Source organism: Mustela erminea, chromosome 11 (genome assembly GCF_009829155.1).
Source record: "Mustela erminea isolate mMusErm1 chromosome 11, mMusErm1.Pri, whole genome shotgun sequence".
Classification (NCBI taxonomy): domain Eukaryota; kingdom Metazoa; phylum Chordata; class Mammalia; order Carnivora; family Mustelidae; genus Mustela; species Mustela erminea.
In genome coordinates, this window is record NC_045624.1 from 6,457,892 (window position 1) to 6,599,314 (window position 141,423).

Genomic DNA, 141,423 nt, shown 5'->3' on the forward strand with positions numbered 1-141,423 from the left:
ACCCTTAAAGATCCAGTTCAAAAGTCACCTCTCCTAGTCTTCCCCAACACCTCACAACTAAATGTAATTGTTCTCTGAATTTTGACCTTTTTTAGCCTCACTTGGGACATGTAATTTTCTAATTGAATTAGATTCCCTTAATGGCCTAAAAACCCAAGAGCAAGGTCTCAGATTTAACCGTATACGCCTCCACAGACTTTGCACGTGGGGGCTACTCAGAGACTCGTGCATGACACACAAACAGAATGGAATCTTGCGCTAGTCTGGGAATAGTTTATACAAATGTGCAGCACAGGAAGGAAACAGGTTTTGATAGAATATAAATTTAACTAGGGCAAAGATCTGTTTTGTATGCCAAGTATTTAAAACAGTGCCTAGGTATCAGGTGTTTGATTTCTTTAAGGAATTGACATCTTTATTCATTTATTTATTTATTTTAAAGATTTTACTTATTTATTTGACAGAGAGAGAGATCATAAGAAGGCAGAGAGGCAGGCAGAGAGAGGGGGAAGCTGGCTCTCTGCTGAGCAGAGAGCCCGATGTGGGGCTCAATCCTAGGACCCTGGGATCATGACCCGAGCCAAAGGCAGAGGCTTGAACCCACTGAGCCAGCCAGGCGCCCCTGATTTAATCTTTCTAACTTGATCATCCCTGTCCTTCAGACAGCTCCATTTCCTGTTTCCTTCCCAGCACCTAACAGAGGTTTTTTTTAAAAGATTTTATTTTATTTTATTTGACAGAGAGAGAAATCACATATAGGCAGAGAGGCAGGCAGAGAAAGAGAGGGAAGCAGGCTCCCCGCCAAGCAGAGAGCCCAATGCAGGGCTCGATCCCAGGACTGAGAGACCATGAACTGAGTGGAAGGCAGAGGCCCAACCCAGTGAGCCACCCAGGTGCCCCCAGAGCTGACTTTTGATAGACAATTGAAGCAGGGAGGAGAAGTTGATATTTTGTTCTCTCTCAAGACGGTATTTCTGTGTACAGAGATTGACTTGGAGATCTGGTTAAAATCTCCAGATTCTGGGGCACCTGGGTGGCTCAGGTGGTTAAGCGTCTGCCTTTGGCTCAGGTCATGGTCCCAGGGTCCTGGGATTGAGCTGCACATTGGGCTCCTTGCTTGAGCGGGGAGGGGAGTCTGCTTCTTCCTCTGCCCCTTCCCCTGCTCCTCTCTCTCACTCGTACATGCTCTCAAATAAAATCTTTAGGGGCTCCTGGGTGGCTCAGTGGGTTAAAGCCTCTGCTTTCGGCTCAGGTCAGGATCCTGGGGTCCTGGGATTGAGCCCCATATCAGGCTCTCTGCTTGGCAAGGAGCCTGCTTCTCTTCCTCTCTCTGCCTGCCTCTCTGCCTACTGGTGATCTCTGTCAAATAAATAAATAAAATCTTTAAAAAAATAAAATAACATTAAAAATAAAAGTAAAATCTTTTAAAAACTCTTCAGATTCAGTGGGTCTGAGTCTGCATTTCCACCAGGCTCCCAAGATATGCCAATGCTGCTGGCGCAGGGTCCACACTCTGAAACAAGGACTCACAATCCAGCCGGACCCAAAGTGCCTGATTTCGGTCAAGCAGAAGCAACAGCGCCCATGGCTGAGTGTGCGGGATCTGAAGCAAGACAGCCTGGGTTCGCAGCTGCCTCCGCCTCCTACTTCACTTCTCAGAATGCTTCGCACATTTCATGTGTGAGACAGAATAATCATATCCACCACATAGGGCTGTATGAGAACTAAGTTCATTTTGAAAAGAATCCCTAGTGGGGTGCCTGGGTGGTTCAGTGGGTTGAAGCCTCTGCCTTTGGCTCAGGTCATGATCTCAGGGTCCTGGGATCGAGTCCCACATCGGACTCTCAGCTCAGCAGGGAGCCTGCTTTCCGCCCCCCGACCCCCTGCCTCTCTGCCTACTTGTGATCTCTGTCAAAAAAATAAATAAAATCTTTTTTTCTAAGCGTTCTGAGTTGTTTTTATTTATTTATTTATTTGACAAATCACAAGTAAGCAGAGAGGCAGGCAGAGAGAGGAAGGGAAGCAGGTTCCCCACCAAGCAGAGAGCATGATGTGGGACTCGATCCCAGGACCCTGGGATCACGACCTGAGCCGAAGGCAGAGGCTTTAACCACTGAGCCACCCAGACACCCCAATAAAATCTTTTAAAAATCAATCAATAAATAAAAATAAAAAGAATCCCTTGCACAGTGCTCAGTACCAGCTGTTATTACTGCCCACCTGCCTCGTGCAATTATCCTCCTGCCTCAAGGAACACAACAGCGCCAGAGAACCAGAATCCTACCCTGTAACTTTCTCTCCCCACAATGCAAGACAGACGGGGCGCACTAAAACACTCAACTGGGGGGTGGGGGCGGGGGCGCCTGTGGGGCTCAGTCGGGGGGGCATCCGGTGCTTGGTTTTGGCTCATGATGAGAGGAGCCCGGGGGTGGGCTCCATGCTGGGCCCGGGGTCTGCTGGAGTCCTTCTCCCTCTTCCTTGGGTCCTCGCCCCACTTATGCTCTCTAAACACACAGACACACAGACACACACACACACGCACACACACCACTCTATTGGGACGTAAAACTAATCAAGGATGGGGAATAGGGGAATCTAGGAGGCGAAAGCTTGAGGGTAGGAGACCACAGAAGGAATTCAGGAGAGTAGCTCCTTAGGGTTTCCCACATCTGGTGCAGCTGATACTTCAGCTGAGTGCGGCGCCCGCCCAAGACTTCCCTCCACGTTCAGTTGCTCCACCAAGACCATCCCATTCGTTACAGCGACCCAAGTTTATTTTTATCTATTTATTCCTTTTTATTCCCATATCCCACTCCCTTGCTCCCACTTGCTCCCACAAGCAACTGTAAGGCCTTCAAGGTGTAACTTTGGGTTTCTACGTGTTCTTGCCCAATGTTTTGTGTATATGATTTTTTTACTGTACATATACAGTACTGACATAGATCTCAATCAATTGCTTCCATTCTCCTACTCGGCACTGTTATGTTTCTCTAAGCCAATTATCCTTAAGGGCTACTCAGGAGTCCCCGGTGCTCCCACAGTAGCTCATCCGCCCCATCTTCCCACCATCTCCAACAACCAACAGCCAGACCGCCGGCAGCCCTCGACCACCATACACAGGGTCCCAGGACTACTCCCATACATGCCCTCTGCTCATCTGTTCTACATTTAAGTAACAGTGCACGTCAGGCTGGGACCTCAGGCCTCTGTCACTGGTCCCCACGAGTCACCTCCTCCACCCTGGTATTCCTAACAAAGGGAGAAAAATATCCAACGTGAGCTTTTTTTTTTTGCTAATAGCCAAGTTTTATTCTAAGCAACTATAAATCAAAGGGGACATTCACATAGGACCCAGGAGCCCACTCCCATCTCCCCAAACAACAGCGGGGCAGGCATTCAACACTCCTGAGAAACAAGCATTTTTGTGCACTTTCTCCACCACCTTTGGAACAGTCAACCCCAGAACTAATTTGGAAAATGTGTGATCTACACAACTCCGAGAAACAACTGGTGTAATAAGAACAAACTCCAACACCCACGGGAACAAGTCAGACAACCGTAAGTAACAAACAGTCTTCTGCCCTGGGCGGCGGCAGGACCCATCGAGGACTATGACGGAAGAGGAAGGTTCTGGTGAGAAACCTGGCCTCCCGAGCAGCAGCAGCAGCAGCGCGCTCTCAGCTGCGTCCCCGGGCTCTTCCTTCTCAGCAGGGGCGGTGAGGTCTCCCCACGCTCCTCCTCTCGCTCCTCTGGATTCGGTCACCCACGTGAGCAAGGACCCCCACAAGAAGGAGCTCAGCACTCTGCCCCGATCTCTGACCTAAGTGTGGATGGGCTAAAAGAGCCCCATAAACAAATCCCTCGTAGAGGGCAGGGCCAGTCCCCATGTTAGGAACGACTTCTACGATGCTGGAAATTTAAAAAAACAAGTGTCAGACTGTATTTTTTTAAATCAACTAAAATCTAATTCCAAAAAAGTTGCCTCAGAACAAGGTAAGCAGTCATTTAAATTATTTCTTCTACATGTTTTTAACAAAGAGACTACGAAAGAGGAAAGAGAGGGGCGTGTGTCCCACAACTCCTCCGCACACCTGCTCGCTCCACTGGCCGACCCGACCTCTGGGAAGACCTGAAATGCTGGCACAGGACCGGGAACCAGCCACCGGTGGCCGCAGGGTCAGAGAGCCACCCGCGGCCCACAGACAGCAGCCCCGACGGGAAAACCAGAGACCTGCAGGTGCCAGAGACAACAAGCTCCACAGCAGGGAGAGGAGCAGCCCCAGACTCCTCTTCCACAGGTGCCAGGACAGCCTCTGGGCTTGGCCTGGTACTTGGCCAAGGGAAGGCAAATCAAAACAACTCTCTTCAGGAAGCAGTCAGTCCCTGACTGTGCAAAGTGTCTCTTCGGGGGGGGACCAATGCCAGCCCCTCCTGCCCCCCCCACCCGGATGGACAAGGGGCTGGCACCCTTAAAGCAGGCCATTGGGCCTTCCGGGCTCCAGGGCCAGCCCGCCCCGCTCCCGCTGGTGGATCTTCTGGTGCTGCAGAAGGTGCTGCTTCTGGACAAAGCTCTTCTCGCACTCGGAGCAGCTGTAGGGCCGTTCGCCCGTGTGGATGCGCTGGTGCCGCACCAAATCCGACGGATGGCTGAAGCTCTTGCCACAGTAACCACAGATGAGGGAACTCCGGCTTTTCCTCCAAGGGATGTGACCAGGCAGGGCCACCAGGCTGTTGGGTGAGAACCTCTCCTGGACACGGCGGCCAGCACTGGGCCCCTCCTGCAGGTGGCAGCGCTGGTGGGTCACGAGGCTCACCCTGCAGCTGAAGCTCCTCAGGCACACGTCGCACTGGTGCAGCCTCGCCCTCTTGGACTGGGGCTTCAGCTGCGGCCTGGGTCTACGGCTCTCCTCGGGCTCTGAGGCTGTGTAAGGGCCCCACCCTGAGTGGGTCTGCAGGTGCGTAGCGAGCTGCTGCTCATAGTGGAAGCTGACCTCGCACTCGGAGCATTCATAGGGGCCAGAAGCGTCCCTTTTCAGCTTTAGGCCCTGCCCGCATTCCTGACCCAGCTGCACCTGCCTACTGGGCTTCAGCTTCGGGGGGCAGCTCAGAGTTCTGCCACCGCTAGGGTCTCTACTTCCCTCAATGGGATCCTCCAGATTAGTGTCCCTGGGCCCTGAATCCAAGAGGACAGAACCACCCTGACCACCCCAGAGTTCAGTATGCGCTGGGCTCAGGAAAGCCTGCTCTTCAGCAATGCCCGAGAACTCTCCAGGAAGATCCGCAGAGCCTTCCTGAGCGTACTGGATCTCCTGCTTGATCATAACCCCTTCTGCTGCCAAGAGAAAGAAGACCAACAAAAAAGATCACATTCTAGCACTTTCGGTTTCTTTAGAGCTAAACAAACATCTGTGAATTTTACAAGAGCTCTTATCAAAGCACCCCACGATATGGGCATTAGGACAATTTGGAGAAGGAGACTGGGTTGGTTCTAAGACTGGAAAAACTAAATCCATTTTTTTTTAGGACAATGTTATAAATAACAGTTCTCTAAGCTTGTCCATAAATCTGTATTCAATTCCTGTAAAAACATGGCAAAATATACTATAACTATACTAATTTAACAGTTTAAAATAATAAACGTGAACAATTAAAATAAAAAACAAACCCAACCACCCTTACACCTAAAGTTTAAATATTCACGCATCCAGCCCCAGTCCTCCTGCACATGTCCCCCTCCCCCATACCTGGCTTATAAATGCTCTGCCTGCCTCTCACCCCAAGCTTTGCTCCTACGATCTGACCAACCCTATCCTCAGTCTCCAGCGGGTGTTCGCTTGAGCTACTGCTCTGCTCTGTCCGGTAGCGCAGATGTGAAGCAAGATCCGTCACAACACGTAAGGACTCCCCAGTGGTAAGAAACGCAGACACAGAGATATTAGGTGAACTCATGAAACTCATAAAGAAATCTAAAATAAGTAATGCCAGATAGGCTGCTGATAACCAGCGTTCAGTTGTTTAGCAGTGGGAAAGCTCACTATAGGCCGCAGGGAGTGGAGGGATGGAATATTCTGGATCCACTCACCTGGGTGGACATCACCAGGGCCTTCCTCCTCCAAGTCACCCAGCATCCCTGCACCCAATTCCGCTTCTTCTTCTGGCTGGCCAAGGACCTCTGGTTTAGAACAGGCACAGTGTGAGGCCAGCAGACGGTACAAGCTCACCGTGCACTGCGCAGGTGCCGATGAACAAGCTGACCAATGTCAGGGGTTGATATTAAAAGTTCCAAAGATTAAAAGGCTACTGTTCTTCCCACTTCCCCACCAGTGGCAGCTTGAGACGACTGGAAAATTCGAGCCGATTTGAGAAATCTATTCAGTCAGCTGCCTCCAACGGTCCTTCCTTAGCCACTGCGTTTCCGGCAGTCAGGCTTCCCAGCCCACTCCCCTTCCCCGACCACCCTGCCCTCACGTGCACACGGTCTCAAGGGCTGCTTCCTTTCAGCGTATTTAATTTCGTCCATGCTGACACGCTGCCAGCTGAGGTGAGCACCATCATCCGCAGCTGGGACAGCAAGGAAACGGCCAGGAGCAGAGCACAGAACTCGGCCCAGGGCACACACTCTCCTCCGCCCCTTCTGCTCCCTCCCTCTCTGCTGCAGTCACACTGGCCTCCATGGAGCTCAGTTTTAAAAGATTTTGTTGGAGGTGCTTGGGTGGCTCAGTCAGCTGAGTGTCCACTCTTGGTTTTGGCTCAGATCATGGTCTCAGGATTGTGGGGTCGAGCCCCACATCAGGCTCTGCGCAGTCTGCTTATCCCTCTCTCTCTTCTTCCCCACGCTCGCTCTCTCCAATAAATAAACAAAATCTTAAAAAAAAAAACAACTCTGTCTACCAAAATCTACTTACTAAAAACTAATATTTTATAAAGATGTGTATCTATTTTTAAGAGATTTTACTTATTTGAGAGAGAGAGCACGAGAGGGGAAAGGGCAGAGGGAGAAGCAGACCCCCCACCGAGCAGGGAGCCTGCTATGGGACTTGATCCAGGGACTCCAGGATCACGATCTGAGCCAAAGGCAGCTGCTTAACCAACCTAGCCACCCAGGCGCCCCAAAGATGTGTATCTATTAACCAGCCCTTCTAATTAACACACACAAAAAGTAAAATAAAAAAATAAAAAACAAAAACGGAGCTCACAAGGACTAAATGTAATTCCACCCAAGGCCAAGAAAAATGTTTTGGCTAACCTGTACTGCCTGCCTCACCTCAGGTAACAAAAGGATTTCTTGTCAAACAGTTTTAAGTATTAAAAACCACATGAAGAACCCTGCTCACATATCACTACAATACACATTACACTATAATGATGATATCTTTTAATAAATATTATAATGAACTATGTGTCTATAGAGAAACACAAAATGCACAACACTAAGACCTTTCCAAGTCTTCATGAACTGAGGACCTAAAGACTCCCATTTCTTTTTTCTTACTTTTCAAATTTTTATTTAAATTTTAGTTAGGGGGCACCTGGGTGGCTCAGTGGGTTAAAGCCTCTGCCTTCAGCTCAGGTCATGATCCCAGGGTCCTGGGATCGAGCCCCGCACTGGGCTCTCTGCTCAGCAGGGAACCTGCTTCCTCCACTCTCTCTCTGCCTGCCTCTCTGCCTACTTGTGATCTGTCAAATAAATAAATAAAATCTTTAAAAAAAAAAAATTTAAATTCTGGTTAGTTAACATATACCGTAATATTGTTTTCAGGAATAGAATTTAGTGATTTATCACTTGCATGAGACACCCAGGGCTCATCTCACGTGCCCTCCTTAATGCGCATCACCACTTACCTATCCCCCTACCCATCTCCCTCCAGACCAAGAGAGGAGCCAAAGCCAACTAGTCACGGGGGTAGTGTGAGTCACACGCTACTGGGCCAGGGATGTGCAGACGTCTGCACGAGAATTCTCGGGACGAACGTGCTACCTACTCAGGGAGACGAGAGTCTCGTAGTTGCTCTTCATCACGTTCCTGTAGAGCTCCTTCTGCCAGTCCTCCAGATTTTCCCACTCCTGCTCTGAGAAACAGACTCCATCGTTTTCAAGTGACCTGGACACCTGAAATTACAAATATCGTAGCATGAGTGCCTCCTGTCATAGCCACGAAAGCAAAGCCAGCAACTTGAATCTTAAATAACAAAGGGTAGGGCTCCCCATTCGGGCTTTTAAAAAAAGATTTTATTTACTTATTTGACAGAGAGAGAGAGACACAGTGAGAGAGGGTACACAAGCAGGGAGCCCAAATGTGGGTCTCAATCCCAGGACCCTGGGATCATGACCTGAGCCGAAGGCAGACGCTTAACAACTGAGCCACCCAGGCGCCCTAGGCTAACTCTTAATTCCCAAGGGGTCTACCTTGGGAACCTCTCCATTGCTGCCCGGGGGCAGCCTCAGGACCCAGAAGTTGCTGCTCCTCAGCAGGTTCTCCATGTTCTCCAGCCGCCTCTGCAGCAGCCCGTACTCCTGCAGCAGGGTCCCCAGCACGGCCCACTTGCCCTCCAGCTGGTTCCCGAACTCCACGGCTGTCTTCTCGCAGTCCGCCAGCTTCTTCTCGGCCGTCCCCGTCCGCCCCTCCAGGCTCTGTAGCCGGGCGGCCTGGGACTCCACCTTCTTCTCCACAGCCTGAATGGCAGCCACCACAGTCCAGAGAGAGAGCTCTGTGGTCTGCAAGTAAGAGCTTTTCTCTGTCGCTTGTGGGGCAGGTGTGGAAGAGGTCAAAGGTGTGGAGCGGCGTTTCCTCCTGTGCTGAATGAAGGACACAGGGCCAGTCAGTGTCACTTCCAAACATCAAGTAAAGAAAACAATGGGTCCACTGGGTCCAAGAGTATTACAGCTACTTAGTTTCTACCTTTTTTTTTTTTTTAAAGACTTTATTTGACAGAGAGAGATAGAGCAGGAACACAAGCAAGGCGAGCAGGAGAGAGAGAAGCAGGCTTCTCGCAGAGCAGAGAGCCCGACCTGGGGCTCAATCCCAGGACCCTGGGATCATGACCTGAGCCAAAGGTAGCTCAATGACTGAGCCACCCAGGTGCCCCAAAAGTATGCTCTTTTATACTCTGTTACTGTAGATTATACATACATGTACATTATAACACTGAAAAGTACAAAGAAAAGTTATGTAAAATACAACCATTCAGAAATAACCTGTTCCAATTTTGATCTTTTTTTAAAATCTTTTAACTGGTTTTCCGAAGGTGAAATAATACTGTACATGTCTTATTACCCGCCCTTCACACCCGGCACAGTCTCTAAGACGACCAAGACACAATTACTTAGCAAGACCAATAAAGCTCAACTCATTTACCTTTGCACCCAAGCAGCTAGTAGAACACCAACTAATTTTTTTTTTCAGATTTTATTTTTTTGTCAGAGAGGATGAACAAGACAGCAAGCCATAAGCAGGGGTAAGGCAGGCAGAGGGAGAAGCAGGTTCCCCACTGAGCAAGGAATCCAATTCGCGGCTGGATCCCAGGACCCCAGAATCATGACCTGAGCGAAAGCCAGATGCCTAACCAATGAGCCACTCAGGCATCCCCAACTAAATCCTTCGTAAATATTTACGGATATGAGTTGATGAAGCCTGCTGACATTTTCCTTACATGGCTCATTTTTTATGATCCAGCCCTGAGGAGGAAAATCACTACAGCTGAAGTTCAACATTACTAAAGCTAACACGGGGGGGCGGGGTCTCCTCAGTTTCCTCTGACCCTGAAGTACCACAGCACGTTCACTTCAGTCCTAACCCCCAGAGCGTCACGATTTTATTCGGCATACACTTTCTTCAAAGCTGCTTCTCTATGCACAAGAACAGACACTAAGTTGGGTGATGGACACTGGGGACGGCATGGGCTATGGTGAGTGCCGTGAAGTGTGTAAGCCTGACGATTCACGGACCTGTACCCCTGGGGCACAAAATACATCATATGTTAATTTAAAAAAAATTAAATAACTGACACTAAGAGGAACCAGTTTTGAAAGAAGTGCTGGGGCCGGGACTTAGTGTCTGGAGAAACGGGACAAAATGAACCCAAGTGGCATATAAATGAACATGTAAGCTTGGCCATGACCTAATCCAGTGACTCAACTCAGTTCATTCCCAAACATGTGGGTTTAAAGCTTAACTGACCCTCCTAAGAAGGATTTAAATAAAAGTTTAATGTAGGGGCACCTGGGTGGCTCAGTGGGTTGGGCCGCTGCCCTCGGCTCAGGTCATGATCTCAGGGTCCTGGGATCGAGTCCCGCATGGGGCTCTCTGCTCAGCAGGGGGCCTGCTTCCCTTCCTCTCTCTCTGCCTGCCTCTCTGCCTACTTGTGACCTCTCTCTGTCAAATAAATAAAAAATCTTAAAAAAAAAAAAAAGTTTAATGTAAAAGATCATCCCTTTCCCGCTCTCACTGCTTGTGCTCCCTCTCTGTGTCTCTCTCTGTCAGTAACTACAAACGAAACAAGACAGAACGTCAGACTGCTGGACAGGCTCCTTTTATCCCATGTTCTGCTTTTCACTTTCAGTTGCTCATCTATAGCTCTTCGGAGCTGCCTCCTGCCTTTCTGTGGCTCAGCATTTTGTTGCTTGCTTCGCACAGGAAGGTGGTCAGGATCTGAGCACTAAGCAAAAGCAGAAAAGAGGTGTGAAATCAGGCTGCTGCTTCTGTTTTGAACTACCTATTGAGATGGAAACAATTCAAATGTCCACTGACTGGTGATTCAATAAACAAACCACAGTCCATCCATATGTTACAGGTTGAATTTTCTTTTCCCAAGATATGTTGAAGTCTCAACCCTTAGGACCTCAGAATGTGATCTTATCTGGAGAAGAATCTTTACAGAGGTAATCAAGCTCAATGAGGTCGTCAGATGGGCTCTAATCAAACACGATTTGGTGTCCTTATAAAATAGGCGAGAGGGGCACCTGGTGCTTGCACGGCTCGGTCAGTTAATCTGCTGCCTTCAACTCAGGTCATGATCCCAGGGTCCTGCTAAGCGGGGAGCCTGCTTCTCCCTCTCCCTCTGCCTGCTGCCTCCCGTACTTGTGCACTCTCTCGCCAAGTGAATAAATAAAATCTCTTAAAAAATAAAATAAAATAGGGGAGAGATCTGGACAGAGACAGATGTGCACTTAGTGCAGACTATATGAAGACACACAGGGAAAAGACAGCTACGTGACAACAGAGGCAGAGGTCGGAATTCTGCTGCCACAAGCCAAGAAAATGCGTGGGGCCATCAGGAGCTATGAGAGAAGCCTGAAAGACATTCTCCGTTGTGGCCCTCAGAAGGCATCAAGTCTGTGGACATGCGACTTCAGACTTTCAGCCTCTAGAACTAAAGGACAGTACACTTCCGGTGTGTAAGCCCTTCAATTTGCAATACTTTATTATAGCAGCCTTAAGGGTATTAATACACCATACAATAAAATACTGTTACATTATTAACATAGTAATAATTAATGTGTTAAGCATGTTACATTAGCAATAAAAAGGGAACAAATTACTGATACACCTAACAGTATCGATCCCCAAATTATGCTATGTGAAAGAAGCCAGACACAAAATGCAGCCTACTCTATTCCATTTGCATGACACTCAGGAAAGGCAAAACTATATGGACAGAAAACAGATTAGTGGGGGCACCTGGGTAGCTCAGATAGTTAAGAGTCTGCCTTCAGCTGAAGTCATGATCCCAAGGTCCTGGAATCGAGCCCCATGTCTGGCTCCCTGCTCCGCTAGGAGTCTGCCTCTGCCTCTACCTGTCTGTGTGCTCCCTTTCTCTCTCAAATACATAACATCTTAAAAAACAAAAAACCAAACCAGATCAGTGTTTGCCAGGAGCTGCGGGTGGGGGAAGACTGAATGCAAAGGAAATCTTTCTGGGATGATGGAAATATTCTGTATTTTGGTAGTCTGATCATGGCACACATTTATCAAAACTACCTCAACCGCGTGAATGAGTGAATGCTGCTGTAGGTGAATTATCTCAGTAAGCACGGTTTAGTATCAAGATAGAAGAAAATGTTAGCTGCCAGGAAAGATGCCATAAACAAAGTGTAAAAAAAACAAATAGGGAGAGGATATTTATAAACAAAGTATAAAATGGAAAGAAAAAAATTACCCCAAATAAACCTGCAAACCGTAAGCAATTATGAGAACAGAAATGCAGGCAGTCCAAGAAGCAGTTGGGAGCACAAATACAATCACGGAAAACCGCTTTTCACCTACCAGGCTGCCCCACTTGAAAGAGGGATAAGGAACTACAGAGATGAGTAGGATATAAAACTGGCATTTTTTTTTTTTTAAGATTTTATTTATTTGACAGACAGAGATCACAAGGAGGCAGAGAGGCAGGCAGAGGGGCTCGATTCCAGGACCCTGGGATCACAACCTGAGCCGAAGGCAGAGGTTTTAGCCCACTGAGCCACCCAGGTGCCCCAAAACTGGCACTTTTATTAACATTCCCGGAAGGAATGAAAAATACTACAAACTTTATGGAAGACAATCTCATAAAAGTCACTAAAAACCTTTTCACCTAGCAATCTCACTTCCAGGAATCTATTTTATAAAACAAAAGTCATTTTTTACTGACATCCAAAATTAAAAAATAAGACGATTACTGGTAATGTTCTTTGGAAAAGTCAAAGCTTGGAAATAATCTCCAGGTTTATTCATAAAGGAATGGTTAAATAAATTATGGCACAACCAAAAATGACACTATACTACCTTTAAAAATAATGACTTGTATTATGGTTTGGAAGAGTTTTCATCATACCATGCTGGTTAAAAATTCAACTTTTAAGGAAATACATTTATTACAATTCCACCTTCTGAAAGAAGAGAAAATACATGAGTGTTTGTGTGTTTCAGCCCACAGAAAGTCTGTGAATAGATTCGTAAAACTGAACCGGTAACAGGACTTACAACTCAGGGAAATGAGAGGGAGAGATTTTCATCATTCCTTGGAAACTACTGCTTGTTTGACTTCCCCAATAAACATGTATTTTTAAATAATTTTTCTTTTTACATAAATTCCACATGCAAGAGTATCCCTGACTGCAGTGAGAAATACAAAAAGTACATTACATCCCCCACCCTTCTGGAGTTTCTGGGGCAGTTCTGTTGGATCTCCTATCATACTATCAGATCAAGTCTAATACAATGGGCCGGCCACTACAGTCTGAAACCTTCACCAGTAAGTATAAGACACGGTCCCTGTTGCTAAGACACCTTCAATCTGCTGGAGTAAAATATAAAATAAGTAACATTCTAAAGTGGCATCGAAAGTAAACTAGACAATATCTAAGGTCACTTCCAACTCTGAGATACTATGACTTTTTAATACTGAATAGTAAAAAAACACCTTCTATAATACGTAAGATACGGAAGGGAATGGTGACAAATCTCCATCAGCTACCACTCCATTATCAAATAGTGCTTCTGAAGTCCTCTGTATGACTCCCTACGTAACTACGACCCTGAATTTGGTTTTTCACTAGAAATTGCCTTTTTCATATTCTCACCAAATGCTTTTTCCCCAAAACATGTTTAGTTTTGCCAGTGTTAGGATCTTACATGAATGAGTCCTTATTCCACAACACCTGAGAATACCCTGCTGTTGCAGAGAGCCATAATTAATTTTCACTTCTGCAAAACATTCTGCTGTGACAATACCACAACCTCCTTTTCCAGTCCATTATTTATTCGCCCCCATCTTTGTCATTACAAGTAGTGCTACAACGAACAGGACTGTGCACAGCTGCTAGTACGTATGGGCAAGTCTCCTGAGGGTATAGTCCTAGGAAGGAAATGATGGCTAATAGGGTATACATACAACTTGAACTTCAGTAAATAATGCCAAATATTTTCTAAAGTGGTTGTACAAATTTCATTCCTGTCAGAAGTATTAAGTATTCTGGATGTTTCCCAACTATGTCAACACTTGCAACTGTCAGACTAAAATTTTGTCCCTCCAAGGAGGTCTGAAATGTCATCATGATTTCCATCTACTCGTTCTTTGATTACTAACAAGGATAAGGATCTTCTAAATATTTATTGGCCATTCAAATACCTTTCAGTGAACTACCTGCTCAAGTCTTTTATCTGTTCATCGTTTGGGGTCCCTTTCTTCCTCTCTATCTCAGAATTTCTCTAGTAACTCTGGATACCATTCTTCATCCATACTGTATGTGCTGCAAACACCTCCTCTTTATTTGTGCCTCATTTTAAAAATTCACTTCACTGGGGCGCCTGAGCAGCTTGGTCGGCTCAGGTCAGGGTCCCAGGGTCCTGGGATTGAGCCCTGCATGGGGCTCCTTGCTCAGTGGAGCCCTCTCCCCACCGCTCCCCCTGCCTGTGTGCACGGGCATTTGCTCGCTCACTGGCTGGCTATCTCTCTCTCCGTCAAATGAATAAATTTTTAAAAATCTTTAAAAAATAAAAAGAACAAAAATTCACTTTATTTTTTAATTAAAAAATTAATGTAGTTGAGTTTGATCAATTCCTTTAAGGTTTGAACTTCTGTTTCAGGTGAGAAAAATATCGGTAATCCAGAATATTGTCTTCTAAACACTGCATAGTTTTGTTTTCACATTTGAGTAACTCAACTAGAACTGGTATTTCTGTGTGGTGCAGGGCTCAATTTTCACATGGAAAATCAACAGATCTAATATATGATGAAAAATCCATCAATTTACCCAAAGATTTGTAATATGATCTCTGTCATGAAACAAGCTTTCATACATAGCAATCTGTCTCTGGCACGTCTAGTCTTGTTCTATAGAGTATTTTTTTTATTGCCTTACCAATATTATAGTTTTAACAATCATAGGTTTTTAAAAAATCATTATTGAGGGGCACCTGGGTGGCTCAGTTGTTAAGCGTCTGCCTTTGGCTCAGATCATGATCCCAGGATCCTAGGATCGAGCCCTCCATCAGGCTCCCTGCTCAGAGCGGAGCCTGCTTTTTCCTCTCCCTCTGCCCCTCTCACCAGCTCAAAACATAGTCTGTGCAGTCTCTCTCAAACTAGTATCTTTTAAAAAGTCTCATAAAAGTATCTTTAGAAACTCTGTTTACATCACATCCATAGATAAATGTATCCATACACAGTTTTTTTAGTCCTCACAGTTTTTTGAGTCCACATCCACTCCTCTTTTAAGGTATTTTTAGTATCTTTCAATATTTTAACATATTCCACTGATTACCACACAACAAACAATCCCAGTGTTTAATGGCTTAAGACAACATCTACTTTGCTCATGAATCTGCAATTCAAGAAGGGTTTGTGAAGAACAGTTTGTCTCTGCTCCACTCCATGTCAAGTGGAACAAATCACAGGCAGGCAGGCTCTGGAAAACACCTGAAAAATCCTAAGCCACATGGAGAAAGCATATGGAGATATTCTGTTCAACAGCCCAACCTAAGGTCCCAGACTACAGTCAGCTGCCAGAACACACTTTCATTTCTAAAAGGGCTCTTTTTTTTTTTAAGATTTTATTTATTTATTTGACAGACAGAGATTACAAGTAGGCAGAGAGGCAGGCAGAGAGAGGAGAGGAAGCAGGCTCCCTGCTGAGCAGAGCCCCACCCCCCACCCCCACCCACGTGGGGCTTGATCCCAGGACCCTGGGATCATGACCCAAGCCGAAGGCAGAGGCTTTAACCCACTGAGCCACGCAGGCGCCCCTCCCCCCTTTTTAAAAGATTTTATTTGACAGAGAGAGATATCCCAAGTAGACAGAGAGAGCAGGGAAGCAGGCTCCTTGCTGAGCAGGGACCTCAATCCCAGGACCCTAAGACCATGACCTGAGCTAAAGGCAGAGGCTTAACCCACCCAGCCACACAGGTGCCCCCAAAAGGGCTCTTTTGCTCTCTTCACTTTTTATTCATTAATCTCTCTATACAGGCATACCTCAGAAATATTGCAAATTTGGTTCCAGAACACCACAATAAAGCAAGTATCATAATAAAGCACGTAAAATTAATTTTTTGTTTCCCAGTGCATATAAATTTACACTACATTGTAGTTTATTAAGTGAACAATAGCATTATATCTAAAAAAATGTACATACCATAATTTAAAAATATTTTATTGCAAAAAAGAAAAAAAAAGGCTAACCATCATCTGAGTTTTTAGCAAGCATAATTACTGGTCACAGAACATCATAACAAATATAATAATAAGGAAAAGGTTTAAAATACTGTGAGAATTATCAAATTGTGACAGAAACACAAAATGAGCAACCTGTTGGAAAAATGGCAGTTGAGACTTGACACAGGCTTGCTACAAACTTTCAATTTGTAAAAAAAAAAAGAAAGAAAGAAAACACAGTATCTGCAAAGTATAATAAAGAAAGCCCAATCAACCTGAGATACGCCTATACACTGATATTATGTATTGACAGATATATGGACAAAAAAAAATCTTACCTGTGTTGTCCAAAAGCCACTAGAAACACACCCATATTAATTAAAACTGAATTAAAAATTCAATTCCTCAGCCACACTACCTACATTTCAAGTGCTTAATAGCCATAGATTTCTAGTGACTATACTGAACAGTAAAAAGCAGAATATTTCCATAATCTCTGAAAGTTCTACTGGATACACCACACCTTAATTTTTTTTCTGCCTAAAAGAAAATAAGGTTTTGTTACAGTCTTCTACCATGCCAGTTTTCCTTGTAGTTCTGTTAATCTGCTTTATATATTTTGAGGCTATATAATTACATGCAAAATACTAGAATGTCTTATCAAGCTGATAAAATGAATCTCACCATCACAAAAGTAGTAGTAGCCTTGATCTCTAGCAATATTAATACAGAGAAACCAATTTTTTTGATTCGTCTGGTATGTTTTCATATTCTTTTATGTTCAACCATTTCTGTAGCTTTGACTTTTACTTGTACTTCTTAAAAACCACATAGTGACAACTCTTTGCCTTTTAACTCAACATTTAGTCCATTTACATTTATTGTAATTGTTGATCTATTTTTATTGATTTTTGCCCTTTTTTGGCCTTGTCTTTCTTGCCTTCTTTTAGGTGATTTTTTCCTTACTCTATTTCCCCTTCTAACTTGTAAGTTTTACAGCCAATTTCTAATGTTTTAGCAAGTATCCAAGATATTACAGGAAGCATACTTCTAACAACCTTGAAACAAAAGAATTCTGATCTCTTCCTAACTTTTACACCAATGCTGCCATGTATTTTAATTTGCCTTTGTTTTTAACCTCACAAGAGATTATTCCCGTTACAGTCAATTGATACACGTTCAGATTTATCCGTTTCCATGGGTCATCACACTTTCTTACATTTTCAGACTTTACATTTGGGATAATTTTCCTTTTACGTGGTATATCCTTTACATTTTCCAACTGCTAGGTGGCTCAGTCTGTTAAGCCACTCACTGACTTTTGATTTCGGCTCTGGTCATGATCTCAGGGTCATGAGGTGGAGCCCAGCTTCTGGCTCCCTGATGGTAATGGAGCCTGCTTAAGATTTTCTCTCTCCCCAAAATCCCGTTCCTCCCCACCCCCCACCCCGCTCCTCCCCACCCTCCAACCCCCTCCTCCCCACCCCCCTCTCACTCAAAAAAGAAAAGATTCTCCCTCTCCTTCTACCCCTACACCTCCCCCACCGCGAGCTCTTAAAAAAATTCCCTCCCCTTCTTCCCCACCGCTCCTGTTCTCTTAAAAAATATACATATATAAAATATAAATATAACATGTTACGTATCTCTCTCCCCTCCCCCCTATTGCGCTCTCTCTTAAAAAAAAAACCTCTCCCTCTGCCCCTCCCCCCGCCCCGGCTCGCTCTTCTCTCTCTCAGAAGAAAAAAAAGAAAAATCTGTCCCCCTGCCCCTCCCCCAGCTCGTGCGCGTGCTCTCGCGCGCGCGCTCTCAAAAAAACAAAAAGCAAAACCCCCCCAAACCCCCAAAACCCAAAACAAGCCTCGGAGAAGTTTCTCCGCAACGGTATGTGGCGCTGGGGCTCCGGCCCCACGGGGAAGGAGCCGGAGAGGGGGAAAGCAGTGACCGGGGGTCGTGGGAGGAGGCCGGTATTCGCTAGAAACAGCCCGGGGAGCCCGGGGAGCCCCGGGACCCCCAGCCCCACAGGGGTGCGAGCTTCGAAGCCCCGCCCCGGCCAGGAGCTCCGCCATCCCGAAGGCGCCGGCGACCGGTGCCGGGAGCACCCTTACCCGAGTAGGCGCCGACTCCGCCATGGCTGCCAGTCGCCCCTCAACACCCGGGCCCCGCCCGATAACCCTCGCGCTGCGTGCCGGACCGGTGGGCGCCGCAGCCCCTCCTCGCAGCCGCCACCAGTGCCGTGTTGATACAAGGTGCATTGTGGGAGTTCGGCCCTCCAGCGCCAAGAGCCTCCCCGGCGGCTGTCCTCACAGTGCGGCATTTCCAGGGCGCCCCCGTGCGGCAGGAGGATGAACAGCAGCTCGGCTCTCGGGCCAGAGTGTGCGACCAGGGAAAAGCTTGCTCCCTCCAAGTCAATCCCAAATTGAGAATTGAAGGCAAACGCGGGACTTGGTGTGTCTTCTACGTGCCCAGCACTCGGCGAGGTGCTTTGAGCGATTCAAACACGCATAAAAGTCAGACTTTGCTCTGAGGGAAGAATATGTAACTTAGCTGGGGAAAAGAGATATGGTGCCAAATGGCCTGTGTTTTATTCCATTTGTTCATCTGTTACTTGTCTTTCTAGAAACTAGAAACACGTGGGGCGCCTGGATGGCCCAGCTGGTTAAGCCTCTGCCTTCGGCTCAGATCACGATCTCGGGGTCCTGGGATCGAGCCCCATATTGGGCTCCCTGCTCTTGGGGGACCTGCTTCTCCCTCCCTGCCCTTCCCCCTGCTCACACTCTCTCGCTCTCTCAAAAGAAAAGAAAAAGAAAAAAACTAGAAATACACTTTCCCATCAACAGTGTGGAGTCAAGGTGCCAGGCCAACCCACTGCATCCTATTAGTTATTGCAATCACACGCCTTAGAAAATCCAAGAGAGCCCCGATTTCAAATGTTTAATCCCGTCCACATGTTACTGTTAAAAGATGAGTTTGGAATTTTGATTTGGAAAGCATGGCTACATTTCCATTTGGTCACCCAATACAAATCACTACTGCAACCATACTTGTCTAATTTGTACCACATGGTTTCTATAGGGACAGGCAATGAACTTCCACTTGAATTATAGTTCTGAAGACCTTCCTCTGAGAGCTAATCTCTTAAGATCAACAAACTGGCTCCTTCTTAGCATGCAGGGCTCAGACTTTACCTCCTCTGATACATTCCCTGTCCCCCCTGCTTCCAGCCCAACACCCTTCTCCATCCCAACCCTCAATCCTGATTCTCTGATCAAAAGTTTTCAGAGTATTATCACTAACAGAAATAACGTTTTTCCATCAGTTTACATGGTAAGGATGTGTCCATTTCACTAAAATGTCCCTCCACAATATACACTACTTTTTGCACACAGAAGTGCTCATATGTATCTTTGGATGACTGAATGGTGAACCAGAGAATAAGGGTAGATAAAGTCACCTCCAAGAGAAGGCATAATGTCCACAGCTACCAGATCAACAGGAGACTCACCGAATCATTAATACATCTAAAGAAAGGATGGGTTGGGTCAGGACACATGGGTGGCTCAGTCCTTGTCTTTGGCTTGGGTCATGATCCCAGGGTCCTGGAATTGAGCCCCACATCTGGCTCCCTGCTCAGTGGGGAATCTGCTTCTCCCTCTCCCAATCCCCTTGCTTATGTTCCCTCTATTTCTGTCTCTGTCAAATAAATAAAATCTTTTTTAAAAAAGAAAGAAGAAAGAAAGGATGGGTCAAGCCGAGGAAACCAGTCAGTCACTGAGATATGTCTGGGGTCTGACCTACTTTCTCAGACCAAAAACTTACTGTCAGTCACAGAAAAAAATGTATCATGTCTATGGAGACAGACATAATCAGGACATAGGATACTGGGTACTGGGGTCATTAGCAGTTCAGTTCTAGAACCCTCTATTCTGTTTCTGTGTTCACCAGGCAATCTGATGATGCACATTGCACATAGCTACTGGGAGACAACAGGCAGGTCAGGCTGATACAAACATCCAGTCCACCCCCTGGAAATGAGTAAACGGATGCTCCGGCTTATCCATCTGTTTCTTGAGCATCACCGTGATTCAGCACCCCTGACTCTGAGCCTGGAACAGTGTGAAAACATTTAGATCAAATTTCCAGTGTGCAAAGGAGGCAGCACCAGGCACTGGTCTGAATCTCACAGGCTTGCAGAGATAGATGGTGTGCATGGTGCTTTAGGAAGTGGAGCCCAGGATGGGGGAAATAGGTGAAGGGGGTTAAGAGCACACTTATCTTTTTTTTTTTTTTTAAGTCTTTTTAAAAAAGATTTAATTAATTAATTTATTTGACAGAAAGATCACAAGTAGGCAGAGAAGCAGGCAGAAAGAGAGGAGGAAGCAGGCTCCCCACTGACAGAGAGCCCGATGCAGGGCTCAATGCAGGGCTCAATCCCAGGATCCTGGGATCATGACCTGAGCCGAAGGCAGAGGCTTTAACCCACTGAGCCACCCAGGCGCCCCTAGAGCACACTTATCTTGATGAGCACTGAGTAATACAGGGAACTGTTGAATTACTTGGGGGGGGGGGATAAAAAAAGAAACCATTTTTTTCAAATTGCAAATGTTTTAAAACTTGGGGCAAAATAATAGTGTCTACATTGATGTTGAGAGAGAGAGAAAGAAAGGGAGAGAGAAAGAGGAAAGCAAGACCACTGGACTCTCCCACTTACTAGATGTGGGCAAGTCATTAACTTCTTGGCGCCTCCATTTCCTCATTACTAGTGAGTAACAGTAACAGCTCATACCTCACAGAGTTGTGCAGATTAAAGGAGTCCGTTCAAGTGCTTAGAACAGTGCCTGTCAGGTGCAGAGTTCGAAAAGTGCTCCTGATCACTGCGGTTCTCTGTGATCTGGCTCCTTCCCTCACTAAGTGGCATGGCCTCTGCTTCTGTGTCTTCCCACTGAGAACACAAACATCACATCCTTGGGTTGTTGATGGGATTAAGAGAACACACACACCTAAGTAAGGAGCTTGTGTCGCTGAATGCCTGGTGTGTAGCAAGCACTCTATGAGCAGCGACTTTTCATTTGGGTATGTTTTTGCTGTGACAATGTCCAAGCCTTGAGCTGCAATGAATTCACCAATAGAAACATCATCTTGTTGTGTCTCTTAGAAGCTTTCCATTCCTTTCCCAATGACACTAAGATCGTGACAGAGGCCTTTAAATAAACTTGTAAATATGACTCATAATTATTCCCATTGTGGCCGTGGTATTAAGGGACTCGAGAAAATGTACTTAGTACTTGTAACCTGTCATCTGTGTGACATGCAGAGCTGAAACTGACCTTAGACGTCATCTCACCCACATCTTTCCTTCTAGTGACAGAAAAAAGTATCCTTTGACTCACATATAGTACAAATTAAGTTTCAAATAGTGCTTTAGGAGAACCTGAGTGGTTCAGTCCTTAAGCGTCTGCCTTTGGCTTAGGGATCAAGCCCCACATCAGGCTCTTTGCTTTGTGGGAAGCCTGCTTCTCCCTCTCCCACTCCCCCTGCTTATGTTCCCTCTCACTGTGTCTCTCTCTGCCAAATAAATAAAGAAAATCTTTAAAAAATAAATTAAATAAAATAATGCTTTAAAAATATTTCTCGGGATGCCTGAGTGGCTCAGGGGGTTAAGACGCTGCCTCCGGCTCAGGTCCTGATCCTAGGGTCCTCGGATCAAGTCCCGCATCAGGCTCCTTGCTCAGCGGGGAGCCTGCTTCTCTCTCTGCCTCTGCCTGCCACTCTGCCTGCTTGTGCGCACTCTCTATGACAAATTAAAAAAAAAAATCTTTAAAATTATTTCTCTTGTTCTTTAAATGTTCTCTTGTGCATATGACTTCTAGCATACATGTAATGTTATGTCCAAACATTATTTTACTCGAGAAAGTTATAGACCGTGGCTTTATCCCACTTAGTTGAGACCCTTTCTATTCTGTTCCCCTTATTATCCCACAAACCTCTAGCTGGCAGAGTCCAGGTCTGTCATGCTCCTTCTCTCACATAAATAACCTCCTGGGGAGCACACCCTCCAGGCCTCCAGGTCACCGTGACTCCTAGAATGAATCCATCTCGGTTCAAGCTGCACAGCACCCCTGCCCCCCATATATGTACGTGTATATGGACACAGTGGACACTTAACACACACAGCGTGTCCACAGGTGGTGGACATCTGTTAGCTTTGTCAACCTTGCACTTTTCCCTTCTTCTGGGCATAGATACACCTCTTCCTCTTTGGGGACAGCCCCTCTCTAGGCTCTAGCCATGTACTTGGAATGGGTACTGCCATCTTGTTCCATAACAATGGCAGCCAGGTCACAGTGACTGTGCAAGGGTGGGCATTTGACTCAAGCCAGGCCAATCATACCATCCTAGCCTCCTGGCCACAGTAATTGACCCAGGAGTGGGCATATGACTTAAGCTGGACCAATCAGAGCTCTTCCCTGGGATCATTTATTTATTAAATATTTTTATTTACTTATTTGACAAACAGAGCAAAAGAGCACAAGCAGGGGGAACAGTAGAGGGAGTGGGAGAAGCAGGCTCCCTGCTGAGCAGAGAGCCAGATGTTGGCCTCAATCCCAGGACCCCAGGATCGTGACTTGAACCGAAGGCAGATGCTCAACCATCTGAGCCACGAGGAGCCCCTCCCTGGGATCTTTCTAACTAGACCTGAGGGGACAGGTTAATTTCCTTTGTGGTAAAGCTACAGATGTCTGGGTCAGGAACAGTCTTGTCCCCATTTCTTCGAATAAGTTGGTTTGAGAAAATGATTCCAACGTAAAGGGGCAGAGATGACAGACACATTTTTGTCTCTGTCCAGGATTGATCTTTCAACTGTTCCTCTGAATCCGTGAAGGATTCTGGCTTCCTTCCAGAAAGTTCCCCTTTCTCCATGGTTGACTAGTCAGCTTCAGGTAGAGGAACTAGGTGACTGGGTGACAAGCTTTTTGTTTTGTTTTTTCTTCTGCACATCCTTTTATCCATTTGGAATTTTGAATGTATTATTGTAAAATCTATTTGAAACTCCATGCATGGCTTAAAACCTAATGCAGAATTCCTCTTAGGGTTCGAACTGCACTTTGTTTTGCAATAGAGTTCTACTGGCCACTTTAATTGTGGAAAAACAGGCTCTAGGGAATGGCTTGGAAGGAAGAAGTTGAAGAAAGATAAAACTAAATTGCTCTCCATAATAAACTAGGATTTGGGGATTCCCTTGGATACTGTGGGAGGGAGGGCATGAGACTTCAGAAAGGGGGGAGAGAGCTACTCCTTAGAGAGGCAGGTAAGATACAAGATCAAGAACGGGAGCTGGTGAATTGTGAGAAATTCCTGATGGTGAAAATTGTTCACAGTCTTTTAAGAATAGAGATAGTACATATTATATGTCTAATTTTGGGTCGTTAGCTGTGCTAGGCTGAGACCCTTTGTATAATCTCCAAAGGATAAAAGTCTACTACACATAAAATCTTACCTAGGGAAAGCAAAGACGAAGAGCTGTCTGGGTTAATGCAGAGCTGAGAGCAGGCCAGCAGCAGGAACGCAGACATAAGTCAATTTGTGAATTGAGGAAGCATAAGCTAACAAAGGAAAATGAACCTGTCCTCACCCCCACATCCCTGAGATGTGGAGCAGGGGATCCTGCTTGGGGACTCAAGTCATTTTATGGTCAAAGGATATTGGCCCCATAGGGATGGAAGTTGTGGGGACGCCTGGGTAACCAACACGGGCTTTCACTTCTAGGACTGGATATGGTGTCCCCCTTGAATCTTGAATGGGATACATATCAAAGGCAGTTTTCTCTTTTAACAGAAGGAAACCTACAGAAATTACTATGCTGGGGTAGGATGCTGGTTTAAAATACATATCAAGAGATCTCGGGGCGCCTGGGTGGCTCAGTGGGTTAAGCCGCTGCCTTCGGCTCAGGTCATGATCTCAGGGTCCTGGGATCGAGTCCCGCATCGGGCTCTCTGCTCAGCAGGGAGCTTGCTTCCTCCTCTCTCTCTCTCTGCCCGCCTCTCCGTCTACTTGTGGTTTCTCTCTGTCAAATAAATAAAATCTTTAAAAAAAAAAAAAAAAGAGAGATCTGAATAGAGGTTCTCAACCTCTAGGACACACTAGAAGATTCTTTTGGAAGGGGACCTATGGGAGCCTCACAGGTTGGTGTGGGCCGGGAGAGGGGAGTGAGACTCTCACGCCCAAGATCCCTCTTCTCAAGAATTACTCTTCTAGGGGCACCTGGGTGGCTGTCCATTAAGCGTTTGCCTTTAGGGCAAGTTATGATCCCACGGTCCTCAGACCCAGTCCTATGTCAGGTTCCCTCCTCATGCTCTCTCTCTCTCTCTTGCTAAGTAAATAAAATCTTTTCTTTTTTTTTAAGATTTTATTTATTTATTTGACAGACAGAGATCACAAGTAGGCAGAGAGGCAGGCAGAGGGAGGGAGGGGGAAGCAGGCTCACCACCAAGCAGACAGCCCGATGTGGAGCTTGATTCCAGGACCCTGAGATCATGACCTGAACTGAAGGCAGAGGTTTAACCCACTGAGCTACCCAGGCACCCCTCAATAAAATCTTTTTAAAAAATTACTCTTTTAGAAATATCCCTCCACAATGTCTCTGAGTCAGTGGCAGACGGAATGGCAGCCATGGCCTTCCCCAAATGGTCCTATTCAGGGCCCCACGCTGATCTGATGCTCCGTTGCATGATTTTCCAACAATCGGATAAACCAATACCGTTAAGTATCATCATAGGCTGGTTCGTCTTGAGCCCAGTGTGACATTCCCTCCTTCCCATTACTCTCCAACACCCAATATTCTGGGACCAGATCTGAGAGCCAGTTATGGTGCCCAAAGCCTTCATTATAAGAGAACTGGTCCCTTGTCATTGCTCATTTTCAGTGGTGTCTAGCTTACACTTGCTGTCTCAAGATTTCCATTTTCATTCCTTCTGACCTCTTAGAGCTATACACTCTGGGCATCTGAAGTTTTTTTAGGGCTGCCTGGTTGGCTCAGTTGGTTCATTGTCTTCGGCTCAGGTCATTGTCCCAGGGTCCTGGGATCAAGCTCACGTCAGGCTCCCAGCTCAGTGGGGAGCCTGCTTCTCCCTCTCCTGGCTGCTTGTGCTCCCTCTCTTGGTATCTCTCTCAAATAAATAAAACCTTAAAAAAAAAGTTTTAAATCTCTACAACCCAGTGTGGGGCTTGAACCCACAGTCAAGGGTCACATGCTCTACTAACTGAGCCAGTCAGGCATCCCTGGGCTTCTAAAAGTCCTAAGGGGGCTCTGACAGATCTGTGGCACAGTAGATCTCAGGCTAATTGATAGCCTGTCTATGGAATAGTCTTGGCATTCACGGCCTTCCGTGGCCTGGACTGGACTCACCTTGAAACTACATCGCCTACAACTTTCTCACATCCTGAGTATGACCAGGCCAGTCTCCTGTCTTACAACCCCAATTCCTGCCTCCCTGCCGAGTATCATCTTCATCACACGTTGCTTCTGCCCCCCCCCCCGCCACCCCCCAGCCCCATCTAACTCATCCTCCAAGCCTTGACTTCTCCAGTTCTGGAAGGACATACAAAAAACTCTTAGCAGTGGATATCTCTCAACAGGGAGTCTGGTAGGAAAGAGTTTTACTGGTGTGTCTTTTTTTTTTTTTTTAAACCATTTAAATTTTTACTGCATGCATTTTTTAAATTAAAATAGTTAACTTTAATTAACACATTATCAGAAGGAAAATAAAAATCCACCTTCAAAGCAGGACCCTTGACCTTTATCCTGCTTCAGTAAGTGGACTCCAGGGTCCACACTGAGGACCCCTGCTGCCCGGTAGAGGTCCACACCAAGTGCTACCACCTCTGATCAGCTCCAGGAGTGGAGCTCAGTCTAGGACAAGCCCAAGGCCAGTGCCAGGGGTACTGGAGTGTCTCCTGGTGTAGCCAAGGGACACTTGATGCAGTGGCATCTGCCAGACCAGGATGTGGCAACCAGACGGCCTGGGCCCTCTGACTGGCTCAGTCACTAACCCTCTTTGGGAATCAGCTCCTTGAGGTTAAAATAAAGGGACTCCAGCTACGCGTTCAGGTGTTCCAAACCCATGTCTCAAGTGGGATTTCTTCCCTCTTCACGCTCTTAACAGCCACAAAAATAAATTAATTTTAAAAATTAAAAAAAATTGTTGGTCTTATTCTCCATGATTTATATTATCAAAATATTGATCTCCTGCATATACTTTTTAAAGCAGAATACTGCCTCCTCCCAACCAAAACACTGGACTAGAGTGTTCTCTTCTGCTCTAAAGCAAATAAACAAACAAAAAAAACCCCCAAACTCCACTGAATTTGTCTAACTTCTCAACTCTTCTTAGAAAGCAAAAGGAAAAAACAAAAAATCCCAGTTCGTTGGATTCCGATTCTCTAAGGAGCCACACTGCGGAACCCCTTGGCCTTGTGAAAATGCAGTCTGCAATCTGGACACCATTTATTTAGTTTCGAGAATTCCCTTTGCATGGCAAAAAGGGGTCTGAGGAAAGCAGATCGGCGCAGATGAGGGAAGGGTGGAAGCGGAACGCTGGCCAACGTGGTGCCGGCTGCCGGCTGCCCACGGTGCTCCCTGAACCGGGAGAGAAGCAGGATCGACGGGAGGAGCAGGAAAAAAGTCATTCTTGACACAAACAAGGGTGTCGGGGCGCGCCACCCCATCCCAGTGCCTGGTCATGCAAGATGCAGAAATGGAGACCGTGGCCCCTCAGGACCACGGAGTGGATGCACCAGCTCAAGGGAGTCCTTTGGGCGCCTCCCTGAGGCGCCTGCAGGGTCTGGGGCCGAGTGGGGTCTGTGTCCATGTCCTTGAGCTCGGTCAGCGAACAGATAGCACCAGTGGGGAGGCTCAGGGCAGGAGACTGAGGCTCTCAGACTCTAGCACCCACTTGCCCGGCCCTCCTGGGAAGAGACTCACTTCCTGCTCCTGCAGCAGGAGCCCCTCCCTCACCTCTTTGCCCTGGGGAAACTGGAATAAACCGACAAGGTGAGGTCTGACCCAGGGCAACAGCTGCCTCTGGAGGGCCGGGTCACTACTGGGCAGTGACAAGATGCTGCACCAGATTGAAGGACTGGAGGTTCGAAGGCCCGGCTGGGGGAGGGGACCTGCCGCCTGGGAATGCCTACACGGGAAGAGCCTTTCAGATGCGCGACCCAGGGCATTGTGTAGCTGATGGGTTCCCCAACCCCCAGAAACCCTGGGAGTTGGCCCCCTGCTGCTTTCTGAGTCTGGGGAGAAGACCCGGAGAGAGAGAGACCGGGAGAGGCCAGGCCCAGAAGCCTCTCAGCCATGGGAGGTAGGCAGTGTGTGTGGTGGGGGGGACACTGCACTGGGGTCAGGAGCCCTGGTCCCAGCCCTGCGGCTCTCTTCCTGTGTGATCCTGGTAAACCAGCCACCTGGGCCTCTTTTCTCAGTAGGGACAATCCTACCCCTCAGAGGGACAGGCTAAGGGTGAAAACGGATAACGGATAGAAAACACGTTTAAAAAAGTATAAAGCGCTATTAGAAGCGAGGCAGTGCTGTCATCAGAGATGGTACCCCTTAGCTCATCCCTCATCTCCCGCCACACTTCTGCTTCCTTATTCAGCCTCTCTTAATCTTAGGGCCTTATTTATCTCAGAGGCCTTCTGAGACTGCCTAGTTGCTTCCCCCGGTCACCAACTGTGACTCCAGTGGCCGCACTGGACAAAGTCTGACCCAGGGCACGCTAGGTGGCGAGGCGTCTGAGGGGGTTGCCCCAAGCCTCTTGCCTCCTCACTGTCCATTCTGGCACCTTCCCTGGGGGAAAGACACTCAGCAGGCCCCTTGGATCACCCCCACGAGACGAGCTGGCCATCCACTCAGGCCGGACAGGTCTAGGGGACCCCTGTCCGACCCTCGGGGGACCCTGTCTGGAGTGCAATCCCTCTTCCCAATTTCCAGCAGGTGGCAGGCGGAGGGAGGGAAGGCGCGCTGAGAGAACCAGGGGTAGGATCAGGGGTGCTCCGGCCACCTCCCAGGCCCGCTCCCCCAGCCCCGCTCCGGCCTCGGGCCCTCCCCTCCCCCAGCCCAGCCCTAGTCGTGCTCAGGCGGCGCCTGGAGAGGCCGAGGGGCGCCGAGCCCCGGGCCGCCGCTGTGCACGCGCAGGTGGTCCTTGAGCGACTCCTTGTAGCGGAAGCTCTTGCCGCACTCGCCGCACGTGTAGGGCCGCTCGCCCGTGTGGATGCGCTGGTGCTTGAGCAGGTTCTGCTTGCGGATGAAGCTCTTGCCGCAGAGCGCGCACTGGAAGGGCCGCTCGCCCGTGTGCAGCCGCTGGTGGTTCTGCAGATGCTCCTTGCGGCTGTAGGTCTTCTCGCACTCGGAGCACTTGTAGGGCCGCTCGCCGCGGTGCGTCATCTGGTGGCGGATGAGGCCCGAGTGGCAGTTGAAGCTCTTCTCGCACTCGGCGCACTCGTACGGCCGCTCCTTGGTGTGGCTGCGGTGGTGGATGATGAGGCTCTTGCGCACGCCGAAGCTCTTGCCGCACTCGGGGCACGAGTAGGGCTTGCTGCGCGCGCCGTGCAGGAGCAGGCTCCGCCGCAGGCCGCCGGGGCAGCAGCTGCCGCAGCCGCCGCCGCCGCCGCCCCCGGGGCCCCCGCCCGCGCCGCCGCCGCCGCCGCCGCCGCCCGCGCCCCCAGCCTGCGCCCCGCCCGCGCCCCTCTCCCCGGCCAGCGCGGGGAAGCCCTCGTCCGGGGGCCCGGCGCCCGGCGCGTTCGCGTTCTCGGCCGCGGGCAGCACCGGCAGGCTCTGCGGGGCGGGCGGCGGCGGCGGCGGCTGCTGCGGGGCGGGGGGCGGGTTCTTCACCAGCAGCAGGCTGTCACCTGCGGAGGAGGAGACACGGAGTCGTGACGCGCTGGACAGCGCTCGCTCCGGGCCCGCACCACCACCACCCGTCCCCACCGTCCCCCGGAGAGAGGCCCGGGGCCTTAACCGACTCCCCCGGGGCTTGGTGCGAGTCGCAGGCGATCTGGACCTCAGTTTCTCAGAAAAGTGAGGGCCCTGAGCAAGGCCGGCGGCCACGTTCCCTATGGCTCTGGGGCTCCCTGACCGTGGACCCGTCCCAAGCCACCCGGGGGAGAGCACCAGCAGCAAGCAGTTAGCAACCGGAGGAAACGGCTCCGGGGAGCAGGGGCGGGGCCTGGAGCCTGGGGGTGGGGCTATTTGGAAGTCACTTGGAAGGCAGAACTGGCAGGAAATAATGAGACTTAATTGCATTCTGATGTTCAATGCTAATTTATCTAAGGCGAATTTCTCACTGGGAGGAAAGAATGTACTAGAACGTATCCAAGGTGAAAGCAGACAGGAGGCCCGCGGAAACGAAACGCAAGGAGCGGGCACCAAAACCATGCGGCGTTTTTCAGTCCCGTTTCCTCTAAGCAAGTGGCCTTCAGACTCGAACAGCTGCCGGGTCCCAGGCCCACCCTGGCGTCTGGTCCCATCTGCGCCCTGACCCCGGTGCCCGCTGTAGTTAGGGCTCCTCTCACCACTTCACCCCCACCACCCCATGTCCCACCTCACGTGCCCCTTCTCAGTCCTCTCTCCCTGGAGGAGCCCCTCCTCCACTGAGGGGCAGCTGGTAGAACAGTAAAGAAGCCTTTGCTCCCACCTCTTGTTGGCATCCTCCGCCCAGGTCCCATCTGCTCCCTGGAGGCCATTTCCCGGGCCACATCTGCCCCGCTTCCACCCCCCACGCCCCTGCTCATGGTGTCTGCCTGAGGCCCGTCCTCCTCACGTGACACCCCTAAGCACACAGGGCCCAGCCTGCCCTCTCCGTCCCCATCAAAACTGAGCAGAGAACCTTCTCCACAGGACACGGGCCAGCAGCAGAGGCTGAAGAAATTCTCCCGACCTTGACCCCAGGAGCCAGGCCTTCCATCCTGGGGGCTGACTCTGGGCATCCTCTGTCCCTCCACACAATCTGCGACTCACTCCTTCATAGGCCGTATTCTCAGGAGGACCCCAAGGAAACCACACGCATGGCAGTCTCCATCTCAGGGGCTGTTTCCCCGGAAACCCGGCCTGAACCGGTCCTGTTCCTACCCTGATAAGGCTTCAGACTCGGTGTGCGGGTCAATCCGCTTCTCTCACCCTCTCATCTCCCTTCCTGATCCCCATGACTCCCGTGCTCAGCACTGGGGTCACTCGCCATGACACACCCCTTATGCCTCTGCTCCTGTCCCCTCTGCCCTGCTTGCCTGGGGACCCCCAACCATACTCAGGCAACTGAAGACAGCTGGAGAAAACTGCACAAATCTCTAAACACCCCACCCCCTCAGCCAGGCACCCTGCTACACTCCTCAGCGTGCCCTACTTCTCCATCCTCGGCGAGGGTGTCGTCACACCTTTTCCTCCAGCCTCTAACGTGAGCACCTGTACCCTGGACGTCACTGGCTGGGAACGGATTCAGACATAAGCACATGGCCTCGTTCTGGCTGATGACATGTGAGGAGGGGGCTTCTGGGAATTTCCTCAACTCCTTAGAGTGTAGGAAGAAGGATGACCCTTCCTTTCCCTCTGGTCTAGAGGCGATTGCTTGGAACAGCGGCCGCCATCTTGCTCCAGCCATGCCAAGGAAGCAGAGCCGGGAGTTGAAAGAACCTGGGTCCCAGATGACCTCGCCTCATCCCTGAATCAACTGAGGCTGAAACTGAACTGCCTCTTGGCTCTACAGGAGAAGAGATGTCTTAGTTCCTCAAGGTAGTCTGACTCAGGGTTCTAAAGCTAATGGAGTGCACCCTACTGGACAGAGGGGTCCAGTGATCCCCCAACTTAAAAGAACTCTCTCCCTAGACCCCACGTGCTCCTAGGCTGCAGCCACCGTCTCTCCTCATGTCTGACCTCATCTCTGCTCCTTTTCAGACCAATATTCCTGATGAGTTCTCTACCCTTGCTTTTACGTTTGCTCTGGAACTCCTGAGAGTCCGGCATGTGTCCCAGCACGCCACTGAAATAACTTTTGTCAAGGTCACCAACAGCCTCCAGCCTGCCAAATCAATCCGCCTGCCTCTTCCCAAGCCGGCACATTCATCCTAACCGATCACTGGGTTTGAGCTAGTTGACCCCTCCCTCTCTCTCGAGTCTCTTCTCCTAGCCTGCGTGATGCCAGGCTCCTCTGGATTTCCTCCAGGCTCACACCTGCTCCTCTTTCATTCTTTGTCTACATTCTCCCTAGGTCGCAGAGAGGCCCCGGCCTTAAAACAGCCTCTGTGTAATAATTTAACAGGCCTTTGTCCTTGCTTCCTAGGAGATAGCCTCTAAATCCTTGGAATTTCTAGGGTGAGAGGAGTGTCTTTGTTATTCACGGTGGGCTCCCATGTTTTATGCTCACGGAGTAATTCATGGTAAGTGCCCAAACAGTTTAAGCTAAAGGAAGAACCCTGATGGGGGCTGGGTATGCCAGAAGGACCATCCACAGACAGGATTAGAGGGCTGGGGTTTTGAGCCCAACCTCTGGAGAGTGGACAGGCTAGAGAACAGCTCACGTCAAGGCCGGTAGTTTAATCAATAAGTATATAAAGAAACTCCAGTAATGGGGCACCTGGCTGGCTCAGTGAGTTAAAGCCTCTGCCTTCGGCTCAGGTCATGATCTCAGGGTCCTAGAATCTAGCCCCGCATCGGGATCTCTGCTCGGCGGGGACCTGCTTCCTCCTCTCTCTCTGCCTGACTCTATGCCTGCTTGTGATCTCTGTCTGTCAAATGAATAAACAAAATCTTTTTAAAAAAAGAAAAGAAACTCCAGTAAGAACTCCGGACACAGAAGTGAGCTCTCTCATGGCCAGTACTCTGCATAGGGTCACCCATCACTATGCTGGGACAGTGACACTTCCTGATCCCACACGGAGCAGACAACAGAGGCTTGTTTTAGGACCCCCTCCAGAATTAGTCCTATGGATCTCTCCTTTTGGCTAGTTCTGATTTGACTCCTTTTGCTCTAATAAAACTAATTATGAGTGTAGCAGCTTTCCTGAGTCCTGTGAGCTGTTCTAGTCAAATGCTGAAGCTAGGGGGTTAATGGGAACCCCTGCATTTATAGGGCTGGGCGGAAGTGAGTGGGCTGGGGACCCTTGAACTGGCAGCTGGTGTCTGAAGCAAGAGCGGTCTTGTCAACTTCACCTACAAAGTTTGCTCTAATTCCGGGTAGTTGCTATAGAAATTACTGCAGGTTACAACGCCCAAAGTCATCTAGCCCTGCGCTCTCTCTTGAACGTTCATCTGCCTACCAGGATGCCATCTCAGATCAAACAGACCCAAAGCAGAGCGCTGGGTTTACTCGGCCGGCTCCTTCCCAGCACTCACCAAGTCATTAAGGGGCGCTGCTGCCTCCTGGTTCTTCAGGGCCCAACCCTGGCTGTCACTACTGACCGCTCACCCACCACACACAGCTGCTTAGCGACACGTCTGGAGTCTGTCCTGAATCCGTCCGCTTCTCGCCCGGCGCACTGCCCCCATCCCAACTCTGAGCGACAGTCGTCTCCTCACCTTTGTGCCAACCACATTAGCCTCCTAAATGGCTTCTCTGCTTCCAGCCCATGCTCCCCTCCCCAATCCTGTCCGTTCTTGACCTTACCTTTTTAAAATGTAAACTAAGGAGCACCTGGGTGGCTCAGTTGGTTTGGCATCTGACTCTTGATTTTGGATCAGGTCATGATCTCAGGGTCCTGGGATCGAGTCCACAACCAGCTCCCTGCTCAGTGGGGAGACTGCTTCTCCCTCTCCCTCTGCCTCTCCCCACTGCTCGTGCTCTCTCGCTCTCCCTCTCAAATAAATGAATAAAATCTTAAAGAAAATACACATTCTTTAATAAAATTGAGGAATCCCTTTTACTAAAATGTAATGTCCAGTTAGGCTGAAGTCAAACAGGACACCAGGTCTTATTGCAAACCCCCGGGCTGGGTAAGGAGTTTGATAGGGACGGGTACCCTATAGTTCCATGTTTTACCCGCGACTCCCACAACCCTCTCCCCTTCCAGCTTCTCTCCAGAATACACGATTCCATGTCTTTAAACCTCAAAGAAATCACAGGTGAGATACTAGTTTCATTAACAAGTGGAAGGCCGGGCGCCTGGGTGGCTCAGTGGGTTAAAGCCTCTGCCTTCGGCTCAAGTCATGATCCCAGCTCCTGGGATCAAGCCCCGCATCGGGCTCTCTGCTCAGCAAGGAGTCTGCTTCCCTACCCCCCCGCCTGCCTCTCTGCCTACTTGTGATCTCTGTCTGTCAAATAAATAAATAAAATCTTTAAAAAAAAAGAAAAGAAAGAAAAAACAAGTGGAAAGCAGGCCCACTTTGGGAGAAAGTCAAGAGGCTCTGGTGACTGGGCAGGTAAGAGAAGCATTTCCAGATGCTTCTGTTGCCCAAACTCTGGGCATTGCCCCTCCCCCCAAATGCTAAAGTTTGAAGGCCCTCCAGAGATAAAACATGAAGCAAATTGTTCTATAACTCGGCCTATCCAAACCGAGGAGGTAAAATGGTCTGGTCACTTGCAAAGTCTTGCACACTCGGCACTGACTTCCCTAGATCCACCCCCATGACCACACAGGTCTATAAGAAAAGGCTCATCCAGGCCCACGCACCCCTAGTGAACTTGGACAAATCAGGCGACAGCATTGAGGGACAAACGTCTGGGCAGAATTCCTGGCACAAGGTCGGATGAACTAGTACATACGCCTGCAAGGCCAGAAATAGTGGCCCGAGTACCAGCAAGAAAGAAGTGGAAATTGCTGTCACTTCTTCCTGTCCTCACAGACAGTGGCCCGGCTTCCCCGTCCCACCTCCCCCCAGCAGCAGGTTGGGAGAGGAACCGCTCTAAGTTGTACTTGAAGCAAGGGCATAACACTGCTCCTCTCCGGCTCCCTCCGGCTCCCGCCCCCGCCCCCCCCCCGGCCCCCGCCTGCCCTTCCAGGCTGGACTCAACTTGTCTCAGACACTGGGATCCACTTACCTGACTTATAATGGCCTTCCTGGTCAGAAATAATCTATGTCCGGGCGCCGGGGTGGCTCAGTTGGTTGAGCCACTGCTTTCGGCTCAGGTCATGATCCCGGAGTCCCGGGATCGAGCCCTGTATCAGGTTCCCTTGCTCTGCAGGGGGCCCGCTTCTCCCCTCCCTCTGCCTCTCCCCCTGCTTGTGCGCTCACTGTCTCTCTCTCTCTCTCTGTCAAATAAATAAATAAAATCTTAAAAAAAAAAAAAAGAAAGAATCTACGTCCTCAGCTCTTCCCTCGCTTTTATGCTCCTGGGGGTGTCAGGGGCGAGCACGAGGAATGCGCTGTTCGGCTACTCCAGTGCTCTGAGCAGCAGACGCTAAGTCAGCTATCTTGAAAACAAGGCGATGGTCGTGGTTCTGGCAAGGAACGCCAGCCAGACGCCAAGAGTGTTCAATAATCCACAAACATGTGCCCAAGTCACTGGCCAGTAAGTGGAATTTCAAAAAGAAAAAAAAAAAAACCCAGGAAGCCCAAGTCAGGTGAGACGTTTGGTTCCATACTTGTTGTGGACTAAAAAAACCAACAACAATCCCCTCCCCCAAGCCAACGTTCGGTCTCTTCACCAGTGACTGTGGGGAACCCGCTCGGGGCTGGCTGGGGGCTCCGGTCAGTGTTTTCCGGTGCCCGAGCCACCTGCCCCCATCACTGTCTGCTCCGGTGCCAGCGGGTCAGCCCCCCCCAAGCCCAGCCTTCTCTCCCTGCTCTTAGGGGCCCCGCTATGTCCCTCCAAAAGCTGTGCTGAAATCCAAACTCCACGACTACGGAAAGTGACCTTCTTTGGAAAGGGGCTCTTTGCAGAGGTAATTGTGAAGATGAGGTCATCAGGGGGAGGCCCTGATCCAGTCTGACTTACGTCTTTAAAGGAAGCCAGCCAGGTGAGGAGACACACACACACGCATGCACGCGCGCGCACGCGGGCAGAACACCACGGGGGGCAAAGGCAGAGACAAGAGACACATCTACAAGCCAAGGGAACACTAACCATTGCCACAACGGCAGAAGCCAGGGATAGGCAAGACAGGGTTCCCCGATAGCTTTCGGAGGGCGCATGCCCCTGTCGACCCCTTGACGATGGACTTCTGGCCTCCAGAGCCCAAACAGACAACACATTTCTCTTGTTTTAAGCCACCCGGTTTGTGGTACGTTGTTAAGACAGGACAGACACACAGCTGCCACCCTCCAAAAGGAAAGGGGATAGCGCTTCGATGGAGATGGGGGGACGGCTGCCACGACAGGGTTGGGGGAGGCGGAGGCAAGCCGCCATCCCTGTGGACGAAAGACCCAGGGGCCCCGGGGGGGGGCGTTACTCACTGGGACCAGAATCTAATCCGAGCTCTCCTTCCATCGAGTCGCGCGGGCCCCACGGGTACGGCTGCTCCTCCTGCTTGATCCACGACAGAATGTCATGCGCTGAGATCAGAGACTCTGCCGACGGAAAGAAGGCAGTCTGAGCCCTGTTCCCTTCCACGGAGCCTCCCCTCAGAGGGGAGAGAGCCGCCACGAGCAGAGGCCACGGCCGGCGCTCGCAGGACACGTGGCAGCTGTGGTCTGTTTCATGCTGGTCGTCCCCACCCTCCCAGCTGCCCCCGGACACGGTGTCTCGCTTGTGCTCGCTCCTTCTGCAGCTGGCGCCGGAGGAGGAGGCCCGGCCCGAAGTCTGTGCAGGCACAGATCGGAACCTGCATCTTCCAGCTCTGTCCACGGAGCCCCAGAGCAAACGGTGGGTCCAGAACAGGACCGAGGGCTAAGCAGTAGGACTTCAGAACCAGCAGTGGGAGAAGCAGTGAACCAAGGTCTCTGGAGAGCGGAGGTGTGGACTGCTCACTCTACCAGGAACAGCTGGCTTTGCCACCGGGCCGGGAGCCCTTCAGCTTCTCCACTGTGAAGTTGTACAGTGGAAACAACAAGGAACACTAGGTTTTATGTCCGCTCCTCTCTCCCTGGTGAGTGGGGGAGGATGAGACTCTGGGATCATAACCAAACAAGAGGACACTGGACTTCTCTAGCTGTGAAACACACGCGTGCTTCCATATACGCACACACACACAGACACCCATGCAAGCGTACACACACACACACACACACACAGGCCCAAGAAAATGGATCTTCTTTATTGTTCTATATGCCTGGACCCTACCCAGAAGTTTCTGGGAAGACATTTATTTAACTAGTGTTAACCCACAAAAACTTGCAGAAAATGTAAATTTCTTTCTTTCTGTCACGAAAATATACACAACTTTTAAAAGCTTTTCAGGTTATACTTACTGTTCTAAAACTGCCATTGCAGAAATAATTTTAGTATTGGTTACGCCAACACAATAAATGATCCATTTAATGATTCGTTTCAAAAAGCCCTCTGCACTTTACCAATGGTTATATTCCAAAAACTGCTACCAGAGGAATACGCTGCATTTTATTCTCTGAGCCTTTCATTGGCCTTAACCAGAAGCGATCAGATTGATTTCCCGGGACACAAAACTCAGTAAGAATCTCCTTGTCCTTAATACCATCCTGGTGTCTTGCTCACCTGAATTGGGGTCCGTTGGGATATCTCTCTCCGCCAGATCCTGCTGATCCCACACGCACGGGTGCTCCTCCTGTTTAATCCGGGACAAGAGGTCCTGGGCAGAGGCCGGTGAGTCTGCGGGAACAGAGCAAAGCACGCGTCGGGGGACACGACAAGCCTGCCAGTTTGTGTGCTGGGTAAATCTCTCATTTCCTGCAATTACTTTTTTTCCCTAAAATTCAGGCATAATTAAAGGATGCTAATTAATTAAAAGCTTAAGTCGGCCTGGCCCCAATTAATGGAGCCTTTGCTGCCAATAAGGGTATCCTACAGGGGAGCCCATTCCTGCGGACTCCAGGCCTTACACGCACACTCAGCTTGAAAGCAGAGCACCAGCACGGACATGGGCATTCCTAAGGGGATTTTCCCAGGAACATGATGCCTTCCAGGAAGCCGTTTAGATCCAGCATTTCGTTGGGATTTTTCTTTCTTTTTCTATTTATGTACTTATTTTAGAGAGAGACAGAGAGTGATCACACGAGCAGGGGAGAGGGAGAGAGAGTCTCAAGCAGACTCTGTGCTGAACACAGAGATCCATGCGGGACTTGATCTCACGACCCTGAGATCATGACCTGAATTGAAATCAAGGGTCATACGTTTAACGGACTGCATCGCCCAGGCGCCCCCTTATTGGGATTTTTCTAAGATGTATGCTACGTCTTCTTTCTTCTGTGGTCTGTTAAAACCTCATTCAACATCATTGCCTTCTTATCTCTTACAGATTTCTTTGAAAAGACTAATACTGGACCGCTGTCCAGGGGCACGCCTGTGGGAATGGGACTGGCCTTTCCCCAACTCCGACGCTACTAGCACTTACGTGGGGGGGCTGGTGAGGCTCTGACCAAGGGGGGGGCTAAGGTTTGTGGGGTTCCAACCTATGGATAAGTATCTTACTAGATCTTGTGATGGATAATTTTGTGACAGCCAGGGCACAGTACCCACATAGTTGCATGGACATTATTCTTTTTTTTTTTTTAAAGATTTTATTTATTTGTCAGACAGAGAGTGAGAGCACAAGCAGGGGGTACAGGGGGCAGAAGGAGAAGCAGACTTCCTGCTGAGCAGGGAGCCCGATTCGGGGCTTCATCCCAGGGCTCTGGAATCATGCCTTCATGCTGAAGGCAGATGCTTAACCGACTGAGCTACCCAGGCACCCCCAGACATTATTCTAGATATTTCTGTAAATGGAGTTTTAGTTTTGTTTTGTGTGTGGGGGTTGTTTTTTTTTTAAGAGAAGATTAATATTTCAATCAATAACCCCTGTCTTCCATAATGGGGGGGGAGCTCTTCCCAACAGGTGAAGGCTTCCACAGAAAACGATGGCTCACTCCTAGGGATGAAGGAATCCGGGCAGATGACTGTCCTGGGTCTCCAGACCACAGAAGGTGCACATGGCAGCCTCTACAGTCCCTGAAGCTAGTTCCTTAAAATCAGTCTATCTGTCTCTCTCTCTCTCTTTCTCTCTCCACACGCAGACACACACCCACACACACCCTGTGGAGTTTCTCTGGAGCATTCTAACACACATATGCTCTCAGAGGCTTCTCACAGAGTCCAGCTGGAACGTCATGTAAGAGGAACCCTCCAGCCTACCCCATGGGCACAGAGGCAACAACCCATAACTTGCTGAAGACAACGAAAGCCCTTCCCAGTCAGGAGCAGGGTGGACGGACGGACGGACGGACGGATATATTCCCCGACCACAGTGGCCATTGCTCATTGTTACACTTAGTACTTCCACCTGATGCTCCTCTTCAAGGGGAGGAACAGTTAAAAACCGATACAAAAAGAGAGAGGAAATAGGACGAGCTAAGCCCAGATGTGCTGTTGGCGCCCCACGGGAAATCCCGTCTCTCGGCCCGTCCCAGACCCAACTCCTCCACTTCTGGCTCTGGCCTCTGGTTGGCCACACGCAGCGGATGCTGGCGGGGGCCTGCAAACCCTGCTGGCCCTTTCCGCTCCCTCCCTGGCTTGGGCAGCCGCTGGGCCCACTCACCAGTAATGGACTCCGTGGGGATGGCTCTTTCCTCCAGGCCCCGCTGGCCCCGGACACACAGTGCTTCCTCCCGCTTCACCTGTGAGGACGAATCCTGGGCAGGCACCAGCGGCTCTGCTCCTGGGGCAAGAGAAGCATGTCATTTGGTGTATTGTTTTGAACAGTCCTCACCCAGATGTTCTTGGTGTCAGGAATGCAGGCGACGGCACTCGTCAGCATGGGGGGCCTCAGGTTCCCGCGGACAACTGCGGGGAACCCCAAGAAGTGGAAGGTCTTGGGCGCAGAGAAATAATCAGTATTCAGGACGAAGGGGTAGGCCAAGCCGTAGGATGAGATGTAATAAGGCCAGGAGAGAGTTCCAGAGAACGGCCCAACCTGGGGTTTGTTTTCATCAGAACAAGGCCAGAAGTTTGACCTCTGGGTACAGAGGCTCCTTTTCGTTTTTCACCCCAATCAAAGAGAGGTGGCCACATACACACACACACACACACACACACACACACACAATCATTAGCAAGCCTTCCACCTGGCCGCATCCTGCATGGATAACACACAGCGTCCTCACACATACAAGACAATGACATGTCCTCTCTGTAGACTCCAAGGTGTGACAAACAGGGTGTGTCCTTCTGATGTTCCATGACGCAAGGTACGACCCCTGAGAGCAGGGAGCTCAGGTCAGGGGCAAGATCAGAGGAAAAACCGGAAGACCTGAGTCCTGGTTTCCACTATGGCCCCAGCCCAGCTGGGGAGGCAGCCGACCTCTCTGGCTCAAGGCCTGCTGGTTCCACCCACAACACGGGCACAGCAGTCACCATCCCAGCTCACGCACGGGGACGGAGGACAAGGTGACCCTGCTGAGGACCAGGGCCCTGCTGAGCTCAGCACCTGCAGTGCTGGAAAACGGGGCGCAGGGCATTCAGATGAACTGCTCCCAACAGGCCAGTGCACAGAGACAGAGTCGATCAGTGGTGGCCGGGGGCTGGGGGCCCGGGAGAACGTGGGAGTGACTGCTCATGGGTCCAGGTTTCCCATGACGAAGAGGTTCTGTGCTGGTTACACAACTTTGTGAACCCCTGGATTATACACTTTTAGGGGTGACTTTATTTATGGCATACGGATTATAGCCCAATGAGAACAGACTGGAAAGGAGGGGGCTGCCTCCAAGCGACCTTCTAAGGGACCTTCCTGAAGAAGGACAGAGTCTGTATGATAAGGCAGAGAACATGGCTCAGGCTCGGCTGTGCCCAGGGCAGCCCCACTCCAGAGAGCGGAGGCCCTGAGGAAAGGCCTCCGGGGCTCAGCCAGGACCAGAGCCCTGGCACCTTCCATCTCGGTGAGAGCTGACCAGGGGCGGCGCTGTCTGGAACGAGGTCTCCCTGGCTCCTCTCCTGCCCCTCCCTGGACCTGGGGCTCTTGTCCGCTGCCATCACCTGTGTCTGGGTCCATTAGGATTTCTCTCTCTTCTGGGTCACGCTGCTCCCACACGCAAGGCTCTTCCCTGGGCTCCACCTGCGATGGGGCATCTGGCTTGGGCACTGTGCCCTCCGTGTCTGGAATGAGTGAGGGGAAGGAAGGACATGGTGAAGTTGACCCACGGACCCCGATCAAGGGCGGCGGCAGAAGTCTCCCCACTCCAGAGCCCCTCCCCCGCCGAGAGCCCCTCTAGGTGGTACCCTCACCTACGTCAGCTAATCTCTTGGGAGGAACCTGAAAACAAGGCACCAGATTCCCAGTTCTGGTGCAGAAACATCTGGACCCCGGCAGCCAGCTGCAGCCCGGCTGCGGCCTGTGCAAGGCTACGGGGAGGCAGCTCATGGTCACGTGCCAATGATGCGGTCTGGCCATATTCCAGAATGAAAGCAGCTCAGTGCTATAGTGACAGGCCCTCTTACTGGGTTTCTAACTGTCATCTGGTTATACTCGTTCTGTCTCTATGGCCTCACGAGCAGACAGTCACTCGCATCTCCATCAGGGATGAACTTGAACGCTGTGCCCGCGTCTGACAACCGTTCCACTGCGCTCTGCCCAGACCGCCCCGGAGGAGGGAAGGAGCTCTTACCCAGGGACATCAGGGTTTTATAGTTCTCCTTGACGAGGTTGTTGTAAAGCTCCTTCTGCCATTCGTCCAAGTTCTTCCACTCATCCTCAGAGAAGTAGACGGCGATGTCGACAAACGTCACAGGAACCTTGGCCAAAAGGAGTCTTAGTCTGACACCTGCTTGCCCCCCCTCCATCGGCCACGGGGCCCTTTCCACCCCAGAGCCCGCTTCTGCTCGCCCCGGCTCCCCATCCCCCAAATCCCAGCCCGGTCCCCTGGAGTGGAGTCAGCCCACCCTATTCCGGATCTTCTCATGCTCCCAAAACAAAGATGGTCGACACTGCCTTTTTTTTTTTTTTTTTTTTAAGGCATTTCACCATATCCTCTGTAATTTCACTTTCAGGGGAACTGGGTCCCTGAAGGTAAAGCCAAAGTCAATCCTGCTTTTGGCACGCAGGGTGAGAGTGGTGTGGAAGGTTCTGGGCACGGGGACCAGTGAGCCGAGCACAGTAAAACCCTGTTAGGAAACCTGTCTTTCCAGTCAGGTTACTACCTCAGCAAGGTACGCAGTTATATTTTTGTCATTAAAAACATGTAAATCTAAGGGCAGGCGCTGAAGCTCCAGGACCGCGTTGTTTTGTTCACGGCGACATCCCAAGCGTCTAGAAGCAGAGTCTGGAGCCAGCAAATATTTGTTGACTATGTCGAGCGGCTGTTGCCAACATGAGGAAGAGCCCTGGCAGCCTGAGTCATCAGTCCCAGATGCCGGGCCCCTGTTCGTCCAGGCAGTCTCGTCTGTTCCATGAAACTGTTACTTTGGTTTGACAAGGATCCTTGTCTGGGCTCATCTCAGACGCTCACCAGTGTGGCCTCGCCTTGGTCCCCATCGTTCAAAAGGGTTTCACTTCACGACTTTAACGTCTGAACTTCCCTGCTGGGACACGTAGCCCTGCCCCCCCAGCCCCCACCCCCAGAGGACCAGTCTTCCACTCACACTGGGCAACCCAACCCCCCCCTTCTCCCCGGCCCTAACCTGAGTCCACTGGTCTTCACACCTGCATACAGGACCAAAGCTAGCCCAAGTGGCACCTCTGTCCCCATCAGGAAAGGACAGCCCTCTGGGGCTCCAGGCCCTCTGGTGTCCAGCTCGGTGAGTGGGTGGCACCTTCCCATGAATTGGAAATGTCTGTTCTCACATCAGGTGCCCATAACCCCACGGGTATCCTGTGCGGGTGTGGTGGGCACACGTGTGTCACCTACTACTGACAGCTCACCCACCAGCCAGCTTTAGAGACAGAACACAACTTTAAATTTCCTGGACCTTCCACCAGACTGGGGCACATCCCCAAGCCGAGAAAATGGATACAGACCACTCTGTTCATTTTCACTTCCTGCCCCTAGAAAAAGTCATGGAATTCTGCCAGCGACACCTACCATTCGTTCATGCCACTCGTCCCAAGGCTGCTTCGGAAGCCTCTGGGGATCTTGCGGACGTCTCTCCTGCGCTCCCTGGGAGGCTTCTTTCCAACTCTTCCTTCTCCCCAGCCCTCCCGCCCCTCCCGCATCTTCCCCATCCAGGAGCCGGATCCAGGATCAGTCCGGGAGCCTGATCCCGGGTGGCTGCTGGCAAGCTCCCTTCTCACCAAGCCAACCCCCTGCTCACGTGCCCTTCACTTCTCCAGCACCTGCCTGTGGGACTCAAACACTCAAACTTTTCTCTTTGACGTCTCAGGCTCTACCCTCTCCAATGGCTTTCCCTTGCAAGTCACCCGACCTAAGACGAACCACCCGCCACTCAACCCCAAAGTCTCAAGCAAACTCCACTCTGCCTCTTTACTTGAAACACCCCAAGAGACACGTTTTGTGTTTCCTTCTTCACAAGCCATGCATCCTTTCCCACCTTGAAATCTGTCCGTGAACCAACCCCCATGCTCTGAAACCACACCCTGAAGGCCACCAGTAGCCATTGTTAACCTTTACCCTTTCAGATCGCCTTTTTGGAATCCACTTCTTGCCTGGTTCCCCCGACTCTGCTTCCTCCTGCCCACCCAGCTTACTGCCTCCTCCTCTGCCCCCAGCCCCTGGCTCTGCCCTTCCCCGTCCCTCTGCTTTCTCCTCCGCAAGCTCGTTCTTCGCACAACTCCCGTGGTTACCTCTTTGCCAACAAACAATACTCTTCCATTTTCCTTGCTCCCTTGCGGGTTCAGATTTCAAGGGCCCTCAGAGCGGCTCCATTTAATCATCTCTGAAGTACCTCAACTAAATGTTTCCAACACCAAGTTCATCATCTTTTCCAACATGCCAAGCCCTCTGCGTCACCTCACCATTTCTATGAAGTGTCACAATTCTGGAATCAGAGTCGCACAGTTGGAAAGAGACATCAGGACATAAAAACTTCCCTGGGCCAGGATACAGCAGAAGTCTGTCTGGCCAGAGACGGCAGGGAGCCTACCTATGAGTTATCTGTCAGCCAATTAACAGACATACTAGAATCCAAAAGGCATGTGGGATCTGAGAAACAACAGCCTTCCCTGAATCCCACAAAGAGAACGCACTTAGCGTGGCTGACACTACACAGTGAATTATAACTATTAATCGTAACATTAATTAACTCTCTTGTGGTGCTTCATGGTGGTTGGTTTTAAAATATATCCACAAATTCTTCGGGAGTCCCTTCAAAAAGTAGAGCGCAGTGTTCCTCCCCTCGAGCGTGGACAGGATTTAGTGACTTGCTTCTAACAGTGACGTGTACAATTTCTGAGACCAGGTCATAAAAGACAGGACAGCTCTCTCTTGGCTCACCCTCTCTGGGCAGAGCCGGCTGCCATGTTGTAAGGACACTCAAGCAGCCATGTTGGAATGTCCACACAGTGAGGACCTGAGGCTTTGCCAATGGCCAAGCGACTGGGCCATCCTGGAGGCAGAGCCTCAAGCCTCAGCCAACCCTTCAGATGACCACAAACTCAGTCAACAGCTTCATTACAACTTCATGACCCTCTGAGCCAGAATCACTCAGCTGAGCTGCTCCTGAATTCCTAACCCACAGAAAATGCAAGATGGCAAATAATTATATTTTTAGACTCCAAGTTTTGGAGTAATTTGTTACCCGGCAATAGAAAACTAAGACAACAGGCTACATGGTCTTGCCCGTCAACAAAATCAGTGACTCCTCACAACCCATCAACACAATCAGTGACTCCTCATCTTACAGATGAGAACACTGAAACTCAGAGTGCCCAGCCGGGTATTTACTGACGAAATTATGTACTTAACACTTCACTTCTTCCGAAAAATATGGAGACCTAGAAGACCCAGTCCCTCACGTGGAAGCCTGAGCTCTCCCTCCGGACAGAGTCACACGGCAAACACTTTCCGGATACCGACCGAAGCCGGTGCAGTTACAGGCAAGGAGACACAGTGGTGAACCAAGCAGAAATTACGTTCCGGTCAGGGAAGACCAACCAAGAAGACAAAAAAAGAAGTAAATATTTAAGGTGCTCGATGGCACAGCGCTTCGGAGAAAACGGTAGCAGGGATGGGGAAAGTGGGCGCTGGGACTGGGGGGACGTGGTCTTTGGTGTTGGGGGCCATGGAAGGGCAGACCTGACGGAGACGACAGGGAGGGAGCTTTCCCATGGAGCGAAGTCCCTGAGGTCAGACTGTGTGGGTGGAAAGGAGGGGACAAAAGGGGCAGAGGGGAGGTGAGGTCAGAAAGGTGGGGCCGGACAGGGGCCCTGATGGAATGGGGGCTTTTGCGCTGCATGAGGTGGGAAGCCAGTTGGGGGTTTAAGCAGCGGTAACCGATTTATATTTTTAAAGGATCACTCTCGCTGCTCTGCTGGGGACAGATTGTGTAGGGGGAGGGACAAGGATGGAGACAGGACCAGGCAGGAGGCCCTGGCAACTCTCAGAGGCGAGGTGACGGTGGCTTTCCCCAGGCAATGGTGGGAGCCGTGAAGGTGGAAAGGAGTGGTCAGCCTGGGGACGGTATTCTGAAGAAAAGTCAGACGACATTTACGAATACATCAGAAGGAGGGTTGAGAAAGAGAAGCAAACGTGACCCCAGAGTTTTTGGCCCAAGCCACTGGAAGGGCAGAGCTATTTCCATGGAGACGAGGATGCGGCTGAAGAGGTTTCAGGCAGGAGATGGGAGTTCACTTCGTTGTGTTAAACCTAAGACCTTGCCTGAGTCCTGCGGCAGTAGCAGGTAAGCACGTGAATCTGGCTTTCAAGAAGGAAGTCTGGGCAAGAGGTGGGGAGGGAGCGGGCGGGGGAGACTGCTGACAGCACCCAGGCTGCACTTAAAACCTGAAACTGAGCGAAATCATGAGGGAGGGAAGAGAGATAATGAGCCAAAGGCCAACAACACCCAGCCCGGGACCACCCCAAACCTAAGAGGTCAGGAAGAGGTGGGGAAGCCCGTGAAGGAGACTGAGCAGGAGCCACCAGGAGATAGGAGATAGGTGACCTCAAGAGAGGTCACCCGGAAGCCCCGGGAAAAGCTGTCTCAAGGAGGGGGCGGTAACCCGCGTGCAACGTCACCTCGAGGGCAGAGGAGATGATGGCAGAACGGACTGTGGGCATCATGAGGATGGAGAGGTGGGAGCAGAAGCCTGATGGGCAGAGGCTCCAGAATGATCCAATCATCTCCTTACGGGGATACTGAGAATAGAGGAACATGCGCAATTAGAGTGTGGAGGACGCAGCGTCAGAATCCGGATAATCGGAAACTCAAGGGACGCATGGCCTAGGATCGTCTGCAGACGGATTTCAAGGAAAGATGACAGATGCAGGAGGAACCGCAAGATTTAACGAGACTTAAAAGACACAGCCCCTTCTTCCGTTCTCATTCAAACAAACTAATAGAAAACAAATTAAACTGCATTTGGAAGAAAAGAACATTTGAACGCTGATTGGATAGTTGAGTAGGTGGAGGCTTTTGTGGTGGCGGTAGTAACGCTAAAGTCTTATTTCAGAAAAAGAGTCTCCACCTTTCAGAGCTACACACTGAAATATTACCAAAACCAAAACCAAAACCAAACCCAAAACCCAAAAAACTGATGCCTGAGATTGGCTTCCAAATAAAACAGGAGGGGAGGGGGGTCGAAAGGGGGGGTGGGGTGATGGACATTGGGGAGGGCATGTGCTATGGTGAGTGCTGTGAAGTGTGTAAACCTGGTGATTCACAAACCTGTACCCCTGGGGATAAAAATACATTATATGTTTATCAAAAAAATTTCAAAGTTGAAAAGAGAAAAATCAATCAATCAATCAATCAATCAGGAGGGGATGTGGGTGGGGCCTGAGAGGAAACAAGACTGACCAGAGCTGACAGCTGTGGGGGGCTGGACGATGGGCCCGTGATGGTTCCTCACCCTATTCTGTGTACTTGTGTGCATGTTTGTTTTCTATAATAAAAAGGTTAAAAAGGAGAGGGAGAGAAGGGACCGGAGACGGTAAATACGATACGTTTAAGGAATTCTGCTTAAAGAGGAGTAGAGACATGAGGCACTAACTGGAGGGAGAGGCAAGGCCTAGGGAGGTTTTCATCACAGAGATGGGTGACGTCTAGGACATCTAGAACGGCCCGCAGGGGGAGAGTGGACGACACAGAGGAGAACGGGGAGAAGTGAGTGGGTGGGGGGAGTCGTGCGGGGTGGAAGCGTGGGCCAGCAAGGCCGCGGGAACAGGGAAGCCAACAGGCTCCAGGTGGCATCAGGGAGATGAGCATAGTGGCTGCTTCTTGGAGTGACTCTACGTTCTCAGTAGACCAGAAGGCTGGGTCATTGATGGACAGTGCAGTGTTGATGACCCAGGAGGTGGGGAGTGGGGGCAGGTGCAGAAGAGGGAGTGGAAGAGGGAAATGGAACATGAATTCTGAGCTGCGAGAAAGCCCACAGAGGGGATGGCCACAACTTCCTGGCAACTCCTGTGAGCGTAGTTTGTCTTAGCCGCATTCAAATGTGCATGTGCAAAGATAACCAACGACCAATGGTCCTCTGTAGGTGCCAAGTGGAAAACCCAAGCATGAAGAGCGGCAGGAGTCTCCAGACAACCAGATACCTTGGATTATTGGGAAAGGTGACAGGAAAGCCTGACAGAAGCAGGCATAGTCTGTGGAGAATGGGTAGAGGGCAGCCTCACGGAGCTAGAACATTCGTGGCTAAGTTAAGGAGAGGCAGGCTATAAGAGACACTGAAATCAGGGGTGCCTGGGTGGCTCAGTCGGTGGAGTGTCCAACTCTTGATTTTGGCTCAGGCCATGATCTTGGGGTCACGAGATCAAGCCTCACGTCCAGCTCCACGCTCAGCACAGAGCCTGCTTAGGGTGCTCTCCCTCTTCCTCTGCCCCTCCCTCCCCGCCCGCCCCTCACCACAAGAGGGAGCCACGAAGTGCTGGGAGAAGGACCAGCCAAATGAATCAAAAGTTTTGTGCCAGTCCTCACCTCCATCTCTTCCCCTGGGGACCACCACATACCTTGGGCACCTCCCCCTTGCTGCCCGGGGGCAGCCTCAGGACCCAGAAATTTCGGTTCCTCAGCAGGTTCTCCATGTTCTCCAGCCGCCTCTGCAGCAGCCCGTACTCCTGCAGCAGGGTCCCCAGCACGGCCCACTTGCTCTCCATGTGGTTCCCGAACTCCACGGCTGTCTTCTCGCAGTCCGCCAGCTTCTTCTCGGCCGTCCCCGTCCGCCCCTCCAGATTTAGCAGCTGGCTGGCCTGGGCATCCACCTTCCTCTCCACAGCCTGAATGGCAGCCACCACAGTCCAGAGTGAGATCTCCGCCGTGGGCAGCTGGGGCTCTCGCATCATGCGGTCCGGGAAGACAGGTGCCCTATCTGGGAAGGGCGGGAACTGAAAAGGCATCGGTCGCCGAGCATCCATGTCCCACTCTTGAGCCTGTGTGCAGAGGGAGAAAGTGACAGCTTGGGCGGAGACCCTAGGGGAGGTGGGGAGGGGAGCCTGAGAACAGAGAACAACGAATCAGATGCCACAGCTTCCCACCCTTCTGCCATCCCCACCCCCCCCAGGCTGGGGTGTTCATTCCTGTCCCCAGCAGTAGCTCGACTAGTCCCCCAGTGAACCTTCCCATTTCTGGCCTGCAGGAGTCACGACGGTCACTGGTTTACCCACCAGACCCTTTGCAAGTCAAGGCTGTGGACCGTCACCCACGATGTCACCTACCCCTTTCACAGCACAGCTGCTCTCTTCAGGGGCTAGGCCTGATGATGAACTCTCTCTAGAGTCGCCTAGTGCCTTCTGATTCAAAGTAAGAATTTCCCCGCTTAAGTCATCTGACCCTAATCTCCCCTGTCATCTCTAAGCAGGTTAGGGCAAGAATGATTATCTCCGCTTTAAAGATGATGGGATTGAGGCAGAGAGACAGCGATGGCCATTCCACCACTCCTGGTTTCACTGCCAGCGGGAGGAGCGCGAGGTGTTGTGGGTAATAAAAGCACGGTTCGGGTAATCGGCTGCCCCCGTCCTGGCAGCTGCGACCAAGGGAGACCCCAGAGAGCCCACAAGAGTGAGCGGACGAGCAGCATTTTTTCCATATCCAACTCCTGATTCACATTTTCTAAAATGAAAATAGGTTTGCTAAAAAATGTCACTCACTGAGGAGAGGAGGGGACGTGCCTGTGAGGACTTACCAGGCCCCTTCCTACCCCTCGAAGCTGAGGCCCCTTGAGTCCATGTAGGGAGCTGAGCTATGACCAAGAGAGGGTGGGCCTAGGTCCCTGGTGACCCGGGAACGGGTCCCATACCGCACCAGGACCCAGGGCTTCCCGGCCAACAGCAGGGCTGATAACCGACTCCCCTCGCCATGTGGGACGGGAGGGGCTGTCATTTTCTTTCCTCCCTGTTGCTGCCGACGAGGCCCGACGAGGCCCGACGAGGCCCTCCGGCTGGGCAAAGCGGAGGCCTGCTGCTGAGAGGTGACGGGGGCTGGCCAGGGACAGGCATGCCAACTGCCCTCTCCAACTCAGAGCGGCTGTGAGAGCCACAGAGGAGCACCCCACAGCTCCCAGGGAGTCCACCCAAGACATGGGATAGAGGGGAGCAGGGCCCCGGGTGCCAGACCCTGCTAAGAGAAGAGGTGAAGTTTCCATCAAAGCCATCCGAGCTCACGCAGGCCTCGCTCCTGCCGGCACATAGTAAGAGAAAAGGGCTGATGGTGAAGTTCAGGGCGTCACCAGGCCCAGATGACTTTTGGAAGGTTCAGAGCCCTGAGACCAAAAAACGATCCCACACAGCACAGCAACTCCTGGCCGGGTGGAGAAGCAGGCCGGGGCACGGGGTGGGGGCTTCTGCGGGGTGAGCCCGGGGCGGCTCCCACACTGGCCCCGGGAACACTACTCAGCTCTCACGCTCTGCACAGTGCCCCGCTCCCAGACTCCAGCGCGCACTGAGATCCTTACGGGGCTCCCAGACCTGACTGGGGTCCACTCTCCACCCCCAGACGCCGCCGATCACACAGGATGGGAACAAAGTTGGGCATCGGTAGTCTGAAAAGCTGCTCAGGTGACTCCAGGGTGCAGCCAAGTTTGCCAACGGCTGCAAACGAGGCAAAGTCACCTCTCAACCGCCCCCTTCCTCCGCCACACCCGGCGCAACGGGAAAGTGAATTACTCGTTGCACTTGGCGAGAGACGGCCGTACAGCGCTCGTGCACACCTTTCTGTCCAGGTGGCTGGGGTGTGACCCCGCGGGGGCACTCCGGGGCGCACACGGCCGGTGGCCGGGGGACGAGCGCGGCGGGCCGAGCGCTCCAACGCCCAGCGCGAAGCGGAGCCCGGGCCGAGGTGGGGTGGGGTGGGGGCCGCGGTCACGGCTCCGCTGGGTCCCCGCCGCCTTCCCCGCGGGGCCTCCTCGGGGCGCCGGCACCGGGCCCGGCCAGCACGCGGCCTCGGGGCCTGCTGCTCGGCTACGCGCGCGCGCGGGCCAGGCCTGCTCGGCGCCGCTGCGCCCCGCCTGCCGCGCGAGTCCGCCCGCGCCCCGGCCCGCGCCGGGCCTCGGATTCCGCCCCCGGCGCTTCGCCCCCACCGCCCCCCACGGCCCCCCGCCGGCGCCCGCAGCCCCGCGCCCGCACCCCCAGCCCCGCAGCCCCGCGCCCCGCCCCCACGGCCAGGCGGCGCGGCCATGGCGCTGGGCGGGGGCTGCACCCACCTGCATGGGCGGCATTCCCTCGGCCATTTCCCCGCGCAGCGCCGGCTCCTGGTGGCACACCTCGTCCGGGGGCAGAGCCTGGGCCCAGCTCCAGCTCCCGCTGTCCAGCCCCAGGCCCTGGATGCCCAGCTGCTGAGGCTGCGGCCGTGTTGACACAAACTGCATCCTGGGAGTGCTGTTCCCCGCTCGGGCCGGCCAGGGAGAAGAAGAACGTTTTCCAGGCGCCTTCCCCCTCGCCGGGGCCGGACAGCTCCATCTACAGCCCGTAGGAGCAAACAGTCCCCTTCGGCGGCGCTCCCCGCCCCTGCGCAGCCAGCTCGCCAGCCAATGGTCTCCGAGCTCCTGCCCGCCTGCAGGGACGGCGGGGGCCACTTGGCTGGGGGCGGGGCCGCTCCCACCGCCGCCCCCAAAGTGGCCCTGGGAGGATCTGCTCCTGGGAGCCCTCCGTGTGGGACGGCCTGCCCTAAAGTCCCAAACAATGCCAGGTCCTGATTCCTGTGAATTCTGCAGATATGTATTGGGTATCCCAGAGGAAAACGGGGACTGACCCTTTTGAAATTTTTGCAAGACGAATCCTGGCCTTTGCCCTTCCCTCCTGCCTTTGCGGGCTTTACCTCCCACTCTCCCTCCCCAGTCCAAATTTACTGGGACCAATTCCAGGCCTTTGCATTGGTCTGGCTGATATAGAAGGGATCTGGGCTAATGTGTCAGGAGAGGACGGTACTCTCCCTCCCAAGTAAGGCGCAGGGCATTTTAACAGCAGGCTCTGCCGAAACCTTTAAATGTAGGTCAACATCACTTTGAAACATCAAGTCAAATCAGAGGAGGAACCAGGGGAAGGCCCAGGGAGGCCGCTGGAGAAGAGAGGGTGAGGGCGGGAAATTCACCCCTTCATTCCACAAATATTTATTGAGCAGCTACTAGGCCCCAGGTACAGCTTAGGCAGAGGTGGGCTTTACATTTGCATATACCTGAGATTAAGTTCCCAAATCACAGCTCTCTAGCTGTGACTGGGAGCAATTTCACTTCTCTGAGCTTCCCTAAGTCTCTTCAAATAGAAATGAAGCAAATAATGTCTGCTTTGCAGCTGTACAGTCAAATGAGGTGAGATCAGTGCTTAGCCCATAACAGACACCCAGCAAGGGTAGTTACCCCCCAGAGATAAGTCTTACAAGCATCCTTAAAATTGTGGCTACTCTGTTTTCCTAAATGACTGGTTCCTATCTTCTTAGGACAGAGATCTCCAGAGCTACTTACTGCCCTGTGTAGAGGCAGACCTACCACACAATTACCTCAGGCGGGTACCCTTTGGTCCCACTGCTTAGTAAAATAAAGGGCATTACCCGCCCAAGTGAGACGTGTGCTTAGAGCATCATATTCAGAACAATTACCAGGTGCTTTCTCTGTCAGGCATCCAGATGCAGAATGAGTATCTTGTGGACCCCCATATCCTCAAGCTGTTTACAGGTTTGTGAAGGTTATGTTCCTAGAAGTCCGTGATGGCCTCCCCTCCATTCCCTGGCCACAGGCTGTGCCTTGATTGTAAAAACCACGTCCACTATTGTCGGGGGAACTAGACAAGCAGAGTGTGAAAAGTTCCAGGTAAATTTATTTCCCCGAGTGAGACACATTTCAGAGTGCATATTCTGACCCACCAATCAACAATCATCTTCTCGCTTTCCTAAAGGTGGGAAAGAGAGGCTGGATTAGCCCCAATGGTTTAAGCCATCTTTTCAGTAAAAAGCAGTTAAAACCCTCAAGCATTAAACTAGTTATAACACTAGTTATAACCGACTTACACAGTAAGTCACCATCACAGGACAGCCGCTGCGTGTTGTTCCTTCACGGAGGGCGGATTTTCACGAAGCCCGCCACACCTGAAACCCCTGCAGTCAGAGCGGCTGCCCAGGGCCAGAGGTTGCATTCATTGCCATGACATACACAAAGCGACTCAAATCCAACAGAAGTTAAGTGCATGGGTTTCGCTGTACTAGAGCGGTTCTATAACAGCCATGCCTAGAGACTGCAGGCCACAAAAAAAGTGGCTGCAGCAGGGGGGACGTGAAACAGGGGTGATCAGGGGGCATCTCCCAGAAGGAAAACAGGAAGGGCGTGAGGAAGGGGATCCTGCAGCTGCACTGGCCCACGGACCCTCTGTTGAGTACTCCAGTGACCAACGGACTGGCAGGGCTGGGAGCTGGGCTAGGATGGGAGAGATCCTGTCCTAGGAGAGCTGTCGGGTCACTAGGCTTGTTCCTCTGAATCACTGGGTAACTGTGAGGCAGTTGTCTAAATTACTGAGGAGCAGAGTCAGCGCCCCTGGGCAACGTGGATCATAAAATGTCAAGTGTCAGTATTAATGAGCATCTCTCGGAAGGGAAGGACCCAGGACTAGCCCGTCCATCCCTCAGTGGGAGCTGCTTTTCATCTCCTCGCTAGGATTCTAGAGCTAGTGCTCTAGACAGGGAATTCGAAGCGAGAGATGCTGAACCAGAGTATGCGGGAGAGGCCAAAGGAGAGGGAAGACATAAATTCCTGAAGGTTTATGTGTCGCGATGGCTAATTTTATGCATCAGTTTGACTGGGCCAATGATGACCAGATAGCTGGTAAAACGTTTTTCTGGGTGTGCCCGTGAGGGTGTTTCCTGAAGAAATTAGCATTTGAATCCAAAGACCAGAGAAGAGGCACTCAAAAAAGTGACATCCAATCCATTGAGGGCCTGAGTAGAAAAAGGCAGAGGGGATGCAGATTAGCTGAGACATCCGCCTCCTCCTGCCTCTGGACATTCACTGTCCTGGTTCTTGGGCCTTTGGACTCAGAATGAATTCCACCCCTGGCTTGCCTGGTTACCCAGCTTGCAAATGGTAGATCATGGAACCTCTTGACCTCCCTAATTACAAGAGCTAATTCCTAGAGTAAATGTCAACTCATAGGTGGCTGCGTATGCTTTTAGTTCCGTTTCTCTGGAGAACCCCAATACATGTGTCCGTTATTACCTAAGTCTTCCTGCTGCTCCCGTGCGCTCCAAGCCCCACCAACAGTTCCAAGCTTCATTTCAGAAAGGAAACCTCCAGATTTCACGCAGCTAAGTGAACAGTGTAACCAGATTTGCACTGCTGTCCTGCTGTCTCCTCAGGCCTAATTTAACAAGCAGGCTTAGTGACAATAGTGTAATCCATGGGAAGAGAAAAGCAGAGCAGCTTCAGCTCCCCTCACCCTCTGACCTATCTGTGGTTACAACTTGCTGTCTTCACTTGAGGATCTAGTTATGCCAACCTCCAAAGGAAGGGGAACCGGTAGGCGTCCAAGCCATCGGCATCCTAAGTGTGATTAAGAGTCAGAGGCAGGGCTTATAGAGGGGAGGGCACTATTTAGACAAGGGAGAAAGTGTTGATGTGGGGATCACAGTAAAATATTTTGTATCACAGGGGTGCCTGGGTGGCTCAGTAGGTTAAAGCCTCTGCTTTCAGCTCAGGTCATGATCCCAGGGTCCTGGATCAAGCCCCGCATCAGGTTCTCTGCTCAGCAGGGAGCCTGCTTCCCCCTCTCTCTCTGCCTGCCTCTCTGCCTACTTGTGATCTGTCAAATAAATTATAAAATATATATATTTTGTATCACACAGTTTTTAGGTCTGCTTGCTCACACTGATGAGTTTTCAACATGCTTGCCTTTTCAGATCCGCCTTTTACCAACATTTTTTATTCAAACTTAAGTTTGCCCATGCACGTGCACGTACACACACTTTTTCCCTCTTTCTCACTAACTTCTGAAAATTCCTGCTTTTCAGAAAGTTTAGAGAAATTACTTTTTCCTTCCTGAGTTTATTCTCAGCCTACATCCAATAGGCATTTCATCACCTTTTTTTACAAGTCTTGACACTGTAGACAAGTGAAGTTTGTTGGCTTTTCTTCGGTTCTTAATGACTGTGTGGTACTTTGCTCCGTTGTAATAAACATGTAATTGTTCGGGTGACTAAGTGAGTTAGCTGCTCAAGGGTTCTATCCCAACAGTACCTAGGGCTTAGAAACCCTGCATAGGCAGGACACAGGTTTCGTGCTGGGAATTAAAAACTGTAGTATGTTCTCTCGAATCTTCTCAATGGGTATCTCTTCAATTTTTGAGTGTGGATTTGATTACTAAAAATGGCCAAAATTATTCAAAATCAAGACCGGAGCACATACAACAATAATGGTTTTTCTAAATGCAACAAAAAGGGTGTGAAACCACGCGTTATTGTTAAATCCGAGCTGGTAATGACATCACCATGGTCCTTCTTCATTCTTCAGCAATCTGCCAGCGTCACCACAACAGAAGTCAGGGTACAGCGCAGGCCCCCATGCAGTTCCCGGTTTCCGGTTCCCATGTGTGCTCAGGTGGGATCCCACCAGTGTTTCACAGACCAGGTCTCCGGACAGCACGAGCAGTGGGCACCGCTGAAGTGAATGCTGCTTTTCCCACGGCCTCTAGAGGTCCTAACTCAACTATAGCGATCAGTCAGAACTTTTTCCACAGCAATTCTCATAGCCTGATTTCCTACTAAATTACGACATCCCAAACCGGATTCATCTGCCCTTTATTAATCTGCAGTCCACAGCCCCCCACAGTCCACAGCCTCCAGTAAAGCTGGCTAACTGGTCACTTCCAGTCCAAGAACTCACTTTCTATGATCTTCTCAACTTGCAGGCACATTAGAATCATGTGGGGGAACTCAAACAAAACACTCAGGTTCTGCCCCAGGCAAATTAGATTCTGCCAGGGTGGGCCCTGGCATAAATATTTTTAAGTTCCCCGATGATTCTAATGTTCAACCAAGAACAAACCAGTGTAACAGTCTCCCTCCCCATGTGCTTATCCCAGCCTCATGGGCTCACCATGCAGAAATGAACATCCTGAATTATTACTTAGTGGTTATTAAATGTAGGATTGATTTAATTATTGTCCATTGTTTTTATCCTGCTGTTTACTCGGTGAGGTTGGCTTGTAGATACTGTTTCTCTTACACAATTTTTTAAAACTGTAATTCAAAGCCAAGAACTGACTTATATGTACTGCTTTCTGCTTGCTTAACGCAATCTCTCCAGTAACATGCCTGCCTTCCTAACTTGTTATAATTCCTCGGGTACGTAAACCAGTTATGTTGCACAAGTTGCTGGTACAAGTCAACATGTTAAATATGGCAACCCAACATTTTCTGGAGCTCTTAGTTTTTAATCTCTCCTCACACGTACTGCTTTTGTCCCATTGCTCCCCAGATTGCAACCTCGGGCTAGCTTCTCCCCAGCACAGGCGAGCAAACTGGGAGTAAAGGAACGATCACTGCCCAGTCTTGAATGAAGAGAAGCATCAGAAACATCCAGGAAATTGTTAAACTGCTTGACAAGTAATTCTGCATCGACTACATCAACACTTTCACTGGCCTGGAATGTTTCAAAGCACTTCTGAAGACCTTTCATTTGAGCGTCCCAACACCTACGTAAAGTTGGTCGAGCGGGTATTGTCCTCAAGCTAGGAATGAGAAAACGGATGCACAATTAAAACTCTGGCCTCCTGAGTTCGTTTCCAAGAACTTTTCCATTCCAATAATCCTTATTCTTGTAAAGTACTACAAATGCTGTATAAAAAACATTTCACATTATAAACACGGGAAAAATAACCACTGAATGACCCCAGTACCCTAGAACAATCATTATTTTTTGGTAGGTCTTTTTATTTTCCTATGCTTTAAACAAATGCAATGAAATGCATACTGCGTATTTAAAACAACATTTTATAGTTTCGCTAGAACTTTGTCAGTTTGTGTGGTTTTGGAGTACTTATAAGATTCTAGGGATCATAACTTTCCAAGGCGTTTATTCTGCTGCGTCAAAGCAATCTCAATAGGGCAGAAGGTAGGGAGAAACCAGACAAGGAACACAGGACTCAGACGTAAAATCTTAAACTCTGTGATTTTAGAGCTGGAAGGGATTGGATATTACCATCGTGTTCCATCTGAATTAGGAAAATGAGATCTACACAAATTCAGTGGCTTGTTCGGTATCAAGTAGGCAGTTAGTGTTCGACAAGGACTGGAACCCAGTTCTTCACTCCCACCCTGGGCGGTCTTCCCACTGGGCGATCATGTGTTGAGCACCCATGTCCCCCCAGCACGGGGCTCAGGAGGGATACAAAACAAGACGCGGCCTCTATTCTTTGGGTAGCTTACTTTTCAGAATAAGATTTTACGGTAAATACTGGCTTCGCTGATAAACAAACACAAAGCCACATAGCTCAGTGAGATTTTGTCAGATATTTGAAATGGACCTGGCGATGTCTGAGAGCATGGCAGTGACAGCACACTGCTTTTGAGGTCTCCTGGACTGTGCTCTGTCAATCTGCCTTCTTTAGCAGTTGATTGGTCCCAACGTGAATTACTTTTTTGTTTTGAAGAGGCAACTAGACCAAGTTGACTAAAGTCCTTGTGGATATGTGTATGATTATGACCAGAGTTACACATTCAAAAAGAAAATTAGAGAAGGGTCATAAAGGGAGGAGGAACCCTCTAGAAAGTGAGCGATTGCTCTTTTTGCAAGATACATAAATAGTACCTTCCAGGTCCTTTACGCTAAGGACAAGAAGCACTGGTCTCTGAGAGTCCGAATGAAGTAGAAGTCTTTGGAGGAACCCTCTCACAGGCGAAACGAAGACTCTCGCCTATCCTAGTAATACTAGAAGTGCAGTCTGGGCCACCATTTGCTATTCCCAAGTGACTCTACCGGGCCCACGGATGCTGGTGGCGGGAACACAGGCCCTTTCCTCCTTACTATAGTGGACTGAACCAAGGTGCACCTGTAACCGAGGGCAGCCAACCCAAGTGTTGGCTAGAAACTTGTGTGACTTGGTAGAGGAGGAACTGGGCTAGCTTCCTGCTTCAGAATGTGAAGAACAACAAAAGAACCAGAGCCACATGGTGTCCCGGTACATGGGACCTTGTGGGACCCAGCAGGCACAGAGAAGACAGGGCACGAGGACAGGTTAAACACCAGAGAAGATGGCAGGCAGAAAGCTGAGACATCCGGCAATGGTGTACACGCTTCGGTAGAGCGGCCCGGACCTGGCCGTCTGTCCGGTCGGTCCTGGACACCTTTGGTGACAACTGCCGTAGTGACACCTTCTGTGGCAGGCTCTGTGCTGAGGACTTCACACCGGCTTCCTTTCCCTCTGAGACACAGACCTTGTTCTCACTTTACAGATAAGGAAACTAGGCTCCTGACGGTTAAGTAACATATGTTACTTGTGATGATGCCAGGACCTGAGAACAGGTCTGACTCAGCGTCTAGGCCCATTTCGCTGTACTCGCCCACGTGTGTCCTCAAGTTAAGAGTCTGTGCACTCCCCCACCCTCCTCCACTCCCTGCCAGTCTGACCTCACTTGAGGTCTTTTAGCTGCTAAGAGCCCGACACCTGGTCTAAGACCGTCTTGTACACAGACCCTGTGAGGAGCGAGTGCTTCCTTTGTAAAGTGAACAGAGCAGATCCACCAAACACACAGGAAAAAACAAATCTGATGGTAAGAGTTCCTCCCCTGTAAGCCATTTGGGGAAAGGCTGGCTTTTAGGCATTGCCACTGAGCAGCGCCCAGATAGATAGTTTTTTGTTGTCCAAGCAGCTGCGATATGCTGACAGGTGGGGAGCAGGCCTGGGCTACCTGACTCTCCTGAGACACAATGTGAGCAGAAACTGGGTTTTCCATCCCGTTTGGAATGGCTAAAGGAACTGCGACTGTGAACATTTATTATTCCTCAGTAAGCCATGGGGTCTGATCCTGGTTGAGCTAGGCATATAGGTCATCCAATTCTCTCCAAAATGCGCCAAAAAGAAGCCCAGAAGAGGCTCCCACCGGGAACTCTGCAGTTATTATTAATGTTGAGAAAGTCATGTAAAGCACTGCTCTAGCCAGAGCCCAGCTACGGTATTTCTAGTATCAAATATCCAGCAAAAAGGATCAGAGACTTCTCTCACTTTCTAGACAGGCAATCGACTTCCATTTATTTTCACATCTGTGGCTGAAACAGAGGCTCATCTAATGGCGACCATGAAACACGTAGTAAGCAGAGTGAATCTGGTCATAGTGACATCTTGATCTACTCTGAGGAGAGAGGCCTATTGTGTGAGATGGGCTTCCTCGCTTGGGGGGGGGGACACACGATGAGGGGCACGTTTCTGGGTTCTCCTCTCTCCTGTCTCGTCCTGACAACCAACCCTCAGTACTTCAACTACAATTAAGCACACACGTTCTCCCAGGAGTCCTTGCCGGAACAAGCGTCTCCACACACTGAAACCTTTCCATTGGACTTAACTTTCCCACCGAGCGCATTTTATGTATCTGCCCTTGAATCTTAAGCAAACAAACTCGCGAGCTGCCCTGGAGTTCTACCGCGTGGAGGACGGGTGCAGGGAAAGGAGACCGGAATGCACAGCTGAAAACCCCTGGGGTGCGTGGGGCTGAGGTCTAGAACGCCCACTTCCATCCTTCTGGCCTGGCCCTGCCCATTCCCTTTCACTCAGCTTCACGGCTCTTGCCTCATTGGTATGTGAACCGTGTTCACAGCCTGCCGAAGTCTGGGTCCCTGCTGGCTACAGTTCCTTGCAGAAAGGACTGTGGGATCCATCTGCAGCATTTTAACCCACAGGTCTCTTTCATTAACAAGCTCCGTGTCCTCATTCAATCTTCGAGTAAAAAAGGATTTCTGTTATTATCTAGACCAACATCACACCTAACATAGGAGCCCTTTTCAAGCATACCCTGGCAAATGTTTACATGCCTCCAGAAAAGGGAGCTGACCACCTAAAGATAGCGCTTTGATTCTTCTCCCTTTTAATTAGGAGACCAAGGTGCAATCCGGAGCTGGGTCGCACACCAAGTTCCTAGTAGGTCAGCAGTGAAGCTGGAACCCTGGCTTTGGGAACCCCAGAACCCCCACATTTACGCATGGCATGGGTCCGGATTCTAGCTAGAAAGCTCTTAATCCCAATATGCCAGGGTTCTGTTCATCAGTCATCTTGAGGGGATATAGCTCAGGAAAGAGCATTTGACTGCATCAGTCATCTTCATTTGCTCTATATTATTTTTTTGTGTGTTTTTGTTTTGCTTTGTTTTTATCACCTTTAAACTATAAATTACAGCAGCAGACTAGGTCTCACACCCATTTCTTAGGCCTCCCAGACCCCGGGTGCTGTGACTGTCCCAAGCAGATGTTCCATAAATGTGGTCATTCTAAAGAGCTGCGTGTTCAGACAGAGCCTTCCCAGGAGCAAAGCTAGCTAGGGTAACACTTTTTCCTAGTGTGCTTCGGCAGAGGTAGGCCCGGTGAAGGCTGAGCTAGGTGATAAGGGAAAATGGGTCTCTCCTGTATCATTTCATCAAGAAAGTGTTCTAAGTACCTGCAGATCTTGTTTCCAGGCATCTTGGAAGGATCCAGGGGAAACAGAGTATAGGAATAAACAGCTTTACTGCCCAAGACTTAGGGCCATCTCTGTCTCCCAACCCAGGCTCCCAGGAAGTAAAACAAATCTAGTTCAATCAAGTTTCAACAAGAATGTCTCTGCTCTGATTTGGGGGGTCTTATTTGGCTTTGCCTGGATAGAAGCCAGAGATAGAGAATTTTGGCAGAAGAAATGTGTCACGAGTTTTATGATTTTTTTTTTTTTTAAATTTCTAGCAGCTCACTTTAATCCTTCCACCGGCCTCATTATGCAGATGAAAATCTGCAATCTCTAAAGGGAAAGGGACTTACGCCCCACTGCAAAGCCACTGAGGAGGAGGACCACACTCAGATGCTCTCCTCTGACTGAACGTCCCCAACAAAAGAACACATGGTCGCCAAGATCCGTAAAAGCAGAACAAGCAGCAAGAGGCTATCCTCGTCTGTATGTAGTGCTTAGTGCTCAGGGATCTAGAGAGTTCCTCAATCTGCCCAATGCCAATGGGGAGAGTCAGAAGGGGTGAACACACGCCCTGCTGGCTCAGGAAAGCCGCATTATAACACCATCTCACAAATGGGGGAATGAAAGCTGAGATCCACTGGCATTTTCTGAAGCTCCATCATGCTTCCGGAAAGTGCTGTGATCTTTTCTGCTGAGGACTGTCAAGAACACGAGACACCAGGAACGGAAAAATCAGCTTATTAGCTTGCAAATACAGAAAAATTGGACATAAATGACTCCTTATAAGAAACATGGTTCAGGCACACATTTTAGGCTGATTTGAAATTCCTCTGGGCTCCCTAGATTTTAAAGCTAGTTCGGAGAACACTGCTCCCACTTTTTAAACCAGAACCTCGGAAAATGTTCCCAGTAGTTTAAATGCCAGTAAAAGCCTGAATTCTGCAAATCAAACTATTCGAAGACCCGTTCTCCTTAAGAAGCTTTAAAAGGCAGACTTCTTGCTCTCCACCCAAATTAAACAAAGTGTATCAGAAGAATTAATCTAGGAAACCTAGGAAGGCAGTCTTGCGTTACCATTCCGGGAGAGACAGCACTTGAGCACAGGAGTCGACTTTAAGCTGCTACCAGGGAGAAGCAGTACCACTGCCCGAGGGTCCAACACTCTCTTCTAACCACCATCTTACCATCAGGGAATCAATGAGGTTCAATGAAACACCCTCATGCCTCATGCTGGGCTTCCAAATCTGGAGGCTCCTCCCATGCACCTGTCTCTACCGAGAGCCACAGTCAGTATCAACTTATCACCCTGGGATGGACTAACCCGGGCCAAATCTCGCTTTCCAACCTCTCTGCACCCCTCTTACATAACTTCTGCTTAGGTAATACTTCTGTAAAGATCGGGATGCCGGGCTCCCTTCCAGGTCTTTCCAGATTTCGAAATGTGTTCTTGGGATGTTGTGAAGTTCCAAACTTCCAGCATGTCTCTAGTCAAGTGTCTGCGATCCCCAGGCGCCGGCGAACCGCAGAGTGATCGCTGCAGGGGGTGGAGGGCGTGGAGGGGCTCTCGGGCGCGGGAAACAGCGGAGCACAGCCAGCCCCCGGAGGAGCGAGGCTCACAGAACGCCCCCTCCGCTCCCGTCGTACCACTGACTGGCCTCCAGCCCCTCGGTGCTCGCGGCCAGGCCGGGGGCCTCGAGCGCCGGGAGGAGGGGTCCCGGGGGGCCAGGCGGCTGCCCGGAGGGGTCGCTGTCGGCCCCGCAGCCCGCGCCGTGGCCCGACCGCAGGTGGTCTTTGAGCGTCTGCTTGTAGCGGAAGCTCTTGCCGCAGTCGGCGCAGGGGTAGGGCCGCTCGCCCGTGTGGATGCGCTGGTGCTTCATGAGGTGGTGCTTGCGGATGAAGCTCTTACCGCAGTGCGCGCAGCTGAAGGGCCGCTCGCCCGTGTGCAGCCGCCGGTGGTTGAGCAGGTGCTCCTTGCGCATGAAGCTCTTGCTGCAGTCCGGGCACGGGTACGGCCGCTCGCCCGTGTGGATCATCTGGTGGCGGATCAGGGCCGAGTGGCCGTTGAAGTCAATGCCGCACTGCGGGCAGGAGAAGGGCCGCTCCTGCGCGTGGCCCCGCTGGTGCAGCAGGAGGCTGATCTTCAGGCTGAAGCTGCGGCCGCACTGCGCGCAGCGGAACGGCCTCTCGCTGGCGTGCGCGCGCCGGTGGCTGCTGAGCCGCGCCTGGTCGGCGAAGCGCTTGGGGCAGTCGGGGCAGGGGAAGGGGCGCTCGGTGCTGTTGTGGACGCGCAGGTGGTAGGTGAGTCTCGACGGGTGCGTGAACGTTCTGGCGCAGTGCGGGCAGGTGGGGGGCGTCTCGCTGGCGTGGGGCTGGGAGCTGCCACCGAGCTCGGCCTGCGGGGGAAAGTGCTTGGGGCACGGGGCGCAGGCTAGGGGGTGCTCCCCGGTGTGGCCGCACTGGTGGGTCAGCAGCATGTCTTGGCTGAGGCTCTTGCCGCACTGGTGGCACGAGAACACCTGCTCCCCGGCGGGAGGGGGCAGGGGGTAGCTGCCCAGCTGAGTAAAGGTCACTTGGCCCTCTGAGGCTTCGGCCAGGTCCGAGACCGGACGTCCAAAAGGCGCCATGGAGGCGGACGGCTGGCTTTTGAAAGCCACATCCGGAAAAGGATCCTTCGCGGCCGGTGGCGAAGAGAAGGTGACTGGGACCTCTGGGCACAAGGAGGCTCTGGCGAGGCTTTCGGCTTTGATGACGAGATCTTCATCTGAAAGAAAGGACTCAGAGTCACACCTGCTAGCAGCGGTCAGGGCCTCGTGGCGGCTCCCCGCAATGCTACCTGGCTGCCGCAGGCCGCTCTGAGCTGTAACCAGCCCAGAGAGGAAGTCGGTGGCGATCTGAGACAAGCATCAAGGCCTGGACGGTCCCTGCGGCAAATCATCAGAGAGCTCTCCGCGGTGCCTGCTCGGGCCCCCGCTCGGAAAGGGAGAAACGCCCGCTTCCGCCCTGCCAGCGCTCCTCTCGCTAGGTTTCTCCTCTGCTCCCGGCCTTTGACTCTGTTCCCTTTTGTGACAAGGCCTAAAATTCCGCATTCACCCACTCCTACTCCCCTCGGGTCTGCCAGATAACTCCTTCCTGTGAGCGCTCCCTGCTTTCCCTGAAAACGAAGTCCCTGTTTCTGCCTCTGCATCTCTGCTCAGGCTGCCCTCCCTTTTGTAGCCCGCACCCCTGTCTTCCCGACTTCCCGAAGTATGCCCAGCCTTATGACACCAATCTTGTAGGGCCCAATTCTGGCTTCGCAGCCTGCTGTGGGCCTTATCTGGACATCCAAACTAAAACTGACGTATGTTCTCCAAACTCCTCGTTTCTTTTATAGAAGTCACCCGGCCCACTCACCGCGGACACTTAACAGTAGGCATGCCCAGGACTGATGTGTGTGTGCCCGATAAAAATACCCGAGGAACAGAAACAGTTATTTATTTCTGTTTCCTAGAGTCTAAAAGAACATAGGGAATAGAAGATCTTTAAAAATAGCTTGCGTTAAGTCATATAGCGGGTTCCTTCTGGCCTCAAGAGTCTCTTCTACAATTCAGAAGGCAAAATTTCGCTGAAGTTCAGGCTCTTGGAAAGAAGCGATTTGCTGCTTCTGCCACCACCGTCTGTCCCGAGGGACAGCGCTCCGGCGACATCTGCGCCTCTCCAAGGACACTCTTGTTGCTCTGGCTGGTCTCCTCCCGTTTTGGTTCTTTTCTACATGATCTCCCATGTTCTTGCGTCTTTCCCCATTCTCGCGCAGTTGGTCCCTCTCAGTGCACTTCTTTTTCTTCCTCTAACAAATCTACTTTGTTTTTATACTTAAAAGAGTGTGTTTTCTCATTTAAAATTCATCTTAGTTTGATTTCATTTTCATCTCTAAATTCCTAGAGCATTTCCCCTGCCCCCATTCTTTTTCCACTTCCTGGCCTCCACAACCCCCTCCCACAAGCTCATGACCTGAGCTTCCCTAGCTGGTCCTGGCCCCCGAGCAGAGGCTGGGTGTGGGCATCTCAGATTCCTCACTCACCAGCATAGGCGCCCTTGTGCATGTCGCTCTCCTTGGTCTCCTGTGGGGCCCCAACCTGGGGCTCTTCCTCTTGTTTGATCCAAGACAGAATATCTGATGTTGAAATGCCAGGCTCTGTTTGGGGGGAAGAGAATGGCCTTCAGGGCTCGACTCGGAAAGTGAAAATGATCATGTTGGCTTACTGAACACTGTCTTGCCCAAATATTTATCTCTGATTACAAAACCAAAACTGCACCAGCCTTTAAAAAAAAGGCATCCAGCAACTGAAGAACCAGTTCGAAATGAAGCCACATTTATGTATTTTTACAGGATATACTCAACTTCAGTGACTATTTTCAGTTTAAAACAAATCATAGGTTTTATTTTTGGAGAGGACACCTTGATATACTTCTAGAATCAGCAGTGCCTTCCATTTTGTTAGCACTCTCACTTCCAAAATGTTTTCACTTCCTCTCACAGCTTCGGTTATGAAATCATGAAGCAGGGTCTATTTTCTCCATTTTGGTAGAGAGGGCCCCTAGAGGTTAATACATTGCCAGTAAGGTAGTATTTATGATGAAATGCCACATTATCAAAGGTTTGCTTTAAAATATACAGGAAAGGGGTGCCTGGGTGCCTCAGTGGGTTAAAGCCTCTGTCTTCCGCTCAGGTCATGATCTCAGGGTCCTGGGATCGAGCCCCGCATCGGGCTCTCTGCTCAGTAGGGAGAGCTTGCCTCCTCTCTCTCTGCCTGCCTCTCTGCCTACTTGTGATCTCTGTCTGTCAAATAAATAAATAAAATCTTAAAAACTTATAAAAAAATAAATAAAAATAAAATATAGAGGAAAAAGGCAGAAGAAACCAAGATTGACCAAAAAGGTTTTCCTTAGATGTTAATTAAAAAAACAAAGGCATCCCCAGAATTACAAAGTCAGACCTGACAAAACACAGATCTGACTCCTTAAACATACTTTCCAGGTTCCCAATTCTGGGCTCTAAAAGATTGTATTACTTCTACCTATTAAATCATACAGCTCATTGTTTCCTAATCCCCAGGAGAGAGGAGAATAGTCTCCGTGAGTCCCTCCAGCCTGGTGGGGGAAGAGGGGGCGTTCTTTTGGAAAGAAAAAAGAACAGCCTCTAAAAGCTTTGCACATAACATGGCTCATTTGGTCAGTACAGAAACAGCTGTGCGTGTTATCCCAGCGAAGGCCTATTTAGCCTTTTTTGGCCAGAAAGGACAAGCTGGCAAGCTGACAAGGTGCAGAGAGTAAATTCAAACTAGACCATTTCTCCAAAGAGCCTTGTAGGCAGGTTCTGGTTTTATGTGTAACAAGTAGGCAGAACTCACTGTTTTTGCCCAGTGCCTTTTAAATCAGAGACCACGGAAATCTAAAGGTGTGTCCAAAGCAGAAATACGAGGTTGACGAGACTGAGGCCCAAAAAGCCTGGCAGTTGTGCGGTGACACTGGGGGGACGCAGGTTTTGGCGCACGCAGCCAGGCTGCCCTTCCAGCTCCCTCTTTAAACTACAAGATGAAATGTATTAAACACAGTCCAACCTTATCTTTCTTTTCTCCCAGATTTTATACCCACACATGTAGAAAGAGAAAAGCAGGAGAGGACGGACAGGGTTTAAGGAAGAGGATCTTTTCGCAGCTATCCAGAGGAAGAACTTTCTTATTCATCAAAACTCTAAGACTTTTAAAATGCACAATTGTTTCTCTTCAATTTTCTGAGTGAGTTAGCACACTAAAAACCTTCCAATGTTGGGGTGCCTGGGGGGCTCAGTGGGTTAAAGCCTCTGCCTTCGGCTCAGGTCATGATCCCAGGGTCCTGGGATTGAGCCCCGCATCCGGCTCTCTGCTCCAAGGAGAGCCTGCTTCCTCCTCTCTCTGCCTGCCTCTGCCTACTTGTGATGTTTGTCTGTTAAATAAATAAACAAAATCTTAAAAAAAAAAAAAAAAAGTAAAAACCTCCCAATGTCATTCAAATGATTTTGACTTTTTTTCTTTTATTGGTTTATCATTAAGAACTCATAGAATGTTATCTGTTTGATGAGTTTCTTCTTCTTTTTTTTTTTAACATTTTTATTTACTTATTTGACAGAGAGAGATCACAAGTAGGCAGAGAGGCAGGCAGAGAGAGAGGAGAAGGCAGGCCCCTGACTGAGCAGAGAGCCTGATGTGGGGCTCAATCCCAGGACCCTGGGATCATGACCTGAGCCGAAGGCAGAGGTTTTAATCCACTGAGCCACCCTGGTGCCCCTGTTTGATGAGTTTCAATTCATCGCTCCAATTGTCCCTTCTTTGGCCAGCAGGAGCCTCTTCAGAGCAGCTCTGTCTTTTCACATATCAAACATCTAGTTTCCTTCATTTCTGATGTCACAGACTATCCCAGGTGCATTCTGTACATTTCCGGCTCCGCCCACACAATCGCTGATCTGCGAAGTGGAATTTAGAGACTGCCATCTGGATGAGAAGGGTGCTAACTGCTCATAGTTTGCTGTTGCTTCTAGCTCCTTTCCACGGACAGAGCTATTAAAATACATTATCTTGTAGAAAAAAGTTCATGAATTTATCTTAAAATTTATGATTCATATTTACGATTACAGGGTTTTAATTAAGTCCTTTTACTTTGCTTTAATTAATTAATTAACTTATTTAAAGATTTTCTTTCTTTATTTGACAGAGAGAGAGGCAGCGAGAGAAGGAATATAAGCAGGGAAGTGAGAGCAGGAGAAGCAGGCTTCCCGCTGAGCATGGAGGCTGATGTGCGGCTCGATCCCAGGACCCTGGGATCATGACCTGAGCTGAAGGCAACTGATTAACGACTGAGCCACCCAGGCACCCTTAGAAAAAAGTTCATGAATTTATGTTAAAATTTATGATTCATATTTAAGATTACAGGGTTTTAAGTCCTTTTACTTTATTTAAATTAATTAACTTAAAGATTTTATTTATTTGACAGAGAGAGAGAGGCAGCAAGAGAGGGAACACAAGCAGGGGGTTTGGGGGAAGGAGAAGCAGGCTCTGCGCTGAGCAGGGGGCCCAATGCGGGGCTTGATTCCAGGTCTCTGGGATCATGACCGGAGCCAAAGGCAGACGCTTAACGACTGAGCCACCCACGTGCCCCAAGTCCTTTGATTTTATATTTGTATATTATCTCCCTTACCCTGAGAGTTTTGGTTTCTCATGACATTACCATAATCTTTGCTTTATCTGAATACTTGTGTCAAAATAATACCAATATATCAACAAAAATATGAACTCAATTTAAGATTATTTTGTGACCCTTAGTCTTCAGGATCTATCCCTCTAGGGATATACAGTTAAAATATTGTTTTAGTCATTTGAAAGAAATCTATTCTACATATGTATGTCATGCACGTATCATATGGTAATTATTTCAGCCTGTGCCTGATTTTTTTAAAATTTTTTAAAATTTTATAAAATATTTATAAGATTCTGAAATCAAAACTATAAAATACAATCAGAGAGGACTAGCTTCCGTCTCAAATCTCTCTCTCCTTGTATAGAAGTAACTCTTACTGATTTTTGTTTTAATTTTCCATTGTTTCTTTGTAAAAATATAAGCAAATATCTATACATCTTCATTTTTTTCCCCCTTTCTATGGCATACTACTCAAACTGTTCTGTACCCGTTTTTTACTTGACAATATATTCTGGGCATCCGTGCGTAGCAGTACACAGAGATCTTTCTCATTCCTTTTACAGCCGCACTATGTAACAGTCCCATTGTTTCTTCAAGAGTCCCTTACTGATGGGTATTTGGATTCTTTCCAATCTTTTGTTACATTAGTCAGCAGTCAACCATAAAAACTATGGAAGGGTAAAAAAAGTAACTCAGTTCTCCAGAAACGTAAACGGCTGTTGTTATTAGAACCCACTGGCTAAGTATATCTTCACCGAACATGAGAACCCCAGGAAGCTAACCCTTCCTATTGAATAATGATGCTGAAATTTCCTTTGCTCATTTAACTAGATCAGCACAACTAAGGAAATACTGATTTGATAAAATGATTGGGGCTCGGCACTACCGTCACAGAACGCACAGCATACTGCAGTGGCTCCTGTAATTTGGTGGGAGGATAGCGTGAGGACCTTTTGCAGGAGAACTTGAGTACTGTGATGGCCTCCTACAGACACCTGCATGGAGACAGGATACGGCCACTGCTGGTCAGGCCACACAGCAGCTCTCAAACCACAACCCTCACAGGCCTGAGGAACACCAACAGTGAAGATGTACAGAAACATAGGACGAAAGTAAAATCATTGGTTCACGCCAACAGCAGGCTTTGGAGAAAGCCAGAGAACAGAGAAAAACTGAATACTAATCAGGTAGGAGGAAATGGAAAAATGCTGAGGTTCTAGTTTTGAGAGGAAGTTAACAGTAGAAAAGCTGAGAGGCGTTTGAGTGGCGCCATCAGTTGAGCTTCCACCTCTTGGTTTTGGCCCAGGTCATGACCTCAGGTTCGAGAGATCAAGCCTTGTGTAGGGCTCTGCACTCAGTGGGGAGTCTGCTTGAGATTCTCTCCCTTGGCCGCTTCCCCTGCTCGCACGCTTTCTCTAAAATAAATAAAACTAAAAAAAATAAATAAAAATAGAAAAGCTGATCCCGAGAAAACATAAAAATTTAATGTCTATACTGTTTTAATGTCATTTTAACTATGAGGAAATCTGATGGTGTGTGCTTGTGCGTGTGTGTGTCTGTGTATGCGTGTGTAAGGACCCATCCTGTCTGCAAAGAAGCTAGAATCTTGAGGTTCTGGGGTATGGACGAAAGTATAAACCGGGTTAAAATGGGGGTGAGATCGGTTTTTTTAAGCAGACAACAAACAATACTTGACACGTGAAACAACCACTGGTAAAAATACAACAACTTTCTTTTAAAACTTTCTGTGAAACAGATGTGGGACTAAAACGCTGCCAGGTGAATGTGTTAAATGTTGGTGTAATAAGTTAAAACCTCCAAGTTCAGGCCGCCTGGGTGGCTCAGTTGGTTGAGTGGCTGCCTTCAGCTCAGGTCATGATCCCAGCGTCCTAGGATCGAGTCCCACATCCGGCTCCTTGCTCAGCGGGAGGCCTGCTTCTCCCTCTGCTTCTGCCTGCCACTCTGTCTGCCCGTGTTAGCTCTCTCTGACAAAAAACAAACAAACAAACAAAAAAAACCCCACCTCCAAGTTCTGTCATTCCCAGAATGATTCTTGTTCTCCAATACAATAAACTAAAATAAAAGAATTATCTTATTGGGATGTGCCTTAATCACTGATTTTGTTTAGGAAAAGACAGCCTTGCTGGACCAGAATGAACAGACGCAGACGAGACAGACAGGATCATCGCCATGCACCCGAAACAATGACCCACAAAGTCTCCCCACAGCTGCAAGATTTAGAAATGAATTCACTCTCCTTTTGGGTCATGCTACAGTCTTGGCATGAGTTCATGGCTTCTGAACCAGAAGAAAGGCAAAGATAAAGGACTTTCAGTAATTATTCCATTTGAACTTCCTGGGTCAAGTATTTCTCCAAAAAATTCTAAAAACTTGGTAGTTCAATATTCAAGTTATAAGTCACCAAATAGGGGCGCCTGGGTGGTTCAGTGGGTTAAAGCCTCTGCCTTTGGCTCAGGTCATGATCCCAGTGTCCTGGGATCGAGCCCCGCATCAGGCTCTTTGCTCTACGGGGAGCCTGCTTCCCTTCCTCTCTCTCTGCCTGCCTCTCTGCCTACTTGTGATCTCTGTCAAATAAATAAATAAAATCTTAAAAAAAAAAAGTCACCAAATAATGGCCACACACACACACAGCTGGTCTGCACGTGGCCCTAGTAATACATACAGTTGAAGAAGAATTGCAGAAAATCTCAAGATTATATTTTTCTGCACCCTCCACTCACTACTGTTCTCCACCAATTATATGCAATTTTATCCAAGACACCATGCATCAATGACTATTCCTTAGGGAGATATGATAATTTTTCTTTCTCTTCATCAAATTCAGATGATGGGGACAGAGACAGAATGTAAAACTAATTCCAAGATATTTGGACATAAAAGGGAAGGGCTGTCACATTTTACCATCACTATCGTCAAATCCCTCCTACCATTCTACCTATAAACTTAATTATAATGCACAGCTCTTCTAAAGCTCCAAAATGAAATACAATATAAAATTATGAGCTTTATAAGAAATATGGATAAAATCCAAATGTATTTTAGAAAATTAAGGTTTGTTTGTTTGTTTTAAATTAAGGTTTCTAGGGGCCCCCGGGTGGCTTCCTTCGGCTCAGGTCATGATCCCAGGGTCCTAGGATCCAGCCCCACATCAGGCTCCTTGCTTGGCAGGAAGCCTGATTCTCCCTCTGCCCACTCCCTCTGCTCGTATTCCCTCTCTCACTGTCTCCCTCTCTCTCTGTCAAATAAATAAAATCTGAAGGGCACCTGGGTGGCTCAGTGGGTTAAGCCTCTGCCTTCAGCTCAGGTCATGATCCCAGGGTCCTGGGATCAAGCCCCACATCAGGCTCTTGGCTCAGCGGTGAACTTGCCTCCCCACCCCCCACCCCCCGCTTGCCTCTCTGCCTACTTGTGATCTCTGTCAAATAAATACATAAAATCTTAAAAAAATAATAATAATAATGTTTCTAAAAGTACATCAATATTCCAATATAAACACGCCAGTCTAACAACAAATTACACAGTATGTGAAAATTGATTTTTAAAAAGTATGATGTTATAGAAAAGAGGCTGCTTGCTGAAAAGAAAAAAAAAAATTGATTCTTTGGGTAAAGCAATTACTTAAAAAAAGAACCCTAAGTGGAGAACAATCAAAAAGATATTTTATTAGTTATATCACTAAAGTGGCCTCGAATTAGTACCTCTACTTTTTACGTCTATTTGTGTGGGACAATCTATTAGGAACCCTAATAAGCAGACAGTTTATTACTATTCTCCATGGAAAGGAATTGGGAGTTTTTGTGTGTTAGGAGAAAGAAAATCTGAAAGAGGCAGCCTGAGACTGCCTATTCTCAAAAGGGCCTGCCTGTAAGGTTTACATCCCTGTGCAGATAGAAAACTTGCCCGCAGTGTTAGGAGTGCTGCACCAGGCCTGACCTGTTTGTGCACTGTCGCTGAGGCTGAGCATCTGTCTGCCTTCCGGAGTCTAGAATTCTGGTGTGAGGCAGAGGAGGCCTACGTGACCAGCTCACGGTGAAACCCCTGGATGCCGAGGCTCTAATGAGCTTCTCTGGGAGAAAGCACTCTGCATGTGTTGTCACAACTCATTGCTAGAGGGACAGCAAGTGTCCTGTGAGACTCTATGGCGAGAGGCCTCTGGAAGGTTGCCCTTGGTTCCCTCCAAACTTTGCCCTGAGCGCCTTTTATCTTTGCTGGTTTTCTCTGGGTCCTTTTGTTGTAATAAACCTTAACCCTACGTATGACTTTATGCTGAATCCTGTGTGTCCTCCTAGTAAAGGACCAAACCTGGGGGTGGCCTTGGGGACCCCCAGCACAGCCTAGAGCATGTATATATATATTTAGATTTTATTTTTTTGAGAGAGAAAGAGGGATCATAAGCAGGGGGAGGGGCAGAGTTAGAAGGAGAAGCAGGCTCCCTGCTGAGCACAGAGTCCCAGGACCCCAGGATCATGACCTGAGCCAAAGGTAGACGCTTAACTGACCGAGCCACCCAGGTGCCCCTGGAGCATATCTTCAAAGAAAACAAGTACTGAGGCGCCTGGGTGGCACAGTCCGTTAAGTGCCTGACTCTTGATTTTGGCTCAGTTTGTGATTTCAGGGTCATGAGATCGAGCACTGCGTCAGGCTCCACGCTCAGCTGGGAGTCTGCTTGGGATTCTCTTTCTCCCTCTCCCCCGGCCCCTCACTTACACACACTTTCTCTCCCAAATAAATAAATAAATCTTTAAGAAAAAAAATAGGGGCACCTGGGTGGCTCAGTCAGTTAAGCATCTGACTCTGGATTTTGGCTCAGGTCGTGATCTTGGACTCATGGGATTGAGCCCCGCATTGGGCTCCCTGCTCAGTGCAGCGTCTGCTTGTCCTTCTGCTCCTCCCCCTACTCTCTTTCTCTCTCTCAAATAAGTAAATAAGTAAATAAAATCTTTTTAAAAATGCTATATATTGATCAGTCCCAATCATTTGAATCCTATCCTCAAGTTCTAGTAAATATCTAGATTGATAATCAGCAATGTAAGCTAAAACTGCACAGAATCTAACCAAAGCATTAAAGAAATCCAATGCTTACACTGTTTGGTTTAATTTTATGTAAATCTGTGCTAACATATTTGGTTGACTGCCCAAATGGAGTCTTAACCATGGTAAAAATAAACTGACAAGACGGCAGCTAACTAAAACTTTCACACATCATTACAAAACCAAGTTACACCTCTGCCATTTGTCCCCCAAAATAAAATGACACACTGATTTATACTAGCTGAAAACTGTCAGAGAACTAATAATGTAAACTAAGGAGTAATTTCTAATAATTACTGTAATCAAGTCACCCACCTTTTTGATATGATTTCAGATTATTTATATCCATGACATAAAGTTAATCAAATTCAACCTGTTACATTGCTTAATATAATCACCCACACATTCTTTTCTGTTTGTTTGTTTTTTTTTAAGATTTTATTTATTCATTAGAGAGAAAGCACAAGCAGGGGGAGTAGCAGGCAGAAGGAGAGGGAGAAGCAGGTTCTCCATCAAGCAGGGAGCCCCACACAGGGCTTGATCCCAAGACCCCAGGATCATGACCTGATTTGAAGGCAGATGCTTAACCAACTGAGCCACCCAGGCGCCCTCACCCATACATTCTTAAAAAGAATATGTGTGGCAGATACATGCATTCCTCAAAAATCAGAGAATGTTAAGATCTGAGCAGTTCACTGTATGTAAAATTTACCAACAAAGAAAAAAAATATTGAACTCTAGGTTAATGATATTCATCCTGAACTATTTATGGGGAAATGTGTTAATGTCTTTATTGATTTGGAAATACATTGAAAATAGGATGGATTGACAGAGATGCAGAGATGGATAAATACTGCTAATGAAGAAGAGTAAAATATTGGTGGCAGAATCTAGGTAGTAGGTATCTAGGTGTTCACTGCAAAATTATTTCAACTTTTCTGTTTGGAAAGTCTCATAATAAGATGTTAGAAAAAAACAACAGTGTATGGGAGAGGGAGTAGGTGGTAAGAAAAGTTCATCTAATAAGAGATGTCTGAAGGGTGAACTTTCTATGCAGCAAAGAACGAAACGATGAGCTTTTGCTGACAGCAGAGGTGGGACGTGAGAGAAAGAAAACCGCTGGACTGGGCTGAGCAGTCCTTCCCGCTCAGTGTCAGCCCGTGGCCGCCGAATAAACTAGGGAGCGTTCAGCAGCGCTAGCCTCCCCAGCCAAGCGAAATCCACTTGGCCCAGGTGGACATCCTCGGGCTCTGCGGCTCCGTGCGTCTCCCAGGGACCGTACGGACGCCCAGCCCGCCCCCAGCATTTCTGAACAACTGGGTGTACACTCACTGAAGCCACTTCCCCTCACATGAGCGCAACTACTTCCCCTGCCATCTAAGGACATGTTTATTGTACTAAATAATTAGGTTCTCAGGACTTTGTCGTGGGGTACCATTAATAGCCCCAGATTCGTGGTACTCACGGCAGAAGGCAAAGGACCCGCAGTGTCTAAGTGCTCGCTCCTATTTAAATGCCTGAGGATCCATTCATGGTCTAGCTGCTTTGGCATGGGAAGCCTCTGGAAGCCCCAAGCCCTGCTTACTCGGCTCCGAGCCACACTGTCTCTGACCAGAAAAGGCAAACAAGGAGGAGACCATGTCTTCTGCTACTTACCTTCACTGGGGTCTGTGGGAATCTCACTTTCCTCTGGTCCTGGCTGCTCCTCTGTATTGTGTTCTTCCGGCTGAATCTGAGATAAGACATCAGGTTGATTCATGGCATAATCTAGGAGACGAAGGGAAAGGGGGGATGACCAAGAGATCAATGAGGACGACAACGAATTGCCATTAAGCCCGAGCTACAGGCTCTGAGGTCCACGGTCCCAGGGGATTCCTTCCCCAATCTGTATCACTTGGCCTCACTGATCTACCTCCTGTATGGATGCTATCTCTTTGGAAAGCACGTAAGAGGAGCAGTAACGTGTGGGAAGGTACGCATACCACGTCAGCACTGGCCGCCTGCTGCTTTCACTGAGGGACAGGGACAATGTGCCTCAAGGCGGAGAACAAGGCCCTTTCAAAGTGAAGGACACCCATGGAAACCACCCTGCGGCCCAGCCAGAACCCTGAGCTGCACTCTCCATCCCGCAACTCGGCAGAAGGAGAGCTCGAGATTTCCCACTTAGCAAGGGCAATCTGGAAATCTCTGGTTTGCTATCAAGCGTGAAGTGTGTGAGGACAGAGTGGAAATGAGGACTGCTGGGGACAAGGGCCTGTTCAAAGCCCCCTTGGAGTCACCATTCAAAAGGTGACAGCTCGGCCTCACCCATGGAGATGAGAGACTCGTAGTTGCCCTTCATGATATTCTTGTAAAGTTCTTTCTGCCATTCTTCCAGTTTGTCCCACTCTGGAGTGGAGAAGTGGATGGAGATATCATCAAATGTCACCGGCACCTGGAATGATAATCACACCGGGCTTAGGTCCCCCCACTGCAGTTCAGTCATTCGGTATCTCGCGGAGTCCCTCCTTGCCACAAAACACTGTGTGAGTCGCTGGAAGGATACAGGAAAAATGTAAGGCACAGATTCAGCCTCCAGAAGTCCAAGAGGTTTTCGGGGAGAAAGGTGATAAACTAGGGCTCCGAGTTTTGGGAGGCTGGAGGACATTACTTGTAAACAGTCCCTCACAGAGACAGGCACAAACGCAGAGCAGCTATTAAGTTCTCACAATACAGCATATTCTGAATATCCACTAAGTACAAGGCCTATCCTAATTATCAAGATCATAAAAACTGGTTTCTGCCCAAAACAAGCATATGATTATGTTCAAACTAAAGACATGGACCAGAAATTTTAGGTATTAACCTACAATGGGTATGGGATGAGTCTAGAAGAGGTGGGGCTCTGGTTAGTCCTAAAAGACGGACAGGAAAACACGGAAGCACAGAAGACTGCAGAGAACTTTCAGAGGAGAATTCTGAAGCCTGCCTGGCTGGAGTTCAGGCTTCATGTAGGGGATGGTCATTTGCAGAACAGAATCCCCCCATCCTCCGGCATATTTTTTTCTAAAAAGAGAGGCACTTTTCCCTGGGCAAAAAGTGGAAGGTTCTCCTGGAAAGAAATACAAGAGTTGCCTCTCCAAGTACCCGGTGTGGACACTATCACCTCGCACAACGCTTCCCCGTTCTGCTGTTTAGCCACTCGTCATGAGGCGAGCTCACCCTCCCATCACTGGAGCTTCCTGTCGTTAAACTCTGAAATACAAGCTAAGTACGAAGTCTCAAGGACCAGTTAGGACAGCCTGCCACACGAACAGCAAATGAGGGAGGAGGGATGCCTGCGTGGCTCAGGTCATGATCCCAGGGTCCAGGGTTCGAGTCCTGCATTGGGCTCCTCGCTCAGCGGGGAGCCCATTTATCCCCCTGCCTGCTGTGCCCCCTGCTCGTGCTCACACTCTTTCTCTCTGACAAATAAATAAAATCTTAAAAATTTTTAAAAAATGAAGGGATAAAATGTGTAAAGACCAGAAATGCCTAGGCAACAGAATTTAAAAAAACAAAACCACACTACTGCTACGTCCTAAGTAGTATCCCCACAAAGATCTGAGAGATATTATACCACCCATAAAATAAAACAGGATGCTATGAGAAAAGGAAAATCAGAGAACAAGAAAGACTCCTGGTAACAACAACAACAACAACTACTACTACTACAACACACACACGTTTTCTCAAGATTAAAAAAATCCAATGAAAAGAATACATACTCGAGGCACCTGGGTGGCTCGGTCAGTTACGCCTCTGCCCTCAGCTCAGGTCATGATCCCAAGGTCCTGGGATCAAGCCCCACAACAGGCTCCCTGCTCATTGGAGAGCCTGCTTCTCCCTCTCCTTATACTGCTCCCCCTGCTTGTTCTGTCTCATTTTCTCAAATAAATAAAATCTTAAAAAAAAAAAAGAAGAAGAAAATGCATACATACTCATCTTCATAAACTTAACATACCCATTAAGAAACAAAGGTCTAGGGGCACCTGGGTGGTCAGTGGGTTAAGCTTCTGCCTTTAGCTCAGGTCATGATCTCAGAGTCCTGGGATCAAGCCCTGAATCAGGCTCTCTGCTCAGCAGGGAGCCTGCTTCCCCCACTCTCTCTGCCTGCCTCTCTGCCTACTTGTGATCTTTGTCTGTCAAATAAATAAATAAAATCTTAAAACAGAAGAAAAAAAAAAAAAAAAACAATGGTCTAGGGTGCCTCGGTGGCTCAGTGGGTTAAGCCTCTGCCTTCGGCTCAGGTCATGATCTCAGGGTCCTGGGATGGAGCCCTGCATTGGGCTCCCTGCTTGGCAGGAAGCCTGCTTCCCCCTCTCTCTCTGCCTGCCTCTCTGCCTACTTGTGCTCTCTCTCTCTCTGTCAAATAAATAAAATCTTAGAAAAAAAAAGAAAAGAAAAGAAACAAAGGTCTATACAATACTATGAGGCAACTGGCTTTATTTTCCAATTGCTTCATTTGTGGATTTTCCCCCCCAACTAGAAATTTTGTTCTTAGGGACTAGAACGATAATTTGTCATTTTATACCTTGCTCAGCATCTAAAGCCAGGGTAGGGACAAGTATAGATACTCAATAGCGTATTTTCATCTAACATCACTACACAAGAGATTTGACGGTACAAGAGAAACATATACAATAAAATCATGATAAAAATAAAGGGTCAGGATGGGCTTCTGGTTCAAGACTATGAACTAAGCCCATACGTATTTCCCTTCCCTCCCAGAGCACTCCTGAAATGCCAGTGAATTAGATCAGCAGGGCCCAAATCTAAAGCAATGCCAAGAATGGGGAGAAGCCATTGTCCGGCCAGAGTTTTTGAAGAGCTTCTCACTGTGACACAGAGGACAGGCATGTGCTGGGCCCCAAGGTGCTTGAGGGAGCTGCCGCTCTGACCACGCACAGGAAGGCCTACAGTTGAGGAATCCAGAGAATTCCAAGCTCAAAGCTCACAGAGACACGGAGCAGGAATGAAGGCGATTAGAGACTGCAGTTTGAAGGTCTGTCTTCAGAATAGCAGGGACCCTTCCCCTGTCATCTTGGCAGGCCTAGCAGAGTGACCGAGCAGCAGCACTGACCCTGAAGCCGACACCGCAGATATCACCTCTAAGGAAATGGAACAGCACGCCTGGAGTCGGCCACTGCCTTACTCCTGGCCTCTGGGTGGTCCCCACACTCCCTATCTGCTCCTTGCCACAGCACCTCAAAGCGAAGTCCACCGAGCTCTAGCATCAGTGGAGATAGTTCCCTCCTGTAAAAGAAAGATCTTTTGGCTAAAGAGACTCACATGGGGGTGGCTAGGTCGCTCAGTTGGTTAAGTGTCTGCATTTGGCTCAGGTCATGATCGCAGGGTCCTGGGATCGAGCCCCAAATTAGGCTCCCTGCTCAGCGGGGAGTCTGCTTCTCCCTCTCCTGTTCCCCCTGCTTGTGCTCTCTGTCTGATAAATAAATAAATAAAATCTTTACAAAAACAAAACCTTTTAAACAGACTCACGTGGTGGCAGAGAAAACAGGCCAGCTTCCTATAGTTAACCTATTAATCAGTCAAATCCTTACACATATACAACCTAGCATCATTCAATATTTAAAAAAAAAATTACAGCACAAGGATGAACAAACACTAAGAACTATCCTAGAAGAAAAAAAAACACCAGGGACGCCTGGGTGGCTCAGTTGGTTGGACGACTGCCTTCGGCTCAGGTCATGATCCTGGAGTCCCGGGATCGAGTCCCGCATCGGGCTCCCAGCTCCATGGGGAGTCTGCTTCTCTCTCTGACCTTCTCCTCGTTCATGCTCTCTCTCACTGTCTCTCTCTCTCAAGTAAATAAATAAAATCTTAAAAAAAAAAAACCCCACCAACAAATCAAACAAACCTCTAACACGTATTTCCAGGGAAATTCATATATTGCATTCATTTAAGAAAATTCAGGTTGGGGCGCCTGGGTGGCTCAGTTGTTAAGTGTCTGCCTTCAGCTCAGGTCATGATCCTGGGGTCCTGGGATCGAGCCCCGCATCAGGTTCCCTGCTCAGCAGTAAGTCTGCTTCTCCCTCTCCCTGTCCCCCTACTTGTGTTCCCTCTCTCACTGTCTCTCTCTGTCAAATTAAAAAAAAAAAAAAATTCAGGTTGCTTCCAAAAAAGGAGCTAGAAATAAATATCCCTGAAAATTAAGTTGTTAAAATAAAAATGAGAAGGGCTGGAAAAAATGGTCAAGGAATTCCACTAATCGTGAATAAGAAGAAGAGAAACTCAGAGACAAAGATGATGATCCATCTTTCCTGAAAGAACAGGAGAAATGGGGATGAAATGATATAAAAATAGAATTATGGAAGAGGGGCGCCTGGTTGGCTCAGCGGGTTAAACCTCTGCCTTCGGCTCAGGTCATGATCCCAGGGTCCTGGGATCGAGCCCCGCATTGGGCTCTCTGCTCAGTGGGGAGCCTGCTTCCTCCTCTCTCTCTGCCTGCCTCTCCACCTACTTGTGATCTCTGCCTGTCAAATAAATAAATAAAATAAAATAAAATAAAAAAGAATTATGGAAGAAAAGTTCCCAGAGCTGTAAAGACACCCATTTTCTGACTGAAAGCTCATACCAATTGCCTGACACAAATATTAAAAGACCTACCTCAGACACAATTCCAACACATTATAGAAAAACAAGTACAAATGGACGATGAAAACTTCTAGAGAGAAGGAAATACATTTCTTATACATGGATTTTGTATTTATTCGGAATACCAAAATACTAATTTGGAATTGATTTGACACTATAGTTTTCATCAATGGCATTTGATGTTGAGACAAAGGACCAATGCCTTTAAAGTTCTGAGAGAAATGGAGTGTTACTCAGCCTTAAAAAGGAAATGCTGGGGCGCCTGGGTGGCTCAGTTAAGCGTCTGCTTTCGGCCCAGGTCATGATCCCAGGCTCCTGGGGTTGAGCCCTGCATTGGGCTCCCTGCTCATTGGGGAGCCTGCTTCTCCTTCTCCCTCTGCTGCTCTACCTGCTTGTGCTCTCTCACTTTCTCTGTCAAACAAATAAATTTTAAAATCTTAAAAAAAAAAAAAAAAAGGGTAACACTGACACAGTATAACATGGGTGAACCTGGAAGGTGTTATGTTGCGTGAAATAAGCCAGTCACGAAAGGACAAAGAGTGGATGATTTCACTCACATGAGATCCCCAGAACAGTCAAATTCACAGAGACAGAAAGCAGAATGGTGGGTGCCAGGGGTAGGACAGGAGGGCTGGGGTGTTTAATGGGGATAGAGTTCCAGTTTGGAAGGTTCTAGAGATGGACGGTAGCGAAGATCACACAGTAATGTGAATGTACTTAATGCCACTAAACTACATTAAACATGGTTAAAGTGGTAAATTTTATGTTGTATTTATTTCATCATGATTTTTTTTTTAAGATTTTATTTATTTATTTGACAGAGAGATAGAGAGTACAAATAGGCAGAGCGGCAGGCAGAGGGAAAGGGAGAAGCAGGCTCTCTGCTGAGCAGGGAGCCCGATGTGGGACTCGATCCCAGGACCCTGGGATCATGACCTGAGCCAAAGGCAGCCGCTTAACTGACTGAGCCACTAGGGCGCCCCTATTCACGAATTTTTTTAAAGCTTTTATTTACTTGAGAGAGAGAGCAGGAGCAGCAGAAGGGGGGGGGGGATGGTAGGCAGAGGGAAAGGGAGAAGCAGACTCCTCACTGAGCAGGGAGCCTGATATGGGGCTCAATCCCAGGACCCTGGGATCATGGCCTGAGCAGAAGGCAGACACTAAACCAATGGAGTCACCCAGGTGCCCCTATTTTACCACAATTTAAAAAATTGAAACTAAGAAGAACACCATGGGAAAATTATTCTGAACTCAGGGGCCCTCAAAAGTAAGGACAGAATAAGAGCATTTTCAACAAAGACAGATTTTATTTCCCGTATTTAAAGCTAGTAAATCACCAGTATATTCTAATTTCATGAAGAAATCTTTAAGAAAAATCCCATTATTTTATGTATGATTTTGGAGTTTAAGATGGAGAGTTCACATTTTTTTTTTTAAAGATTTTATTTATTTGGGGAGGGAGGGGCAGCGAGGGAGGGAACTCAAGCAGACTCCCTGCTGTGCACGGCCCTGACATGGGCTCCACCTCACAACCCTGAGATCATGACCTAAGCCAAAGCCAAGTCATGTGCCACCCAGGCACCCTAAGAGTTTAACTGTTACCCATTTCTCCAGGTAAGACAATGGATACACACTTTAACTTAGCTTTTCTGCTAATCTCCAGGAGAGGCTGTGGACACACATGTGAACGGCAGTGGGGAAGGCTCTCTGTCAGATGTGGACTGATGTCCCTCTCTGCAAGCTTGCACAGAGGCACTGGTCATCAGTCTCTCTTCCCCACTCACTCTTCAACCAGTCCCCTTTCAGATTTCTATCCCTCCCCCCAACACATGCACGGGGCCAAGAGAACTCTTGGCAAGGCCACGGGTTAGGTCTGTGTTGCCAAAGCATACTCTGTCATGGTCTTTCTGGACCTCTTGTCACATGCAACCCAAAGGACAAGGCTCTCCTGGAATGCCTGTTCTCCTTGTCCTGTGACCCCACAGACTTTCCCCTCTTGTTCCCACCTCACTGGCCCCTCCTCTTCAGCCTCCTCTGCTGGCTCTGCTGCTCCTGGAGATGATCCTGGGTCTCTTCCCCCTGCTTATCCACTTTTTCTCCTGAGGCAATGACCTCCAGCCTCATGACTTACAGTGTGATCTGTGCACCAGTGACTGCCAAATACTCCTCATCTTTGAGCCGCGGAGACCACTTAACATCTCTCCTGAACGCGTCACGAGCGTCTCAAACCCAGTACTGCCAGAAGAGAAGTCCTCATTCCTTCCCACCTCTCAAGACAGGCCCCACCTCAGTAAAGGCCACCACCTCCCATCCGGGAGCCTACGGGTCAGTGAACCTACGGTGGGTCAGAGCATATGCTCTGAAGCCAACTGGGTTACGATATCACTCTGTTATTTGCATTTCCCACCTATGTGATCTTGCACAAGTTAGGGTTGTTCTAAGTGCTTCAATAATTTTCATAAGAACCCCAGGGGCTCCTGGGTGGCTCAGTCAGTTAAGCGGCTGCCTTCAGTTCAGGTCATGAACCCAGGGTCCTGGGATCGAGCCCCCCATTAGGCTCCCCGTGCACTGGGGAGTCTGCTTCTCCCTCTGCCTCTCCCTGGCCACACGTGTGCACTCTCCCTTTTTCTCTCTCTCTCGAAAAATAAATTAAATCTTTAAAATAAAAAAACCCAAGTTCTAAGTGCATTATCACACAGCAAATTAACACTGATCACTGTTCTTCGCTCCTCATTCCCAATTCCCATCAGTGACCCCCACCCATCAATTCCACCAAACATCCTGCATCTGTCCACTGTCCATCTCCCCCACTGCTACCTTTGCCCAAGCCATGCTCATCGCCCCCCGCCCCCGTTACAGCCGCCTACTGTGTTTCTCCCTGCTTCTGTTCCTACCACCCTGACCCGTCCTCCACAGAGGAGCCAAAGCGATTCGTTCAAAATATAAACAGATATAACTCCTCTGCTTAAAACCCTCAATTTCTTTCCATTACACCCAAGATAAAACCGGTTCCTTACCTTGGTCTCCAGACCCCTATGTCAGTGACTCATAGTCCCAGTTGCATATTAGACTCCACTAATGGAGCTGTAAGAATTATTAATGTCGGGGCACTTGGGTGGCTCAGTTGGTTAAGTGTCTGCCTTCAGCTCAGGTCATGGTCCCAGAGTCCTGGGATCCAGCCCTGCATCAGGCTCCCTGCTCAGAGGGGAGTCTGCTTCTCCCTCCGCCCCCTCCACCCATGTCTCATGCTTGGGGTGCTCTCTCTCTCTGAAATCAATTAATCAGTTAAAAAAAAAAAAAAAAGCAAGCAAGCATTATTAATGTTTAGGCCCTATCTGGGACCCACTCAATCAGAATCTCTAGCTGTGGTGTCCACAAAATTTAAGAAGTCAGGGCGGAAAAACTGCCCTGCATGACCTGACTGACCCCTACATCCCCCTCCAGTCACCACACACCTGCTGATGGGCCTTTTCCCTTGCCCCGAGTGCTCCGCGTTTGTCCGTGTCTCTGGGACTCCGCACTGGGCACTCTCCCCGCCTAGACAGCGCTTCCTCAGACCTTCACAGCCAGGTCCTTCCTGTCGTTCAGTCTCAGCCTAAACATCAGCACCTTCACGAGGGCTTCTCTGAAAATCCCATCTAAAATAAGTCACCAATGGGGCTCCTGGGTGGCTCAGTGGGTTAAAGCTTCTGCCATTGGCTCGGGTCATGATCCCAGGGTCCTGGGATCGAGCCCCGCATCGGGCTCTCTGCTTGGCAGGAAGCCTGCTTCCTCTCTCTCTCTCTGCCTACTTGTGATCTCTGTCAAATAAATAAATAAATAAATAAATAAATAAAATAAGTCACCAAACAGCACTTTTATTGTTATCTATGCACTTAAATGGATTTATTTTCTTGTTTGTTTATATTATTTCTCCTTCTCCACTAATATTTAAGCTCCAGGGACCCTTACATGAACTGTTCAATGCTGTGCCTTCAGGATATAGATGTGGAGCAAACAGTTCTTCCTCCAGGAAACTAGCCGCCTCAAGGCTGTACTCCGTGGCTTATTAAGAAGGATGTTCATCTTCTTTTGCTTTATGGGCTACTCCCTCCAGCAGGGCTGGTCCTAACACAGCACACTTCTGTAAAGGATGCTAAAGGTCCAACCTCTATAAGTATAGATCTAGAGGGCCTCGAACCCTTATATTAACCATTTACCCTACAGCTCTTCCCTCAGCCTCTTTTTCGCCAGAACCACCAACAGATTCAAACAAGCTGATTTAAATATTTATTTATTTAATTAATTATTTAAAAAGATTTTATTTCTTTATGTATTTGTCAGAGAGGAAGAAAGAGAGAGAGCACAAGCAGGCAGAGGCAGAGAGAGAAGTAGACGCTCTGCTGAGCAAGGAGCCTGATGTGGGACTTGATCCCAGGACCCTGGGATTATGATCTGAGCCAAAGGCAGTGGCTTAACCAACTGAGCCACCAGGCATCCCTTAAATATTTAATTTAGTTTCCACACCAAGTTTGAGGCAAACGGGTAAACAAAAAGAAAAGAAAAGAAAAGAAAAGAAAGTGAGTCAGACAGAGAGGGTAGGAAAAAGCATAAGAGAAAAAAAAATCTATCTGCCAAGTAGTCAACTGTGAACTGGAAAGAGTTTGCCAGTTTTAAGTTTGACACTTCAAATCACTGCTAAATAGGACATAAAATGCTTCCCAAATATATTATATGTTTATAAAAAATAAAAAATTTTAAAAAATCCTTAAAAAAAAAATGCTTCTCAAAGGGATAAACAAAGAAAATCTTCATCTTTCCTTTAGCCTGATTGGCCAACAGGCTTCCTCCTCGTCAATGGACCAGGGGCCCCACTTTCCATCTAGAAGGGAGGGCATTACCTTTGGGATATCTCCTTTAATGCCCGGGGGCAGCCGCAGGATCCAGAAGTTCCTGTTCCTCAGCAGGTTCTCCAGGTTCTCCAGCCGCCTCTGCAGCAGCCCGTACTCCTGCAGCAGGGTCCCCAGCACGGCCCACTTGCCCTCCAGCTGGTTCCCAAGGTCAGCCACTGTTTTTTCACAGCTGGCTAGCTTCTTCTCGGCCGTCCCTGTCCGTCCTTCTAGGTGTAGGAGTCGCCGGCTGTGGACCTCCACCTTTCTCTCGATGGCCTGCACGGCTGCCACCACCGTCCACAGGGAGATGGCTGCGGTCTGCAGGTGCGCCTCATTTGCTGCTGGGGGCGTGGGAAGAGGAAGGGGCTGCAGGGATGTAAGGCATTCAGAGTCCCATTCAGAAGTCTACATGCAGTGGAGAGACGAGACAAGACATTGAGTGTTGGAAGGAGCCCTGCGCCAAACTGAAATCAAAGGACTGGTTAACTGGCTGACCAGCTGAGATGAATCTAGACCTCGTTTTCACACTGTCTGCATAAGCTTCATCTTTGTGGAGCTCATCAGCATCGAAAGCCAAGAGAATTGCTTTGGTGGGTCAGAGATGAATTAAGTAAGACAGTGAATGAGTGAAACCGGGTGGAGAACCAACCTGGCATATTACCTGGGACGCTAGGCCCTACAGCCAACCGTCCAGAGCTCAGGTTGCTGATGTACCCTCTATTTCTGGAAAAGGCCTAAGTGCATCAGATCTCTCCAGCTTTCACTGAACTCACTGCCTTCTGATAAACCCTTTACTGACTTGCTCTGGCCCTGCCCACCACCCTGCTTACAAATCACAACCATATCATTCAGTAATAGCTAATTAAAGCTGAGAATGTGAGCATAGAGAAAACATGATGGCTACTGTCAAATATTTGATGGCTATAAAACAGAAGGCAGAACACACTTGTTCAATATTATACTGCATTCACACCAGAGGGCAGAACTAGAACCAACGTGGAATTCTTAGGCAGGCAAACCCTGGCCTATATGAATAATTTTTGAAACTAGATCTCTCCAAGAAAATAACAGGCTGCCTAGTCACTGAAAATGCTGCAAGACCAAAAGTGTCTTAAAAAAAAAACAAACATGCTGACAACAAATAGGAGTGGACCAGAACGACCTCTACAAAGCCCTCCAACTCCATGAATCTGATAATGCCCTCCCCGGCCACAACCTCCCAACTCTCCAGCTCACTGGCTACTTGCTCTTCAATCCTACTAACCCCCTGACCATGCCTTTTGCTCCTGGCTTACTAGCCTGTTCCTGTCTTTGTTTTTTTCCTCGGTTGGTCATTTCAACCACGTCCAACCCCTTCTCTGCCTCACCGGCTCCAGCTCTGAATCTGTCTAATTGTTCCTTCTCTCTTCCTATAAGCAAGCTGGTAAACCCGACTAAAGGAAGTCACACAACAGGGAAAACTGGTGTCACCACACACCAATGGTCTCTAAGCAAAGAAGCAGGAATTCAGTGCTGCCTGGTGCCCTCCCCCTCACCCCCCAGGGCTTCTCTTCCCATTCCATAAAGTGGCCACTACAAACCCCCAGCACACTCCTGAAACTAATGTGCCTAAGAAGCATTTGGAGAGCTTGTTACAATGCAGACTTTGATTCAGGAGGTCTGGGAGGAAAACCCCGATTCTGCATTTTGATTCTGATGCTGATGCCGCTGGTGCTGGTGCAGGGAGAATGTGACCAGCACTAAGACTCTGGTCCCCTGCAGGCCTCCTCAATCTCAGGGGACAACATGGCCTCCTACTTTGAGAAAAAAATTAGAGTAATGACACTGAAACTCTCTCAACTTTCTCCTTTTTTCCACATTCCTTCCCACTTCAAACTTATCAGTAGCTTAACCCATGCTTTCTCCATTCCCACAGGAAAAAAAGTTTCCTCTTTAAAACTAATCACTCCGGGGCACCTGGGTGGCTCAGTGGTTAAAGCCTCTGCCTTCCGCTAGCTCGGGTCATGATCCCAGAGTCCTGGGATCAAGCCTCAGGTTGGGCTCTCTGCTCAGCAGGGAGCCTGCCTCCTCCTCCTCCTCTCTTTCTCTGCCTGCCTCTCTGCCTACTTGTGATCTGTCTGTCAAATAAATAAAAATCTTAAAAAAAAAAAAAAAAACAACTAATCACTCCACTTAGGCTCTAAAAGCCAAACTCTTGCCACATTTTGAGGAACATTTCTCTTTTTTTCTTTTCTCTTCTTTTCTAGCTCTCTCTCTCTCTTTTTTTTAATGGTCAGTATCTCAATCTCTCCTGATTCTTTTCTCTGAAAGACAGACCTGCACTATTCAGTACAGTAGCCACATGTGGCTACTGAGCCCTTGAAACGTGGTTATTGTGATTGGGATGTGCCGTAAGTATAAAATACACACCAGATTTTGCACACTCAGTATGGGGGAAAAATGTAAAACTTAATTGTTAATATTGGTTATGCACTGAAATATTCTGTAGGCACAATTATATTAAAATTAATTTCATTGATTTGTTACTTTTTGAATGTGACTACTAGAAAATGTAATGTTAAATCTGTAGTTTCCATCCTATTTCTTAGATATGGTTGGCCTTAGAGACATAATCATCTTTACCGCATTAAAAAAAATATATATATATATATTTACAGTTAAAAGGAAAATAGATCCCAGGGCCGAAACTGCACTCCTATCTGCGCTACTCCCCGAAACTGCATTCCTGTCTGCGCTACGGTTCCCTCTCTCCCTTCCCGTCTCACTTTCCAGGTACTCCTCGATTGCTCATCCTGGCCCCTGGCCCATAAAACAGCGCTCCTTGGGGATGACCAAAGGCTTCTTAGCCGACAAACCCAAGGCATATTTCAGTGCTATGCCACTGGACCCGTCCCCGTTCGTCCTACGTGGCTCTTGTGCGCAAGGACTCTCTTGGTCATCTCTGCAGCTATAGCAACCGGGAGGCGGCTCGGCCCGCGGCGCGCCTGCGGTAAACACCCGCGGAATGAATAAACACGTCAAAGCTCATCCCGTCTGTCCTCGGAACCCGCACCAGTCAGTCCGTCATTGAGCAGTCCTGACCGAGGGGGCCTCCTGCGCGGCGGGCATTGTCAGATACTGGGCACTGGGGGTCCCCGTGTCACGCAGCCCTTCCTCCCGCCTAGCAGCTCCCGTCGCCGCCGCATCTGCGGCTGTGCGAGGCTCAGGTGGCCTGCACGGAGGTGATTTTGTGCCGACGGCTCCCGAAGCCGAGAACGGCTGATGGCCCCCAAGTCCTGCGGGCTGTAGGGGGGCTGACACCAAGCGCGAGGAGCCCCTCTTCACTCATGCGTCTTTCACCAGCGGAAGAGGCGCTCGCCGCCACGAACGTCCAGATGGGAAGGGGGAGCCCTGGGCCTCGCACCCCAGCCGCGGGGGCTTCGCCATGGGGGAGGGGGCGCGCCCTCCCGGCCCGGAGCTCGGCGTCGGCGTCCCACCGGCCCCTCCGGCCTCTCCCCGCCAGCGGGACCCCGGGAGCGCCTGTGCTCCGGGGCCCGGCGCCTGACAGGCCGGCCGCCCCGTCCTGCTCCCCTCCCTCGGGTGTGCGGCGCAGAGCCCCAGACGCCCCGACCGTCCCGGGCTCGAGCGCTCGGCGCGCGGGCCGCCCTTACCGGAGCCGGCGCCGCCTCGGCCATGGCCCTGCGCTGTGTCCGGCCCGGCCCGCAGTCGCCGGAGTCGCCGCCGCCGCAGTCGCCGCCGCCGCGCGGTCCCACGCAGGCCGGCCCCCGGCCTCTCCGCAGGCGGCGCCCGCCCGGTCCTGCCTTCCCCGCCCGGGCTCGCGCGGCTGCTCGGGGCGCGAGGACGCAGCGGAGGCGGTGCGGCCGGCCGGCGAGGCTGGGAGACGGCGGGCAGGCTCAGCGGCGTTCGGCCCGCAGCGGCCCCTCAGCTGGCGCTTTGTGGACACCGAGCGCACCCTGGGAACGGCTCCGGCCTAGACGCGCCGCCCGCCCGCCCGCCGCCGCAGCGCGCCCCCTGCCGGCCCCCGCGGCCACTTCCGCCCCGGCGGCGGCGGAGCGGCGCCCGCGGGTGGTTTGCTCGCTTACCCCGGAGGCTTTCGCACGGAAGAGTCAGGGCCCAGCCCCACAGCCGGGCTCTCTCTGGGGCGCGCTTTTCTTCCCGAAGCCCCACTTAGCGGGCACCGCCCGAAGGGAGGCGGGAGGGCGGGAGGGCAGCCCAACTTGGAACGGCGGCGGTGGGCGGGGTGCGAGAGCGAAACCGGCCCGAGGGAGCCCGCGCGTTGCACCGAGTAGCCCGAAACCGTGATGGGCGGACGTTCCTCGTTTGCAAAACAGCAAATGCGGCGAGCGCGGCCCCTCTTCGGACCCAAACTGAAGTCTACAGTGGTCTTGACCTCTCGGATTATTGGGGTTGTCGTTTGCGGGGTCTGTACCAGTGGACGGGAGAGCCCGGCGTTGTCTGCCGAGGTTGTGTGTTTCGGGTTGACAGTGTGAGTTGCGCGTAACCCTGAGTTTCCAGCTCAGTCCTCATTTCAAACATGCCCAGAATGATTGAAGATCTTCCCAAACCCGGATTTCTACAAATGAATCAAGCCAATGTCCGTAACAAAGTACCAGATCACTCAAGTGTGAGACCGTCCCGTTGGGACACCTGCTCTGGCGCGCACGAGCTATTCTCACAGTGTGGTCACACCTGCAGTATGAAGTCGGCCGGAAAATCTATTTTGGTCAAATGGTGAATGTTTGATAGTTAAAAATCGCTATTCTCTCAATGAGAATGTCGCCATAACAGAGTGAACTTGTAGAAAGTAAAGAAAAAATGCGAACTTTCTTGGAAAGGAAATTCATTTTTCTGATCATTAAAAACGTAGTAGTTGGGCTCCTGGGTGGCTCAGTTGGTTGAGCGACTGCCTCCAGCTCAGGTCATGATCCTGGAGTCCCAGAATTGCGTCCCCCATGGGGCTCCCAGCTCAGCAGGGAGTCAGCTTCTCCCGCTGACCCTCACCCGTCTCATGCTCTCTCTCTCTCTCTCTCTCTCGTTCTCTCTCTCTCTCAAATAAATAAACAAACAAACAAACAAACACAATTTTTTTTTAAGTGGTAGCTAAAATGTTAAAGTTTGACCTTACAAGACTAGAACATTCATTTCTCAGCCCTGGAGACTGCTGGATGTTCTTATGGCCAACAAAGAGGAACATTTGCATTACTAAATAAGACACTTCTAACTGAGCTTCATGGAGTAACAAAGGCTACTTCTGCCAGTAATATGGTAATACTGCCACCAGTTTATTTTGTTTCTTCCTCTAACAGGAAATTATTATGGTAAAGACTTTGGTCCTTTTTAATTCTTGGCCTTGATAATTTCTTGGGCAATGACCTGATTCCATGGAAACAATTTCACAGACTGCAGTTTTGTGTATTTTCAAGAAGATGCATGATATTTTCAGAAGCAGATTTAAGATGGCTGTATTCATATTTTAATGTCTAATTTCTACTATTCTGGTCCGTTCTTGCGCTATGCACAATCACTAGAGAAAAATTTGTCCTTAAAGTTTGGGTGGATCTAGAAATATGACAATGAAGCAATTTAATTACTCTCAAGAAAATAATCAAAGTTTCCATCTGTATCTTGGCTTTCCTTTCATGCACACCGATTTCAGCTTCTTCCCTGGAGTAGAATCAAAGAGAGATCTTTTCAGCAGGTAATCATCATGCAGGAAATACACTCTTAAGGCACATAAATTTATTCAGCAAGTTACAATAAACTGCTCTCTATGTAACCAACCATTGGTTATTAGTATGTTGGTAATATTGGTAATGTTCCTTGGGAAATACAAAATTAAGGCCTTATTGATTAGCCTTTGAAAGACCTAATAGCTGCTGTTCCACCTTGGTTAAATATCTTGTATATGTATGTGACAAGACAATTTCACAATCTCTTTTGTATTGTATAATTTGTTATGGGGTGAAGAAAAATTATGGAAGGGGTCTAAAATCTTTCTGCTTGCAGCCAGTCATCTTTTATTATGTCTTTTAAAGTTATAACGATTTTTCTGAATATAAAACTGAAAGTGTGAACAAATTACAGTATGTTTGTGCTCAGAGCCTTTACCAAATTTGTTGTATAGTCAATGATAATTTTGTATACTTGTCTTTACTGATTTTAGATTCCAAAAATATTTCTCAAAGTCAGGTTCACTGTGAGACACAAAAATCTTCCATAAAGTGAGGAAAGTAATCCTTTATGTTGTCAAATCTAAAAATAAATTAAAGCTGATTCTTCCAACCTCGTGTGCAGATGTCATACCATATAATTTGGGAGCACAATCAGCGTTTTCATTAACCTTTCTGTACATAACAAAATATAAATCAGGAAAAGGTTTTTAGGAATGTTTTCTAAAATGAAACAATATTTAGAATCCATAGCTTAAGGTAACCCTTTCGGATTCCTTCCCTCTTTGGGAGCTCTGTACTATCACTCAATAAACCTTGCTTTGATGCCCACCAAAAAAGAAAGAAATAGAATGCATAGCTTCAGCAAATCTCAAGTATCCTTTCTCTCCCACTGCTGAAATGTTCTGTTTGGTTTTTGTTCTTTGTTTTTGTTTTGTTTTGTTTTGTTTTGTTTTTTAAGATTTCATTTGGGTGGCTCAGTCCGTTAAAAGTGTCTACCTTCGGCTCAGGTCATGATCCCAGGATCCTGGTGATGAGGGAGCAGGAGGCTGGCTGAAGACAAAGCAAAAAAAGCTGGTGCTTTGCAGCCCCCTCTCCACCCGCTCCCCTCCATAATATGTGTAGGATTCCTCAGGCACCCTTGACTGCCACGAACGATAATAGTTAACTTGCAGAGATCACAATCCTGCAGGACAGGAATCTCCCTTGCTCTACAGATGTCCTAGAGATCTACAAACAGGGAGGTTACCTTATCAACAGCACAAATTTCCAGAGGCAAATAACTCTCAGTTCCTCAAGCCCTAATGTCTCCCTGCCCACCATAAACGAAACTGGAGGAGGCTGAGGTAGAAGGGAATGTAAATGATAGCAGGATCATAACACCCCACCAAGAATCTCCTAACTATCTTGATGTTAATGGCTGGCCTAAAGACGACATGATCAAGCCACAAGGGCAAGGCCTCCCCACCCCCCCCACCCCACACACCCCAACCCCGCACCTTGGAGGCCCTCTTTAACATACGGAAACTCTGTTGAAACCTCCCATCCCTTCACCCCCCCCCCCCCCCCCCCGCAAGGTATATAACCTGCCATCCCTCAAAACCCGGGGCAGCAGCTCTTCCATTTTGCACCAAAGATGTCTCAAGAATTCTTTCTTGGTCATCGGCTCCGGACCTCAGCCCACCGAACCTCACCTAGGTTCTAGAACTTCATCACTGGGATCAAGTCCCCCATTGTCTCCCTGCTCAGTGGGGAGCCTGCTTCTCCTTCTTGCTCTGGCCTGCCCAATCACACCCCTCAATTCCCTCTCTCCTCTGTCTCAAATAAATAAGCAAAATATTTATTTACTTAGTTGCTTAAATTTTACTTATTTATTTGTTAGAGAGAGACACAGAGAGGGAACACAAGCTTGGGGAGTGGGAGAGGAAGAAGCAGGCTTCCCACAGATCAGGGGGCCTAATGCAGGGCTCGATCCCAGGACCCTGGGACAATGATCTGAACCTAAGGCAGATACCCAATGGCTGAGCCACCCAGGCACCCTTAAATAACTCTTAAAAAAAAAAAATAAAGAGGGACGCCTGGGTGGCTCAGTTGGTTAGGCAGCTGCCTTCGGCTCAGGTCATGATCCCGGCGTCCTGGGATCGAGTCCCACATCGGGCTCCTTGCCCTCCGCAGGGAGCCTGCTTCTCCCTCTGACTCTGCCTTCCACTCTGTCTGCCTATGCTCGCTCTCGCTCACTCTCTCTCTCTGACAAATAAATAAATAAAATCTTTTAAAAAATAAATAAATAAATAAAGATTTTATTTATTTATGAGCGAGAGAGAGCATGATCGAGGGAGAGAGAAAGTATGAACAGGGGGCGGGGGAGAAGCAGAGAGAGAAGCAGGGAGTCATGGTGAGCAGCGAGCCCTTGTGGAGCTGATCCCAGGACCCCAGGATCATGACCTGAACCAAGGGTGGACAGTTAAGTAACAGAGTCACCCAGGCACCCCTGCTGAAATGGTTATTAATCCATTGCAACTATTTCTACAAGCCTTGAAAAGGCTTCACAGATACCATTAGGTATTGTCTTATTAAAAGCATTCCCAGGGCGCCTGGGTGGCTCAGTGGGTTAAAGCCTCTGCCTTCCACTCAGGTCATGGTCTCAGGGTCCTGGGATTGAGCCCTGCATCAGGCTCTCTGCTCAGCAGGGAGCCTACTTCCCCTTTCTCTCTGCCTATGTGTGATCTTGTTAGGGTCCATGTTCAAAGGAGCGAGACTGATAAAAAGCGAATGTCAAGCGAAGGTCAAGCAAAGCTTTATTTCACGCTAAGCATCCAGAATCAAACCCACGGTTTGGGACAGCCTCTTACAGAGAGGGCGACTACTCTCAGCCTTATAGACTAACTTTTATAGAGCAGAGGCCATTTGGTTGAGCCTGGCCTCATACAGTGGCCAGTGAGAAAGTTGCGTAGTCATGCTAGGTCACACACGGGTGGCCAATTGAATTACAATTCAGCCTATAGTAGCTATTTTTTTTTAAGATTTTATTTATTTATTTGACAGACAGAGATCACACGTAGGCAGAGAAGCAGGCAGAGGGAAAGGAGGAAGAGGGAAAGGAGGAAGCAGGCTCCCTGCTGAGCAGAGACACCCCCCCACCCCCCATGTGGGGCTCGATCCCAGGAGCCTGGGATCATGACCTGAGCCGAAGGCAGAGGGTTTAACCCACTGAGCCACCCAGGCGCCCCTATAGTAGCTATTTGAACTAGCCTATCACCTTGGTCAGAATTGGCGCCCAAAAGGCGGGGCCCACATTCTTTACAGAGAGAGTGATTGGATGTCTCCACCGGGCCTGACTCATCCTTGCATTTGGGCTCTGTTTTCTCCACTTAACCTGACCCGCCCTTGTATTTGGGCTCTGTTATCGGGGACTGGTCGACCATATTTTACTGCATAAACAACAAAATGGCTGTTTAATCCGAAATGGGATCGTTCTGGCTAAGTAGGCTCTCACAATCTCTGTCAAATAAATAAATAAAATCTTAAAAAAAAGCATTCTCGAAAAGTTCATTGTTTGGAGAGAACAAATGTATTTTGGGTGTCTGATTTTATCTACATGTGCTGCTTTTTAAATACTGTATACTTTTAATCATGACTCAAAGATGATTGATCATATATGTGTTGTACATGAGTGTTTTTGTCTTTGGGAAATTTTGGGGTAGCCAAGTTGACATTTTGCTATTAATTTATCCTCCTAATATGTGAAAAATTATGACATAGGGCTTTTTAAGATTCACAGACTAAATGGAATTAAGTAACTAAAAAATAAAATAAATATTTTATACAAAATACATAGAAACTAATGTTTAAATAAGCTGTATGCCCAACATGGGGCTCAACCTCATGACTCTGAGATCAAGAGTCACATGCTCTACCTACCCAACAAGCCCAGTGCCCCCGTACAGAGTTTATTTAGTGTTATGAATGCGGTTGCATCAGAGAATTCTATGGTAATTAGAGTTATGATATAATCTAATCTTTATTATTTTGCCCCATGCTAGTATTTATATGTTTATAAATATCTGAAGGCTCAGAAAATATTCTTTCTAAAGTTATCGGGGGCATCTGAGTGGCCCAGTTTGTTAAGCCTCTGCTGTTGACTTCCCTGCGGAGAGGGAGTCTGGCCCTCCCACCCCCTCACCCCTCTCTCTGGCTTATGCTCTCTCTTGCTCATTTTCTGTCTCAAATAAATAAATAAATAAATAATTTTTTAAAAATAAAGTTATTTGGATAGTATTCTTTCAATATTCACATTAACTGCATTAACATATTTATTTAATAATTTGAAAGTTTTGTTTATTACACAGAACCACTATCTTTTATAATCCTCAATAATTATTGCAGCATTTTCCCTTTTTTTTTTTTTTTAAAGATTTTATTTATCCATTTGAGAGAGAGTATGAGAGGGGAGAAGGTCAGAGGGAGAAGCAGGTTCCCCGTGGAGATTCCAGGATCATGACCTGAGCTGAAGACAGTGGCTTAACCAACTCAGCCACCCAGGTGTCCCCAGCATTTTACTTTTGCAATATATTTTTTAAAGGTTTTATTTATTTATTTGAGAGAGAGAGACAAAGTGAGAGAGCATGAGAGGGGAGGTCAGAGGGAGAAGCAGACTCCCCATGGAGCTGGGAGCCTGATGTAGGGCTCCCGGGATCATGACCTGAGTTGAAGGCAGTCGCTTAACCAACTGAGACACCCAGGCACCCCTTACTTTTGTGATATTAAACATACAATCATATATACTTCAATCGACTGTTAGCAGTTCAACAGAGAAAGCACATCGTCAAATTTAACATTTCAAGTTACCAAGTTATCTGGAATTTAGAATACCTACACTTGAAAGTAGATATTCAGATATCAACAAGAACTATGAATGACACGCTACATTTATGTTGTTGAAGATTGATGCACTGATGGGATGCGATAGAAATCTACCCAACCGCACAGCCGTCACTCTTGGACAGGACTAAGAACACCAGCAAGGACACAGAGCGAGCATTCAGCTATTCCACTTTGCAACGGCAGTGCAATCTTAAAATGTGGAAACATGGGGCAGAGAGCACAGGTGCACAGGATTAGAGAGGTTGGCAAGCTAAATGAATTCATAGAAGCTTGACAAAAGGGGTTTTGAAAGAATTAAAAACAACAAGTACCAGTCAGGTAGTAAACTAACATTGAACCGGTGATTAACATTTATCGAGCACTTCATACCATCACCTAATTGAATCCCTACATCAGCTACATCAGGTGGATGCCGCCAGTTTTTTCGAGGGTTGTTTTTTTTTTTTTTTTTTTTACACTTTAGTTAATGTGAAATTTTGCTGGGCAATTCTCCATGGTGTTTCTACATGTGTTGTGACAGCTTTTATCTTGGACAAGCTTTTCAAGGATATTTGTTTGGCAAACAGTCTGAGAAAACAGAGGTAGTGTCTCCCTCTGGGGGAGAAGGCAGATTTGTTTCTTCACCAGGATAATAAAGATATCGCCTTCCTCCAGGTCAGAGGTTGAACATGTATGCTATCATCACCCTACTAAGATCAGGACAGGACTGCCAGCTTAAATATTGGATACCTAGTTAAATTTGAATTTCAGATAAACAACAAGTATGCCCTATACAATACTTTTTTAAAAAATTTTATTTACTGGGGCGCCTGGGTGGCTCAGTCAGTTAGGCAGTGGCCTTTGGCTCAAGTCATGATCCCAGGATCCTGGGATCGAGCCCGGCATCAGGCTCTCCACTGAGCAGGGGGCCTGCTTCTCCCTCTCCCTCTGCCTGCTACTCTGCCTACTTGTGTTCTTTAAAAAAAAAAAAAAAAAGTATTTATTTATTTATTTGAGAGAGAAAATGAGTGAGCAAAAGCAGGGGGAGCGTCAGAGGGACAGAGAGAGAGGGAAAAGCATGCTCTCTGCTTAGCAGGGACCCAGAGGCGGGACTTGATCCCAGGACCCCCAAATCATGACCTGAACTGAAAGCAGCCACTTAACTGACTGAGCCACCCAGGTGCGCCTTCCCTATACAATACTTAACACTAAAAATTATTTCTTGTCTATTTGAAATTCAAACTTAACTCAGTATTTAATTTTTAAATTTGAGTTAAACTCGAATTTAACATCAATATTTCTACTTGCTAAATCTGGCAACTCCATATCGGGAGTTTCCTAAGCTTGCTATCCCTTTATTGTGACACAGATCCATTGTGTGTGAAACAGACACCTGGGCCATATTACATTGTCCTTATGAGCAAATTGATGGGAACATGAAGTTCATGCTGCCTGCTGGTCTGGGAGTAATAAAGTCCTTTGTCTCTGACCCAGGAGTTTCCTGCCTTCTCCAGCATCTCTAGAAACTATTGCAGGCTAACTAGTAAATTTTTGTTAAAGATTTTATTTATTTATTTATTTGACAGCAATCACAAGTAGGCAGAGAGGCAGGCAGAGAGAGAGGAGGAAGCAGGCTCCCCGCCGAGCAGAGAGCCCAATTCAGGGCTTGATCCCAGGACCCTGGAATCATGACCTGAGCTGAAGGCAGAGGCTTTAACCCACTGAGCTATCCAGGCACCCCTAACTAGTGGCTTTTTAAGTAGAGTAAAACTTCAGAGCCCATAGTTCCTTACTTGAAACTAACCCCAGAGGAACACTGAGATTATTTCTAATCTTATTAGATAATATTACTATTATAAGCAATATTGTTATAAGTATCCTGGAACAAAGTTCTCTGTACAAAGGTACAAAAATATCCACCAGAAAATTTCCTGGAAGTGGAAATTCTGGGTCAAATGGTATGTACACTTAAAATGTTGAAACATATCAACAAATAGTTCTTCATAGAGGTCATACCCGTAAACCCTCACCAAGGATGCCTTAGAGTATCTGTTTCATTCCCCACTTGAGGGGACTATATTCTAAAGTTGTTTGATCTTTGGCAACTTAATAAGTAAAAAAGTGGGAATTCATTTAGTATTACTTTGTATTTCTCTTATTATGAGTCAAGCTGAACATCTTAAGCTTAAAAGTCTTGTGAATTTCCTTTTCTGTGAACTGTTCACATTTTAAGCATTTTTCTGATGAGTTGTTGATATATTCTTTTAAGTTTTTATTTTATTTTTAAGATTTTATTTATTTATTTGAGAGAGAGACAGTGAGAGAGAGCATGAGAGAGGAGAGGGTCAGAGGGAGAAGCAGACTCCCCGTGGAGCTGGGAGCCCGATGCGGGACTTGATCCTGGGACTCTGGGATCACGACCTAAGCCAAAGGCAGCTGCTTAACCAACTGAGCCACCCAGGTGCCCCTAAGTTTTTATTTTAATCACCCAGTGCTCATCATAACAAGTACCTTTCTTAATCCGCATCACCCATTTTACCCATCTTCCCCCGTCCCCCCCCCCCCCCCCCCCCCCCCCCGCCCCGCACCCAGTGCGCCAATAACTCCCATCTGGTAACCATCAGTTTGTTTTCTATAGTTAGGACTCTGTTTCTTGGTTTGTATCTCTCTCTTTTTTCCCTACTTCACTTGTTTGTTTTGTTTCTTAAATCCCATATGAGTGGAGAGAAAAACAACAACAACAACACAAGAAACAACAGGTGTTGGCAAATATATGGAGAAAAAGGAACCCTCTTGGTCTGTTGTTGGAAATGCAAGCTGGTGCAGCCACTCTGGAAAACAGTATGGAGGTTCCTCAGAAGGTTAAAAATTGCATTGTATTGCTATAAATTTTCCTCTTAGAACTGCTTCTGTTGCATCCCAGAGGTTTTGAACCATTGTTTTCATTTTCATTTGTTTCCGTGTACTTTTTTATTTCTTCTTTTATTTCCTGCTTGATCCATTCATTGTTTAACAGCGTGTTATTTAATCTCGTGTATTTGTGATCTTTCCAGATTTTTTTCTTGTGGTTGATTACTAGTCTCATAGCATTGTGGTCAGAAAAGATACACATATGACTTTTATCTTTTTTTAATTTGTTGAGGCATGGTTTGTGGCCTAATATGTGATCTGATCTATTCAGGAGAACGTTCCATGTGCACCTGAAAATAATATGTACTCTGTTTTAGGATGGAATTTTCTTAATACATCTGTTTAAAACATCTGTTCCAGTGTGTCATTCAAAGCCATTGTTCCCGTGTTAATTTTCAGTTTGGATAATCTGTCCATTGCTGTAAGATGGGTGGTAAAGTCCCCTACTACTGAATTATTTTTGATTAGTTCCTTATGTTTGTTAACTTTTATTGTATTTTGGTGCTTCCAAGTTGGGTGCATAAATATTTATAATTGTTATATCTTCTTATTGGAGTTTTCCCTTCATTATTGTATAGTGTCCTTCTTCGTCTCTTATCATAGTTTTTGTTTTATTTATTTGTTTATTATTATTATTTTAAAAGATTTTATTTATTTATTTGACAGAGAGAGACACAGCGAGAGAGAGAGAGAGAGAGAACACAAGCAGGGAGAGTGGGGAAGGGAGAAACAAGCTTTCCACCAAGTGGGGAGCCCAGTGTGGGGTTCTATCCCAGGACCCTGAGATCTTGACCCAAGTCAAAGGCAGATGCTTAACAACTGGGCCACCCAGGCGCCCCTATTTTTATTTTTAAAGTAGGCTCTATGCCCCATGTGGAGCCACAGAGGGCTTGAACTCACAACTATGAGATCAAGACCTGAGCTGATATCAAGAGTTGGGACACTTCACTGACTGAGCCATCCAGGCACCCATTTAGTCTTCGTTTTAAAGTCTATTTCATCTAAAAAAAATATTGCTACTCCAGCTTTCTTTTGACAACCACTTGCATGAAAAATATTTATCCATCCCCTCACTTTCAATCTGCAGGTATCTTTAGGTCTAAAATGATCTCTTGCAGGCAGCATAGAGATGGATCTTTTTTTTTCTTTTCCATTCTGTCATCCCATGTCTCTTGATCCAAGTATTTAGTCCATTTATACTCAAAGTAATGATTGATAGATAAGTATTTATTACCTTATTTATTTATTTATTTATTTATTTGACAGAGAGAGACCACAAGTAGGCAGAGAAGCAGGCAGAGAGAGAGAGGAGGAAGCAGGCTCCCTGCCGAGCAGAGAGCCTGATACGGGACTCGATCCCAGGACCCTGAGATCATGACCCGAGCCGAAGGCAGCGGCCTAACCCACTGAGCCACCCAAGCGCCCCTTTATTACCTTTTTATTACTGGTTGTGGTTGCTTTTGAAGATTTTCTCTGATCTCTTCTTGTCTCTCTTTCATGGTTTGTTGGTTTTCTTTAGTGATAAATTTGGATTTCTTTCTCTTTATTCTTTGCATATTTATTAGTGGTTTTTGACTTGTGGTTACCATTAGGTTTGTATATAACATCTTCTGCATATAACAGTCTACATTAAATTGATGGTCACTTAAGTTTAAACCCATTCTTTACTCCTCTTCTCCCCACATCTTAGGTGTATGGTGTCATATATTATATCCTTTTATATTGTGAGTTCCCTGAATGATTTTTTACAGAAATTCATATTTACCGCTTTTGTGTTTTTACCTTCCTTCCTATCATTTTTTGGTCTTTCCTTTTCACTCAGAGTCCCCTTTAATATTTCTGGCAGGGCTGGTATAATTCATGAACTCCTTTAGTGTTTGTTTGTATGGGAAACCATTTATCTGTCCATTTATTCTGAATGATAACTTTGTTAGATAGAGTATTGTTGGCTGCAGATTTTTCTTATTCAGCACTTCGAATATATCATGCCACTCCTTTCTGGCTTGGAAAGTTTCCGCTGAAAAATCTGCTGATATTCTTACATGGTTTTCATTCATGTAACTGTCTTTTGTCTTGTTGCTTTTACGATTTTTTCTTTATCACTATATTTGCCATTTTAATTACAATGTGTTTTGGCATGGATCTGTTTTTGTCGATTTTGTTAGGGATTGTCTGTGCATCCTGAATCTGGATATCTGTTTCCTGCCCTAGATTAGGGAAATTTTCAGCTATTATTTCTTCAGATAAATTCTGTGCTCCCTTTTCTCTTCTTCTTCTGGGTCTCCTATAATATGAATGTTTTTACATTTGATGGAATCACTAAATTCCCTAAGTCTATTCCCATTTTACATAATTCTTTTTTCTGTCTTTTGTTCAGCTTGATTATCTTCCATTACACTGTCTTCTAGGTCATTAATTCATTCCTCTCTTTCTTCCAGACTGCAGTTCATTCCATCAAGTGTGTATCTCATTTTGTTTATTGAGCCCCTTATCTCCACTATGTTATTCCTTATCTCTGTGTTAACAGTCTCACTGATGTCCTCCACTCTTTTCTCAAGTCCAGGGATCAAGCATGTCACTTATATCTGTTTTGGTTAGATCTCCTGCCATGGTCTTGTTTTATTCTTTCATCTGGGACAAATTACTCAGTCTTCTCATTTTGTCTAAGTCTTCGTGCCTGGTTCTCTGTGTTAGGAAAGTCAGCTATGTCTCCTGTCCTTAAGGTTAATTGCTTTATGAAGAAGAGGTCCCGTAGTGCCCTGCTATGTAATGTCCTCTGTTCCTCAGGGCCTGGCACTTCTGGGAGCATCTCCAAAGTATGCTGTGTAGGCTCTGCTGTTGTGTCCTGGCTGCTTTCTCTTTCAGGCCGGTCATCTGCCGAGGCTCTCTTTGCCTGTGGTGGGCAGTGTTTTGTCCTTGGCCGAAATGTTTCATGTTTTGCACTAGGTGTGCTTGTGAAATGAGACTTATTGCCACCACCACCAGAACCAAGGCACTGCAAAACTCCCTGGTTGGGAGACACAGTGTTGGCAGGGGTTTGGGCTGGTCCTCTGAGGAAAGCGGCCACTGTAATGGGCCTGGGAAGGGTGGTTCCACCAGAGCATGGGGGGAGGCGGGGGGGGGGGTTGGTATAAGCAAGTTAAGTAGTGAGTGTTGGCTCTGTGCCTTGTGTTTATAATGAGGGCTGGGGAAGGAAATGGCTCCTGACAGTTTCTTTGTTCCTGGAGGGGTTTCTCATGAATGCTGCCTCTTTGGGGCATTCTTTGAGAAGAGCAACTAACCTCCCCACTGTGTGCCCCATGCGATCTTCAGATTGCTGTTTCCATACTGTAGGTCTGTTGGCTGTTTGCCCTGCCTTCTCTCTAAAAGTAGCCCCAATGTCCTCTAAGTTCTCCCACAGTCAAGCAGGCTGACCTTTAAAACTCCAGGTTCTAAGGCTCTCTCGCTTTCCAAGCCAGTTGCTGCAGGGATTCATTTTCCCCACAGGCTCCCTGTGCGCTAGCCCATCTCTAGGGCTTCTTTCTCGAAGACTGCAGATCCCTCCTCACTGCAGCAACCAGGATCCATTTCTTTCCCAAGTCAGTCCTTGTATTTCCTACCTTCTTCTATGTGGCCTCTGGTCTACCTTCAGTTGTGGAGTTTGTTCTGACAGTCTTCAGATCAATTCCTGGGGTATCTGGGATGATTTGATACTTATCTAGTTGCATTGGTGGGACAAGATGAGCCTAGGGTCCCCTCCGCTCCACCACCATCTTCCCCTCCACTATGCATTGATATTTTCGAGTTGCATGAGCTCTTTATACAGTACATAAATTAAACATTTGTTTTTCATGTCGTATATACTTTACCTAGTAAAGACATCTGCCATTTGGCATCTTGCCAAATAGAAATTTAAAATTTGTATGTGAACATTTTCAGTGTTTTATGACTTTTGGTTTTGGCACCTTGCTTAGAAAGGCCTTCCCCTCTCTCAGTTTTTTGGTTTTGTTTTTTAAATCCTTCTGTTTTTGAATTCTTCATGAGTAAAGCAATGACTCAAAACTTCAGCCTGGTTTTGGAAGCATTTTGTATCTCTCTAAGATATTTTTGGTTCACTGGCATTTTGACAGCACGAGGTACTTAATAAATCGGCACACTTGGATTTCTCAGCATTGGCACAGCAGAGGCTGTTTTGAGATTTATCAGAGGAAACTCTTGACCATGTCTGGGGTATTAAAGTCCCAAGGAAGCCCTCTTTGTTACTTCCAAAATGAGACTTTGACACTGGATTTCTCCAAGTTTCACTAGGCAAGAAATAGAAATTTTTTAAAAAAGATTTTATTTATTTATTTGACAGACAGAGATCACAAGTAGGCAGAGAGGCAGGCAGAGAGAGAGGAAGCAGGCTCCCAGCTGAGCAGAGACCCTGATGTGGGGCTCGATCCCAGGACCCTGGGATCATGACCTGAGCCGAAGGCAGAGGCTTCAACCCACTGAGCCACCCAGGCACTCCAGCACTGTAGCTTTTAGTCCTCATAGTCGCCGCATGTGATAGATACTTCTGAAGTCATCTCCTGTGTGTTTAGTGGAGTAACCCTTTCACTAAAAAAGTCTATTTACTATGTTAAGGTTATAAAGATTTAATATTAATGTGGAATGGAGGACATCCAATAGGCCTGCAGCAGCACTTTCAATTTCTCCATCTGTTGCTTCACTACCTCCAAAGACCTAATGACTATCTTAGAGGCAGAATGGTTTGAATACATAGACATCTATCAAAGGGCTTCCATTTTCTTCTTCCTTTGATCTAAGCGAGTGGTTCTAAAACATTAATGCATGTAAGAATTGCTGCACAGAGTTGCATCAAACCATTTTTACTGTAGTTTATATGTTAGGAGCAATTTAAGAGATGTTCAAGGTGATTCTGAATATAAATGATTTTTGCCTAATATGTTGGCGTTAGGCTGAATCATCTGCAGGGAAATGACACAGGACCAAGAGATTCAGGCTAGGAAAGAAAAGAAGACTTGAGATAAGAGAAGGAAGAGACTTCTAGGTAAGGTGAGAGAGTGCCTATCCAGATACTAGACAATCTGAGGTCGAGGGAGGTGGGAAGGAAGCAAGGCCAGGAAGAATGAAGGCCAGATACTGTGGTGAAAGTGCTTTATCTGTACTGTCTCGATTATTATAGTAACCCTTTGGATATGGAAACTAAAGTGATGGGTGTTCAAATGACTTGCCTGGTGCCACAAAGATGGCAGATGGTTGAGCCAACATCCAAACCCAACATCCCAACCCAAAACCCAAAGACCTTTCTCACTCTAAAGTTCAAGGTCTTCCTACCATTGCTGGCTTCCTTATAGGTTAGGACTTCCTGAAGTCAGTCAGAAAGAACTCTCGGGAATGGAGATATGTTGGCTTGGGATGACCTAATGCTTGGGGCAAGATTCCTATAAGGCCGTGTAGGGAAATATCTTCATTCCTCATGGAGAACAGACAGGCTCACCTGGGATGGATAGTTTAGGAAACTGAACAGAATTTTACAAAAATAGCTGCGCCCTTGCCTATTCGTGATTTCTTTCCTTCTGAAAACATAGAAGAGGCATCAAGACAGTGGGCTCTCATGTACACAGCAAGTGTGTAACACGTGGTGGTGTCCTTCAGGTGCTCACTTCTCTGGTCCCCTGGGAATATAATTTTAGTGTCCCAGTAAAAGATATTGTAAACCCAGAAGCCAGACCTTAATTAGGCTGAAAACTGAAATCACTCTAGAAAAAATCATGCCCCCCAACTTTGAGGACCTGCTAGCAGCTTTAGAAGAAATAGCCATGGGCTACAAGGACAACAGTGGAGATGTGTAGTCAACCCTGCCATGCTCATTGGCAGCAGGAGAAGGCAGAACACTAGAGAAATATAAGAACCACTAAAGAAGGGGCGCCTGCATGGCTCAGTGGGTTGAAGCCTCTGCCTTTGGCTCAGGTCATGGTCTCAGGGTCCTGGGATTGAGCCCCACATCGGGCTCTCTGCTCAGCAAGGAACCTGCTTCCTGCTCTCTCTCTGCCTGCCTCTCTGCCTACTTGTAATCTCTATCAAATAAATAAATAAAATCTTAAAAAAAAAGAACCACTAAAGAAGTCAGGGAGTGCCCCAGACACTCATAAAAATGAAGGGGCCCCATTCGCTTCAAAGGTTCATGAACACTACTAGCTAAGGGTGTAAAGTGAATTTCACTGTAATAGAACAAAGGCTGTCCATGTAGTAAAACTGGATATCAGACTAGCTAAGAACTACTTTGCATTCACAACTAACACCATATACTGCTATAATTATACATAGCCAATGGCTTTACTCAAAGAAAATAAATGTGATATGATATTTATATAAATATGTTAGTCCATTTTCTAGGATCCATCAGCGAATTATCAAATAGGAAATAAATAAAGAGTTTATGATGAAGGAAAAAGGAATTAATGCATAATCTATAACTTCATAAAACTAAACACACACACACACACACATACACAAGTACCAGTAAAACGTGGGCTCTCTCTGTATTATTTCTTATAATTCCAGTTGAATCTACAATTCTATGAATAAATTTTTCTATTTAGAAAAGTATACAGCCTCAATAGTAATTAAGTGAATGCAAATCGAAATAAAATTAAGTTCTGGTTATATAACGTGGATGCTAGAACAAATGAAAAAAGTTGGCAGGGCATCCTGGTTGGCTCCTGATCTTGGGGTTGTGAGTTCAAGCCCCATGTTGGGTGTAGAGATTAATTAAAGATAAAATATTTTGCGGGCACCTGGGTGGCTCAGATGGGTAAGCGTCTGCCTTTGGCTCAGGTCATGATCCCCAGCTCCTGGGATTGAGTCCCATGTTGGGCTCCCAGCTCAGCTGGGAGTCTGCTTCTCCCCCTGCTTGTGCTCTCTCTCTGTCTCTGTATCTCTCTCAAATGAATTTTTAAAAATCTAAAAAAAAATAAATTATATATATACATATATATTTAAAGATTATTTATTTATTTATTTGACAGACAGAGATCTCAAGTAGGCAAAGAGCCAGGCAGAGAGAGAGTGCGGAAGCAGGCTCCCTGCTGAGTGGAAGACGAGATGCGGCGCTCAATCCCAGGACTGGAGATCATGACCTGAGCCGAAGGCAGAGGCATAACTCACTGAGCCACCCAGCTGTCCCTAAAATATATTTTTTAAATGTTTCAAAAAAGGTGGGAGACATGTTACCCTCTTACATTGTTAATAATATTGCAAGTCAGTTCAATCAGTTCTGAAACAATCAGAGTTTAGCATTTTCCATAGTTAGAATTTTATACAGGTCATTGTGTAGTTCTTTTTCCTTGGATTTTTAAATTTTGAAAATCCTGCATGCTTCTTTTAATATGGGTAAGAAACGGAAGATAAAAGAGTAATGAGAACTCTCCAAACTTAACACACATTTTTCTGTAAATTTAAAACTGATCAAAATAAGCCTATTAATTAAAAAAGAAGGAGGGATGCCTGGCTGGCTCAGTCGTTTGAGTGTCTACCTTCAGCTCAGGTCATGATCCTGGGGTCCTGGGATGGAGTCCAGCTCCTCGGGGAGTCTGCTTCTTTTCCTCCGCATGCCACTCCCTCTGCTTGTGCTCTCTTCCTCTCTGACAAATAAATAAATAAAATCTTTAAAAAAAGAAGGAAAAATACATGAAAAGTCATTAAACTGTATACTTTAAATCAGGGAATTGTTTGGTATATTAATTAAATCCCAATAAAGCTGCTTCTTTAAAAAGTAAAAGGAAATGAAATGTGTATTTTGTAGTTCCTAAAGCAACCACAAAATAAAATATAAAAAGATATAGTAAAAATTATAATAAGTAAATTAAAATGTAATACTAAAATAGGTTCCCCAGAAAAAGGAACAGAGAAATGAAAAACAGAAAGGAAAAGCAGATGATTAATAATAAAATGATAGATGTAGGGGCACCGGGGTGGCTCAGTGGGTTAAAGCCTCTGCCTTCCGCTGGGGTAGTGATCCCAGGGTCCTGGGATCGAGCCCGGAATTGGGCTCTCCGCTCTGCGGGAAGTCTGCTTCCTCCTCTCTCTGCCTGCCTCTCAGCCTACTTGTGATATCTATCTGTCAAATAAATAAATAAAATCTTTAAAAAATAATAATAAAATGATAGATATAAATCCAGATCTACCAATAACTACACTTATTGTACATATAAAATAAAAGAGACTATCAGAGTAGTTGAGCAGATTGCTAGCAGCTCTATTGTAAGAGTGGGAATTCTAAGCTTTGGGCTCCTCATCTGTGACACAAACCCATCATAGGTGTAGTGCGCACCTGGTCACCCCCTATCATTCCCATGGGACTTGGGGGCAAGCAAAAGACATGAACTTAAAGCTCATGCTACTTATGACCCAGGAGCCTTGTGTTTTGCCAAAATGAATGAAACTATGGCAGGTGGATCTGTTAGCTTGTTCGAGGGGTTGCATTTCAGACGCTCCAGTTTTTTACTGTGAGGTTTACGGCAGGAATGCAAGGCTGGTTCAATGCTCAGAAATCAGTCCTAATCTACCATATTAATCGCTTAAGGGAGAAAAACTATGCAATAATAGAAATTTATGCATTAAAAGCATTGGGCAAAAAAAGATTCCACTCACAATACACAATCCCAGCAAACTAGGAATAGAAGAGAACGTCCTCAACCTGCGAAGACGTATCTACAAAAACCTACAGTTAAATATCAGCTCGGCCTGAGTCCAAGGTAGACCAGAAGTGCCCTCGCTGAAGCAGGGCCGGATTGGGTGGATAGATTCCCAGCCTCCCGGGCCCTGGCCCCTGGCGGGAGGATTGGGCAGATCCGCACACTCTCAGAGTGCCTGGCGCCACAGACTCCGCATTTGCCCACGGTGGGGACCGGCTCCCTGACCCCCTTGGCTGGCTCAGGTCCCTCACAGTGATCCTGCCCTCGCCTGGGGTCCGCTTCAGGAACCAACCCCCGTACCCCCTTTCCGTCCAGCGCTCATTGAAGAGCGAGTTTCCTCCCTACTTGAAGCTCACTCTGCACGTCCACCTCTCCGTCTCCCTCTCTCCAGAGCCTTTTAGCGCGTCTGGGTCTCGGTCCTCGTCGTTTGGAGACCCCCGGCAGAGCAAGACGACCTGCCACCCACGGTGCCACAGCCGCTGCGGCCAGCCGTGCCCTTGCGGCTCCCGCGGACGACGCTGTCTCCTCCGGCCCGCAGGGGGCGCTGTGGGGCAGGGATCAGGCTCGAGTCCCAGCGTGCACCGCGCGGGGCTGGGCCTGCGGGGCTGGGCGGGGCAGGAGGCCGCGCGCAGAGGGAGGTGCTGCGGAGCCGCTTAGGGTCTCGGCGTCTGTCGGGCGGAGGACTCGGCGGGGTCACCGAGGGCCATGGCGGAGGCGGGTCCGGTAAGTGAGGTCGTGGAGGGTGCGGGCCGTATCGAAATGCGTCCCGTTCGTGGTCTGGAGTGGGGTCCCGAGCCGGGGAGTGAGGTAGCGGGGGACTGTCCGTGACCCGGGACTGAGCTCCGAGCCCGCGGCCGGCGAAGGCGCGGTGGAGGTGCGGGAGTTGCTCTGCAGGGGGAGGGAAGAGAGGGACCGGGTGCAGAAATCCAGGGTCGTCCCCTCAGGTCACTCGTCTTTTCCCGCCGTGTGTCGCGGCTCTTTGCACGTCGGGGTTTCTCTCGGGCTCTGTTCCGTGCTCTGCTGGTGGAGGTAGCCTCTGCGGCCACGTCTGTATAAACGGATGAAAAAAGTTGCGGGAAGGAAGAGTGGGCATGAGAGGACCTGCAGACCTGCAGAAAATGTGAAACCAGTGGGGCTGTTAATGGAAAATGTGAACACGTTTTAGAGTTTAAAAGGCATATCCTGAGCTTAATCCATGAAACTGTTAAGTTCAATTAAGTATAGTCCGCCTACCTATGCAAGTTTTTCTTCTACCCTTCCTGAAATTTCTTATCTAATAATCTTACTAATGTAATGCATTTTCTTCCCTTCTGCTTCTCACCCCCCTCCCGCAACAGGTGTAGGAGGATACAGGGAACCCTTCTGGACTAGGATCTTTGCAACTTCCTATGAGTCTGTAATTACTTCAAAATAAAAAGTTTTTAAAAGTCTTGCATAGCAGTAATTGCTCGTAGAGGGTACAGGTCCTCAAAGGTCTGCTAGTCATTCATTCACTCTCTGGGCCCCGTGGACTTCTGTGACCCCTCTATTACATCGTTCATGGCACCAACCGGAGAGAAGGAAACTTTAGCGTAGTTTCCTCTTGCCTGTTAAAGACGCGGACATTGAATGACGGTAGCTTGAACGTGAAGACATATGCATGTAGTTTGTGATTCCAGGTAACGATGACTTTTGATGATGTGGCCTTATACTTTTCGGAGCAAGAGTGGGAGATCCTGGAGCAGTGGCAGAAGGAAATGTATCAGCAAGTGATGAAGACCAATTATGAGACTCTTGATTCGCTGGGTAAGATGGCTTCAGAGGAATCATTTTTGGGGAAGCTGCCTACTATCAACAGGCTTTCTGTTCTGTGTGAGCTCTTGCTGGTTGAATATGATTCTTTGCCTAATTTACACTCGGAATATGTCATTAACTTCTATTACGGCCTGGGAATATTTAACTTGTGCCTTTTTATCTAGTGGCATCTGCACTCCTTAGTCTTGTTAATTCTGCAGTTTCTTTCACCCAAACACTCCCTTGTTTCTCCCACAGTTAGAATTACTAAATAAAATAACCATCTCTCTCTCTTTTATTTTTTTTTTTAACTGATACTTTGATGCCTACTTATGTTGCCTAGATATGATGAATTTTCTATCCTCATAAGAACTGGGAAAATAGCTCTCTGGTAAAGGGAGAAAGAGCAGTGGCATGGGACATATAGGTATCCCTAGAGAAATACTGAGGGAGCAGATTGGAAGAGAAATTTGTGGAGATTATACCTTGCTCTTTATCCAGCTTGCTCTAATTCATTCATGTATCATTAAAACCATTTCTACTGTTTTCACTTTAATAGGTGATCTCAGTGTAACCTGTAGCATTCTCTCCCTCCTTTGGCGTTTATAACCTCTTCCATCTGAGACACCAAGGACAAGATGAGTCAATTGTGTGAAATCAGGGGGAAGAGAATTTAAGCAGAGGAAGGACTAGTGCAGAAATTCGAGGGTTGGAATGTATGTGGTCATTGTGTGGTGGGAGCCACAGGGAGGCTCCCGGAGCGCATGTGTAGAAGGCTAGAAGGGGACAGTGGTATACCAAATGAGGAAGGGGCCTCTAGGATTTTATTCTAGACAAAGGGAAGGTAAGATGATGAGAGGATTTACACAGGAATAATATGTCAACATTTGTTTAAATGTTGAGTAATTTAAGTAATTAACTCTTGTTAATTACTTGAGTTGCTATGTGGAGAATGAAAGGCAGTGCATAGCAATGAAAAGAAAGACACCAGGGGCACCTGGGTGGCTCAGTGGGTTAAAGCCTGTGCTCAGGTCATAATCCTAGGGTCCTGGGATTGAGCTCCGCATCAGGCTCTCTGCTCAGCAGGCAGGCTCTCTCTCTGCCTGTCTCTCTGCCTACTTGTGATCTCTGTCAGATAAATAAATAAAGTCTTTAAAAAAAAAAAAAAAGAAGTGTTTAGTGATTGGTCTCCCTCCCTGACCCCCTGTGATTTTGCTTTTTATTGTTCTCATAATGATCATTTATTTGTTAATGGTTTCTGCCTTGATCTGTGGGCCTTTTAAAAATCATCACCCTTCACTTCTCTTTCCTTTAATTTTGTGAAATATTGCAGAGGACATTTAAGCTAAACAGTTTTGCTTAGGCTAAAATTTATTGTCATTCACGTAATTTCAAGGGTTTTGATCTTTTTAACCTAACTTTGATGATGTATCACAGGAATCAAATTTAACTGTGAAAATCACGTTTAGTAAAATACTCAGATAAACCCAGACTGAGTCTGCGTGGACTGTCCTTGCAGGTGGCATTTTCTCCAAGCCGAATTTGATCACCTGGATAGAACAAGGGAGAATGCTGTTAATCAGCGACCAGGGACCCTTGGAGAAAAACATGACATTTAGCCCTTCTACTGATGAGCAGTGGGACTTGCAGAAGACTGGAAAGTTGCTGTATTTTGGTGAGTATGATGGATTTAGGGTCATGTCTCATTTCATTTTCCTGAATCTTCCTGGATAGGCAGCTGGACATAGTGACTAAGAAACATTGTTTTGGTGGAGAATATTAGGTTTTTTTTTTTTTTTTAAAGATTTTATTTATTTGACAGAGAGATCACAAGCAGGCAGAGAGGCAGATAGAGAGAGAGGAGGGAGCAAGCTCCCTGCTGAGCAGAGAGCCCGATGCGGGGCTCGATCCCAGGACCTGAGATCATGACCTGAGCCGAAGGCAGCGGCTTAACCCACTGAGCCACCCAGGCGCCCCGAGAATATTAGGTTTTTTTACTCAAGTGGGAAACAAACACAAGAATGTATTACTTTTTTTTTTTTTTTATGATTTTATTTATTTATTTGACAGAGATCACAAGTAGGTAGAGAGGCAGGCAGAGAGAGTGAGGAAGGGAAGCAGGCTCCCTGCTGAGCAGAGAGCCCAATGTGGGGCTCGATCCCAGGACTCTGGGATCATGACTTGAGCCAAAGGCAGAGGCTTTACTCCACTGAGCCACCCAGGTGCCCCAAGAATGTATTACTTCTTATAAAGAGGGACCAAATAAAAGAAAAAAATTTATGACCCTGGAAAGAAGTACCCATAAAAGAGCAAGTAAAGGACACACTTGCTGAGCCCTGAGGAACAACCACCTTCTCCATCACACCGTTGTGTCCGTTTGAATACAGAGAAATGGAAAACTGTCCAATTTGGTATAATGTATTACTTTTTATTATGCACAGTTTTAGAACTTGGGTTTTTTTTTTTTAAAGTTCCTTTTGAAAGATTCCTTTTTGAATTCCTTGTAAGAAAAACATTGGAAATACTTTATAACACTTTAAATACTTAAGGGAATATGTCATTTTTTAGACTATGCTAATGTTTTATTAAATGGAGACCTTCTAAGTCCCTGGTAGTCAAGGGATTCTCTTGAAGAGAAGGGGATTTGAACCCAGGGAATGTATGATGAGGTCCATCAAAAGAATAAAAGAATGCCCAAGGATGTTATTTCATTGCCATCGTCTCTTATTTCATTCATCTAACGAGTATATAGTCCCTACCGTGTTCATAGGACTGTCAGTTATCACTTAGGCTGGCATGGGATGGAGAGATCTACATATCTGTATGTATACTCTCCTGGAGGAGTTGACTATCTTCCTGACCCGACGTTAAGTGGCAGTTAAATTAGTCGATTCTGTTGAACTGTTGAACTAGTCCTCTATGAAATAGGACTGTATTACAAGTTAATAAAATAAGTGGCAGTGGTAGTAGAGTTATAGGGATTTAGGGGAGAATGAGTGAAGTAGAATAGCAGTTTCCCAAGAGGACTTCTAAGGAATTAGGATTTTAAATATTTTTTTTTTTTTTAAAGATTTTATTTATTTATTTGACAGACAGAGATCACAAGCAGGCAGACAGGCAGGCAGAGAGAGGGAGAGGAGGAAGCAGGCTCCCTGCAGAGCAGAGAGCCTGATGCGGAACTCGAACCCAGGACCCTGAGATCATGACCCGAGCCGAAGGCAGCGGCCCAACCCACTGAGCCACCCAGGCGCCCAGGAATTAGGATTTAAAAACAAAGAATGTATAGATTTGGTCAGACACAGAAGATCAGCGAGGATCATACATGAGCTGAGACTCAGAGGTGGGAACAAGCCCATTGTATTTAGAAAATGTATAGCCAAATGTTATTCTTGGGATGGTACGGGACATGGAGAAGGGGAAACATAAAGTAATGTCAGATTATCTGAGGCTAGGAAAGCCGAGGCAGAAGTTTGACTTCATCCTATAGAAAGGTAGGACCTAGAAAGGTTTCTGAGTACCAAAGAATGAGCAACTTTAGTGGCTATCCCTAAAAACTCATGTTCCCTTTGTGCCAAGTGGCACTCATCCAATAATCAGAACTGCTCCTCTGTCTGGAATAAGTAGTAAAGTGGTAAGAAATAGAGGAGTCAAGGAGGGAGGGAAGAATGTTCTAGACGTCAGCTGTGGAGCGCTTACTAAATGACATCACCCAGTTGGAAGCATTACCTGTGTTGTTGTTAAGATGACCACAGAGCATAATCAGAGTCCTTTTCTGGGGGCAGGCCCATCCTTCCAGACAGATGAATTTTCCTCCTGTGTTAAGAGACTTAAAAAAGAAGAGCCCTAGGACTCAGTTCAACAGGTGGGAGAAAAAGCAGTTCTGAAATACAGAGGCTGCAATTGTTCTCTCCAGTTTTTGTGGATGAAAATAAGGTCCCAACTCGTTAGCTCCCTGATTCTTGTCATCATGGCTTTTCCTTTGGGAACAGCGCTGACTGTGCTCATATTAATACCTTTCTGATAACGAGGTGTTCCTTGAAAAAGGGAATTATTTCTATCGTGTTCTTTCTGAATTTAATCACTTGCCATTTGACATTCCTAAGAAAGATGCTTTCTGTGAGCATTTCTTCCAGAAAGCTTTTCCTAAGATCTGTGGTAGAAGGGGCAAGAATATGACGCAAAGCCTTATTTCACAAATTTCAGGAAACAGAACGGTCATATTCTCAGACTTTCTCTTTATTTTCTCTCAACTTCTGCTTACCCTCTGAGGGTCATCCTTAAGTTCACAAGATATAGTTCCCTGCAGGTTTTTTTTTCCCCCACACGAAGCCATTTCTTAACACATAATGGAAGGATTTGCATATCACAGTTAACCTTAAATGTAATTTACTTGTGGAGGCAGATGCATAGTCATGAATCAATGAGATTCCTTTTCCCGTGCTGTTAGAGATGTGAAGACAATTCTTGAGGCCGCCATAACCCAGGGACATGACTGGTAAGGGTGGGTCTTCTTTTTTTCTCTCCAGGTGACCAAGGAACTCTCGGGGCAAAAGAGGAGGAAGGCCATTTAAATGGTCTAAAGAAGGGTTCATGTGCTACCTTAGCAGGGCAGGAGAGAAAGATCTTATCAGATCAAAGAGCTGCGTTACAGCATCCAAGTCTCCAAGACATAGGGATTGTACATAGGAACCTCGACCTCGGAGCATCTGGTCAGGATAAGAACAATCCAGGGTGTAAGCGGACAGGTACTCCAGACCACCTGGAAATTCCACCAGGACCCAGATTTTATTTCTGCTTTGTCTGTGGGAAGGTTTTTCAGCTAAAGAGGGACTTGGTAAAGCACAAAAGAAGCCACTCTAAGAGCCAGCCCTGTAAATACTCCAAGTACAAAAACAAATCCAGAGGGAACCCCGAGCTCAGGTGGCACCGGATGATCCTACGTAAGAAGCAGCGTTTCCAGTGTGGCAAGTGCGAGAAGAGCTACTGTCTCAGATGCAGCCTGGTCACTCACCACTGGGTCGTTCACTCAGGGCAGCAGCGCTATCCATGCCCGGAGTGTGACAAGACCTTCCAGTGTAAAGCCACTTTGAAGAAGCATCTGTGTTTGCACAAAAGGGAGAAGCCATTTTCCTGTGAGCAGTGTGGCAAGGGTTTCATCCAGCGACGCAAGCTCACGGAGCACCACAGGGTGCACACTGGGGAGAAGCCTTTCCAGTGTCCAGAGTGCCACAGAAGCTTCCGCCTACAGAAGAGTTTGAAGGCCCATCTTTGCCAACACAACGAGAAGAAGCCCTTCCATTGTCCAGAATGTGGCAGAAGCTTCTCCCGGAAGGCTGCCGTGAAGGCCCACCAGAGAATGCACAGTGGAGAGAAGCCATTCTCTTGTGACGAGTGTGGTAGGAAGTTCACACACAAGACGAAACTCACTGAACATATCAGAGTCCATACCGGAGAGAAGCCCTTCCAGTGTCCTGAGTGTAAGAAAAGTTTCCGCCTGAAGAGAAGCCTAAAAGCCCATCTGTTTCAGCACAGTGGGAAGAAGCCCTTCCAGTGTCCCGAGTGTGACCGGAGCTTCTCTTGGAAGAATGCCATGAAGGCCCATCAGCGTTTACATAGTGAGGAGAAGCCGTTCTCCTGTGGCGAGTGTGGCAAGAGGTTCACCCGGCCCTCTAAGCTCACTCGCCACGGCAGAGTCCACAGCAGGCAAAAGGAATTCTCCTGTGGTGAGTGCAAAAAGACCTTTCCTCGGCAGTCGAGGCTCACGGAGCACCTCAAAGTCCACACCAGAGAAAAGCCCTTCTCCTGTTCTGAGTGCCCTCGGAGCTTTAGCCGACACTCGCACCTCACTGAGCACATGAGACTTCACAGTGGGGAGGATCCTTTCCAGTGTCCCGAGTGTGACAAGAGCTTCTTCTGGAAGGCCTCCATGAAATTTCACCAGCGGATACACAGGGGCGAGAAGCCCTTTGCTTGCGGTGAGTGTGGTAAGACCTACACTCAACAGTCTCAGCTCACGGAACACAAGAGAATCCACAGTGGAGAGAAACCCTTCCAGTGTCCTGAGTGCCACAAAAGTTTCCGTCTCAAAGGAAATCTGAAAAGCCACCTGCTCCAGCACAGTGACAAAAAGCCATTCTCCTGCGTTAAATGTGGCAAAAGTTTCACTCAGCAGTACAGGCTCACCGAACACATTCGAGTCCATAGTGGGGAGAAGCCCTTCCAGTGTCCCGAGTGTGACAAGAGCTACTGCATAAGGGGAAGCTTGAAGGTCCATTTGCATACGCATAGTGGAGAGAAGCCCTTCAGGTGCTCGGAATGTGGCAAGGGGTTCCTCCAGAAGAGAAGTCTGAAGACCCATCTGCACCATCACAGAGGGGAGAGGCCTTTTTCTTGTGATGAATGTGGAAGGAGCTTTACGTACATGGGGGCCCTGAACACTCATGTTGGAGTGCATGCCAAGGAGGAGCCCTTCAGTGTCTAGGTCAGGCGGTGCAGAAAGGAGGCGACAGCTTTCAGGTGGAACTAGCAGCTCGTGGATCCACAGTATAAGCCGGATGAGGAATTCACAACCTGTGGGCCTCAGATACGCTGGCCAGCTGCGCAGCAGGGAGGGCGTGATGGCGGCTTGACAGAGACTCCGATGGTCCAGACATCCCCGCTCCGTAATCCCCATGGGCCAGGCCTGCCAGTCAGGGAAGGAGCATTTTCTCTCCACTTTCTGTTCCCAGGCCTCCTTACTTAAATTTGTGTTGAGATTTTCAGTGTTTTTTCTCCGGCGTGCTGAGAGAGCATCTGTGTTTAGGCAGGATTTCTCTCTATTGCCAAAAATAAATGTCATCTCCCATCTCCTTTGTTAACAGTGGCGCACATATGTGTCATTTCCCCTCTGGATTAATTTAAATCACCTAAAAGTCCACGATTGCAAATCACAAAGTCTTATATCTAACCCCTCCGCATTTTTAACAGTGTATGTCAATTCGCCAAGAAACAGACTTGCCTTAATATTGGGGTCTCTTAGGTAAATACCAAAGGGAAAGATACTGCCAGTCCAGGACATCTCTCCATTTTTTTGTTCTGTGGCTTAATCTATCATCATAAGGTGATTTTCCAGCCGGTTCTAGCAAACCTTTGTCTGTCTTTTGGACTGTCTTTTAATATCATTCCTACAAAAATGTATAGATTAGCTTCCTTAGGGAATCCTTGGGGCCTATGTAAATTTTCCATTTTTGTAGTACATGGTGGTTGCAGATTACCTGAATCGGCCGGAACCAAGGGCACCCCACAAATCAGCGTTTGTATGAAAAGGAGAGATGCCACCTCCGGTTGGTCCATCCCTGTAGGTGCAAGCATCTGTGAATCAGTGGTGTCTTTGTGCGAAGAAAAAGACATTTTCCCTAACCCATGCCAGAGCACGTGTGGGCTAGATGTCCACCCTGGCTGGCCTCTTCACCAGCGTACCTCAGGACAACTCTGTGCCTGCCTGGGAGACATGTTGAAAATACAGGCCCTGCGGACCCTTCCCAGATGTACTGAGAGACAGTCTTTTCAAGTGAAGTTGTTTGAAAAGTTTCAGAACATATGATGTAGCGAGTGGCGAAACCAGAAGAGGGAAAGTTCTGTTTGAAAGCATTTTAGTCATCCTGTGAAGTTAAGGTTAGGTCTTTTCCTTTAAGCCTTTTCTCTCCTCTGTTTTGTAATAAAGCTGCTCATGATGAAGGTTTCTTACATTATGGATATATTAGCTCAGGCTATAACAAAATACTACAGACTGGGGGGCTTAAACCACAGAGAATTATTTCAGTTCTGAAGGCTAGAGGTCCAAGATCAAGGTGCCAGCAGGGTTCTGATGAGAACTGGCTTCCCAGGTCCTCATATGGCTTTTTCTTTGGGTACGGGTGAATCTCAGGTGTTCCTTTCTCTTATTAGGAGGACACCAATCCTATTGGATTAGGGCCTCTTAGCCTTAGCTAATTGATATTGGAAAACCTAATGATGTGCACTAGACCTGAACAAAGTGAATGAGGAGGCACAGAGATTAGGAGTGCTGTGCTTTCCTAAATGGGAAAAAATACCAAGAATGGTGAAGAAGCACCACCCCCCCCAAAAAAAACCTCAAACTAATAACTAGCTCTTGTTATTTGTGTCTGCCCATCTCTCTTCTGAGCCACAGCTTGGGTAGTGAAGTCATGTGTTCTCTCTTAGGTGTGGATGACTTTCAAGTCTACAGATCCATATCCATAGTTGACCTTCCTCCTGAGTATTTCTGACTTCCATAGGCATCTCACACACAAAATGCCCAGGATAGGACTCCTCATCCATATCAGCCCTCACTCTGCACCTTCTCGTATACTCTGTGTTTCCCACTTCCAAAGTCACACTAACTAGTTCCCAGATCTGTTAATGATCTAGGTTTTCCTACACCCAACCTGTCTCCTAAATTCCTCCCAAACACCCTCCTTTATCTCTATCATCACCCCTAACTGAAGCCAACTTTTAAAAATTGTTTAGTGTTAAAAAAAAAAATTGTTTAGTGTTTATATTAACAGTTTTTTCGGGCAGTGCATTCATCCCCCTAGTAACAGATTGGTTTTCCTAAAATGCAACTCAAATGTTATTCTCCACATAATATTTTTAGAAGTTTGTGATTTTATTATAAATGCAAACTCTAACATGACATTTAGGAAAAAACCCCCAAGCTGACCCAGACCTGCCTTTTCAGCTGAAGCTTGTTACCTCTTTACCTTATGAACTTCACTCTTACCAAACGACTGCTCTCTTTCCCAAGTGCATCCTGTCCTCATAACTGCTCCTTCATCTTCCTAACTCCTTGCTCCAGCATTCAGTCTCAACACCAGGAACATTTGGGGTATGTGCACAGTGTCAGCACATCCTCTAAACTTCTTTCTCTAATAGCACTCTTCGCATCCACCTGAAACCTGCCTGCTTCCCTCATACGCTGAACCCCTGCCAAGGCTGGAATTTGATCTCGCTTTTGCATTTTCTCCATCCAGATCAAGCCGTTCTGTGGCTTAATACTTGGATCTATGCTACACCCACTAACACAGGGCGGGGTGGGGTGAAAGAGCACTGAACCACATAGGACTTGATTATGGACTTGAGGGCTCTAGGGAATCAGGTAGACACAACTACAAAGCAGCTAGCAGGAATAGTTGGATCTGCGCATGTTCTCACATATACACAGAAACTCTACCAACCACCTTCTGATCCTGTAGACTAATTTCAGAACCTATAAAGAGATCTAAGTTTAAGTGGCCCAACAAGACAAAATCAGAAGATGAATTCACTCCATATAAATTTAAGTAATAGAGAATTCTGGAAGATACCTTAAAATCAGTACACTTCATTCACCAAAATATAAATGGATTCTAACATTTAAAAATACTAGTAAATAAAAAGTGAAGAAGTGATATACAAAAAAGTGGGTATGAAAAAGAGCCTTGGAAACGAGAAGGTAAAGTTACTGACTCACCTGAGACCTAGAATAGAGCAAGCTTTAGGAATCTACCCAGAATGAAGAAGAGAGAGAAATATGAAAAAGTATGAAAGCAGTGAAGATACACAGAAAATTGAGAGCTTTCAATATATAACTAACAGCTCCAGAAGGAAAAAAAAAACAAAAACAAAAACAAAAAGGGGGAGTGGCTGAGTAGCAATACTTGAAAATGGCAGAGAGGTTTCCAAAGTTCTCAACTGAGAAGTGTACTTCCATTTCATAGGAGGATGGCAAAAATTAATCCATATCCACAGTGATGGTGAAACTAGCTTCAGGAATACGGAGAAAAATTGGGGCATTTGGGTGGCTCGGTGAGTTAGGCATCTGTCTTCAGCTGAGGTCATGATCTCAGGATTCTGGGATCAAGCCCCAAGTCAGGCTCCTGCTCAGCAGGGAGTCTGCTCCTTCTCCCTGTTCATGCTCACTCTCTTGCTCTCTCTCAAATAAATAAATCTTTGAAAAGAATAAAGAAAAACATAAAGGGCATGGAGAATTTGGGGGATTATAGGTATGTTTATTGTGATTCTGAGGATGTTTTGTGAACTTACACATACAGCAAAACAGCAAATTACAAGTTTTAAATATATACAGTTTGTGGTATATCAATTGTACCTCAATGAAGCTGTTGAAAAAATCAAGATTGATCACTAATATGTTAATATATAGTTTCTGAGGGGCGCCTGGGTAGCTCAGTGGGTTAAAGCCTCTGCCTTCGGCTCAGGTCATGATCTCAGGGTCCTGGGATTGAGCCCCACATCAGGTTCTCTGCTCAGCAGGGAGCGTGCTTCCTCCTCTCTCTCTGCCTGCCTCTCTGCCTACTTGTGATCTCTGACTGTCAAGTAAATAAATAAAATCTTAAAAAAATATATATATATATAGTTTTTGAAACAGCTGAAGAAAAAAGGAATACAGAGAAGTTTCAGTCCACCTGAAGGCAGGAAAAGAAGAAAATAACTTCCAGCGTGTTGAAAATAATAAAGTAATGAGTTAAGTACACAGAAGACTGTCATATATTTTAAAACTTCATACTTACTATACAAAGTTTACAAGAGCGATGACTACAGACAGTAAAGAATGAAAATAAAATAATAGAAAAAGATTTACTGAATGAAGTCCAGTAAAACTGTATGAGAACAAGTTAGAATTCATGGCAAAATCCGTAAAAATCCACTAAGAAGATCTAAGAATCATGAACTTGTTTGGGGAAAAAAAAAAAAAAAAAAGAATCATGAACTGTAAACACCTAACAATGTGGATTTGTAATATGAAAAGCAAAAGTTATGGGGTGCCCATTTGGCTTAGTCAGTTAGGTGTCTGCTCTCCACTCAGAGCTAAATCTGCTTCTCTCTCTTCCTCTGTGAGTTCTCTCACTTTCACTCACTCCCAAATACTTAACATCTTTAAAAAAACCCCTAAAGTTAACAAAATGACCAAAATAAACATACTATAATTTTAGTTGGATAGTTAGCATAGCTTTCATAAATGTGTGCATCAGACAATAAACTTAAGAAGAATTAATAATCTGATATGAACAGCAAAAAATTTACTAGTTTTGCCCAACTGAAAACCCTGTATAGGAAATAACATCGGTTTTAAACACGTACAGAGGACTTATGAAAATTAACTATGTAGTAGGTTACAGTGAAGTATCCACATATTTTTAAAAGACCATTTCATGGAGATCAAATTTCTCCTACCATGAAGTGTTAATTTAGGAGTAAGAACAAAAACTTTAAACTAAAAACAAAACTTGCTAGGCTTAGAAACTTTAAAAATAACCCTCCTAAGGAACTAATAGGTTAAAGAGGAAATCACAATGCAACTTTAGAGTAAATGTTAGAAGTTACATATTACCGTATTTGTGAACTGAAGTTAGAATGATAGATAAATCGTGATTTGTGCACATATGTATTGTAAAATTTTGTGAAAAAAGTTTCATAGTCAAAACGCAGGACAAAGGGAGTTTTCAAGGAATCTGGAGATTCCTTCTTTAATCCCTTCTTTAATGTTCCCATAGCACTTCATACTTCCCTCTGTTAATAGTATTACTGAATATTGTTTTGACATTGTTTTTTCACAAGCCTGAGATGAGATGGCAAAACTCAGTGATGACTTGATTAATTTATTTACATGTACCTTGCAGTGTTAAAGATATTTCGAAGGCATCTGGGTGGCTCAGTCGGTTAAGTGTCTGCCTTCAGCTCAGGTCTTGATCCTGGGATCGAGCCCCACTGTTGGGATCCCTGCTCAGCAGCGAGCTTCTTCTCCCTCTGTCTCATCTTTCTGCTTGTGCTCCCTCTCTCTCTCTCTCTCTCTCTCTCACTCAAATAAATAAATAAATAAATAAGATCTTTTTTTATAAAAAGATATTCAGATGATTCAGATGGTATAAAGAATGTTCACTTGTGAGCCATTGGCTCAGCTTGAGTAATAAGTCCTTAGCAGTACAGATCTGTGACTTACAATGGGGTTGTGTCACAGTAAACCCGTCATAAGTTGAAAATACTGTTTAAAACACCTGAACCTACTGAACATCATAGCTTAACGCAGCCTACCTTGAATGTGCTCAGAGCACATTAACCTACAGTGTAAACCACAGGACACAAAGTCTATTTTATAATAGTGTCAACTAGCTCATGTAATGTACTGAATAGTGTATTAAAAGTGACAGACAATGGCTGTGTAGGTACTGATGGTTGTAAGCTTATAGGATTTCGCTCCTTGTGATCGCATGGCTGATTGGGAGCTGCAGCTGCCCACGATCACGAGAGAGGATCCTCCAGCACTCACTAGCCAGGAAAAGATCAAAATTCAAAATATAGTTTCTACTGAATTCATATTGCTTTCACACCATTGTAAAGCTGAGAAATTGTAAGTGGTACCATCACAAATCAGGGGACCATCTGTAAATATAGCTCCTATGTAAATGGCCAAAAATAGCACCAAGGTGAGACTTGCTGGGCATAGGATATGCACATATTCATAAGCAGATACTGCATTTTGCTAACTAACAAGATGGAACATTTTTGTGTTTTTATTGCCATTTTTTTTTTTTTTTTGCCTTTCTGTGAATTCACTATTCATAATTTTGCACATTTTCCTCCGGGCAGTCTTTTGATTTTTAGAAGTTATTTCTATTCTCTGGATGCTTTTCCTTGTTGTAAATATCTTTTCCCAGTCTGACCTAATTTTGACTGTGCTATTGTGTTTTTTGATGTAAAAAAAAGTTTTAAATCTTAATCTAATTTAATGTATTGGTCTATCCTTTGCACTTTGTACTTTCTGTATTTTAAGACTGTGTATATGAAAATACTCAAGCAGCATTATTTATGGCCACATTTTTTTTTTTTAAAGTACAGTTTTTTTTTTTTTAAATTTTATTTATTTATTTGAGAGAGAGACAGTGAGAGAGAGCATGAGCGAGGAGAAGGTCAGAGGGAGAAGCAGACTCCCCATGGAGCTGGGAGCCCGATGTGGGACTCGATCCCGGGACTCCAGGATCATGACCTGAGCCGAAGGCGGTCATCCAACCAACTGAGCCACCCAGGCGTCCCGGCCACATTTTTTTTTTAACTGCCCCTAAATATTTAATACTGCCCTACCTTCTGTGGGCTGAATTGTATTCTCCAAAAATCCCTGTGTTGAAGTTCTAATCCCCAGTACGTCAGAACAGATCTGTATTTGGACACAGGGCCTTTAAAGAGGCAATTAAGGTAGAATGAGGTCATTGTGGGTGGGCCCTAGTCCAATATGGAGAGATTAGGAAACCCACTGAGGAACAACCTTGGCAGGACACAGCAAGGACATGCCCATCTGCAAACCAAGGAGTGTTGAGAGGAAAGCAACCCTGCTGACACCTTGATCTCAGACTTCTGGCTTCCCGAACTGTGAGAACAGTTTTCTTTAAACTGCCCAGTCTGTGGTACTTTGTTATGGCAATGCTAGCAAATTAATATATTGCCTTGAATTACATCCATTTAAGAGTATAATTAATAAGATTATGAGGAACATGGAAAAACTTCGATGTGGTAACTGAAAAAATGATACGTGTCTCAGAACCATATAAAAAGTACATGTCTGTGGACAGAGACTGGAAATTTATATGAATAAATAGAGCATTTCATGAGACCATCAGAATTATAAACAACTTTTACTTGTTTGTTTATTCTTAAATTTCATATATTTTTAATTATTTTATTTTTAAGAAAACCTTTAAGGTGGGGATAGCAATTACATGTATCTCAACACTTCACCCACGCTGGGTGGTTAAGAGTGAGAGACTCTTAAATTTAAGGTCCATTTCATATTTAGGTTATAAGACAGTTTTTTTTAATTTTGTAGACTATAAGTCATGTTCCTAATTTAAGTCCATGGGGTCAGCGATGCCATATGAATTCCCACCACCTGTCTCGCCCTCTCCAGCGCCTTTCAGCGCGTCTGGGTCTCAGTCCTCATCGTTTGGAGCCCCGTGACACCCACCCCCCCACCCCCCCACCCCCCCACCCCCCGCAGCGAGATGACCCGCTACCGACACCGCGGCGGCCAGTGCGCCCAGTTCTGCGAGGACGACTCCTGCGGCCGACGCTGTCTCCTCCGGGCCGCAGGGGGCGCTGTGGGGAGGATGGGGGGAAATCGGGCTCGAGTCCCAGCGTGCACCGCGCGGGGGCTGGGCCTGCAGGGCTGGGCGGGGCGGGAAGCGGCGAGCCGAGGTAGGTTCCGCCGGGCCCCCCAGAACTCGACGTCTCCCGGGCCGCGGGAGCGCGAGGGCCATGGCCGAACCGGCTCCGGTAAGAAAGGCTCTCCGCGCGGACGTCCGGGGGCGGGGCTCGGGGCGGGCTCCGGGCTGCGGCTTGGCGGGTACCCATCCGGGTTCCATTCGGGGCGGCTGCAGAGGACGGGTGGAGCGGAGTCCGGGGGTCGCTCGAGGCTCGGAGTGGCCGGTGACCGCCACTTCTGGGACTCGTCCGTGGCCGCCCTCGCGAACAGACCGAGCGTGGACCAGGCCTCCTCAGCAGCGGGCCCAGCCTGGGCCGGGCACCCGGGAGTGGCGGAGGCGGGCAAGGGAAAGCAGAGGAATGGTCTGGTGCCGGCGGTGCGTGTTCGAGCTCAGCCGGTGTTACATCCGTTACTGAGTTCAGAACAAGAGTTTTAAAAGACCAGATTTTGAGGGTTGAAGCGATTGTCTGGCAGCGGCTTGAATAAGGTAATTTAGCCGCTAGGGCGTTGGAGTTTGTGTGGAGTAAGGAAGGAAGGAAGACCAGTTGGAAGGAATAGAGTAGGATATAAAAACTTAAACAGAATATACACTATTTAATTATTTAATGTTTTGTTGTAATCGAGATTTAGAGGGAATGGCCATTATTTTTTTCAAAATAGCGTATAAATTTTCATTCTGACCATTTTTCCTGATGACTAAATGAGTTCATGAGGTTATTGATTTCCAAATAACGTTAACAGTCTCCGCTAAGAAAATATAATTTCTAGGATTAAAAATTTAAAAGATAGGCAACACCTTTATAGAGAAACTATAAATGAATGAGAGATAACCAGGCCTATAAATGGAAGACTAAATACAGCAAAAATGATACTTTTCTTCCAACCTCATATATACATTTACTGCAGTTGTATTAAAATGGTAGTAAGATTTTTGTGAATTTAGACAAACAGATTCTAAATTTCATTTGAAAAAATAAAGGTCAAAATATCATTCTGAAAAAAGAACAACGAAAGGGGAATTGCACTAGCAGACAAAACTTACTACAAGCCCATCAAATTACTACCGTGCTGTTTTTTGTAGGGACAGACAGAGCAGTGGAAATGGAAAGAGAACCCAGATGCAGACTGTACTGTGTTGAATAGTGTCTCCCCCAAATTCATGTCCTTTCTGGAACCTCAAGATTGTATGACCTTACTTAGAAGTAAGTTGATGCAGATTTAATTGGTTAAAATGAGATCACAAGGGAATAGGGTAGGTTCTTAATCCACCATGACTGGTATCTTTATAAGAAAAGGTACAGAGACCCAGACACAGAAAGGGGGGACACCCTGTTACAGTGGAGACAGAGATTGGAGTTATTCACCCTTAAGAAGTACCAGGGATCGCCAGCCACTGCCAGAAGCTAAGGGAAGGGCATGGAAAGGATTCTCCCCTGGAGACTTCAGAGATAGCATGGCCCTGCTGACACTTGATACCAGACTTCTAGCCACTGGAACTATAAGAGAATACATTTTTATTGTTTTAAAGCACCCAGTTAGGGTAATTCATTATAGCAGTTTTAGGAAAGTAATACAGAGACCTTCAAAAGCAATATTGGGACAATTGCCTTTTCCAGTTGGAAAATAACATTGAGGTAAATCACGACTGTATATAATATATAAAATATACATTGAGGTAAATCACCACTCTATATAATACATAAAATAAATTTTAAAAATTACGTTCCAGATAAATTTAAAATCTAAATATGAAAAGTAAAACTTAAGCCATCTGGAAGAAAATTTAGTGTATCTTTCCAATCTCCATATAGAAATTTTTTTAAAAACAGAGAAAGCAAAATGACCTAAGACTGATACATTTGCATTGAAACTGAAAATATATATACAACATAAGCATAAATAAAATTAAAAGATAAGACATACTCGAGGAGAAAGTTTTTTTGTTTTTTTTTTTTAAGAGTTTATTTATTTATTTGACAGCGAGAGAGACCGCGAGAGAGGGAACACAAGCAGGGGGAGTGGGAGAGGGCCAGGCTTCCCACTGAGCAGGGGGCCTGATGCAGGACTGGATCCCAGGACTCCAAGATAATGACCTGAGCCAAAGGTGTATGCTTAACTGACCAAGCCACCCAGGCGCCCCTAAAAGAATATATACTTAATGAAATTAGAGTACTTTAACAAATATATAACTTAACATGCTTCTAGTTATACATCTTAGAAAGTGTTTGATTTATCCAAGGTGATCACAATAAAAAAATGTTTTAAACACATTTGCATATGTTATTTTTTCTAATACATTGTTTTAAAAAGAAGTGAAATTGAAAACCAGTTCTGGATAAACTCTTAGTATTCTAGGAACAGGCGGCATCTTGGTTAATAACTTAAAGGAAACCAACAAATATTGAGAAGCATTAGAAACATTAAGAAATAAAACAGTTGCATGCTATCATCACTATTACTCAACATCATTCCAGCCAGTACAGTAAGATGAAAGTAAGAAATGATAGGCTTAGTCTTGTATGCAGGAGACCATAGATGTGTAATTTATAGAGTTCTGTAGAAAACCTAGTAGTTTAAAATAAACAAGTTATCTTTTGCTTAAAAAAAAAAAAATTGGGAGAAGGGGAGTGGGGTTATGTACATTGGGGAGGGTATGTGCTTTGGTGAGTGCTGTGAAGTATGTAAACCTGGCGATTCACAGACCTGTACCCCTGGGGATAAAAATATATGTTTATAAAAAATAAAAAATTAAAAAAAAAAAAAAAAAAGAGGGGTGCCTGGGTGGCTTGGCTGAGTGGCTGCCTTTGGCTTAGGTCATGATCCCAGGGGCCTGGGATTGAGCCCCGCATTGGGTTCCCTGCTCTGCCAGGAGTCTGCTACTCCCTTTGCCTGCTGTTCCGGAGCTTGTGCGCCCCTTCTCTCTCTCTCTTTCTCTCTTGTTCCATGTCAAATAAGTAAATAAAATATTTTTTTTTAAAAAGAAGAAAATTTAATGGGACAAACCCCTCAAACATGGTAGCAATAAAAACTCTACAGTTTGTAGGAATGAACCTATCAAGAATTATATAAGGTCTGGGGCACCTGGGTGGTTCAGTGGGTTAAGCCTCTGCCTTCAGCTTGGGTCATGATCTCAGGGTCCTGGGATCAAACCCCGCATTGGGCTCTCTGCTGAGCGGGGAGTCTGCTTCCCCCACTCTCTCTCTCTGCCTGCCTCTCTGCCTACTTGTGATCTCTCTCTCTCTGTCAAATAAATAAATAAAATCTTAAAAAAAATTATATAAGGTCTATATGAAGGAAACTAAATTTTACTAAAACACACAGAAATGTCTAGATAAATGAGAGAGATGTTTCTGGAAGGAAAGATCCCATGTTTTAGAGATCCAGTTCTCTCAAAATTAGTATATTCCTATCAGAATCCCAATAGAATTTGTATAAATTTACTGAAGTATCTTTCCTATGTATGTAGATGAGAAAACAGATAAGAAAAATGAAGATAATTTCCTGTGGAAAATGATGGAGGTGGTGGTGGATGACCACGTCCTCTTAAATAGCAAAATACCTGATAAAACTAAGAATTAACCCAAAGAACAAATAATCCGATCAAGAAATGGGCAGAGGACATGAACAGACATCCTGGGATCAAGTCCCACATCCCACGTCCCACATCGGGCTGTCTTCTCAGTGGGTAGCCTGCTTCTCCCTCTTCCTCTCTCCTGCTCATGCTTACATTCACTTTCTCTCTCTGAAATAAAATCTTTTTAAAAAAGTATTTGCTAGTCAGTCAAAGGATTATTAACCCTAATATGAGAAATTAATAGAGCCCCCAAGAATGTTGAGCAAAGGATGTGAACAGAACTGCACAAAGTTATGTGGAATGTTCCCCTCCCCAGGAAAGTATGAAAAGGATGCTAAGCTTCACAAATTAATGCAAATTAAAACAATGAAATAACATTTTTTTTTTTTTACCCATTACAGTGGTAGAATAAATAAGAAGGTTTAAGAACAACCTATGCTGGCAAAGGTGTATAGAAGTACGGGGCATCTGGGTGGCTCAGTAGGTTAAGCCTCTGCCTTCTGGTCAGGTCTTGATCCCGGGTCCCGCATCAGGCTCTGCTCGGGGGAGCCTGTTTCCCTTTCTCTCTCTGCCTGTTGCTCTGCCTACTTGTGATTTCTCTGTGTCAAATAAATAAAAATCTTAAAAAAAAAAAAATGAGAAGTCTTATTATTAGCAAAGGCTGATTCTTTTTGGAAGGCAGTGTAATGGTATTTGTTAAACTGAACATGTTCATAACTTTTGATTTAGTAGTTTTCCTTTTTAGGCTTTATCTTACAGAGGTAAAAGTGCTAATATATTGGGAAGCATATCAGAGCATTGTTTATAAAGGAAATGGAGACAGTGTATGTCCCATCAGTGGGGTTTATGTACCCGTGGCATGAAATACACTACAATTTACAAAAACCTGGTTTTGCCTCTACACATTGACCTGGAAAGGGATCTTTAATATATTAAGTAAATGAAGTTACCCAGTGATTTATTTTCACTGTTTTATTTTTTTTAAAGATTTTATTTATTTATTTGACAGAGAGAGAGAGATCATAATTAGGCAGAGGCAGGCAGAGGGGGCTGGGGAGTAGGCTCCCCACTGAGCAGAGAGCCGGACCTGGGCCTCAATCCAGGACGCTGAGATCATGACCTTGGCCAAAGGCAGAGGCTCAACCACTTAGCCACCTAGGCGCCCTATTTCCACTGTTTCAAAAGAAAAAAAATTCCTTACTATCCGTATGCATATGGAGTTTGAACAAGCATAAAGAACTGTGGACGGTATAGTGGATAACAGCAGAACCACGTGACTGGAGTAGGGGAAGGAGTATTTCCCAAGGAGGAAGCTGCTGAATAGGCAAAAGCAGTGTCCACTACAAAAATTTTTTAACCTGATGACAAGGAGGGGCACCTGGCTGGCCCAGTGGGGAGATCATGCGACTCTGGATCTTAGGGTTGTGAGTTTGAGCCCCACCTTGGGGATAAACTTTACTTAAAAAAAAAAGAATTGATGAGAAGGGGCTGAAATCTTTTTGAAGCACTAATGCCTGTGTATGTATTATGTCTATCATTTCAGTTGCCTCTGACTTTTGAGGATGTGGCCATTTATTTCTCTGAGCAAGAATGGCAAAACCTCGAGGCGCGGCAGAAGGAGCTTTACAAGCATGTTATGAGAACCAATTACGAGATTCTGGTTTCTCTGGGTAAGAAGTACTCAGTTTTGTGGGGAAGTCATGGAACTGGGTCTAGAAGAGGTCCTGTTTGTTAGGTCAGATTTCTCAGGAACTAACTCAGAACGGTATTTTTTAGCCCAGAGTCCTCGTCATTAGTACTTCTGTAAGCACTGCTAATCCTTACTCAAGGGTGGACATTGCGAAAGGAAAATATTTAAGACTTTGATGTGTGGTGGTCAGTGGTGACTTCGGGCTTGTAGTCACCACACGCTCACAGATTGCTGTGATTTCCATATGGAGCATGGAAATCCTAGCTCATGTCCATAATGTATGTCTTTACCCTAGGATGTCGCTACCTGTCGGTTTTTACTGTGGGGTCTGTATAACTATAACAGCAGCAGTCTCTTCATGGTTATGGTAATGGATGTTCTTTTTAGTCGTTTTGTTTAGTTGGTCTTTTTAAAATTTTTTTAAATTTTATCAAATGAATGATGTCCTCACTCCTGTACTCAGATAATTCTCCAAGGCAACCACTGTTAACCTTTTCTGTTTTAGTTCTTACTGGACTTTCCTCCAATCTAACTATCCATGCTTTGATCTCTATTACTTGATTTATCGAGTGTAGGCGGCATTAACTCCTTATGCCACCCAGGCCTCCCTCAGTACTTACATTTAGGTCTTTGATCCATTTTGAGTTAAGGTTTTTATATGGTATGGGGTAGGGATTCAGCTTCTTTTGCATATGGACATCCAGTTGTCCCAACACTATTTTTTGATAAGAGTATTCTTTCCCCCATTGCACCCTTTTGGAGAATCAATTGGCCGTAAATGTAGAAGTTTATTTCTGGATTCTCAATTCCATTTCATTGATCTGTATGTTTATCTTCATGCCAACACCATGCTGTTTTGATTGCCATTACTTTTAGGATCAGTTTGTCAATTTTTGCAAAAAAAACCCCACCATAACAACAAAAAACAGATTGGATTTGGGTATTGTCATCTTTCTTTTTAAAATTTATTTTATTTTTATTTTTTACATTCACATTGTTTAATTATAGCTATATGTTCTTTAATTTTTTAAAAAATTGTAATAGGTATACAGTATTACATTAGTTCCGGGTATATATCATAGTGATTCACCATCTCTGAGTGCTGTGCTCACCACAAGCGTAGCTACCATCTGTCCCCACAGAATGCTAGTACAGTATCATTGACAGCATCATTGACTGTGTTCCCTGTGCTGTGCCTTTCATTGCCGGGACTCGTTCATGCCATGACCGAGGCCGGTGTCTCCCACTCCCTGTCACCCATTTGCCCTTCTCCTTCCCCTTCGCTCTTGCAGCCGTCAGTTTGTTCTGTTCATATGTCTGATTTTGCTTTGTGTTTCTTTACTCATTTGTTTTCAAATGAGATGATTCTAAGTAAATTATAAACCAAAGAAGAAATCACAAGAGAAATTAGAAAATATTTAAAGTTGGATGATAATGAAAATATAAAGTGGCAAAATTTGTGAGATGCACCAAAGCAGCACTTAGAGGGAAGTGTATAGGTTTAAATGTTTATATCAGAAAAGCAGCAAGGATTTCTTTTTTTTTCCAATCTTTTTACTCATTTTTAAAAATTTAAATTCAGTTAATTAACATATAATGTATTACGAGTTTCAGAGGTAGAGGTCAGTGATTCATGAGTGTTATATAATACCCAGTGCTTGTTACATCACGTGCTGTCCTTAATGTCCATCACCGAGTCACCCCATCCTCTCACGCCTCTCCCCTTGGGAATATTGTCATCTTAACAATATTAGGACTTCCTGTTCATTAACATGAGATATCTTTCTGTTTATTTATGACTTTTAAAATTTCTTAGTAAGTTTATTTCTAAGTGTGGTATTCTTTTTGGTGTTATTGTAAATAGAATTGTTTTCTTGGTTTTGTTTTTGAAAAAATACTTTTAGAAGATGCTGGGAGGCACGTGGGAGGCTCAGCGAGTTAAGCCTCCGCCTTCACCTCGGGTCATGATCTCAGGGTCCTGGGATCGAGCCCCGCATCAGGCTCTCTGCTCAGCGGGGAGCCTGCTCTCTGGCAACCGCCCCCCCCCCCCCCCGGCTATTTGTGATCTCTCTCTCTCTCTGTCAAATAAATAAATAAATAAATAAATAAAATTTTTATTTAAAATTTATTTTATTTTATTTAAATTGATTTATTTAAAATTTAAAAAATTAAAAAATTTTTTAAATTATTTTTTTAAATTAAAAAATTTTTTAAATTAAAAGATGCTGGGGTTTCAACAGATGAAGATTGAAAATAGGTGTATGGATTTAAATAAAAGATAGTGATTCCCTTTCTTCTAAAGGCAAACTTAGAATTCTTTTGGGATTGAAGTCAGATTTCAGGGGGCAAGGAGGGATCTGGAGCAGAGTGACCAGTCTCCACACGTCCTGCACCACTCTGACATTTTATCCCTAAGGCATTACCTGGTTACTCTCTTTCTCTGATCTGAACTATACACTGATCTCCCTTTAGCAATCTATGAAGCATAATTTAGGTTCTGTAACAGAGATATTATTGAAAGAAAGTTTTACTTGAAGATTCATGAACATTTTATTAGGGGAATGGGGTCATGTATTAGACAATCTTGTAACTGTTTTCATTTGCTTATTTCATTGCTTGCAACCCTTTAATTCTAGCTGAACTCGGCCATGTTTTGGGTTGTGATTAGCACTGTCACCAGCGGACTTCTGAGAATATTTACGTATTTTGAAATTTCCTAGGATCGGCATTCCAGTTCTTATTTTGCATACCCTCCTCTTCCCATGGTATCTCCAGTTGTCTGTGGGGCTGTTCCACCATTCTCAAAGCACATTACTAGTGAGTTTTATGAAAACCATGATAAAATGCACATTGCTAGATATATGGGGACTGAGGCAGGATTTATTTTATTTATTTTATTTTATTTTTTAAAGGTTTTATTTATTTATTTGACAGAGACACAGCCAGAGAGGCAACATAGCAGGGGGAGTGAGAGAGGGAGAAGCAGGCTTCCCATCAAGCAGGGACCCTGATGCGGAGCTTAATCCCAGGACCCTGGGATCACGACCTGAGCTGAAGAAAGACTCTCCTCAACAACTGAGCCACCCAGCCCCTGCCCCCAAAAGACAGGTTTTAAACACTAAACTGCTTTAACTGGTCCAGATAGATTAGGAAGTATTGTTAGGAAATGTGGGCAGTTTTGCTCCTCCTTGTGTAACCCTATAATCTATTTTTTTTACTTCTTGTCTCATGCGTCTTCCCAGGAGTACATTGTGAAAACTTTAAAGCATGTCGGTGTGCTTAAATTTAGTGCTAAAGAAACCAAACTACCCTGTCTGACATTTTTGCATAGATAATGGACTCCCCAAACCAGAACTAATATCCTGGATTGAACAGGAGAAAGAGTTCTTCCAGAACTGGCGAGAAGCACAGAAATCAGGAACCATAATTTGTTCTTCTGCTCATTTGCAATTTGATCCAGTTATCGAGGGCCATCAGTTTGGGGGTGAGTATTAAGAAACCAGGGCCCTGTCCTCAAGACAGTACACTCAGTTTGTTCCAATTTTCAGATCATGTCTTCTTGTTTGGCTGGACTGAAGCTGGACAACTGGTGTATTCTAGAGAAGCGTAGTTAAGTACAGTGGTTGGGAGTGTGGGTTCAAGAGTCTGAGTCTGGATCTTGTCTTTTCTGGTGACACCTTGGGCAAGTTGTTCAGCCTCTCAGTATTTCAATTTCCTGACCTAGAAAATGAAGACAATGAAAGTACCTAGATAGAACTATATAGGTTAACATATGTGAAGTGTTAAAGTGATACCTGGCACACAGTAGGAGCTCAGTAAATGGGAGCTGTTGTTAGTGGTAGGTAAGGCGAGGTGGATGATGGCAGGACTCAGAGACTGGTTATCCACATACTAGTGACCAAAATTGCTTCCTTCCTGTATGGGGACTGTTGAATTTCCTTGATTACCTAAAACTCAGCTCTCCTGTGTTTTCTTATTATGATGGAAGAGTCAGATTCTTAGAATTTTTTTTAAATTTTATTTATTTATTTGACAGAGGAGGCAGACAGGCAGGGAGACAGAGGAGGAAGCAGACTCCCTGCTGAGCAGAGCGCCCGATGTGGGGCTCGATCCCAGGACCCTGGGATCATGACCTGAGCTGAAGGCAGAGGCTTTAACCCATTCAGCCACACAGGCACCCTCTTGGAATTTTTTTAAGAAATATTTATTTATTAGAATGAGAATGAGTGGATGTCAGGGCAGAGGGAGAGAGTTTTAAGCAGATTGCCTGCTGAGTGTGGAGCCCAACTTGGAACTCAGTCTCATGACCCCAAGATCATGACCTGAGCCGAAAACAAGAGTTAGATGCTCAACCGACTGAGCCACTCAGGTGCCCCTGAGATTTTTGGATTCTTAAAAGTCAGCATTAAAGTATGGAATGAGAAAACCAATGGGAGCATCATCTCAAGAAATCTTGTCAATAGTTTTTGGCTGCCTCTTTCTGGACAGTAAAGAAAGGAGTTTTGCTCCACAAATTATTTGACTTTTTGCCACCTGTTATCAGTTCTTCCAAAAACCTTTTTAAAAGGTTTGTGGGGTAGGGGTGCGGAGGGGAGAGAAGAGCCCAGGCCCTGCTGCTTGGGCTTAGGGACTTCCCCTGGGTCGTGACTGTGGTGTTGGGGTCTGTGAGTGACAGTGCGGTCATCACTTGGTGATTTCAGGAATGTCTGCACATCAGAATGGCAAAGTGTGATAGTCCTATGGTTGATGGTGGTGAGCATTTACAGGTGTGTTCAGTATGCCAGTCACATGCTCAGCACCTTACATGCAGGAACTCACCTAAAGTTCATGACAATGAAATGTCCGGTTGCTTCCCTGTGTCTACAGAAGGAACTGAATGAAGCCAAGAAAGAGAGATTAGCTTGACAAAGGCTACACAGTGGAGAGACAGGATTTGAACCCAAATTCCAAAGCTTAGGCCGGGTGTTTGAGACCTATACTTTCCTCTTTTTTTCTTAAGTGTAACTGAAGTATTCTCTACACCCAAAGAGAGGCTTGAACTCACGACCCCGTGAAAAAGCCACATGCTCTTTTGACCAACTGAGCCAGCCAGGCACCCCTGTATTTTCCTCTTTTAAGATATGTTTCTCAGTTGAGTTTTCAGCAGACTCTCACCAGACAGATTCAGCCATAACAGAACCACAGTGAAGTGTCCCCGGTGGTGGAGACCCGTGGGAGCTGGGTTCCCAGGCCTCCAGACGGCACCGTTCCCTAAGGTCTTGTCACCAGGAGAGACATAAGCCTTTAGTCATGCCACAGGTAGGAATACTGACTGAATGTTTGTTTCTATTTCAGGAGGCCCACAAGCTGTGCATTCAGGAGAAGCTGAGTGCCATTTCCAAGTAGATGGCGGAGCGGGCCAGTGCCCCTCCGAACCCTCCCGAGGAGGAGGAGAAGATGTTTCCTTCAGGCTTGACCAAAGCATCGCCCTCCAGAACCCACCCAGCCGTGACGCTCAGGCTCCACGTCCAGCAGCCCCCAGAACGCTGGGTCTCCCTGGCCGGCAGGAGGCCTCCTCCTGGGGGAGCACCCAGCACCCTTGCGCTGTCTGTGGGGAGAGCTTTTGGACGAAGGACCACTTGGAGAAGCACCAGAGAAGCCACTTGAAGGACCAGCCGTGGAGGTCGTGGAAGAAGCGCAGCCGCCAAGCTGATCCGCAGCCACAGCGGAGCCGCTCTCAGGCTCCCAGGCGCTTCCGGTGTCCGGACTGTGGGAGGAGCTTCCGCCGGAAGCGGCCTTTGCTCGCGCATCTGGCTGTGCATGCGGGCGAGAGCGCCCTGCGGGACCCCGAGTGTCGGACGTGCTTCCCGCCCAAGCAGCCCCTTCTGGGCCACCGCCTCCCGCACGAGGGGGAGAGGCCGTCCCGGTGCCCCAGATGTGACGGGAGCTTGCGGTCCGGGAGCGGCGTGCAGGCTCGCCAGGGCCCTCCTGGCCGGGAGAGGCTAGGCTCCTGGAGAGAAGGCGATGGCGCCTTCCGGGTCAGGGCTGAGCCGGCCGCTGTGCCCTCGGGAGGGAGGCCGAGCCCGCGTGAGGAGCGCTGCGCCCGCATGGGAGCCGGGGAGAGGCGGTTCTCCTGCGCCGAGTGCGGTAAGCTCTTCACTGCCAGGTCCAAGCTCGCCGGCCACCTCCGTGTGCACACGGGAGAGAAGCCCTTCCGGTGCCCGGAGTGTGGCAAGAGCTTCCGCCGGCGCGGCCTGCTCAGGGGCCACCAGCGCGTGCACCGCGGCGAGCGGCCCTTCCCCTGCCGGAAGTGCGGCAAGGCCTTCGCCAAGCAGTGTAAGCTCACGGAGCACGGCCGCGTCCACAGCGGGGAGAAGCCCTTCTGGTGCGCCCAGTGCGGCAGGAGCTTCCGCCAGCGGGGACAGCTGCTGAGGCACGAGCGGCTGCACAGCGACGAGCGGCCCTTCCAGTGCCCCGAGTGCCCTCTGAGCTTCCGCCTGCAGAGCATGCTGCGGGCACACCGGCTCCGCCACGGCGGAGAGCGGCCCTTCTCCTGCGGCGAGTGCGGCCGGGCCTTCACGCATCAGTGCAAGCTCCGCGAGCACCTGAGAGTGCACAGCGGGGAGAGGCCCTTCCAGTGCCCCGAGTGTGCCAAGAGCTTCCGCCTCAAGGGCATCCTGAAGGCGCACCAGCGCACGCACAGCAAGGAGAGGCCCTTTTCGTGCGGGGAGTGCGGCAAGGGCTTCACTCGGCAGTCCAAGCTCACCGAGCACTTCCGCGTGCACAGCGGGGAGAGGCCCTTCCAGTGCCCCACCTGCGACCGGAGTTTCCGCCTCAAGGGGCAGCTGCTGAGTCACCAGCGCCTGCACACGGGGGAGAGACCCTTCCAGTGCCCCGAGTGCGGCAAGAGCTACCGCGTGAAGGCCGACATGAAGGCCCACCAGCTGCTGCACAGCGGCGAGATGCCCTTCTCCTGCGAGTGTGGCAAGGGCTTTGCCAAGCAGTCCAAACTCATCGAGCACATCAGGACCCACACGGGGGAGAAGCCTTTCCAGTGTCCCAAATGTGACAAGAGTTTCCGCTTGAAGGCGCAGCTGCTCAGCCACCAAGGCCTGCACACAGGGGAGAGACCTTTCCGCTGTCCCGAGTGTGACAAGAACTTCCGGGAAAAGGGACACATGCTTCGGCACCAGCGCATACACAGGCCCGAGAGGCCCTTTGCCTGTGGCGACTGCGGGAAGGGCTTCATTTATAAGTCGAAACTAGCGGAGCACATCAGGGTGCACACGAAATCCTACAGTGCTCCAAATGAGCCGGACATCAAGAAGAGGCTCAGCCAGCTGTTTGCGATGATCGAGGCCGACTGGAGTTGAGGTCCCTGGAGGGTATCCAGAGCCTTGGGGGAGTTGATGTGGCCTGGAAATTCACAGCAGCCAGAGCCAAACCCACTGGAAGACAGATTTTAGGAACAGGGCCCCCATTTTGAGCAAGAATGTAACTCCGGTTAGGAAGTTGAGAAACCATCCAGGATTTTCTCATTTAGCGCACCACCTGTCATATTTCCTATCTATTGATAAAAGAGATATCCGTTTTCCCTGCCATTGTAAGTGGTAACTTACCCGCAAATGCTAAGCTAGCTCTGAAATCCCCGCTGGAACTAGGACAGCCCTTCCGGTACTGTTCTCCAAGCTGAGGACGTGGGGTGGCTCTTAAATGTCCACTTGACTCTTCTGCACGGTGTGATCCTAAACTGGGGGGTTTAAATCCAGTGGATTTTGTTTGCAAGCCTGATATGATGTTGGATTTGTTTTTGAGTCATTTATTTTGAAACCCGACAGCAATAAAACAAGTTATCTGAATTCCTGTCTGTTTCTGTGAATGCTGAGGTCTCACGGCAGCTTCCACAGTGATTGGGTGTAGCTTCTCCTAAGGAAAAGCTGATAATTTCAGCAAAGTTTGGCTCATCTGAATTGAAGAAACCTAAAAGCAGGGGTGCTAAGATATATGGGGCTAGAATATAGATACGAGATGGATTGGGACAGGAGGTATGGGTTTGGGAGCTGCAGAACAGAGATGGTGTTTGAAGCCAAGACAGTGAATGAGATTCCCAAGAGTGACTGTCTAAGTGGTGCCTAAATCTGAGTAAAGACAAAATAACAGCCAAGGGGCCCCTGGCTGGCTCAGTTGGTGGAGCGTGGGACTCTTGATCTTGGGATTTGTGAGTTCAAGTCCCATGCTGGGTGTAGAGATTACTTAAAAATAAAATTTGGGGGAAAAAAGTAGCAGAACCAAACAGCTCTGTCATGGAGCACTACAGGCAACAACAGAATTTTCAACCAAATGTTACAAAGAAACATAATACAAGTAGAAGTCTAGGAAACTACCCCATTTGCTACATGAGGTGAAGGTTGTGTGAGCACAGAATGTTTGTACTTCGGGGAAATACCTGCACTCCATTCAAAGAAATCCTGACTTTCAGAGGGTTCATGTTTCGTGTAGAACACCTGAAATTCTGGGGCATCTGGGTGGCTCAGTCAGTGAAGAATCTGCCTTTCACTTGGGTCATGATCTTGGAGTCCTGGGATCGGGCCCTACATCAGGCTGTCTGCTCAGCAGGGAGTCTGCTCCTTGCCCCCCCCACCCCCGCCCCAAATAAATAGTTTAAGAAAAAAAGAGGCCTGAAATTCTGAGGGATGACGGAAAATGAGATTATCACTAAAGTATAACAGATGTTACTAGAAAACAATGTTTCACACATGATGTTCTCTGGAACACTAGCTCCAAAGATTCTTTTTTTTTTTTCAAAAAGAGGGGAGTCTTGGTAGCTCAGTTAATCTGACTTGATTTTGGCTCAAGGTCATGCTCTCAGGGTTGTGAGATCAAGCCCCATGTCAGGCTCCCTGCTGGGTGCTCTATTTTTCCTCTTCCTCTGACCCTCTGCCTCAACTTGAACTCTCCCTCTCAAAAATAAATAAATTAATTAATTAATTAATTAAAAAGGAAAGAACTCATGGCCAATTGAAGTAAAAAAGTTCCCCCCCATCACCCCCCCCCCCACACACACACACAATCTATGGCTCTCCCGGCAGAAGACCTAATATGTATTATTCTCTTATATTTGAATATATTTGATCTTGGGATTCTTTCTTCCAAAGATGTGAGCATTTCCAAAGATGTGGGAATTTCTCCCAAATTCTTTCTTTTGTTTTTTTTTCCAAAAATATTTACTATGATCTTGTAGACATTGAGTTCCACAGGATTCATTTTGGAAAACATTACTGAAGGGCAAGCACGCTTGGCTCCAACAAAGCAACCCTTTGCCCGTTAAGAAGAATGGGAATCCACGGAAATGAGGTCTTCAATTTTAGGGGCAAAAGAAAACAGACCAGTAAGTCCCAATAAATCCTTACTTGGTTTTAGAAAACTGTCTTTCCTCCATTGAATGGTGGGACACTAACAAAGTGACTGATAACATTAGAGATTGTGTCATTTAGGCAGGTTTATAATCACTCAGAACCCGGCAATGTCTATTGTGTTCATGGGACAGTCACCTAAAATTGTGGAGTTAGACTCAAAATAAGCAAAGAAGGGATGGAAATCATGCTGCAGGTGAATGCCTATAGAGGGGACCCGGAGAGCAGGATGTGATCATGAACCCAGCAGGGGGTTCAAGGGAGACTGAAGACCAGAGCCTCAATCGCAGGATCTCAGAGATGGTAAAAGAGCCAATGTTTAAAGTGTTTCTAAAAACTGAAGGTGGGGCGCCTGGGTGGCTGGCTCAGTGAGCTAAGCCGCTGCCTTCGGCTCAGGTCATGATCTCAGGGTCCTGGGATCGAGACCCGCATTGGGCTCTCTGCTCAGCAGGGAGCCTGCTTCCCTCTCTCTCTCTGCCTACTTGTGATCTCTGTCTGTCAAATAAATAAATAAAATCTTAAAAAAAAAAAAAAACTGAAGGTGTTTTGGAAGGTGTCGAGAAAAAGGGTAAGATACAACTAAACCCAAGAACTCTAGGCTGCTCACACTCAACATGGAAAACAGGTCCCATAGTGGGACTTAAAGAAGAGAGAGATTCTGGAAAAGAAGGTGTCATAAGGACAGGTTCACATTCTTCCTTTTCCATCCTGCCCAAAATACCCAAAAAGAAAAACCCATGCTGAGATATCCTGCAGAAATCCCTGAATTTTAAGAATAAGGAAAGATACCTACAAGTATCCAAAAAAATAATCCTATCACCTCCAAATGAATCATAAATCTGACTGACCCATATCAAAAGGGACAGAATGTTGGTTTTTTTTTTTTTTTAAATCCCATTAAGATCAAGAGGGCATTGGTCTCTGCTGAGCTATTACTTAACATTACAAAGCATGTTCTATCATCATATACATGGATCATCTGAGAAAATCACCTAAATAACTATTACAACTAAGAAAAAGATCCTATTCACAAAAGCCCAGTCAATATCTTGACTCAAGATGGGAACCAAACACACTCATATTTGTTCTCTGCCTCTGGATATCCCAGTAATATTACAGCAAAGGAGTTTTTAAAAAGATTTTATTTATTTATTTGACAGAGATCACAAGTAGGTGGAGAGGCAGGCAGAGAGAGGAGGAAGCAGGCTCCCCGCCGAGCAGAGAGCCCGATTTGAGGCTTGATTCCAGGACCCAGGGATCATGACCTGAGCTGAAGGCAAAGGCTTTAACCCACTGAGCCACCCAAGCACCCAGGAATTTTTTTTTTTTTAAATAAATCCACAACCATGAAGAGAACTCAGAGGAAACCATTAGTGGACGAGAAAGCTCAACAGATTCCAGAAAATTATTGGCAGAATGGTATCTAGTAAAGGAAAGAGGAGTTGCCACAAGCAGCAAAAGGCAGAAAGGGGACTGAGTCTTGGAGGAATGTGATGGGTTGAGCAGATGCTCAGCCCAGGAGCCAGGCAGGATGGAGGGCAAGGCCAGGCCAATTAACTGAAAGTCTATCAGTGACTGGTCAGGCCCTCCATCCACTACCACCAGCAGCAGCACCAGGAAGGCAAACGGAAACATGCAAGAGGAGTTGCTTAACAAATTTGTGAGTCTGGAGCTCAGCGCAGATGTCTGGACTAGAGAGAGAAACTTGGTCATCAGCATTAAATATTTAAACTCCCTGGCACTGAGATCACCTAGAGCTCAAGGGTAGATAAAGGAGAACGGAGGACCAGATCCTCAGTAACCCTAATAATTTGAGAGCCAACAGATTTGGAGAAGTAGGGAAAGAGAGCAAAAAGGAGGGACCTGTGAGATGGGAGGATCCTAGGAGGGAGTGGTGCCTCATCAACAAGCAAGGAGAATATTCCAAGAAGCAGGACAACAAAGATGAGTGCTGCTAAGAAGTTCGGTGCAGTGAGAGCAAAGAAATGGGCAGATGATTTGGCAACATCAAGGTAGATAATGACCTAGACAAGAACACTTTCCTTTGTGTTGGAGCAGAAAGGCAGACCTTGGCTGACTGGTGCATGTTGCGAATAAGGAACTGGAGATAGGCTGTTTAGAGAACTCTTTCCAGAAGTTCAGTTTAAAGTGGAGCAGAGAGATTGACAGTAGCTGGAAAAGTTACTGATACTAGAGCAAATCTGCCTGCTAATGGGGAAGGATTCTGAAAAAGGAGGAGAGTGAAGATGTAGGAGAGCAGAGACAGAACAGCAGGTGGAGGAACCGGCCTCCCGTGGGAGAGGGACCCTTTCCCCTAGTAACTGGAGGAGAGGAAGAGAGGTTGCTACTACAAATGGAATTTGGTTTAGAGTTGGGGGTTCACATCTGATGGCTTTTTCATTAGCTAAGAGAGAATAGGTGAAATTAGAGGAGAAACATGAAAATATGAGTCGCCTGAATCCTTGCAAAACTGATCTGGTGGGAGTAAATTATCACCAATAGCACCTGGTAGGATGTCTTACATAGAGCAAACTCAGTAAGCCCTGCTGAGTATCTCAAGGAATAGAAATTTCTGACTGGTGTAGAAATTTGAAGAGGAATTTGCACAGCAAATCCCCAAAATTTATGAGAGAAACGGGACATTGGAAACAGTGAAAATTTTAGGACAAGAGGAAGCACTTTCTACAAAAGATTTTATTTTAGAGGCATAAGCAAAAAAATAGAGATGGAAATTTACTTGGCTGAATTCGTGAAGGTCACAGTAGGAAATTTCTAAGGGAAACTAGACTATCTCTAACCTCCAAAGTCCGTGACAAGTTATGTAAGGTATTCCTTGAATGAGCGCTTTCTGTTGCTTCCTGTTGCCTTAGCATTTCCCAGAAAACTCTTTTTGGCCTGTTTTCTTATTTATTTATTTATTTGACAGACGGAGATCACAAGTAGGCAGAGAGGCAGGCAGAGAGAGAGGAGGAAGCAGGCTCCCCGCCGAGCAGAGAGCCCGATGTGGGGCTCGATCCCAGGACTCTGGAATCATGACCTGAGCCAAAGGCAGAGGCCCCCAACCCACTGAACCACTCAGGCGCCCCTTGGCCTGTTGTCTATAAGCTGGGTAGTATATGGTTTAAGTCTCTCCTGCTCTCCCCCCCGACCTTTATCACAAGATTTCTTTACTGTAACCAATAGAGAGCTAGGATATTACAATTTTCTTTTAAAGTAATCGTTTCCTGGGGCATCTGGGTGTCTCCGTCGGGCAAGCATCTACCTTCCTCTCAGGCCATGATCTCAGAGTCCTGGAATCCACCCCCCCACCTTTGACCATAGTGCACCTTCCCCAGTTTGCCTTCCTTTATCACCCCCCCGCCTCCTGGGTCCTCATAGAAGCTGGAGGGGTTGTCTGAGCCCAAGGCAGCCCAAACCCATCCCGAAACGACGGAACATTGAACCCACCATGGCGGACAGGTGAGCAGCAGAGAGCTGGACAAGCTGATTTCGAGCAGCAATCTGGGCGACAACAGTGGAAGCAGAAAACGGAACGTTGTACAGGATCTAATTCCCTGACTTATATGTGATCGATTTCAGATGTAACCTTGTGTAGCCCTCAAAGGAGGAAAGGTCATAACTGTGGAGAAAATGGGGCAATTCCAGTTCTCCCAGTCCAGAGAGCTGGGAGATCCAGATGCTGCCGTTAAAGGATGCACAGAGCGGCCCGAGGTCGCCGGAGCAATCTACTCCTCCTACCCGCAGGCGGCGCTGTGGAATCCCAGTTCCCGCGCAGGGAAGGTAACGTTCCCAGGACCCCCTGCGTATCTCCAGGGCGACGGCCGCCGCGGGGCGGAGCTGACGGGCGCAGGCCCCGCCCCCGGAGCGGCCCCTCCCCCGCCTGGACCTCCCCGGCCACATCCTGCAGGGCGGGGACAGCCGCGGCGGTTCGGAGCGAGGGCCCGGCCACCCGCGCCCGACTGAAGCCGGGACTCCGGCTGGAGACCATCCCGGCGGTGGCACCGGCGGCTCAGCCTGGGGTCTCAGACCACGCAGGCGCTGCAGGAGCCATCGGGTGTGAGCGGTGACATCTCTGCGGGGCAGAGGCGGCGGCCCGCGGTCGCAGGAGGGCGGCCGCCGGGGGGTCCCGGCCGGTAGGAGGCGCCGTCCGGGTCGCTCGGACGGTGACAGCTGCAGGCATGGTCCCGCAGTCCAGCCCGAGCTCGCGTCCTGGGGTCGGGAAAGGGCGGTGCAGGCACATCCGTGCGCTCAGCCCAGACCGAGTTCCATAAAGCAGAGACTGATTTTTTACCCATCGAGTGTGGGGCCGCTTGGATCAATCAGTGAGTTAATGAATGAGAGAGTCCTGCACACAGTCAGCCCCGGGGCCCCTGAGTGTTGCAGTTTTCCTGAAGCTCAGCTTGCATTTGGTGAGGTGCAGAGCGGGAGAAGGAGGGTAGCAGAGGAGATTAGGGCTCAGCCCCGTAGAGGGACATACGATAGGACAATTCTAAATTGCAGTCTTAGGCCCTGTCACTTTTAACAATTCTTTAGGAAATGCTAATGACGGTCGCAACTCTTTAGTTTGAAGTTTTTGAAAGAACCCCCGTCCCCACCCCTAGGGTGACCGTAATTCACTTTCCTGATACTTAGACTAATTTGAAACAACGTTTCCAAAAACATGACAATTTCTTACTGCCTTTTTCACTAACACACACACAGTATTAAAAATAGAATCCTTGGTGACCGTAATCACAATCTACCGCCCTCCTCTTATGGGTGAGGAAAGTGACTTACAGAGAGGTTGAAGTGACTTGCTCCAGGTGTCTTATAATACAACTTCCGTTCCTTGAATTCCAGTTCTATGCTTTCCTTCCTCTCCTTCAACAAATATCTGTTTGGACTCCATTCCTTTCACAAATATTCATAATATTCGTAATATTGCTTCTCTTGGGTTGCGCCTGTCTTATCAAGCTCCTGTTCCACATTTTTCAAGTAACTGGGACGCTATAGGAAATTTTCCTTATTCCTCTCCGTCACCTGCTAGGGAAAGTGATATTTTGATTTTCTGGTGCCGAAGATAATTGACATTCTGTCATTTCTTTCTGACAATTGTAATGTGTTCTTGGGACAAATGATCAGTTTTCAATTTAAATTTCATTTTTAGTGGAATGAAACAGTACAAATGTAGAAGTCTCTGTAGACATAACTTTCTGTATTTCTTTCTCATAAATACAGGTGTTTTAAAGATATCTCCTGGAAAGTGTTGAAGACAATTCTATGCATCCTTTAGCCCTCAATACTGCACCTTGTTGACATGACTACATCCTATAGGAATGGGACGGTGTCCTATGGTATGTACTCAAATGCTTATTTAATTGAATCAAACTATCCATTTCAGGTTGTGTTCCTCCAGTTAGAAACGAGTGTCTGTGGCAGTTCCACTGCCTGACTCCCTTATGAGTCCCTCCAAGACACACATATTCTTCTTATGAAATGAGAACCTACGTATTCAACA

At 47.3% G+C, this 141,423-nt stretch overlaps 5 protein-coding genes across 9 annotated transcripts; 2 read left to right on the plus strand and 3 right to left on the minus strand.

Moving 5' to 3' along the window:
- Window positions 1-3,281: 3,281 nt before the first annotated feature.
- On the minus strand, window positions 3,282-18,404 carry ZNF212 (zinc finger protein 212). Of its 2 annotated transcripts, none has more exons than XM_032304846.1 (5): window positions 18,230-18,404; window positions 8,407-8,796; window positions 7,983-8,109; window positions 6,083-6,172; window positions 3,282-5,329 (listed from the first exon to the last, which is right to left on the minus strand). In XM_032304846.1, exons 1-5 carry the CDS (start codon window positions 18,374-18,376, stop codon window positions 4,470-4,472), a joined length of 1,614 nt encoding a protein of 537 aa, XP_032160737.1. In that variant the 5' UTR covers window positions 18,377-18,404; the 3' UTR covers window positions 3,282-4,469. The 2 variants fall into 2 exon arrangements, with proteins under 2 accessions (XP_032160737.1, XP_032160736.1); XM_032304845.1 differs by having other exon boundaries at window positions 3,282-5,332.
- Window positions 18,405-26,608: 8,204 nt separating this feature from the next.
- ZNF282 (zinc finger protein 282) lies at window positions 26,609-50,259 on the minus strand. The gene is made up of 8 exons (XM_032304657.1): window positions 49,953-50,259; window positions 47,266-47,685; window positions 40,810-40,936; window positions 40,181-40,300; window positions 38,748-38,867; window positions 36,713-36,826; window positions 35,497-35,610; window positions 26,609-29,024 (listed from the first exon to the last, which is right to left on the minus strand). The coding sequence occupies exons 1-8, from the start codon at window positions 50,115-50,117 to the stop codon at window positions 28,240-28,242; spliced, it is 1,965 nt and encodes a 654-aa protein (XP_032160548.1). The 5' UTR covers window positions 50,118-50,259; the 3' UTR covers window positions 26,609-28,239.
- Window positions 50,260-57,229: 6,970 nt separating this feature from the next.
- ZNF398 (zinc finger protein 398) lies at window positions 57,230-87,126 on the minus strand. Its single transcript, XM_032304852.1, has 6 exons — window positions 86,792-87,126; window positions 83,151-83,546; window positions 73,945-74,071; window positions 73,294-73,404; window positions 63,434-63,547; window positions 57,230-62,137 (listed from the first exon to the last, which is right to left on the minus strand). Exons 1-6 carry the CDS (start codon window positions 86,813-86,815, stop codon window positions 60,990-60,992), a joined length of 1,920 nt encoding a protein of 639 aa, XP_032160743.1. The 5' UTR covers window positions 86,816-87,126; the 3' UTR covers window positions 57,230-60,989.
- Window positions 87,127-105,873: 18,747 nt separating this feature from the next.
- On the plus strand, window positions 105,874-116,652 carry ZNF425 (zinc finger protein 425). The gene is made up of 4 exons (XM_032305342.1): window positions 105,874-105,990; window positions 106,926-107,052; window positions 108,560-108,715; window positions 111,567-116,652. Exons 1-4 carry the CDS (start codon window positions 105,973-105,975, stop codon window positions 113,519-113,521), a joined length of 2,256 nt encoding a protein of 751 aa, XP_032161233.1. The 5' UTR covers window positions 105,874-105,972; the 3' UTR covers window positions 113,522-116,652.
- A 4,567-nt stretch (window positions 116,653-121,219) lies between these two features.
- On the plus strand, window positions 121,220-134,372 carry ZNF786 (zinc finger protein 786). 4 transcript variants are annotated; one of them, XM_032305195.1, is made up of 5 exons: window positions 121,221-121,341; window positions 122,352-122,472; window positions 126,388-126,514; window positions 129,866-130,018; window positions 131,869-134,372. In XM_032305195.1, the coding sequence occupies exons 3-5, from the start codon at window positions 126,481-126,483 to the stop codon at window positions 133,884-133,886; spliced, it is 2,205 nt and encodes a 734-aa protein (XP_032161086.1). In that variant the 5' UTR covers window positions 121,221-121,341; window positions 122,352-122,472; window positions 126,388-126,480; the 3' UTR covers window positions 133,887-134,372. The 4 variants fall into 4 exon arrangements, with proteins under 4 accessions (XP_032161085.1, XP_032161086.1, XP_032161087.1 ...); XM_032305196.1 differs by lacking the exon at window positions 121,221-121,341 and adding an exon at window positions 121,405-121,757; XM_032305194.1 differs by lacking the exon at window positions 122,352-122,472 and having other exon boundaries at window positions 121,220-121,341.
- The last annotated feature ends 7,051 nt before the right edge of the window (window positions 134,373-141,423 follow it).

Excerpts from the sequence above, each read along its gene's own strand:
- ZNF786 (XM_032305194.1), top strand. Across the intron at positions 126,515-129,865 it reads CGAGATTCTGGTTTCTCTGG|ATAATGGACTCCCCAAACCA; the intron begins GTAAGAAGTACT and ends ATTTTTGCATAG. Across the intron at positions 130,019-131,868 it reads CGAGGGCCATCAGTTTGGGG|GAGGCCCACAAGCTGTGCAT; the intron begins GTGAGTATTAAG and ends TTTCTATTTCAG.
- ZNF398 (XM_032304852.1), bottom strand. The coding sequence starts at position 86,815 with ATGGCCGAGGCGGCGCCGGCTCCG. Across the intron at positions 73,405-73,944 it reads CGAGTCTCTCATCTCCATGG|ATTATGCCATGAATCAACCT; the intron begins GTGAGGCCGAGC and ends TTCGTCTCCTAG. Across the intron at positions 62,138-63,433 it reads GCACAAGGGCGCCTATGCTG|ATGAAGATCTCGTCATCAAA; the intron begins GTGAGTGAGGAA and ends CCTTTCTTTCAG.
- ZNF212 (XM_032304845.1), bottom strand. The coding sequence starts at position 18,376 with ATGCACCTTGTATCAACACGGCACTGGTGGCGGCTGCGAGGAGGGGCT. Across the intron at positions 8,797-18,229 it reads CGGAGTCGGCGCCTACTCGG|CACAGGAGGAAACGCCGCTC; the intron begins GTAAGGGTGCTC and ends TCCTTCATTCAG. Across the intron at positions 6,173-7,982 it reads CGAGACTCTCGTCTCCCTGA|AGGTCCTTGGCCAGCCAGAA; the intron begins GTAGGTAGCACG and ends GTTCTAAACCAG.
- ZNF282 (XM_032304657.1), bottom strand. The coding sequence starts at position 50,117 with ATGCAGTTTGTGTCAACACGGCCGCAGCCTCAGCAGCTGGGCATCCAG. Across the intron at positions 36,827-38,747 it reads CCCCACGGAGTCCATTACTG|ACTCACCGGCCTCTGCCCAG; the intron begins GTGAGTGGGCCC and ends CTGTTCCCGCAG. Across the intron at positions 35,611-36,712 it reads CCCAACGGACCCCAATTCAG|AGTCTCTGATCTCAGCGCAT; the intron begins GTGAGCAAGACA and ends TTCCGTCGGCAG.
- ZNF425 (XM_032305342.1), top strand. Across the intron at positions 107,053-108,559 it reads TGAGACTCTTGATTCGCTGG|GTGGCATTTTCTCCAAGCCG; the intron begins GTAAGATGGCTT and ends CTGTCCTTGCAG. Across the intron at positions 108,716-111,566 it reads TGGAAAGTTGCTGTATTTTG|GTGACCAAGGAACTCTCGGG; the intron begins GTGAGTATGATG and ends TTTTCTCTCCAG.